The sequence below is a fragment of the Galleria mellonella genome, unplaced genomic scaffold, assembly GCF_026898425.1.
Source record: "Galleria mellonella isolate WM207_F2 unplaced genomic scaffold, CSIRO_AGI_GalMel_v1 utg63, whole genome shotgun sequence".
In the NCBI taxonomy this organism is placed as follows: Eukaryota; Metazoa; Arthropoda; class Insecta; order Lepidoptera; family Pyralidae; genus Galleria; species Galleria mellonella.
The window spans coordinates 1866255-2010433 of record NW_026442130.1 but is presented as its reverse complement, the minus strand read 5'-3'; positions in this window follow the sequence as shown (position 1 = coordinate 2010433).

The window sequence follows — 144179 nt, the reverse complement described above, 5'->3', positions numbered from 1 at the left end:
TGTTTTGCAGTTGTAGTCAAGAAGAAGCAGCCCAGCTGTTTTATTTATTGATTTATTTAAGGCAAACAAAATACATAATGACGCACTTTAATAATAACTTGACAGCCGCTTAAATTTGCACAAATGTATAATACAAGTGAAGGAAACGCAAAATTAAACAATACTATTGAAAACTACAGCAATATTGTCAATAATTGCAAATATTTTTTTAATTTTCACCTATTATTTCTGTCTGTAAATGTACAATTTCTAGTTATAAGTTTATATATGCGTGTACTGAAGTGTTGTAAGCAGAGTTGAAGGTATTGTAACGAAAATAAATAAATAAACACGAGTACGCAGGTACATAACATGTACGTAATTTCTAAGTTTTCAACGCGATACCCTTAAGTTATTTATCCTGTCTGAAAGTTAATACAACGTCGGATTATAACTAAGTACCCCGTGAGACATGAAAGGAAAGTATACTAAATATTAAAGACAGATAATTCGAGATATTGTTTCACAAAATATGAGTTGTTTCACATTTTATATTTATTTATTTTTATTTTATTTATTTATTACAGTTACTGTTTTGGGTTCATACGTTTTGTATGTTTGTATCTTTATTATAATATATAGTCTGTTATATATTTTTCATTAACATTTAAAATACCAAACCTAATCCACAATCTTGGTAAACGAAGTCGTGTGCAAAGACCAGACGCTTATAAATAAATTACAATAAATTTAATTTCTAAATTTAAATTGTTTTATATTATAAATAATAAATATTTTCTGTTCTATTCCATTTTGTATTTAAAGCAATTTCAAATATCGAAACCGTAAACGATGCGAGGATCGGGAATACAGCCATATTTATTATTGTATCCTTATCAGAAAACGGCAACATTGACAATCAACGACAACCAGGGGTGCCAACATTGGAGCGCAAATTTTTCGCCCCCCATTCGACCCCGTTTTCCCGGCTAATGACCAAAGGTGTTCGCATATGAGCCCGTGTACAAAACACCTATGAATACCGTTGATTTACGAGGATATAAATTCGAAACCGGCGGCGACTGAATGTTTCTCACGCCGTATATCAATATAATGTCCCCCTGCCTTGAATGTTTGGGTTTAGGCGTTGCGAACGCCGGTATTTGCGTATTTTTTTTTTTGCATCATTCGAGCGAAGTTATGGGTATATTTTGGTAGCATTTGTAAGTCGATGTCATTATGTAATAAATACAAATGTTTGAAATAGGATCATAATGTTTTTTTTTTTAAATGGGTGATAATGGAATGGTAGTCCCATCCGCGCTATTTGTATACACCGGCGGGGCACTAGTGAAGGATGATAGGTGAGGATGAAGCAGGTCAGTTAGCCCATCGTAATGAATTCAACAAGAATTGTTCACGATGGTTTCCAGGGGGAACTGTGTGGAGGTTGACCTAATAAGGCATATTGCTAGCAACGGGGCTGTCAAACACCATTGCTAACAATCCTGACAGCACATGCGTAATACCTCTGGTATTGCAGGCGTTCATAGGCTATGGTAACCGTTTTACATCAGGTGGGCAGTATGCTTGTTTGCCACCTTAGTTGTATAAAAAAAACGGCCAGAGGGAGATTTTTATACAAACTCTCTCTCTAGTGAAATATGATCTGTGTTATCTAAATATCAAGTGAATTTGGCAAGCCTGTATGCCAAGGCCGCCATGGCTATATGGCGCAGCGTGAGTGTATCCGTCAAACAACATTTATAAGCAAATGGTGGATAGTTTACACTGCCGAATGTACCTGCCGGTGTCTGCGCAATATCCGCCGCTAGCTCATATCCGCTATTCGCTCAACGTCTTTAGCGTACGTGCCAAGGTATAAGCGAGGGTGGAAACGCGGAGTCGATTTATACGATTATTTTAAATTCGTCACCATTATCCGTCCACTGCTGTAAGTTCTAAGCTACTTGCATCCATTGACTCCCAGTAATGTAGTTGAGGTCGTCACTCCGTTTAATGGAGGGGCCCTCCATTGCGTTTGCTCGTACGGGGTCGCCTATCAAGAATTTTTCTTCGCGATTGGTTGACGGTTTTTCGATTATTTAAAATGACGTAATTATAATGTAAAGTTATAAACAAATATCCCGATGAAGACCACGATAAATACATACAATAACATACAATAGTCATTCAGGAATAAAATACTAAAAAATTCTCCCATAATATTTATCTTGAATTCTATAATTAATATTTACCTGATTCTGTGTACACTATTTTAATCATTTTAATAACTATTTTAATAATTCTACTTTAGTGTTCTTATGTTGTCACTTGTATGCCATATTTTTTTTATTGTTTTGTTTTTGTCAATTTTATTAATCAATTTTGCTGATTATTGGTCGTGTAGTCCCGGCAAAGAATGAGCCATCGCGTCCTTTGCCGTGGGTGTCGTAAAGGGAACTTAATGGTCGAAAGATAGACAGCAGCGTTCCTCTTAAAATATCGTCAAAGGCTAACTGCAGTTGCCAATTCGCCTGCTAAGCGTGGCAACTATATACGTGCCTGGCGTGGTACATATAGTTCAAAATTGAATTTGAGGATATTTGTAGTTGCCTATTTTTTTAATAGATGATAATGGAATAGTAACTCCGCCTACGTTATTGGTATATACTAGCGGGGCACTGGTGAGGAATAATAGGTGAGGATAAAGCAGGTCAGTTAACCCACTGTAACAATAAGTCAAAGACGATGGTTTCCAGGGGGAACCACGAGGAGGTCGACCAGACAGGGTATATTGCTAGCAAAGGGGTTACTAATCCCTATTACTAACAATCGCTTCTCCTCCCAGTTGCCTCTCTTGAAAGTTCAATTATTATATGTATTTACAATTTTTTTTATACAACTTAGAATGGCAAACAAGCTGACGGCTCATCTGATGGAAAGTAGTAACCGTCGCCTATAGAGATGAGCAGTACCATGAACATAAGAGAGTATACTGTTTCGCCCATGATACTCCCCATGCGTTGCCATTCTTGAGGACTCAGGTGTTATTCCTCTGTACCCTGTAAATTCACGTCATATCTCCCACCCTTTGAACCGAAACACAGCCATGCAAACACAACTTTACGGTTGAAACATGAATCGGACAGAGGTATCCAAGCAAACGACTTTTGTAGTCTCCCTCTGGTATACATACAAATAAATAAATATAAATAAAGGTAAGATATAATTTTAAAGTTACATGTCTTATGACTTGGGACATACGATATCTGCAGCTAGTAGTCGCAAAGGCAGGTAAGGCACCGATATTAAGATGAGTAGGCGTTTGGATACCGCGGCGACGCGATCTAACCAGCTCCAGAACCTAAAGAATATAAGATTTGTGCGGCCGTAATGCTCTCGAAAGCTTTTAGGGTTCCGCCAAAGAATAAATACACTGGGTAGAAGTGACATTCACATACTGTCTTTTGTGAATGCGGCAGTGCCGTCAAAGTGTACCCTTTTTTAGACCGAACATAGGTTAGTAGGGTTGTCACAAATTTATTCGTATTTAATAAATAATTTTATGACATGACGCAACAAATGCGACGTTAGAAGTTAACTTTTTAATAATTTTGCACCAGCAATTTCATCATTCCATCAGCGTACTCATGCATTTTATATGTAACACATTGTATCTCATTTTTCAAGTGAATAGTAAATAAATGAATAAATAAATTTATAAATACTTAATATGTAGAATAGTCCAGAGAGACTTTGTACAGAAGTCGTTTGCTTGGGTGCCTCTGTCCCATTCGTGTTTCAAGCGTAAAGTAGTTGTGTTTGCATAGTTGTGTTTCGGTTTGAAGGGTGGGATATGGCGTGAATTTACAGGGTACAATAACACCTGAGTCCTCAGGAATGGCAACGCATGGGAGGTATCATGGGCGAAACAGTATACTCTGTTATATCTATGGTACTGCTCATGTCTATAGGCGACGGTTACCACTTTCCATCAGGGTGGCTTGTTTGCCATTCTAAGTTGTATAAAAAAATATATGTGTATCTTATCTTTAGCTGTACGGTTTTTACCCTTGTACATTCTACAGTTTTTTTGAGCTTCTCAAAGGTTGACTGTATGTGATCCCTTTATGGGATAAGTCTACCATTGTACATCTTTTAATGTATTCATTATAAATTATGTACAATAAAGACTTTACTATACAGTACAATACATCGATAAACTCTTAAATCGCGTGTCTAACGCGAGCGATTGAGCGAAACGCACGCTCTAATTGCTTGCAAGCCCTGACTGATATAAATAAATAAATATATACGGACAAATCACACAGATTGAGCTAGCCCCAAAGTAAGTTCGAGACTTGTGTTATGGGATACTAACTCAACGATACTATATTTATAATACATACATACATATATAGATAAACATCCAAGACCCAGGCCAATCAGGAAAAGATCGTTTTCCATCATGACCTGGCCGGGGATCGAACCCGGGGCCTCCAAGTCGTAGGCAGGCGTGTTGACCGCTGCGCCACGGAGGACGACGTTATAGCTCTTTAGTTCCTCAGTTCGGTAACGTATTTATTATTATTGAATTAATAATAGTGTCGGTTCTAGCTGAATATTTATTCTACTACGGCTTACTAGTCGGCTCGGCAGTCACTACGGCTCGCTAGCCCTTGTATAGTCGTTTAAATCTATTTTTAACCATTTTGAAAAAAGTAGTCAACTCAATGTAGGGAGTCTTTTAACAAAAGTCTGCATGGATACCTCTGTGCCATTGTGGTTCTGTCGTGAAGCAGTTGTGTTTGCATAGATATGTTTTGGTTTGAAAGGCATATCCTTAGATTATATGAATATAGTGTCTCCATACAAATAGTTGGAGAAAAACGGGTCAACTTTTTTATACAATTTTGCGGAATAATAGTTATGGGTGATTCCTTAATAACTTCTATTTTTATTTTGTCTTAAAATTTCTGCATCTTTTTAATGCGTAATTTTTTCATTTTATTTATTAAATGGTTCCCATTCTAAGTTGTATAAAAAAAAAAAAATTGTCCCACAGAAATGTTATCAAAATCGATTTAATAATTTAGTTTTTAAATCAAAATAACTGGGTTTGTTATAACTGAAGTCGTTATTTTTATGAAATACAATCTCGAATTATTAACTTTAAGCTAATGACATAGCTTTTACTCTGTGTATAAAAAAAGTGCAATTTCTCAGCTGAAGTTGGTTCTATTTATTTATTTGCTCTTTACTGCATCGCTTAAAGAATAAAACAAAGATATATTTATCTTTGTATTATTTTTATATTACACTTATGAAGCATAAAAGGCGGTCATATCGTTAAAGCTATCTCTATCAGACAACCTTTGGAGGAGAAAGAAAAAAAATGGTAGCTATTTGGCGCTAGAAGTGTAACTAATAAAAAAAAGGTCATAATTTATTTAATAAGTCTTTTTGTGGTACAAAATCTTAACTATTGTCACGTTCTATTGAAATGCACCATGTTTTATGCATAGTTTTGCTATCCCATCAAACGATGAGGTTGTAATAGTTAAGATTATAGAACACATTATGGGATCTTCAAAGGGCTCCAAACAACTTAAGTATCTCCGAGGGACAGAATCAAACTTGGATTGAATGGTTGAAGAAACTTGGGGGCGAACGTTAGTTGGTAAGGAATTTGGGAACAGATTTAGTAATTAAATGTATTAGAAATGTTTCGGTGTTGATGACCACTTGATGACCGCAGTCTATAAACGTTAGAGATTATATAAACAAAATGGCGACCAAATCAAAATGGCCGAATTCTAATTAATATTGTAAATGTAAAATATTGGATGTTTTTATTCAATTACGTTTTAATATAATTAATTTTTTCTTTTTTTTTTTACAACAGAATGGCAAACAAGCTGACGGCCCACCTGATGGAAAGTGGTAACCGTCGCCTATAGACATGAGCAGTACCATGGACATAACAGAGTGTAGTGTTTCGCCCATGATACCCCATGCGTTGCTATTCCTGATGACTCAGGTGTTATTCCTCCGTACCCAGTAAATTCACGCCACGCCACATTGAAACACGAATGGGACAGAAGTACCCAAGCAATCGATTTTTGTACAAAGTCTTTGTCAGGGATAAACTCAAAAAATAGATACTCTTTATTGTTTCCTTCAAAAGATCATAGTAGTAAATTTATTTTAAATACAAACAATTACTAGAAAAGATTACACTGAGAAAACATTGGATCTTGAACGGGATTGAAAAACAATGAGATATTTAATTTTAAAAATTATTTCAACAATAGAAAGCTACATTTTCAGCGAGTATCATGGCCTGTATTTTATTATTTATAAAAAAAAAACTGTGCGAAGTTGTGACGTATTGCTTAGGTTAGGCTTTAATATTTTTATTATAATATATATTAATTCAAATAAAAGTAGTATTATTAATAGATAAATAATAGTATACTATAAATAATATAAATAAATAAACATATAGATAATGTAAATAAATAGTTAAGACTGTTTTTGATTTTCAGAAGAAGAGCGTTTTGGATTTGTCTATTTTTTTGCGAAAGTACCAGTGTGGGATGATAGATAAAGACCTTAGATTTATTGTAAATATGAAACCATTCAGTTGATCCATAATGACGAATTTTTCAGTACTTAACTATCATGGATTCTAGGGTTAATCCTGAAGGTAGGGGTTACCGCGAGGTGGTCGACCCGGAAGTTTATAGTAATATGCTATACAAAAAATATTACTTAATTTATGCGTAATATTTAAAAACTATTAATAATACTATTAATACTGTCTATTTTAAAAATAAATAAACATATAAAATATGGTTGTTAGTTCTCAGTATTAAGACGCAATTTCAGTACACTTGGTATTGTACTTATAAAAAAGGAGATTTCCCGAATTTCGAAAATGTCGGAAGTCCCGGGATGGATTCACTAGCTGTCACCGGCAGAGTTAATAAAAAGTCAGCGTTTGAAGCCGCGACGTCAGACGCGGCGCTTTGTCTACCACCTAACCTTTGTTCGCATTTATTCACGGTTCTTTTTCTTTTTTTTTTATTATATAAATTGACGGTTCAAAAGGGTTATATTCGTTAATAATAGAGAAAAGGGTAGTACTCGTTGATTTTCAACCGACTTCAAAAAAGAGGAAGGCTATCAATTCGGTTGTATTTTTTATGTTTGTGACCTCATAATTCTGTCATTTATAAATCGATTAGGATTTTTTTATCTGAAAAGATATACTTATATTTTTTTTTATGCAACTTAGAATGGCAAACAAGCTGACGGCCCACCTGATGGAAAGTGGTAACCGTCGCCTATAGACATGAGCAGTACCATGGACATAACAGAGTGTACTGTTTCGCCCATGATACCCCCCATGCGTTGCCATTCCTGAGGACTCGGGTGTTATTCCTCTGCACCCTGTAAATTCACGCCATATCCCACCGGTAATAATACCCCTACATAATCTGTAGGTCTCGTAAATTTTTTATTAAAATCGGTTTAGTTTTTATATAAAAATAACTGGTTTTGCCAAAATTGAAGTCGGTTTTTTTTTGGAATACAATCCTAATGTTATTTTCTTGAAATAAGATTGTTTACAGTATGAAATTATACAACATAAATAAAACAAAAAAAAAAAAAATAAGAAATATAAAAAAACAAGTTCTTATGTGTCTATGCCGTTTATTTATAATTTTTTCACTGAAAATATCTTAGTTTTTTTTTCAATACATTTTTATTAAAATATCTTAAAGGTTCCATTTTTAAAACAGCCGTACAGTGCTCGCATTTATCAATTTCCGTTTGTACGTAGTACACACACAGTGTTATGGAGTCGAAAACAAACTTTTGGCCAGTCCGGTACATTGGTCAGCGCCGTTCCGTTTGCGGCCAATCGTAAAATGACAAAGGGGAGTTGGCTATAACTACACATAAGAGTATTACGGAAGAGGCCGATATGAAAACTAATGTTGCGTACAGGCGACCGCAAATAATAAACCGGTACTGTCGGATGGGTAAAATACGGGCGGTATCTTATTCCCTACTAGTTATGTCCTGTGGTTATACCGGTGTGAATCAGTACGTAAAGTTTCCTGTGTTAAATTAGGACATAACCTATCCAACTAGAAAGGGGGCCGGGGGGAATATACCCTAGGATTCTAGGAATATACCCTATCAGGTCGACCACGTGGTTCCCTCTGGAAACATCGTGGCTAATTCTTGTTGAATTCGTCAAAATGGGCTAACTGACGTGTTTCATACTCACCTATCACTACTCACTGGTGTCCCGTCAGTGTATATCGATAGCGCAGGCGGGGGGTTACCATTCCATTATCACCTATTAAAAAAATCTACCCATGTACCAAATTTTATTGAAATCCGATCAGCTGTTTAAGTTCCTATTAATATGATAAACTTTCACATTTATAATATTTGCAGAGTTAGTAGTAAAAGCAAACACTACGCAAATAGTGATTGGACAGTTAGTACCAAATTATTTAATTAAAAAAAATAATGGTATAACATAGCACGATGGCTCTTAATGGCTTGTTGTTGTCTATTGGAGAAAAGCGATTAAAATCAGTTTTCTCCAATAAAAAATAATCAACCATTTACTATCTAGTGATAAAAAGTAATTTATAATAATAATTTTAGTTCTTAAATCGTTCAGCAGAGGCAGCACTATTACACCAACGAAAGGTCATAAAATTGACAAAAATGAAGTTTATTATATTATAGCGAAAGTCCTATTTTAAATTTAAAAAAAAAGTAATTGTCGGTTTAATGTATTTATGTTCCTGGTGATAAGGTAAGAACAGGTACAATGCGTCACCATTTATTTTTATGTCCCGGGATGTCGTAAAATGTGAATAGGGGAACAAAGCACAATACACCAATCAACGGAGGGAAAACTCGAAGTATTAAAAAAAATGTTCCAGATTTCAATCTCAGATGAGATAAGGATATATATTAAAGGAGATAAGTTATTTTTATGATATTAGTACAAGGTAAGCGGTTCACAAAGAAACATACAGTATGTTTCTTTTGGCTAGGGTCTCGAACTTTGCTCTGCTGTCGCAATATTTCTTTAAAAATAAAAGAAATGCAGTATTATTCTGTTTTGAGTTACAAATATAAAAAATACGACACTAAACGGTGTGAAAATGTATTTATTAGATATAAATCTAAAATACAAGTTTAAAAAAAGAATAAAAAAACATAGGCTTTCCCTATAAGGGTGGTTTTGCCAGTAGCTGCTACGCTCGGCAGGCTTATAGCAGTTAGGCTTTTAGAGATGTTTTAAGAGGGACGTTGCTGCTCATCTCCCGATCATTAAATTTCCTTAGTCGTCTCTTACGATACCCATAAGAAAGGAAGAGATTGCTCATTCTATGCCTGTGTGGTCTCCACACGGACTGAATTAAAAAATACTTTCTCGTAATTTTAATTCAATATAAAATCATCACCATATATTGTAAACCATATTTCTTAAAAAAAAAGTTGATTATTTTATATTAAAAAATTAAAATAAAATACCTTTCAAACTGGTACACTGCAAGAAGGAGCTTGTTGGAAGAGTTAGTAGAATCATAAACAGGTAGGCACCCATTAAAATATTTTTTTTTTCCTAAAATCTCCCTATAGTAGTTTTGAAATTAACATTTAATTCTGATCATAGTTTGGCTAAGTTAGGGGACATATTATTGTGGTTGTGTGTACATTGTTTCCGCCCTACAAAATGTCAGTTATGGAACAAAACGGTTAATTTCCCGCCAAACAGAACTTTGTATTAGGAGAAAAATAAAAAAAAATAAAACTTTAGCAATAAATTGACTTTATATCATCGACAATAAAAAAAACTTTTTTAATCAATCCATGTAGGTACGCGTACCAACATGAGAATATTTTATGGAACATTGGGAGAAGTAATTTTGTGTTGACGAAACGTTAGTTCTATATACGTATTTAACTTAAATCCCATATTATTATTATTATTAGACATGACAGATATGTATATATGTGTATATAAATACAGCATTCAAGGTCAAAATGTGTTTAAATTTATTTAGCTAATTTGACGTTTGGCTGTCTAATTAACATAAGAAAACGCGCTTTTTTCAATGTTACCAGTAAATGGATTAAAAATTTCCCAGATCAGGTTGATTTTCCAAATTCGTATTGGGAACTATTTTTTCTTTTTTGGTTTAAACAAATATTTTTAGCGAAGCATTTGGAGACACTTCATCTAAGATATTTAAGTACTTGTGTATATATATACACAAAAAAAAAAAAAATTAAAAAAAAACGGAGACTTCAACTGCAACTAAATATTGTGTAAGCTTATTTTGACCCTATAACTGCTTAGCTTCCTTTATTTCTAATAATAACATCAAACTATAACTATCACTAATACATAATTCCTTTGCGTTCCTTTTTGATGTCCCGTCTCGTTTCTTTTCGTAAGTGGCATAAGGGATTGTTACTTTTGACACGAAAATGTACATATCTAGAACATGGAATCGTGTGCTTACCGCTAAACTTTACTTTTTTACAATCAGTTTTTTTGCTCAACTATAAAAAAAGAAAAACAGCTGCTAATGGCGTCGTAAACTTAACAAGGAACTTATACGGCAGTAAACTCTTTAGATTGAGAACAAAATTATTAAAATAATTAATTATTAGAAAATAAATTATGAAACACAAAAAAAAATACAGGCAAACTGAAAAATTCTTTTTTAAAGTCGCTAAAAAACATATAATTCAATAAAACGTAAAAACATTTAAATATTGAGTGTAATACCTTTATCTAACCTTTTTCTTTTTTATTTGAACCACAGAGAGGGTGAGGTCAGTTAGAGAGAGGTACAGGGAGCGATATAATAAAAGTATTTATATACGGTACAAGTCACAAAATCAATGAACAAATAATATCATCGATCATCGAACAGAGACGCGCCTGTAATCATAGTCTGCAGTGAAATCAGTCTGGATTATTTCCTGGCACGGATAAAATAAAAAAAAAAGTCTTCATTCGTCGCACCATTCTGACGTGAAATTTACTACCGGCCGCTCGGATTGCTCAATTCCTTACGAATATAAAACTATTAGTATATATAAAGCTATGCTAACTTGAGCGATTAAATTTGTCTTTTTTTTATTTTTATTGCTCATTTATATCTTACTTGGACACGATAAAATATTTAAAGTTTTCCATATTAAGAATAAAAGCTTAACATGTTGTGTCGTGTTGTAGTAGAAAGGTTTTAGTTATCTTTTTACTTATGTTTTTCTTTCGTGAAAAATGTCGTTTTCTTAATACAATATTCTCTAAAAATGTTATCCTTTTTAGTTGACAGCATAGAAAAAAAGATAGAACCTTTCTTTTATAAGTCAGTGTTTTTCATTAATTTATTTTAATAGAATAGCAATCTCGCCTGCTGTTAGTTTACGTTGACAAGTACCAGTAAATGAGGTAAGGAAGAAATCAGATGAGTTGGCCCAGTGCGATAAATCTTCTAGGAATCTACCACGATAGTTTACATTAACGATTGAATGGATGCCATTTTATCAAGCTTGTGCACAGCTTTTGAACTAGCTTAAAACGATTTTAAACTTACTTTAAAAGAGATTTTTATTAAATTATATCCTTTATGTTTATTACCTTATAACTCTGTTAATTCTAGACCGACGTGGAAAATTATTTTTTTTTATAAAACGAACATATTTGCAAATTGATCCCATAGAAATATTAAATTAATTCAGTAATTAAGTTTTTAGATTAACCTAGTTTTGTCACAATTGATTATTTTTTTTGTGAGATACAATCTTTTAAATTCAATTCTTTATAATTCAATCAAATTATATTTTGTTCGCTAATCACAGTGGAGGTTAGACTTTACCCGGTACGGGGCACAATGTGCCGTCGAAAGTTTATGTCAAATTATTGGATTTTTCGTCCCTTAATCAGGATACGTAATGGTTTCCTTTTGTTGGGAGCCATGGTGATGGTTACAGGCATGTTCCCTATAGCCATTTGTCATGGCAAATGTGCCCGGCTGGTATTGAACGGGTCTTAGCTTCACCACGTTTGCGGAACGTCGACATATATTTAGAATGTGGGGGCTTCGAGACTTTGCATAAAATTTTAAAGTAATTTTTAAAAAACTTTACAGTGACGGCGAAAATGAGGAAAGAAGGGTTGAATGGATTAAGTTTCTAAAAGTGGGTTATTGACCGACTTAAAAAGGGGGAGGTAAGTGGGTAGCGGGATTTGCACAAAGATTCACGTTTATATTTATATTGATAAGTTTGTATGGAGATCAGAGTTTCCAAAATCGACCGCTAGAGGTGCGATTGAGTTTTTAGTAACACGGAGTACCAGTCCTATTGCTAGCAATATACCCTGGCAGGTTGGCCTCCACGTGGTGCCCCCTGGAAACCATCGTGCTGAATTCCAGGTGTATTTATCACGATGGGCTAACTGACCTGCTTTTTCATCCTCATCTATCATCCCTCACTGGTGCCCCGGCAGCGTATACCGTTAGCGCAGGCGGGGTTACCATTGTATTATCATCTATTAAAACTCTATCAGGTCGATTTCCACGCGGTTCCTCTCTGGTAACCATCGTGGTTTATTCCCATGAAATTCTTCACGATGGTCCAACTTACTTGCTTTCATCCTCACTTATCATCTCCCACTGGTGCCTCACCAGCGTATACCAATAGCGCAGGCGGGGTTACCATTTCATTATCACCCATTTAAATAATCTGATGAAATGTGACGACAGTCGCCTATGACATGAACGATGATGCCATAAGCGATGTCACAGTGTATACGCCATTCAAGCGTTGCCACTTGTAACGAATGCGGTGTTCCAACTCCGTTCCCGTACTTTCTGTCTGTATCCCTCATGCGTTGTCACTCCACATTCGTTTTAGCCTCGTTGCCGACTCGTTACCGTCACGTCGCCACCTCGTCGACTAACCGCCGCCCTGGAACAATTCGGTGGGTAACGTACCAAAGTTGAACACAATAAATCGCAGTTATAAGAGCTCGTGTACACGTGACCGACTTACTAACGCTCGTCACGTCACGTGTCGTGGGCACTCGCGCACGTGTGAAATGGCCTTTAGCGTATGGGAAAAGCAACGAGCGGAGCGGAAGCAAAGAAAGAATTTTTATTAAAGTAAAATTAAATTTAAGCATTTTAATAGTTTTTTTTATGATTCTATTACGAGAGAACCCGAACTCGGCTGTTGTTTTATTTTTAATTTTTGAATTATATAAATTCTGAATTTGTGTGAATACAAAGTACCAAGCAGTACCAGATCATAAAATTAAGATCATCGTTATCATTCCAGCCATTACCCGTCCACTGCTGGACATAAGCCTCCCCCATTGACTGCTATAAAGAACGGCCCTGAGCCATTTGCATCCACTGATCCCTGCATTGCAGTCCCTACAAGCCGTTTACTAGTATGACGTTTAAAGTAGCCATAGTTGTGCTCCACTTTTTTTCATACAACTTAGAATAGCGTACAAGATGGCGGCCTATCTGATGAAAAGAGGTAACCGTCGTCTATATACATGAACAATACCATGGACATAACAGAGTATACTGTTTGGCCTATGATACCCCCCCATGTGTTGCCATTCCTTAAAATCACTGCCATATCCCATCCTTCAAACCGAAAGATAGCCATGCGAATACAACTGCTTCACGGTACAAATACAAATGGAAATGAGTATAAAATATTAGTAAAAAAAAAAATTAATAATTTTTTCCTAATAAATCCATTAAAGTTCAGTGTACATTGTAAAACAGATGTCAAAAGGGAAAGTTCAATCAATTATATATAGACAGCGTATCTAAATTCATGTCTATTGAAGGAGTTTCTATTTCTCGAGGGACACCGGTATTTATTGATTGATTGACATTACTTTTTGTTTTTATTCACATGGGATGTATGTTAAACTTTCTTGAAGGGAAAAGGTTAACATTACTTGTACATGAATAAATGCTAGATCAATACATACCCATGACTACGTCCGCGTGTCCTAGAGATATTAATTGACAGCATTGTACGTAAGACATTGATGCTGCTTTCCACTTTGGGTGTTGCTGGAAGATAACTCTTTTAGAGTTATGCTCGTCTTTGTACATTTACTTACCTCTGTTATATTTTTATGTATTTTCAGTGTTTTTTTTTTTATACAACTTAGAATGGCAAACAAGCTGACGGCCCACATGATGGAAAGTGGTAATCGTCGCCTATAGACATGAGCAGTACCATGGACATAACAGAGTATACTGTTTCGCCCATGATACCCCCCATGCGTTGCCATTCCTGAGGACTCAGGTGGTATTACCCATATACCCAAGCAATCGACTTTTGTACAAAGTCTCCCTCTGGTAAAAGTGTGTACAAAAAAGTTTAAATAAATAAACTCTTACATCACCTTGCTATTCCAAATCCTGTACTAGTGTATTAAATTGTATTTTCTAATTTACACTTTTGTTTTAACAACACAGAGGCAAACGAGCATGCGACTCATCTGATGGTAAGTGACTACCGCCGCCCATGATCACTCACAACATCAACGGCGTTGCAGGTGTGCTGCTGGCCTTTTATAAAGGAATATGCTTTTTTCTTGAATGTTATATTGTCGTATCGGTTTATTTTATTGCATCAATGATGACAAACCTTACTAATATTATAAATGTCAAAGCGTTAGTGTGTTTGTTACCTTATAGCGCCTTAACAGCTTAATCAATCACTATGAAATTATATACACAGGTATTATATGGGATGGAGAAGAGTATAGGCTAATTTTTGGCCCAGTTAGTAAACATATTCTGGGTGGAAAAAAGCTAGTAAAGTACATTAAGAGAAAAAGTTGAAACCTTTCTTATCGCTAATGCTACTACATTTTACGATGATTGGTCGAGCTGTGAAGGCGCCGAGAGGTAATAAACAAACAGACCGGTTCACTTTCACGTTTATAACATTAGGTAAGGATAATATTGCAGAAAGTCGAAACACAATTAATAATATATCAAGCAGTTACCGAGGCCGTCTTCGTTTGCATAAACTTAAGACACCCTTTTTACCATCATAAATAATGCCTTAAAGGGATATGCAAAAGCTCAACAGAATAAAGAATGGAGAGATATTAAGGGTCTTAAAGTTTCCAAAAAGTTTATCGGCCAGAAGACGGTGGGGTGGGATAAATTAATCTACAATGGGGGAAGACAACAGGTACACAAGGATCGTTATTCGAGTAGAAGTATTACCGGGACACTTCTTAGCGGAGCGCTCTTCACAATCTGTGTTTGAGGCGTTCAGTGTTGAGCTTGCGGCGAGGACGGGCTCATTGTAATCGTGAATCATTTATGAGTATGCGAATAAGTGTCATTTTCGTGTGACTAAACCGAAACCCAATGATTGTTTGAAATAGGCATTGTACGACATCATCTGCATTGGAATTGGGTACTTCTATTTCATATAAGTAATCATCATCAACATTTCAGCCGTTAATTGTCCACAGCTAAATATAAGCTTCTCCCATAAGGACAGTTTTGCTAGTAGTTGCCACAATTGGCAGTCTGGTTGACAATCGCAGTTAGGTTTTGATGATTTTTTAAGAGAGACGCTGTTGCCAATTCTCGACCATTGAGTTCCCTCAGTCGCCTTTTACGATACCAACGGGAAAGGAAGGGCTGACCCATTCTGTATTAGGATCACACAGCAAGTATATAGTATAAATAGATATGTATTTTTTATCTCTTCAAAAGGTTAACGTAGAATACTTAGTTGAAAGGAAACATACATGATCGCTACAAGAGACCTCTTCCAGGCCATCTAGACAAGTGACAAGCGAATACGTATTTTATCGGGAATCGATATCGCTAGCGTGTTCGTAAGACAGAATGGGATAGCAACGCCGGATGACTTATTCCAACTCACGGACTTGCTAGCGATGTCGATTCCATCGACGAAATCGCTTGCCACTTGTCTAGAGGCCTTGGCAAATTTTAGGTGGAGATAAGTAATTATAAATAGTTTTATAGGAGGCATAATTTAGTCCCTTCCAGCCAGTTTTATTTATTTATCTAAATTTTAATGCACAGTGTATTCTATGTTCATTTGGTGAATAAAATGCGGTTTTCATTTTGACTACCATAAGTATAATCTGTTTTATTTATTATTAATTTAATACATAAATTGTTATTTTCAAACAACTTTAAAAAGGATTTTTTTAAATTCGGTTGTATTTATTTTATGTCTAACTCGGTTGTAATCTGATTTGGATTTTTTTTCTGATAGAATAAACTTATAGATTAGTCCTATATCAAAATCGGTTCCGTAGTTTAGTTTTTAAATAAAAATAAAAAAAAAAATACCATAAATTAGTCACAATTGAAGTTTTTTTTTGTGGAACAAAATCTTAACTATTATATTTATAGATAGTATTCGGTTTTTAAATTAAAATATATATACATTTTAGTTACAAAGTCGTTTATCGCTACATCCTGTCACTTGTAATCAAAACAAGTCTAGACTTCAAAGTGCTACTAAAAATTGTAAATTCTCTTTGCCTGACCCAACTGTTTAATTTGGGGTTAGTTCTCAAGGCAGGTGTTGCTATTGTACCGGTATACCACCAGCTATGCTTGCCACCTTTTTAAATGTACATCTCTTTATGTCGGGTATCAAGTAATGTTTGTTGTAAAGTGAACAAGTGTTTATGTCCCATCAGACATGTAATTGTATATTTCTGTAAAACAATACAAAATTAGCTATTTTTATTGTATGCTTCAAGATGATAGATTGCCAATAAACTAGACACATGTATATTTTATTAAAAAATGGACAAAAACTCTTAACGTCTTTTTTAAAGGTTTAAATTTTGTTGTAAAATACATGTACGTTTTTTTTACGCATATAAATTGCCAGTTTCGAATAGGCATGAATAATATCTATATCGCTCTATATATTGGGTTTCTAATCTATATATTGGATTCCTCTGTACATTGACGGTGGTAAAAAGATCGTCACACGTTACGATATCGTCCACACCGATCAGAGGGCCTACCATGAAATATTTTCCGAAATTTCGGGGACGAACTAATTTGATGTTAAAATTACATAATACACGCCGTTTAAAATTATTAAAAATATTAAAATATCGTTCCCCTGAACTATAAGAATAGGATTTATAATGAACGAAATGTTAAACTCCATTTACTAGGTCGATATCGGTACGAACAAAAACGCGAAATTGAGCCCAAAAATTCGGAATTTCATTTCATGGTAGACCACCAGATGTTTATATTCATTTAGTTATTGTGAATTGGATATCTGATATTTGATATGTCCGTTATTGTGTCAATATATAGGTATTGCTAGATATTACTCATCACTAGATAAGAATTTATTTTAAGGATTCGATCTTATCAATGAATTTTAATATTTTTTTTTTACAATTGATAGGGTTTATGGCTATGTTGTTCATTGTTGTTGAAAATAAATAGACACCAACAATATAAAAGATATCACAAATACCAGAGGGAGACTTTGTACAAAAGTCGATTGCTTGGGTACCTCTGTCCTATTCGTGTTTTAACCGTGAAGCAGTTGTGTTTGCATGGCTGTGTTTCGGTTTGAAGGGTGGGATATGGCGTGAATTTACAGGGTACAGAGGAGTAACACCTGAATCCTCGGGAATGGCAACGCATGGGGGGTATCATGGGCGAAACAGTATACTCTGTTATGTCCATGGTACTGCTCATGTCTATAGGCGACGGTTACCACTTTCCATCAGGTGTGCCGTCAGCTTGTTTGCCATTCTAAGTTGTATAAAAAAAATATTATGGGTATCATAATAAAATTTGTGATATCTTTTATATTGTTGGTGCCTATTTATTTTCAACCGATTTAAAAAAGAAGTAAGTTCTCAATTCGGTTATATTTACTTTATGTTTGTTATTTTTTTTTATCTAAAAGGATATACTTACAGATTGGTCCCATAGAAATTTTATCAAAATCGGTTCAGCAGTTTAGTTTTGCAAAATTAGTAATTTTTTTAAAAAACTAAATTACTGGACCGATTTTGATGAAATTTCTATAGGACTAATCTGTAAGTATATCCTTTCAAACAAAAAAAAATTAATTTTGTAAATCTCTTTAGAACTGATGGAGTTATGAAGTAACAAACATAAAAAAATACAACCTGGCTATTATTTAGTTTATTGTTAACTGTACGGTTATTGCCCTTGTACATTCTACAGTTTTCTTTCAGCTTCTCAAAGGTTGACTGTAAGAGATCACTTTATGGGGATAAGTCCGCCATTGTATATTATATCTTTTGATGTATTCAGTATAAATTATCTATACTTAAAATAAATCTGTAGAGAGGTCAATTCTGTACATGAAATATATTTCCAAAATAACTATCAGGCGGTGATTAGTGATCGATACTGATGCCAAAAATGCAATCAGTAAAATTTTTGTCTGTCTGTCTGTCTGTATGTTCGTTATAGAAACAAAAACTACTCGATGGATTTTAACGAAACTTGGTACGATTATTCTTCATACTCCTGGGCAGGTTATACTTTTTTCAATAGGAGCAGAGCAGTGAAGGGAAATGTTGGGAAAACGGGAGAAGTTACTCCATTTTTACGCTTCCGTCGCGTGTGCAGCCTTAATGGTCACTTTTTAAAATACAAAAATGTCGACTCGTGCGACGCCGGGACGGGCCGCTAGTGTACAATAAAGATTTTACAATACAATACAATACCTCCTTTTCTTGAAGTCGGTTGAGAATTGACAACACGACCGGTTTAGCGAGACGAACGATTAATATGTACTCCGCATGAGCGAGCCACCTCTAATGCTAATACCTTTATACATTCTCGTAGCCTGATATGCCCCGGGGACATCTTTTCATGCCATATTTTAATTAGAAATATAGTGCGATACGATGTCAGGCGTTATTACAGGTTGCTTATCTGATATTCCATCAACAGACCTCTGTCTTTATCCCTTAACTAGTTGTAGCCCGCGGCAGTGGCCGCGTGAATATTTACAATTATTGAAAATTTTAAAGTATGTTTTTGTATGTTTTTTTTTTATGCGTGAAAATGGTATGGTAACCCCGCCTGCGATAACGGGATACGCTGGCGGAGCACCAGTGAAGGGTGATAGATGAGAATGAAAACAGGCCAGTTAGCCCATCATGATGAATTCATCGGGAATTAACCATGATAGTTTCCAAGGAGAACCGCGAGGAGGGCGACCTGGTTGGGTATATTGCTAGCAATAGGATTCTCAGTCTCCATTACTAACAATCCCTTTTCCCCCGAGTTTGTATGTTATCTCTTAGTGCTTTAATTATTGTACCATTTGGTTTGTTTGGTATAAATGTAGGATTTCCGATGTAGAAGGATTTAACCTATTTTGGTTACGGTTACTTAATATAATCCGGTCATATCTGTGGGATTGTCAGTAATACGGATTACCAGTCCTTTTTTTTTTTAAGCTGACGGCCCACCTGATGGAAAGTGGTAACCGTCGCCTATAGACATGAGCAGTACAGTGGACATAACAGAGTATACTGTTTCGCCCATGATACCCCCCATGCGTTGCCATTCCTGAGGACTCAGGTGTTATTCCTCTGTACCCTGTAAATTCGCGCCATATCCCACCCTTCAAACCGAAACACAGCCATGCAAACACAACTGCTTCACGGTTGAATCACAAATGGGACAGAGGTACCCAAGTAACCGATTGCGGTTACCGCTTTCCATCAGGTGGGCCGTCAGCTTGTTTGCCATTCTAAGTTGTATAAAAAAAAAACCAAAAAAAATTAATGTTTTCTTTAATAATAATAATTTTCCCAAGAGATTAAGGAAGTTTATAAAAAGCCATTAAATTTGTGCAGTTTGTGTCTAACCTTACTGGTATTACAGATGTGTGTGTCTATAGTATAAGCATATATATATATACAAGCAAGCGCTTATCATCAGACGGGCTGTATCAGGATCGTAAACTTTTTGCCCTACCTTAAACATTGGTATTAGGTAGGGCAGAGTTAGAACTTTTTGGTAGGGCAAAAACAATAACTGACTTTGAAAAATCGTATCTAATTTTCTTGCAGCCTTCCATTTTAAGGGCATTGGATCTTTTAAGGTATTGCCCCTCAATCCCCCCCCCCCCCCCCCACCCACTTACTACGGCCATGGGCTGTATGCTTCTTTGCCTATACACAATTATGCTAATCTCTTTCAATATTTCCATGTTCGCGTACTAAGTACTAAGTAAGCGGGTAAGTTCAACTCGAGTTAAGCTTAGAATAGCATAGATGCATTATATTATAATGTGGCTTAAGGTTGCACTGCTACAGTTTATTGGCTTTAGCTATAATCTGCATCGATGTTGTTCAAAGTTCCCATCTCTTAGCGAAGCGAAGTTATACTAAGGGAACCCGTTTGACTTTCACTTGATAGGTTAATACCGTTTTAGCTTAAGAATAATGATTATTTTCTATCTATCTATTCTATTTAAGAGCTGCGCTCTTGTCGGTGGAGCTTTTGCCACTCACTACGATTTTTAGCGAGTCTCGTCACCTCTTGACACGACACGACACCAACTCCTTCCTTGACCTGCCTGATGTAACTATGTCTCGGTCTCCCTCTTTCCCTTCTTCCTTCTATCTTACCTTCTATTATAATGTTCATAAGTGCGTGATAGTACGGCTATTCTATGATATGGTTGAAGAAGTGCCGAATGCTGGCTGATTTATCATGTAGTATATATACTTAACATCTCATCACTCTTTGTAAAAATGTCGATTGCTTGGGTACCTCTGTCCCAATCGTGTTTCAACCGTGAAGCAGTTGTGTTTGCATGGCTGTGTTTCGGTTTGAAGGGTGGGATATGGCGTGAATTTACTGGGTACAGAGGAATAACACTTGAGTCCTCAGGAATGGCAACGCATGGGAGGCATCATAGGCGAAACAGTATACTCTGTTATGTCCATGGTACTGCTCATGTCTATAGGCGACGGTTACCACTTTCCATCAGGTGGGCCGTCAGCTTGTTTGCCATTCTAAGTTGTATAAAAAAAAACTAGCTGTATTCCATGGCATCACTCGCATGAGTCAGTATACATATAAAATATCAACCATATCCGCTGTTGTATGTCCACTGTTGAATGAGGGCTTTCTCTATAGACTGCCATAAGGAAAGGTCCTGAGCCACCTGCATCCATTGACTCCCTGCAGTGCATAACTTTAAATTAACTTAATTAATTATTTAATAATAATATTAAAATTAATATCATCAAATTAATGTATAAATGTCAAAATTCAACGCTTATTTTATTGACTGGAAGAGATCTCTGTCAGAGATAAGTCCACCCTTGCTCACAACATTTATAAATACATTATTTTATATGTAACTTACAAGTGCAAGTTATTTAAGAACCTTTCTTTCTCATAGGCTGTCGGTTCTTCGAGTTACAAAATATAAAGTACTTTATGAGATAAAAAATCATGCAAGCATCGGCAGATATATTTTTTTTACAACACAGGGGGCATACGAGCATGCGGCTCACCTGATGGTAAGTGACTACCGCCGCCCATGATCACCCACAACACCTACGGCATTGCAGGTATGCTGCACTATTATTTAATGAATGATAATGGACTGGTAACCCCGCCTGCGCTAACGGTATACGCTAGCGGGGCACTAGTGAGGGATGATAGGCGAGAATGAAAAGGCAGGTCAGTTAGCCCATCGTGTGAATACACCTCGAATTTAGCACGATGGTTTCCTCCGGTGGACCATGTGGAAGTCGACCTAACAACGTATATTGTCAGCAATGGGACTGGTAGTTCGCATTACTAACAATCCCTTCTCCCCCTATTTTCAAGGACAATAATCCTATTAACATTATAAATGCGAAAGTTCCTAAGGATGGATGTTTGTTGTTCTTTTACGTAAAAATTACGCAATTTGGTACACATTGGTGGGTTATGTCTTAATTTTAGTACATATTCAAACTTACAATTCATGTATTGATTCAAGTGGGCGAAGTAGCAGGATACAGCTAGTCACCAATACGCCAAAATTCCTTTTTCGGAATCGACTAAAAACAACATTTCTAGAACATTGACAATAAATCAGTTATGTTCTATTCGGATGTCAACGGACAATTTGAAATGATGGCGTAGCTCGCTTGTGGTGACGTGAGCGGAATGCTGGTAACGCAAAGACGGGGTTCCACTGACGGCAATAAGCGATTTCAGTGGAGTAGTTTTTAATCGTGATTTTGGCTAAACGTTCGTCATACTGTTGGAGTATAATTCTGGCCATCATCATATCAGCCGTTACTGCCAGCCAAATGTAGCAACTATTGCCAGTAGTTGCTAAATTTGGCAGGCAGCTACTGGCACTGGCAACCGCAGTAAGGCTTTGGTGATATTTAAAAAGTGCCGCTGCTCTCTACCTCTCGACCATTAAGTTTCTTTATTTGCCTCTGACGATACCTACATGAAAGAAAAAGGGGTGGTCCATTCTATGCCGGGATCATAAGGCAGTATAATGCTGGCCATTACAGGTGTCATAATTTTCTTAATAAAGTTTGTATGCTTGTAATGTTTTATAAAATATTCCTGTTTCACGTTTCAAATATCATACAAATTAATTTTCGTATCTCATATATTATTATATTTGGCTGTGTATCTTCTGTTTGAAATTATATAATTGCCTTTTCCATCCAAATTTCATTCAAAATTATGTTACGAAAATTTAATTGCATACTCTCTATGATTATTTGGTGTACTCCAAACGGTACGTGCACCGTACTTTGAAAAACCCTGATATGTAGAATTTAGTGAGAACTTGGACTCATATGCATAGGAAAAGCAAGGGTAGTAAGAAGTGGGAGACTTTGTACAAAAGTCGATTGCTTGGGTACCTCTGTCCCATTCGTGTTTCAGCCGTTAAGCAGTTGTGTTTGCATGGCTGTGTTTCTGTTTGAAGGGTGGGATATGGCGTGAATTTACTGGGTACATAGGAATAACACCTAAGTCCTCAGGAATGGTAACGCATGGGGGGTATCATGGGCGAAACAGTATACTTCGTTATGTCCATGGTACTGCTCATGTCTATAGGCAACGGTTACCTCAGGTTGACGGTTCGATCAGGTGGACCGTCAGCTTGTTTGCCATTCTAAGTGTTATAAAAAAAAAGTGGGATAAGTAAATTTAATTTTTTTATGGAACTTATAATGGCAAACAAGCTGACGGCCTACTTGATGGTAACCGTCGCCTGTAAACATGAGCAGTACCATGGACATAACAGAGTATACTGTTTCGCCCATGATACCCCCCATGCGTTGCCATTCCTGAGGACTCAGGTGTTATTTCTTCAAACCGAAATACAGCTATTGAAACACAGCTGCTTCACGGTTGAAACACAAATGGCACAGCGGTGTCCAAGTAAACGACTTATGTACAAAGTCTTCCCTTGGTAAAATAGGTAAGTAGCAATCAATAAGATACGAGTATTAATAAAAATCAGTAAGTATTAGAAATATATTAATAAGTAACTAAAATGGCCTGTAATTGTTTACTTACAAGAATTTTCAATATTTTCCATTGCATAACTTACATTTCTGTTTGATAAACCCCATGCTTTAGTTTCTTGGAAAAATCTCGATACGGAGCTTATTCCATAACCTGAGCTTTCGTTGGAGGAAACATAGTAGCAGTTTATTTATTTATTTATAGGATTACCAGCATAAGATACAGCTAAACATTTTAATACAATACACTGGCAGATTAGATATTACTGTTCTTACATTTATAGGCAACCACAGCATGCCTTGTGTTTGATAAACATTAAAATAGAATTAAATTATTAAATGTCATTATATGAGTAAAGATATTAACAATATGAATAATAATATAATATAAATAATGGAAATTGTAGTGTAATTATTTTAAATTATAAATAAATATAATGCAATGGCGAGGTACATCAACATATTAATTTAGCCATAAACATAGAGTAACTGTCGTTATGAATATCAAGTTCAGGCTTGGTTTTTACAATATCATTATACAGACGCGTTATGCGGACGATAGGTGATTCGCGGCCCAAGTTTGTTCTGCAGTTAATAAAGAATAGGCTAATATCGCTAAATAACATATCGCTGTTAGTGAGACAGGAGCTTAGCAACACTTAAGTATCGAACGACACGAGCTATATTCACTGCAGGCTAAATATTATTATGATATTCCGATATACAATTATGCCATTGAATTATTTCGCGAGATTTTTTATTACAACTTTGATACTACTAGTGTAGAAATCACTGTATTGTAAAATAATTGATAATAAATTGTATACCCGCTTTTTAGTTAAAATAAAGTTATTCATTAACCTCCGGAGGGAAGGGATTGTTAGTAATTCAGACTACCAGCCCCATTGCTAGAAATATACCTTGTAAGGTCGACCTCCACGTGGTCCCCCCTGGAAATCATGGTGATGAATTCCAGCTGCATTCAATATGATTTTTTTTTAATTGGTGATAATGGAATGGTAACCCCACCCGCGCTATTGGTATACACCGGCGGGGCACCAGTGAAGGATGATACGTGAGGATGAAATAGGTCATTTAGCCCATCGTGACGAATTCAACAAGAATTGTTCACGATGGTTTCCAGGGGGAACCACGTTGAGGTCGACTTAATAAGGCATATTGGTAGCAATGGGGCTGTCAAACTCCATTGCTAACAATCCCTTTCCCCCCTATTCATCATGATTCTGATCTGATGATGATCTGTCTTTCCATTCTTACCTATTATTTCTCACTGGTGCCCCACCAGCGTTTACGTATTATGTTGTATGTATTGTCGTGAAGTTTCGACTGTTGGTAGAAATTAAAGACGGAAATTATGTAGACAATATCAGACATTTTCAAGCAAAAGCTATTGAGTGGATTTGAATGAAATTTTGGTACACGGATATTGTAATAATGAAATACGTGTGCGAAGTGCGTGTATATATATATATATATATATATATATATATATATATATATACACATACGAAGTACTAGTAGTAGCATCAGATATGAAACTGTGACATATGACGAGTTAGGTCCTTTACACAAACGCTGCAAACACTAATAGATTTATTATAATTTAATTTTTTTACTAGCCGTTTCTCGCGGTGTTGCCCGCTTCTTTCCCGTAGGTGGCAAGGGAAGAATGCAAAGTTGTATAATAATAAATAAATAAAAAAAAAAATATTATAATAAAATTACAAATGAGAATTCGAATTCATTTGTTACCTCTTTTTAAGTCTAAACTACTCAATCAATCGTTATTAAATTTGATTTATACATAGTATTTGAAACGAAGAACATGGACTACTTTACCATGGACAGCCTGCTGGCTGTCTATGCTTATACCTCTGGCTGGATATGCTTATCCAGATTACGTAGACGAAGTCACGGACAAAAACTAATTATAATGTAATGATACAAATTCTAAATTAACTATAATTGATCAAGCTTGCGTCGTGGCGGCATTTCTACGTTATAGCCCAGATAAATATTACACTGGATATAGTTTCCGCGAGTAGAATCAGTAAGCTAGAGGCGGCTTCATAAAATATTTTACGATTGTCATAAAGCGTAATACTGTCTTACTTACACGCGTAAGTTTGGCAACATTACGCCGTATAACTTGTTAGTTAAATTGCCATGAAATTACATAAATTCGTTGTCCGTTTTGCCTTTGGATTCATTAAGATTTTCCGAGAAATATCATTTAGGTTTACGTTTCCGTTTATTTGTTATCGTTTTATGTTTTGTGTAAACGGAAATAGTTGTAAAATTAGTGGATTATGATTAATATAATGGTTTATGGTATGCTTGGATAGATAAATAGAGGTCTGCGATACATATCGCTTTTAATTATTAAATGTGCTAATGTGTTTGTTATAGCGCTTTAACGGCTCAATCAATCCATATGAAATTTGACATACACGTTGGTCATAGCTGGAAATGAGCCATATAGTATATTTGAAAAAGGAAAAAGAATTATTTGAATTTTTTCATACCATTCTTTTCTCTTTTGATTTAATGTCTTATGAGTATAAATTAAATAAATATAAAAAACACTAGTGGAACTGTAGAAGTGGTATCATTTTAAAGTATGTCGTCTATACGTATTGCATATGATGAAGAAGGATTTAAGTTATTTTTTATTAGTAAACATAGTATGTTTATATTTTTTAATATGACGATCCATATATTGGGCGAATACCAATAGTTTTTTTTTCGCTGTCAAAACCACGAAGCACCTATCATAGACAGTCGACAGACGATCCCGTGTTGGTGTATTAAAATTTGATAGGAGATTTTTTAACCGACTTTAAAAAAGGAGGAGTTCTATGTTTCACTGTACTTTTTTTTATATATGTCCATCAGTCACCATTACCAGTCAATTGTGTGAATTTAAAAAATGATTTTAATAATTATTTTTGTTTTCGAAAGAGTATACTCCTGAAATGGTTTCATTATCACCAAACCAGGAACTGATGGTGGGATTCTAGGATGGATACCTTAAAATTTTATAGGCCTTACCTATACCTCAATATTTCATATAATGGTGATTCACGTTTTTTTCAAAATTTATTCAGATACTTGCATCTGAGTACGTTTTGAAAACGTATTCAAATATTAGTACCGACTTTAAAAAGTTTTGTTTTTTAAATTAAAAGACTAATAACAGTTTATTTGACGCTTTTTAATTTTCATTTAATCTTATTATTTGAAGTCGGTTTAATTTTTATTAGGAAAGGATTGTTTATAGAGAACTATTGAGCTATACGATTCAAAAGGAAGGACAAACAGGAATGCGACAATGGACTCCCGAGCCATTGCAGTTTCTGACCAATATCCCCTCCGCAGCTGCAGTGTCCTTCCTTCCCTTCTCCCTATAAATTCTTCATTCCTTTTTATCAACATTATTTATTCATTCCCAACGTTCCCTTTTTTTTTCCACAATCCTTTATACCGCAGGTGGCGTATACCGCCAACGAATATATTCCCAAGAAGGGTTGACGTCAGGCAGGCGGCCGGTCGTAAAACCAAAAGCCAAAACGTTGTGCAATATGAATAAAAACATATTATGTCGACCCCAAAACAATTGGGGTGATGAGGACAGGATGATGATGATGGGTCTATCGGAATATAAATAAATAAATTCTTTTTTTACCAGAGGGAGACTTTGTACAAAAGTCGATTGCTTGGCTACCTCTGTCCCATTCGTGTTTCTACCGTGAAGCAGTTGTGTTTGCATGGCTGTGTTTCGGTTTGAAGGGTGGGATATGGCGTGAATTTACAGGGTACAGAGGAATAACATCTGAGTCCTCAGGAATGGCAACGCATGGGGGGTATCATGGGCGAAACAGTATACTCTATTATGTCCATGGTACTGCTTATGTCTATAGGCGATGGTTACAACTTTCCATCAGGTGGGCCGTCAGCTTGTTTGCCATTCTAAGTTGTATAAAATATATATATATATATATATATATATATATATATATATATATATATATATATATATATATATATATATATTACTATATATTGATAGTCAATAACTAGATACGAGGTTTAAATTAAATAGTTTAGATGATTATTTTATAATTGAATTAAATTTTTTTAAATAAAAAAATATCATCATCATCGTCATCACATCAGCCTTTAACTGTCCACTGCTGAACATAAGCCTCCCCCTTTGGAGGATTTGCCAGTAGTTGCCACGCTTGGCGGGCGAATATACCCAGCCAGGTCGACCTCCTCGCGGTTACCCCTGGAAACTGTCATGGTTAATTTCTGATGAATTCATCATGATGGGCTAACTGGCCTGTTTTCATTCTCATCTATCACCCTTCACTGGTGCCCCGCCAGCGTATCCCGTTAGCGCAGGCGGGGTTACCATATCATTTTCACCCATCAAAAAAAAATCATATGTTGTAGGTGAATCATATCTGTCTAAAACGGTCTACAGACATCTGTGTATCAATATAGCCCCTTAGCAATACAAGAGTATCATCTTAGATATAAATATAACGTCCCTAGCGCGACGATGGAAGCTTGTTAAAAACTCAAGTGTAGCAGAATCCGAAACAGTCAAGGCACAAAGCCAGAAGGGCCCTCTTACAAAATTGACATATTTTTCCACGCGAAAAACTCGTCTGATCCCTTTGACATTCTTGAAATTTTATTGTTGAGGGGCGGAGATAAGGGCGGCGGACTCGTGTAGGCGAGGCTATACCAAGCCATGTTTGATTCATTTATTTATTTATTTTACAATTTATTGCACCGTTTATAAAATAATAATTACAGTTAATTTTAATGAGAAGTGATACAAAATCACTTCTCATTATCGTGAGCAATCCTTAGGCCTTATCGCTAAGCAATCTCTTCTAGACAACCTTTGGGTAGAGAACATTGAGAAAAAAGACAAAGTGTATATATATATATATATATATATATATATATATATATATATATATATATATAGATTACGTGAGAGAGAGGGGAAATGTTTGTTACCTAAACAACCAAATTGACAATTTCCTTCTTTGAAGTCTGTTGGAAAATATAAAATATAAAAGTGAAAATTACGGAAAATCTCCCCTCTCTCTCTAGTAACTTACTATAATCGCTCTCTTCTCGGTGGATGTGGAACCGAAATGTTGTCAAAGAACAGGTTATGTAACGAAATTAAAAATAAATTAACAGGCAATCTAAATTGCGCAAGTTTTTTAAATTATGTTTATTTTTCGTTGTTATTTTTGAGTTAATTTTAAAAATAATCTATATATATATATATATATATATATATATATATATATATATATATATATATGCTGAATAACTGAGTGATTTACTCATATATCAAATTCAAATTCAAATTCAAATTCAAAAATCATTTATTCATGTAGGACATTTTAGCCGCTTATGAACGTCAAATTTTTACATTATAATTTTATTTTTTTTCCCTACCGTCCAGTTCGTATATATATATATATATATATATCAAAGTATATATATATATATATATATATATATATATATATATATATATATATATATATATATATATATATATTACATTATTACACGTATCACATCTCCATATTTAGAAATAACAGAATTTTTCATCGTGCCTCCCACCAAATTGTTTATAATTACTCCTCTCCATCCAAAGGTTGCCTGGAAGAGATCGCTCTTAGCGATAAGGTCGCCCATTGTTTTCTCATTGTGATTATTTCTTGTAATTGTTTGCATTTATAATAAGTTTACTATTGTAATCTTTTGGAAGAAACAATAAAGAATATCTATCTATCTATCAATGTACAGTCGAAACCGCTGATTTTACAGTGATAAAATGCTTAAATATAAATTAATAAGAATAAAATGCTTCACGGCAGGAACTCGAGTATATGCGGTATCCAAGCAAACGATACTCTAGTATGGTAAACTTGCTATGCTGTGCTTCCTGGGTTTTTCTCTTTCTGAATAGCATTGACGGGACTTGAGTCCGGCCGTGTGTGTATAGCGCCTAACTAGCTCTGCGGTGGCACCGGTTCGTGTCGGCCAATGTGTATACGTATGTCACAGTCGGGTAGGTATGCTATAAATCTGTCGGCGACGATCCCACCCCGTGCATTTATGTGTTACACCTCCAATATTGGTATAAATCAGCGTTGATTTACTTACATCATTGACGTTAATGTCGCTGGGGGTTAATTTTTAGCCGATTGCTGAAAAAAGTAAGAGAAACTTCTATATTTACGTCTGGAGTGTTCTTTTCTAATGTCCGTTCAGAGTTCTAGAGTTTGTTTTTTATACAACTTAGAATGGCAAACAAGCTGATGGCCCACCTGATGGAAAGTGGTAACCGTCGCCTATAGCATGAGCAGTACTATGGAAATAACAGAGTATACTGTTTCGCCCATGATACCCCCCATGCGTTGCCATTCCTGAGGACTTAGGTGTTATTCCTCTGTACCCTGTAAATTCACGCCATATCCCACCCTTCAAACCGAAACACAGCCATGCAAACATGCTTTACGGTTGAAACACGAATGGGACAGAGGTACCCAAGCAATCGACTTTTGTACAGTCTCCCTCTGGTAGAGTATGGGTTGACAGGTATTAGACCTCAGCCTTCCGAGTCGCTACAGTTTCTGACCGCAGATTAAAGAAGTCTTCCTCCTTTTTACTGAATTGTGTAAATATTTATTTTAATTCCTGTTTAGCACTGTTACATATATATATATATATATATATATAAATTGTAGATGGTGAATGCCAGTAACAAATGCATTCCCAAGAAGGGTTGACGTCAGACAGGCGGCCGGTCTTATAACTAAAAGTCAAAATGACCTAAAAATTTATATAATTGATATATGGGCAGGCAGTTACTAATACTGCTACCAATATACCCTGTCAGGTCGACCTCCATCCGGTTCCTACTGGAAATCATTACGATATAATATATTCCTAGCGAAGTCGCCATGGTGGGCCAACCGATTTGAGTTTATACTCATTTCCTATAATTTTTTCTCACAGGTGCCTGTCAGCGTATACCGATGGCGCAGACGGGTATACATTTTATGACATCTCATAAAAAACTACGACCGTCGGATATACGTACTTAATTATCTATTATATCAGAGAGCAAATACAGATATATCGTCTACAAAGAGCACATTATCGAATAATAGTTGTTGAGTTGTATAAAAGATACTTCAGAAGTAGGAAGTCGGTGACAGCGGCGCGACAACTTGAGAGGGCCTTTGTACGCTCCAACATTGAAACTGCCTCGGTTTTGTACACTCGGCGTCGTATATTTTATTTTTTGTTATTATAATAAATTTTTACTTATAAATATGTCGTCATATCAGCCGTTATCTGTCCACTGCTGGACATAGCACTCTCCCATAGATTGCCATAATGAACAGCCCCGAGTCACCTACATTCGTTGAATCCCTGCAAAGCATTTGAGTCGTCACTCTATCTTTTCTCCACGCGGTTCCCCCTTGAAACTATCATGATTAATTCCTGATAAATTTATCATGATAGGCTCCGCCAGCTTATCCCGTTAGCGCAGGTGGACCAATCCATTTTCATCTAACAAAAAATAAAAAAGGTGTAAGGGGGGGGGGGGGTCGTCCGACGCTGCGATTGCCTGTGTATAAATATGTAATTCTTACTTATCCATTACCAATATTCTAAATGAAATAATAAATACGTGTATAATGAAAGTGAGTTTGTTTGTGTTTGTGTGTGATATTCAAATCTCGCGCGGAATGTCTGCGAGGCTTTTCTGCGCATGCGCAACGATGACGAGGCGACAGCCAATAGGAATACTCCGTTCGTTCGCCGCGGTTCTGTGAAGTCGACGCCGAATAGATTTATAAATATTTTCATATCGTTAAATACTGGCTTGACTGTACACATTATATTGTTAGCGATCGTCTGATACACTTGGGGAGTATGATATGAATTCTGCAGACATTTGTCGTGTACATACATATATATCATATCTTTTTATACAATTGACATCTCTATGACTAATTAGTAATAGTATTTCTCTAGATATTTTTACTTGCGTAATAAACAAATGTACAACAAACAAACAAACGTTAACTAATTTGTTTGTTTGTTATATCTTTATAGAATAGAATACTTAATAATACTTCTTGTATTTTTTTTTTGATGGGTGAAAATGTTATGGTAACCCCGCCTGCGCTAACGGGATACGCTGGCGGAGCACCGGTGAAGGGTGATAGATGAAAATGAAAACAGGCCAGTTAGCCCATAGTGATGAATTCATCAGGAATTAACCGTGATAGTTCCCAGGGGGAACCGCGAGGAGGTCGACCTGGTTGGGTATATTGCTAGCAATGGGATTCTCAGTCTTTATTACTAACAATCCCTTTCCCCCCACTTCATGTATTTTGACAGTTTAATTAATAATAGTCATCTTTATTTACGTTTCAGCCGTTAAGCAGTTACGCATTTCGTATGAACACTCAGGTTACGGAATAAGCTCTTTGCTGAGGTTTTTCCAAGAGACAAATAGCATGGGGTTCTTCAAAAGGGGGGTAAAGTGGTTTCTTCAAGGTCGGCATTGCGTGCGTAATATCCCTGGCATTGCAGGCGTTCATTTTATACCACTGAGGTGGCAAACAAGCAAACGGCCTACCTGATGGTAAGCGGTTACCGTAGCCTATAGACATGAGCAGTACTATGGACATAACAGAGTATAGTATTTCGCCCATGATACATCTCATGCATTGCCATTCCTGATGACCTTTGGTGAAAATTTGCTGAGCCGTTTGAGTTCCTCTGTCCCATTTGTGCTTCTACTGCGAAGCAGATGTGTTTGCTTGTGGGATATGGCAGTGAATTTACAGGGTACAGATGAATAACACCTGAGTCATCAGGAATGGCAACGCATGGGATGTATAATATTATGGGTGAAACAGTATACTCTCTTATGTCTACTGTTTATGTCTATAGGCGACGGTTACCACTTTCCATCAGGTGGGCCGTCAGTTTGTTTGCCATTCTGAATTGCATAAAAATAAACTTCTTTCCCTTTGTCTCAATGATTTCGATCCTGTACAAGCATACCGTGTCAAATGTGGAAATCATGTTAGCCATCCCTCGCTGCCAGATCCGGAGCTAAGAAAAGCCAATATTTACAAAGGCGGGGCCGGCCAAAATAAGAATTCGCGACACACAAATAAACATACAAACATTTGGCTAACGTATCAGAGAGCGTTTCAATCCGAGCTCCCAAACAAACGTTCATAGCAGACTGCAAATAAGGTTCGCTGGAGTGCTTCGATCCTCGTCGAGTGTTTAGTTTGGTACGCAGTGTTTACATATTTTTTTTTCGATATATTTTTGTTGGTGAGTATATTTTTTTTTCCCGCCTAAAATCTGTTTGCGCTAGTTTGTGTAGGTGGGTACCTACGACGGGGCGTTGTGATTTCGTTTAAAATGGATGTTTGAGGTAGACAATTGGTAGTGAAAAATTACAGAGTACAGAGGCATAATAGCTTAGTTCTTAAATTTATAAACATTACCAGAAGATTTCCAGACTTTGTACAAATCGTTTGCTTGGGCACCTCTGTCCTATTCGTGTTTCTACCGTGAAGCAGTTGTGTTTACATGGCTGTGTTTCGGTTTAAAAGGTGGGATATGACAGTGAATTTACAAGGTATGGAGGAATAACATCTGAGTTGTCAGAGATGGCAACGCATGGGGGGTATCATGGGCGAAACAGTACACTCTTTTATGTCCATGGTACTGCTCATGTCGGTTAGCACTTTCCATCAGATGGGCCGTTAGCTTGTTTGCCATTCTATTTTGCATTGCATTTTGCGGTGTGTGAATTTTTCAACATTTTTATTATTGTTAATGTAATTTTTAAGCTTTCTCATTATCTTCCCTTGTCCCTAACACTACACTTCGACATATTCATTTATTTATTTATATATTTATAAATTTATTTATATATTTATAAATGTAGACACATGGTTATTCCACAAAAGGCAAAATATTCCGCGCCGCCAGTTTAATTTTACGCGCGGTTTCAGCCGTAAAATTGCGAAATGCAAATATGAAATTTCTATATGTTGTTAATGAATTATGTAATGAACCTATATTTGAGAGTCCCTATAATTCATTAGGATAAACAACCAATTTACTTTCACCCTTCTGACGTCATTCGTATTGCGTCGTATTTTAAAGCCGACGTTAATTTAATTCTTAACCCTGTCTTATCGTGGTACGGTTCATATTGCAATAAATTCTTGAATGCAGAATATCAAATGTCAAATTGAAATTCAGTACTTGTATCGCATATAATAAGACGCAAAAATGTTTGCAAGCCCGCCTTTTGATGGGAGGTGAATCAAAAAGCCTCCGTGACATACATTCGAAATGCATTTGTTTTGGTTCTTACTACTTTAGCATAGGGTTGGAAATGCAATATAAAAGTGAATGTTTAAGAGGGGTGAATGAACTCGGGACCCACGTGGAACTTGCAACTGCGTAGTTTTGAAGACCCCTGCAATAGACTACATCGTAGAGTGTATGGGGTAAGGTAAATGCACCAAAATAAGACACCATTTTTTTTTTAATTAATACTTTGGCTATGGATAAATCAAAAATAAAATAACGAAATGAAAACAAACTAATTCATATAGCGATAGCGTGAATTTACTGGGTACAGAGGAATAACACCTGAGTGCTCAGGAATGGCAACGCATGGGGTGTATCATGAGCGAAACAGTATACTCTGCTATTCCATTGTACTGCTCATGTCTATAGGCGACGGTTATCACTTTCCATCAGGTGGACCGTCAGCTTGTTTGCCATTCTAAGTTGTATAAAAAATATATATATAAAAAAATTTATGAAATTAGATATTAACGTTTGAAATTAGACTATTTGTAATGTAAATTTGCAATGGAGATATCCGATACAAATTTACATAACTAATAGTGGAAATGTCTCGCTATGCCGTGGCGGTGCTGTGTGGTCCCGGCATAGAAAGAGCTATGGATGTTGATGAGAGGTGCGTGTTGATGGTACAGCTGCGGTGATAAGCCGCGTATTGATGATATGCACAAGCGGTGAAAATAAGCAGTCCAAGTATGTCAGCACAGTGGTTTAATGCACAGGGAGATATACACACAATACAGTCAGCAACAGAATAGAAAGAAGGAGTGAAAGAAGAATGATATAGTGAAAAGGCAAAGATGAAAGTTAATAAGCGTAATAATACAATTTATAAAGCGGTGAGAGATCGAGCGGCACAAGTAATAAACAAGGCGGTAGAATCTCGTCTGGCGCGGTGAGGGAGGAAGCGCTCACGCAGTTGCCCTGTCATGGCGGCTAAAAACCGGTTTTGTGCACAGCTCCAATGCACAACGCGCGGTGCCGTCCGATCAGACATTTTTGTCAGTTGTAGAATTACTATACAAAGATATAAATAGATAGATAGATAATTTATATAGATAGATTTAATAATAATATAAATGTATATATTTCTATCTATCTATCCTACTTAAGAGCTGCGCTCTTGTCGGTGGAGCTCTTGTCACTCACTACGATTTTCAGCAAGTCTCTTTACCTCTTGATACGACACGACACCAACTCCTTCCTTGATCTGCCTGATATAACTATGTCTCGGTCTCCCTCTCCCCCTTCTACCTTCTATCTTACCTTCTATTATAATGTTCATAAGTTCGTCGTGTCGTATCAAGTGTCCCAACATTTTTCCCCTTTTTTCCTCAGTATATATTTATGTGGTATTTATTATGTATGTATGTGTGTTTGTATTTATTATAATAATATTATACAATAAATGAGTGGCCTATGGAGCCATTCCTTCCTTTCAAATGGGTGTCGTAAGAGGCGATTAAGGTAATTTATTGGTCAAGCAAGGACAGCAGCGTCTCTTTTAAAACATCACCGAAGCCTAACTGCTGTTGCTGACATGCCTACCAAACGTGGCATCTACTGGCAAATTTCCTCATGGGGAACGCCTATGTCCAGCAGTGGACAGTTAACGGCTTATATGATGATGATGATGATGATGATAATATTTATATACTTAATAGTGCGCCACCTACCCTTTGTCTTTTTCTCAATGTCCTCTACCCAAAGGTTGTCTGGAAGGGATTGCTTAGCGATAAGGCAGCCTTTTGTATCACTTCTCATTAATATTTACTGTATTTGTTATTTCTCTTTTTACTTGGTGCCAATAAAGTGTAAATAAATAAACAAATAAATGATGAAAAGTAGAAATGAACTTTAATAATTTAGACTCGCATTTTAACTAGTTTGCATCAAAAACCGTTGAACAAATTATGGTAATAAAAGTACATTTAAACGCAACAAAAGTTTTACCTTTGAATTAAACTAACACATGAATATGGAAGGCACAGTATAAAATTAACCCAATTACTATTCACTTCGCTGTGCAGTTGGTCATAAAAAGCATAGAAGCCGACTAGTTAGCGGCAACAAAAGAAGTTATTTGAATTTATATCCAGTAATTCAAATGCATTCAGTGGCACCGGACTCGAATTGAACTTATTAAGTTTCAAATAAACCGAGACAGTTTCAGTTCTCAATTATGAATGAAAATGGTGTATTATAAAATGTTCGCTAGACTGAAAATTATTGTGTAGATGTCTTTTAGTAAATCACATACTGATAAAAGTGACATATATATATATATATATAGTAATATTTATTTATTATCATATACTAAAAAGAATAAAAATTATTTCATCACAATAAATTAGTAGGTTGTTATAACTATCGCGCTGAGTTTCAGTAGAAAAAGTTACCTGTGTTAGAATCACCCTTAAGAGATATAAAAGCTAGATATTAATAATAACATCTAGCTTTTATTGCAATTAAATACATATACATATATAAATAATATAGAAAGATATTATCTATATATGTATATGTATATATTATTTAAGATTCTTAACTTACTCTTTCAGAAGATTACATTTCTCGTGAACAAATTACAACAAACGCGACGGTTCTGTTTCCAAATCAGTACAAGTAAAATAAAATACACTTGGCACCGCCGTGGACAGTACTATTTACCCTATTCTTAGGGCTCGTTTATTTAGGTGACCCACATACAGCCCTTCTGGGAGCATTACAGTGCACGGAACTGCAATCAAATCACCGTTTTTGCGTATATTGAGGTCCCTGAGGATCTCTTGAATATGAGTTGCTAGTAAATTGAAAGCGTATTGTTTATTTATGGCTGGCTTCTATTCCGTGTGTTAGTATGCTCTCTGAGGGAAACTATACGTTAAGTAATGATCTTATAAAGTCATTGAATTATATCAATTTTGATAATTAATCGAAATTGGAACTTGGATGTAATACTTAGAGTGCATATTGGGTAGACACATATCGTCATAGTCGTAGAATACTGACGGATCTGACGAATATTACATATAAAGATCCGTCAGTATTCTACGACTATAACGATATATCAATTTTGCTGTATGGTCCCAGCATAGAATGGGCCACCTTCTTTATCCGTGGCTGTGGTAACAGGCGACTAAGGTAATGGTCAAGGGTTGAGCAGCAGTATCCCTCTCAAAACGTCACCAAAAACCAAACTGCGGTTGCTAATCCGCTTGTCATGGATGGCAACTAGTCTATACTCAGCAGTGGTCAGTTTATAGCTGATCCAATAACCGAGTTATAAGAACAACACGAGTACCCAAATGGTTTTTTAGAAGCCGACATCTCTGTGTATGAGATTAAGATTGTAAGTTTTTATTTATTTTTTTATTTAATTTGAAATTGCGAACAAGTTTATGGGGCACATGGTGAAATGTGGCAACCGTAGACTAAACACATATATTTATTGTCATTGGCCAATGGATTGGATTGATATCGATGTTGGATTCAAGAGTTATCCTACTGTTTGTTTGTTTATTTATTACTATTGTTTTTTTTTTAATTTAAAATATAATTAAACTATATATATATATATATATATATATATATATATATATATATATATATATATATATATATATATATATATTATAGCAAAAAATACACACCAAACCTATTGATGATCCTTTTAAGAAATCGACAAAAAACAAATTACACCTCGTCCCTGAGCGTCTTGGTTTCATTTGTAACTTACGATCTCTCTGTTTGCTGGATACGAGTGTTATTGGATTAGGGTATCAACCCTAACATAACACGATGATGACATATAATCAGTCACCGTCACGAGTCGAACGGGCACAATTTAATTTGCTCGATTCAATTTGGCAAACCTCGCGGCCCGTTTACTACACGCGCCATCTATTGCGCGTTGCATCCATGAGTTATTAGGATATATCTACTATATTATAAATCTATGGTCGTGTATTCGAATCTTGCTGACTCTATTTTGACAATATTAATTTCTGGATTACATTTTGATTTAGAATAACTTTGATGATAAGTGAAATTAATCCGAGTAACGCGGCAGGCTCGCCTCCTGCCACGTTGGATTCTAATAACGTGGATATGTCGAGTGTTATGTTCATACATATATGTGTATGTATATATATATATATATATATATATATATATATATATATATATATGTAATATATAATAATTCATAATAATTTAACCATAATTTCTCGGTTTTCCCAATGATTGACTGGTAGACACCACCGTCCAATGTTAAGTCCGCCAAATGTACATAGAATTATATTGTGCATTAAAGTTTAAATAAATAAATAAGATAATTCAGTCATAATTTAGTAATAATTAAATCATATCCACTACATAGTATAAAAAAAGTAGCTTTCCGTCTGTCCGTCCTTTTGTATGCTTAGATTTTTATAACTACACGAGGGATTTTAATGCGGTTTTTTTAATAGATAGAGTGATTCAACATGTAGGTTTATATGTATAATACATACATAATATGGTAGTAAAACATTATGGTGGATAATTTTAGAGGTTTCTAATGTGATGTCACGAAGCCGGGGCGGGTCGCTAGTTCAATCATAATTCATTTTTTTTTATACAACTTAGAATGGTAAACAAGCTGACAGCCCACCTGATGGAAAGTGGTAACCGTCGCTTATAGACATGAGCAGTACCATGGACATAACAGAGTATACTGTTTCGCCCATGATACCCCCCATGCGTTGCCATTCCTTAGGACTCAGGTGTTATTCCTCTGTACCCTCTCTCTGTTTTTGTGGGTCTCTCTGTGTTTTTGGGTCACTGCGACACACTTGGTGAAAACATATCTCCAATATTTATCTTTTGTTTTATATGTTGTTTTATATTTGAAAAAATGTAAATAATCAAATTGTATCATTTTATTCATTAATTTACGTGTGTTAAATGGCTCAAATAAAGTGTTTATCTATCTATCTATCTATCTACCCAGTAAATTCACGCCATATCCCACCCTTCAAAATATATCATTTTTAATTTAATCATGATTCAATTATAATGTAATCATAATACATTATAATGTAATCACAATTCATAATTCTCCATTATTTAACCATAATTCAGTCACAATTTAATCATAATTTAAGGGACATTATATAATGGGTGTATTTGTCTCCAACTTGCTGGAGTTTCGTCGAATGACCACAAGGTGTTTGTGTGCAGAAATTAAGAAATTAAATTTATTTATGTGTATTATTCCTTTTTTATATATATTATTGTACTGATGGTTTCCTGGGTGAGCGTATTGGAAGATTGTAAAGCTCATCCAGTTGATGTAATGTAATAAATAAATAAATAATAAATATATAATATTTACATGCCCAATAACGGTAAAACATAATGCTCTACACATGTAAATGTAATGTAAATTGGACTCTTTTTTTCCGCGCTTAGCCTCTTATTTGGGTCGTTGTGCGTATGATGCTCTACACATTACGTCATAGTCGTAGAATACTGACGGATCTGACGAAGATTACATATAAAGATCCGTCAGTATTCTACGACTATGACGATTATACAACATTAAATTTATAACTGTACCTATGTTTATGCAATTTAATGATCGATTATTAGCCGTATTCTGCGGCTTCTCTATCGTGAATCGGTATATAAAGTATCCTATGTTCCAATTTAGGACATAACAAACATAAAAAATAATTATATATATAAAAAAATAACCTATCTGGGTACCAAATTTTTATGTAATGAATGGATAACCTTGAAACATCTTATAGTTCAACTTCCGGCCGTCTTAAAAAAAAAACTGAAACAAAATATATCATATCTTTATATCTTTTTATCATACCTTTGTTATCTTTATTTTAAAGATAAAGTAAAAATTTTTCTATCTTATTTTAACAGTAAAAGGACAGCCTGATCACTATGACCAGAAATGAATGAATTTTATAGGTTTTTGTTGTTTTATTATTATACACTTAAACTTAAAATCGCAAACAAGCTTGATGGAAAGTAGCTACGGTCGTTTACAGATGCATGGATATAACAGAGTCGCCAGTGATATCCTTTTTGTATCCTATGTATATGTATCTGTTATTAGCTTCTGCTTCTGCTTCTGCTTCTGCTTCTGCTTCTGCTTCTGCTTCTGCTTCTGCTTCTGCTTCTGCTTCTGCTTCTGCTTCTGCTTCTGCTTCTGCTTGTGCTTGTGCTTGTGCTTGTGCTTGTGCTTGTGCTTCTGCTTGTGCTTCTGCTTCTGCTTCTGCTTCTGCTTCTGCTTCTGCTTCTGCTTCTGCTTCTGCTTGTGCTTCTGCTTGTGCTTCTGCTTGTGCTTCTGCTTGTGCTTCTGCTTGTGCTTCTGCTTGTGCTTCTGCTTGTGCTTCTGCTTGTGCTTCTGCTTGTGCTTCTGCTTGTGCTTCTGCTTGTGCTTCTGCTTGTGCTTCTGCTTGTGCTTCTGCTTGTGCTTCTGCTTGTGCTTCTGCTTGTGCTTCTGCTTGTGCTTCTGCTTGTGCTTCTGCTTGTGCTTCTGCTTGTGCTTCTGCTTGTGCTTCTGCTTGTGCTTCTGCTTGTGCTTCTGCTTGTGCTTCTGCTTGTGCTTCTGCTTGTGCTTCTGCTTGTGCTTCTGCTTGTGCTTCTGCTTGTGCTTCTGCTTGTGCTTCTGCTTGTGCTTCTGCTTGTGCTTCTGCTTGTGCTTCTGCTTGTGCTTCTGCTTGTGCTTCTGCTTGTGCTTCTGCTTGTGCTTCTGCTTGTGCTTCTGCTTGTGCTTCTGCTTGTGCTTCTGCTTGTGCTTCTGCTTGTGCTTCTGCTTGTGCTTCTGCTTGTGCTTCTGCTTGTGCTTCTGCTTGTGCTTCTGCTTGTGCTTCTGCTTGTGCTTCTGCTTGTGCTTCTGCTTGTGCTTGTGCTTGTGCTTCTGCTTGTGCTTCTGCTTGTGCTTCTGCTTGTGCTTCTGCTTGTGCTTCTGCTTGTGCTTCTGCTTGTGCTTCTGCTTGTGCTTCTGCTTGTGCTTCTGCTTGTGCTTGTGCTTGTGCTTGTGCTTGTGCTTGTGCTTGTGCTTGTGCTTGTGCTTGTGCTTGTGCTTCTGCTTGTGCTTGTGCTTGTGCTTGTGCTTGTGCTTGTGCTTGTGCTTGTGCTTGTGCTTGTGCTTGTGCTTGTGCTTGTGCTTGTGCTTGTGCTTGTGCTTGTGCTTGTGCTTGTGCTTGTGCTTGTGCTTGTGCTTGTGCTTGTGCTTGTGCTTGTGCTTGTGCTTGTGCTTGTGCTTGTGCTTGTGCTTGTGCTTGTGCTTGTGCTTGTGCTTGTGCTTGTGCTTGTGCTTGTGCTTGTGCTTGTGCTTGTGCTTGTGCTTGTGCTTGTGCTTGTGCTTGTGCTTGTGCTTGTGCTTGTGCTTGTGCTTGTGCTTGTGCTTGTGCTTGTGCTTGTGCTTGTGCTTGTGCTTGTGCTTGTGCTTGTGCTTGTGCTTGTGCTTGTGCTTGTGCTTGTGCTTGTGCTTGTGCTTGTGCTTGTGCTTGTGCTTGTGCTTGTGCTTGTGCTTGTGCTTGTGCTTGTGCTTCTGCTTGTGCTTCTGCTTGTGCTTCTGCTTGTGCTTCTGCTTGTGCTTCTGCTTGTGCTTCTGCTTGTGCTTCTGCTTGTGCTTCTGCTTGTGCTTCTGCTTGTGCTTCTGCTTGTGCTTCTGCTTGTGCTTCTGCTTGTGCTTCTGCTTGTGCTTCTGCTTGTGCTTCTGCTTGTGCTTCTGCTTGTGCTTCTGCTTGTGCTTCTGCTTGTGCTTCTGCTTGTGCTTCTGCTTGTGCTTCTGCTTGTGCTTCTGCTTGTGCTTCTGCTTGTGCTTCTGCTTGTGCTTCTGCTTGTGCTTCTGCTTGTGCTTCTGCTTGTGCTTCTGCTTGTGCTTCTGCTTGTGCTTCTGCTTGTGCTTCTGCTTGTGCTTCTGCTTGTGCTTCTGCTTGTGCTTCTGCTTGTGCTTCTGCTTGTGCTTCTGCTTGTGCTTGTGCTTCTGCTTGTGCTTCTGCTTGTGCTTGTGCTTGTGCTTCTGCTTGTGCTTCTGCTTCTGCTTCTGCTTCTGCTTGTGCTTGTGCTTGTGCTTCTGCTTGTGTTTGTGCTTCTGCTTGTGCTTCTGCTTGTGCTTCTGCTTGTGCTTCTGCTTGTGCTTCTGCTTGTGCTTGTGCTTGTGCTTGTGCTTCTGCTTGTGCTTCTGCTTGTGCTTCTGCTTGTGCTTCTGCTTGTGCTTCTGCTTGTGCTTCTGCTTGTGCTTCTGCTTGTGCTTCTGCTTGTGCTTGTGCTTCTGAACACATGCACATAATCTAAAATGGATATAGTAAAATTAAATGATAAAATGGAGAAATTATATTTGCTGAAATAAAATTTATTAGTTAAAGTAAATGCTGAAAGAATAAATAGATGCTGAAAATTAATTAAACATCCTGAAAACACGAGGAATAATATTAATTAGTATATTCAAGTTTATAAAATATTCACATGCACATAAAATTTAAAATTGATATAGAAATAGAACAGAGTAAACTTAAATGATAAAATTCGACAACTTGTAGGTACACACACATGCACATACAATCGTATTGCTGAAATAAAATTAATTAGTTAAAGTAAATGCTGAAAGAATAAATAGATGCTGAAAATAATATTATTAGTCATACAATTTATAATTATGTGGGTCACACAAAGCATTATTGATTGCGTATTATCTGCTTCCTCCATCTTGGTGAACATTATTCCTTTAATAATTTTGTGTTTTAATCTGTTAAATGTTCTCCTATGCTAGCTGAAATAGGGAGTTGACTAGCTAGGGAGCAAAACACCTAGCTAGTTCTAATTTATTTAGCAAAATCTATTAATATTTAACTACCTTCTGAATTTATTATTTTCAAAACTATACCTAGCTAATGATAAAAGTTCTTCTCAGTTCCAATAATCTTTGCTAGCTGAAAACCCTTTTAAAACCCTAGCTATTCCTATATCTAAAGCAAAATTGAATTTAACTTATTAAAATTAAAATTTGGTAATAATTAATTTAAACTACTCTAAGCTGATTGAATCCTATTCTAAATATCCTGAAAACACGAGTAAATAATATAGATTAGCACAGTCAGGAAAACGGAACGGACTCATTGGATTACGCTAACCTCGAACCTGCTACACGCCAATCAGGTACCAGCAATCAGGAACCCGCATCACGCCAACCAGGAATCACTCGCGATTCGCTTACGAATTTAATAAAATTTAACACTATAAAATTTAAAATAAATGAACCAAGCGAATCGGGCAGTCTTGACCAGCACGGAGGGGAGCCTTCCTTACGGACCCGATGAGTGTTCTTCCAATTTTTGCAGCTAGCGCGCCGAATGAGAAAAGAGCCTCAGCCCCTCCATTCAGGCTCTTTTATAGGCCTCTCCTCGTCGTTCCTTCGTCACTCTCTCCTTCGTTCATTTTTCCCTCCAATATCCTAAAAACTTCATTCAATTCATTCCTATTGGCTATCCTCAATTTAGGTTACCCATGTGCTCCGTTTCTATTGGCTCGCGCCAAAATACCACGCTTTACGCCATACAAATACCTTCATAATTTATAAATGTATTATTCCTAAACAAAATCATTCAGAATCAAAACATATACTAATATCATAGTTTTATCAAATTTATTAAATATGTAATATAAATTTTAATCTACGATAACATTCACTATTATTGAGCCAGATAGACATGCAATCGTGCCCTTTCTTTCATTACTTTACCTAGTCAGGAGATAAATTTAAATTCTTCCCGCCTACGTACATAAAATATCATTCAATTCACAGTTTATCTGTGGTAGTAAATTTTGTGTCTGATTAAGTAGATTTTTCTTTTTAAAGTTAATTAAGTAATTATATTTTCACAATAATGCTTTCTTATTTTATTGCTAACTTTTATCATAAAATAATAACTTATATTCAATGAATTTCTATTAATTTATATATGCAAAGCGCCCTCTTCACGTAAAAATGTAGAATATGTTTCCAACTTCCTACTCTTCTGTAAAATTTGACAGAGAAATAATTAATTGTAAGTCCTTATTGTATGCCTATAAGTTCACTAAATCCTACTCAAAATTTATTAAATATTCTAATTTATAAATTTTGTAACATTTTGATTTTCATATGAAAATAGTAGTTTTATTTATTCTGATCCATTATGACGTACAATGTTTTTTATACCACTGAGGTGGCAACCAAGCATACGGCCCACCTAATGGCAAGTGGTTACCGTAGCCATTTTGAACATCGATTTAACAATGTATCAATATCAACCATCATAAATTAATATTAAGTTGACATTCATATAGTATTAATTTTGTTAGATCGTTTCCAAGCTTTATATTTTTCTGCAACCTTTAAAATATGAATTTATTATTTAAATTTCTTACAAGTTCAACACTTCTCCGCAAGATGGCGTTAAATGTATTTTTATACATATGGCGAACCGTTACATGTGCCACAAAAAGTCTTTAATAACGAGAAACACAATTATTTTGATTAAAAAACTACACTACTCAACTAATTTTGACAAAATTTCTATGGAACTAATCTGTAAGTATATCCTTTTAAATAAAAAAAAAAGTTTTTTACAAATCGGTTTATAAACGACGGAGTTATGAGGTAACAAACATAAAAAATATATAACCTAACTGAGAACCTCCGGGGGGAAAGGGTTAAAGTTAGTAATGCTGGCTACCAGTCCCGTTGCTAGCAATATACCCTGTCAGGTCGACCTCCACGCGGTCCCCCCTGGAAACCATCGTACTGAATTTCAAATCTATTCACCATGATGGGCTAACTGACCTGCTTTCCCATTCTCACCTATCATCCCTCACTGGTGTCCCGCCAGTGTATACCGTTAGCGCGGGCGGGATTACCATTCCATTATCATTCATAAAAAAAAACTGGGAACCTTCCCTTTTTTTAAGTTGGTTGATAATACCAGAGGGAGTCTTTGTACAAAAGTCGATTGCTTGGGTACCTCTGTCCTATTCGTGTTTCAACCGTGAAGCAGTTGTGTTTGCATAATTGTGTTTCGGTTTGAAGGGTGGGACATGGCGTAAATTTACTGGGTACAGAGGAATAACACCAGAGTCCTCAGGAATGGCAACGCATGGAGGGTATCATGGGTGAAACAGTATACTCTGTTATGTCCATGGTACTGCTCATGTCTATAGGCGACGGTTACCACTTTCCATCAGGTGGGCCGTCAGCTTGTTTGCCATTCTAAGTTATATAAAAAAAAAAAGTTGTATAAAAATAATATCAACCCAAAATAATCCCAAAGACAATCCGGCAAACTCGCCCCGAGCCGCGTTGAATTTAAACATAGATATTTTCGTTTTAGTCCACAAACCGATACATCGGATTTTAGATTTTTCAATCGATTTTAAGATCCGATTTTAGAAATCCGATCAGTGGCGACCGCTTCACCGCACGCAGCTAACAAGATTTGCTTTTATTGGCCATTCAACAAACACAAACGCATCGGTCAGTTAACCGACGTCGATGTAATATTTATTTATTTATTTATTGAGTAATAAATAAATGCTTTAGCGTACCAGTTGACTGGTAAAGAATGCCATCAGGCATTAATTCTGGCCTGTAGCTATATTTATATATGTACTTTTACATATATTTTAATAAAGTATAAATAAAACAATACATAATAAATTAATATTTTTATTAATAGATTAATTCATTTATTTATTTATCAATTTATTTATTTATTTTCTCTATCATTAGTTAATTGCCAGAACTCATATTAGGTATGTAACACGTTTGCTTTGTAATCGATAAATTAATTAGTTGCACTTTTTAGCCGATTTCAAAAAATTATGAGGTTCTTAATGCTATTGTATATTTTATTTATATTATTATATTAATATGAATACTATCCTATATAATTTATTTATATTTTAATGTAATAACTACCGGTTTAACTTACGTGTAATTAGATCAAGGAAGCTCGACTAGTTTCGGGACCAATTCGAGGTAGGGGCACAATTCCATTATCATTAAAAAAAAAAACTGATTGTTTGTTATTACCACTTTATTTTTTTTTTCAAAAGTTTATATATAAATCGATAACAAATTATCGATTATATAAGTAGTAGTCTTTTTTGAAGTAGGTGATTTAATAAGCAAAACAACGACGGAGAACTGAACGTCAAAAAAGATAATCATTTGTATTTGTATAAAAATCGTAGCATATCTTTTATGTACTTTTTTTATTTTATTTTTTTATATGCTTTGTTTTATTTCTTATAAGTATGTACTAATGTTATTTCAAAAAAAATCATGCAAAAAAGGGTTAAGCATTACGACGTTCGCAGGATGCATGAGACCATTGATTCCGGCGGTTATCATGTGAAGCAAACGTTACCCGTCCATTTACCCCGCCGAGGGTAAACATGAAAAAAAAATGTGCAAGCACTTAAATACGCCGTTATCGGACTCTGTAAACATCCGGCATAATTATTGCAATATCCACCTCATAATTATGGGGATAGTGCTTCTAGTTGAATGGCATGTCGCACGACCATAATGGGGTAACTATAGTCATTAATTGAGCTCGTTTAAAACTCCTGTTATTTAATGATATCATGCAATATTATTAGTGTTTCCAACCGATTTCAAAAAAAGGAGGTTCTCAACTCGATTTTTTTTCATGTTTGTTACATCATAACTCCGTCAGTTGTGAACCAATTTGGAAAATTCTTTCTTCATCTGATAGGATATAATTACAGATTCGTCCCATAAAAAATTTATCAAAATCTTTTCAGTATTTCAGTTTTTAAAGAAAAATAACTAGTTTTGTCATATAATTGAATTTGTTTTTTTTTTATACGTGTGGATTTTGGAAATAGGAAAAAGTATGAAATAGCCCACTTCCGGATATACGAAAATAAAACATGCACCAAATTTTAAGTTTCATCTTCAAGAAAGCAATTATAAAACCCTAAATTTGTTCAGCAGTGTTTGCGTAATACGAGAACAAATCATCAAAACGGCCACACAGCAGTCTATTGTGGAATGCTCACGCTCGACTGTGAGCAGAAGTAGATGGAGACGCATTGCGAGCACCTCAATCAAGGAGGGCTTCATCGACGGTCCACTGTCATTGTAAAAACCACGACCGCTCTGTCAAGAGTGCACGACTGAAGAGAGAGAACAAATATAATGACAGACAGATAAGAAATTTCAAAAAATAATATTTTGGTTTTTTCTGCTCTTATTCAATATCTAATACTTCCTACTAACTTTTACTTCATCCGCATGAACAGGATATGTTGACTGAACGGGATAGAAGGTATCCTTTGTCCTTTTCCATCTCATATAATACGTGTATACCAAATATCAAAGTGACGGGGAGAAAGAGATCGTTAGTAATAGAGACTGAGAATCCCATTACTAGCAATATACCCAACTAGGTCGACCTCTACGCGGTCCGCTCTGGTAACAATCGTGCTGAATACCAGGTGTGTTCCAGGCTAACTGATCTGCTTTCATTCTCACCTGTCACCCTACACTGGTGTCCCGCCAGTGTATACCGTTAGCACGGGCGGGATTGCCATTCCATTATCATCCATTAAAAAACTGATAAGTTATTTATTTATTTAATACTTCATTGCACAAATATTATATGACTTATTAAAGAATTTTCAGTAGGTATAGAAGAATACAAAAGGCGGTCTTTTTGCTAAGCAAATATTGAAAGAACACTAAAAGGCAATAAACAAACTAACTAATAAGCTCCACGTCGAGGTTTTACCAAGCGACTACAGCATGGGGCTCTTAAAAAGGGGGCTAAAGAGCTTTCTTCAGGGTCGGCAACGCGCGCGTAATACCCCCGGTATTGCAGGCGTTCATATGCTACGGTAACTGCCTACCATCAGGTGGGCCGTATACTTGCTTGCTACCTCAGTGATGTAAAAAAAGGCATTCTTTTACATTCATAATATTAGAAAGGATGTACATACGTCGCTTAGTTGCAATTTCATTATATGTACATACAATTTATCTCAAATGACACTCAATGGTATGTAATACATAGATGTAGATAGGTGGATTTAGACAACGGGGAGCATTATAGGAATCCCCTCGTTAAATTATCACGCTTCATCCGACCGCATGGAACCCACTCGAAAGATGATCGCTTACCGAAACATTTAAAACTTACTGGAAGGGGCATGAGCGATTTTTTTTAGCAACTGAGAATGGCAAATTTACGGAGTACTGGATAGGAAGTGGTAACCGTCGTGTAACGCCCATGGTGCTGTTCACGCCTGTAGGCGACGGTTACCACTTTCCATGAGCTGGGTCGTCAGCTTAGGGACTACTCACACTTATTCAGCTCTATTCAGATTTTGTCCATAGAAAACAACGATTTTGTATGGAGATGTGTATGCATCAATTCAGCTTTCCGCGTCTATTCTGCTTTCGCGGCAACTCAGTATAAAATGAGGATAAATGTGTATTTATCATGCGAATGCTATAGAGAGCGTTCAGCGCTTTTCCGCCGCATTCCGCTCTGTTCCGCCGCATTCAGCATCGAACGCGGCGAAACAGCTCTTTACAGGGATGTTTCGCGACTCCTTGTCGACAAGTTGCGACCTGTATTGTTATTGCATTGATTTATTAGCACTTGTCTAGAGGCCCTGATCTATAATTGTTGCATACCTGATAGGGTACAACAGTATCTACGGATGTTAGGTCCAAAGCAATGTTTACTGCTATATGTATACAGTTAGCAATAAAATTTGTTTATGTATTAATAGTTGTAGCACTTCAGCTGCCCGCTAACGAAATGCTTTCTCACTGTACTGGGTTGACTGGAAGAGATCTCTGTCAGAGATAAGTCCAGCCTTGCTCACAACATTTATAAATAGATTATTTTATATGTAACTTACAAGTGCAATAAAGAATATATATAAAATCCAATTGTATTCTATTCTGCTCTATTCCGTTCCATTCTGTTCTGTTTTGTTCTATAAGAATGTACACAAAATATATTTTCAAGTAACTTTATGACGGTAACGGTATGAGTCCAACACGCACTTGATCGGCTTTTTTTGCACGTTACCATTATTTTAAAGTAAGCATTTTAACTTCTTTCGGGGCTTCTCGTTGACATTTGCTTAAACGCAGAGCAATTTTTAAGCACGAACCACGTTCGATTCTCGGGCGGTTCAATTTAGAAAATTATTTCATTTCTGGAAAATGTTCAGTTCCACTGGTAAAGAATATTAGTGATTGAGATTTCATTTATTTTTAATTTTTAAATTTTTAAACAAAAAGGTGAAAATGGAATGGTATATGCAGCTATAGGTATACGCTGGCGGGGCACCAATGAGGGATGATAAATGACGATAAAAGCAGGTCAGTTAGCACATCGTGACGAATTCCACTAGAATTTTCCACTGTGGTTTCCAGGGGGAACCGCGTGGATGTCGACCTGATAGGGTGTATTGCTAACAATGGATCAGTTAGACGCCATTACTAACAATCCCTTTCCCCCCGTATTCCATCAGTTGGGCTGTCAGCTAATTTGACATTCGAATAGTTGCACAAAATATTTGTCATTTCCACCATGTTTTATGTCCAATCAATACTCATACTTCAGGTTACAGCGGTAACCCGAGCGTGTACTGTGACCACATACATACGTACCACTGCGCTTTATGCAAAATCAGCTGACTATTTCGATTTCAATGCTCTGTCTGCGTTTAGAGTAACTATTTGCTAAACTAAGACTTCCTAAACTCTTAGGAACACTCACCAAATAACTTTTTTTTTTAATACCTCTGTGGTGGCAAACACGCATACGCTCCACCTGATGGTAAGCGGTTACCATAGCCTATGAACGCCTGCAATACCAGGGGTATTAATAATAATATTTTCTTTATCACAGATAACTAGGATCCACTTTTGTTAGTAACAATTGACTTAAACTTTGTTAGTAGGGAGACTTTGTACAAAAGTCGATTGCTTGGGTACCTCTGTCTCATTCGTGTTTCAACCGTAAAGCAGTTGTATTTCGGTTTAAAGGTGTACAAAAAAGTATACTCTGTTATGTCCATGATACTGCTCATGTCTATAGGCGACGGTTACCACTTTCCATCAGGAGGTCCGTCAGCTTATTTGCCATGGCCTGGCCTGGTTTCATCCTCACCTATCATCTGTCACTGGTGCCCCGCCAGCGTATACCATTAGAGCAGCCGGGGTTACCATTCCATTTTCACCCTTTTGTTTGAAAATGGAAAAAAATAAAAATAAATGAAATCTCAATCACTAATATTTTTTACCAGTGGAACTGTACATTTTCCAGAAATGAAATAATTTTCTAAATTGACCCGCCGAAGAATCGAACGTGGTTCGTGCTTAAAAATTGCTCTGCGTATAAGCAATTGTCAGCGAGATGCCCCAGTTAAAATGCTTACTTTTAAATAATGGTAACGTGCAAAAAAACCGATCAAATGCGTGTTGGACTCATACACTGAGGGATCCGTATATAAAATTAACTGTAAATAAGATTTTGTTTATTTGTTAATTTAATTAAGTGGCAGCCCTTCACCGTGCGTTTTTAAAAGGCACTTTCTTCCACGCACAACCACTCTTTGGAATCAACTTCCAGCAGCAGTGTTTCTGAACCGATACGACATCATAACCTTTAAGAAAAGAGCATACTCCTTTTTAACAGGCCGACAGTACAGCTGCAATGCGTCTGGTGTTGCGGGTGATCATGGGCGGCGGTAGTCACTTACCATCAGGTAAGCCGCATGCTCGTTTGCTCCCTGTATTATATAAAAAATAAAAAACAAATTACTCAAGGTTTGCTGAAAGAGAAATCTTACAGTGTTTTTTTTTATACAACTTAGAATGGCAAACAAGCCGGTCCACCTGATGGAAAGTGGTAACCGTCGCCTATAGATATGAGAAGGACCATGGACATAACAGAGTATAAATGTTGTGTAAAGTGTTAAGCTCGCTATTTGTACATCTTCATTTAACATAGACTATATGTAATTTTTGTGTACAATAAAACATAAATTAATTAATTAATTAATGACAAATTATTTCAATAGTGAATATAAGAAAAAAATATATATTTACAAATAGATCTATTGTATTTTTTATATATGTATTTATGGCAGTCTATGGGGGAGGCTTATGTCCAGCAGTGGACGGAGAATGGCTGAAATGATGATGATGATGATTTATTATACAAAATAGACATCTAATAATAATAATTATTGTTATAACAAATAAAATATTGTACTTAAACTTCGGCTCTTAAAAATAGCTAAATACTACACTGCACTTATTTAGAATTTATTTCTTTTACAGCTTTTAGAGGTCAGTAAAAAACATCTTTCTAATTTTCTTGTAATGTTCACTTTATTAACTGGAATTATTGCAGATTGTTATTTTTTTATGCAATGCAAATGCCTCTCCCATAGACTGCCATAAAGAACAGTCCTGAGCCACCTGCATCCACTGACTCTCTAACTCACTTTGTTACAATAATCCTCATTAATATCACATATAGGGAGGGATTGTCAGTAATGGGGTGGTTAGTCTAGCTGCTATCAGGTCGACCTCCACGCGGCTCCCCCTAGAAAATATCGTGCCAAATTTATCGTTGAATTCGTCACGATGGGCTAGCTGACCTGCCTTGGGGGGAAAGGGATTGTTATTAATGGAGACTGAGAATCCCATTGCTAGTAATATACCCAACCAGGTCGATCTCCAAGCGGTTCCCCCTGAAAAATATCGTGACAAATGTATCGTTGAATTCGCCATGATAGGCTAACTAACCTGCCTTTTCATCCTTACCTATCACCTTTCACTGGTGCCCCGCCAGTTTATACCGATAGCGCAGACGGGGTTGCCATGCCATTTTCAGCCATTAAAAAATCATATGTATGAAAGTTTGTTTTTCTATTTGTTTGTTACCTCTTAGCTCCTTAACGGCTCAACCAATCATTATGAAATTAGATACAATATGGTGTTAAGAAGGACATAGGCTATTTTTACCCCTATTAGTGTTAATATCCTGATCAAATGAGCGAAGTCAGAGTAAAAGCTAGTAATACGAGCTCCTTTGTGGTACGGAACCCTAAAAATGGTCAGTATTATCTACCCAAAAGTTAATTACGATAAAAAAAAACCAATGGTGTTAAACAAAATAAATCCCGTGCGAATGCTGAGGTGTTACGTGGGAGGGGTATGTTATCTTTTTAACAGGGTAAATGATCCAGTGCTCGCCATAGCTTGTAAACATACAAATGTATATGTCGTTGTCGCAACCGCAAACTTTGGCGTTATTCTTACTTTTTTAAAACTATAAAGCTATAATATTATACTATATATATATACTTTAAATTCATTTTTTTTATAATTATTTCACCCGTTAACTGTCCACTGATGTACATGAGCCTTCCCCGTAAGAGGAATTTTACCAGTAGTTGCCACGCTTGGCAGACGAGTTGGTAACTCCAGTTAGGCTTTTAGAGATGTTTTAAGAGGGACGCTGCTGACCATACTTCGCCCTCCCTTAGTCGCCTCTCATGACACCCACACGATAGGAAAGGGTGGCCCATTCCATGGTGGCCGGGAAAAATCTATCATTATTGCCACAAAAATAATTACTACCTAATTATTTATATATATATATATATATATATATATATATATATATATATATATATATATATATATATATATATATATATATATATATATATATATATATATATATATATATATTTATTCGCAATTTGTGTTTATTGTATTTACATTATTTTTACCGGTACTTTTCCTGCGCTGGATTACCCAAATTAAATTATTTTCTCTCTAACTACACTGGGTTGGCTGGAAGAGATCTCTTTCAGAGATAAGTCCTCCCTTGCTAACAAGTTGTTAAACTAATCGTCGCATGTATTGTTTAAGTGCAATAAAGAATATATATAATGTATGAGCAATTCTAATTAAATCCTTACTAATACTATAATTGTAAAAGTGAGTTTGTTTGTTACCTCTTAGCACCTTAACGGTTCAACCAATCATCATGAAATTTATTGTACACGTACTACAAGGGATGGAGCTACTTATTAACCCCGTCAATGAAGATATGGTACTGCTCATGTCTATAGGCGATGGTTACCACTTTCCATCAGGTGGGCCGTCAGCTTGTTGGCCATTCTAAGTTAATAGTATATCTATAATATTTTTTACTGAACTAAATATAATCTTGCTGAATACCATATCACTATAATTAAATAACCGTTTAAGAAAAAATAATTCCAAATCGGTTTAAAACTGACCGAGTTAGGCGGTAGCAAATATAAAAGAAAAAATACAACCCCCATCTATTTGAACGCGGTTGAAAACACAAAACCAAAACGCGTCTTTCTGCGTTACGATACGCAATACAACTCCGTGTATTTCATTGTAATATCGAGAGTTTGAAATATGGACAGCGTTTCGTCTCGCTTTTTATAAATGAAATGCATCGTAACTTTGTTAGATGGAACAAATCGCCAATCAGTACAGTGTAGCTGCCGTGAATTTATTTTTTACTTTATTGTGTTGTTCGCAAAATGCAAAATCAAAAAGCGTAACGCAAATATTTTCAAGCTTTACCATCGATGTATTTCATTTATCACTTTTTACTAGACTGTTGAAGAAACGAACGTGCTTTATATTATTCTCAATTTCGAGTATATGTCATATATGTGTAAGTATATTTGTTATTTACATATATTTATTCGTTCATATATGTAATTTTAGTATGTTTTTTATACAACTTAGAATGGCAAACACGCTGACGGCCCACCTGATGGAAAGTGGTAACCGTCGCCTATAGACATGAGCAGTACCATGGACATAACAGAGTATACTGTTTCGCCCATGATACCCCCCATGCGTTGCCATTCCTGAGGACTCAGGTGTTATCCCTTTGTACCCTGTAAATTCACAGCATATGCCACCCTTCAAACCGAAACACAGCCATGCAAACAAAATTGCTTTACGGTTGAAACACGAATGGGACAGAGGTACCCAAGCAATCGACTTTTGTACAAAGTCTCCCTCTTGTATTATCAACCGACTTCAAAAAAGAGAAGGTTCCCAGTTATTTTTATGAAAGATAATGGAATGGTAATCCCGCCCGCGCTAACGGTATACACTGGCGGGATACCAATGAGGGATGATAGGTGAGAATGGGAAAGCCGGTCAGTTAGCCCATCATGGTGAATAGATCTGAAATTCAGCACGATGGTTGCCAGGGGGGACCGCGTGAAGGTCGACCTGACAGGGTATATTGCTAGCAACGGGACTGGTAGCCAGCATTAATTTATGATGGTTGATATTGATGCATTGTTAAATCGATGTTCAAAATGGCTACGGTAACCACTTGCCATTAGGTGGGCCGTATGCTTGGTTGCCACCTCAGTGGTATAAAAAACATTGTACGTCATAATGGATCTGAATAAATAAAACTACTATTTTCATATGAAAATCATATATGTTACAAAATTTATAAATTAGAATATTTAATAAATTTTGAGTAGGATTTAGTGAACTTATAGGCATACAATAAGGACTTACAATCAATTATTTCTCTGTCAAATTTTACAGAAGAGTAGGAAGTTGGAAACATATTCTACATTTTTACGTGAAGAGGGCGCTTTGCATATATAAATTAATAGAAATTCATTGAATATAAGTTATTATTTTATGATAAAAGTTAGCAATAAAATAAGAAAGCATTATTGTGAAAATATAATTACTTAATTAACTTTAAAAAGAAAAATCTACTTAATCAGACACAAAATTTACTACCACAGATAAACTGTGAATTGAATGATATTTTATGTACGTAGGCGGGAAGAATTTAAATTTATCTCCTGACTAGGTAAAGTAATGAAAGAAAGGGTACGATTGTATGTCTATCTGGCTCAATAATAATGAATGTTATCGTAGATTAAAATTTATATTATATATTTAATAAATTTGATAAAACTATGATATTAGTATATGTTTTGATTCTGAATGATTTTGTTTAGGAATAATACATTCATAAATTATGAAGGTATTTGTATGGCGTAAAGCGTGGTATTTTGGCGCGAGCCAATAGAAACGGAGCACATGGGTAACCTAAATTGAGGATAGCCAATAGGAATGAATTGAATGAAGTTTTTAGGATATTGGAGGGAAAAATGAACGAAGGAGAGAGTGACGAAGGAACGACGAGGAGAGGCCTATAAAAGAGCCTGAATGGAGGGGCTGAGGCTCTTTTCTCATTCGGCGCGCTAGCTGCAAAAATTGGAAGAACACTCATCGGGTCCGTAAGGAAGGCTCCCCTCCGTGCTGGTCAAGACTGCCCGATTCGCTTGGTTCATTTATTTTAAATTTCATAGTGTTAAATTTTATTAAATTCGTAAGCGAATCGCGAGTGATTCCTGGTTGGCGTGATGCGGGTTCCTGATTGCTGGTACCTGATTGGCGTGTAGCAGGTTCGAGGTTAGCGTAATCCAATGAGTCCGTTCTTTTTTCGTTTACTCGTGTTTTCAGGATATTTAAAATAGGATTCAATCAGCTTAGAGTAGTTTAAATTAATACTTACCAAATTTTAATTTTAATAATTTAAATTCAAGATATAGGAATAGCTAGGGTTTTAAAAGGGTTTTCAGCTAGCAAAGATTATTGGAACTGAGAAGAACTTTTATCATTAGCTAGGTATAGTTTTGGAAGTAATAAATTCAGAAGGTAGTTAAATATTAATAGATTTTGCTAAGTAATTTAGGACTAGCTAGGGGTTTTGCTCCCTAGCTAGTCAACTCCCTATTTCAGCTAGCATAGGAGAACATTTAACAGATTCAAACATAAAATTATTAAAGGAATAATGTTCACCAAGATGGAGGAAGCAGATAATACGCAATCAGTAATGCTTTGTGTGACCCACATAATTATAAATTGTATGACTAATAATATTATTTTCAGTATCTATTTATTCTTTCAGCGTTTACTTTAACTAATAAATTTTATTTCAGCAATGCGATTGTATGTGCATGTGTGTAAATATAATTTCTCTATTTTATCATTTAATTTTACTATATCCAGTATCCAGAAGCAGAAGCAGAAGCAGAAGCACAAGCAGAAGCAAAAGCAGAAGCACAAGCAGAAGCACAAGCAGAAGCACAAGCAGAAGCACAAGCACAAGCAGAAGCGGAAGCACAAGCAGAAGCACAAGCAGAAGCACAAGCAGAAGCAGAAGCACAAGCACAAGCAAAAGCACAAGCACAAGCACAAGCAGAAGCAGAAGCAGAAGCACAAGCACAAGCACAAGCACAAGCAGAAGCACAAGCACAAGCACAAGCACAAGCAGAAGCACAAGCAGAAGCACAAACAGAAGCAGAAGCAGAAGCAGAAGCACAATCAGAAGCACAAGCAGAAGCACAAGCAGAAGCACAAGCAGAAGCACAAGCAGAAGCACAAGCAGAAGCACAAGCAGAAGCACAAGCAGAAGCACAAGCAGAAGCACAAGCAGAAGCACAAGCAGAAGCACAAGCAGAAGCACAAGCAGAAGCACAAGCAGAAGCACAAGCAGAAGCACAAGCAGAAGCACAAGCAGAAGCACAAGCAGAAGCACAAGCAGAAGCACAAGCAGAAGCACAAGCAGAAGCACAAGCAGAAGATCAAGCAGAAGCACAAGCAGAAGCACAAGCAGAAGCACAAGCAGAAGCACAAGCAGAAGCACAAGCAGAAGCACAAGCAGAAGCACAAGCAGAAGCACAAGCAGAAGCACAAGCAGAAGCACAAGCAGAAGCACAAGCAGAAGCACAAGCAGAAGCACAAGCAGAAGCACAAGCAGAAGCAGAAGCAGAAGCACAAGCAGAAGCAGAAGCACAAGCAGAAGCACAAGCACAAGCACAAGCAGAAGCACAAGCACAAGCACAAGCACAAGCAGAAGCACAAGCAGAAGCAGAAGCACAAGCAGAAGCAGAAGCACAATCAGAAGCAGAAGCACAAGCAGAAGCAATAAATAATAAGTCTATCATAGTAGTAGGATACAAGAAGGATATCATTGGCGACAGTATACTCTGTTATACTTATTATGTTACTTGTTATATCCATCCATCCATCTTTGTCTTATATCCACCTGTAAACGACGGTAGCTACTTTCCATCTAGCCGTCAGCTTGCTTGCGATTTTAAGTTGATACATTTTTTTTAATAAAGATTAATTCTATTCCATACTAGACAACTGAGAAGTTTTCAGTCTTATTGGATAGCCGAGAAGCGTTTAGTCTTATAAAGTATTAATTGGTGTTTTAGCTAAGAGGTAACTACCTATACTTTATCCTCAGCCCTGGTGAGGAATGCCTAGGCACGGATGTCTTATCGTTCAGAGCGGGCAATTAAGCAGATTGCATATATATGGAATCCACATAAATCAGGATCCGTTGCGTTCGTGGGGGAACGAATTCCCTTAGGATGTGGCTTTTAAAACAGCGGGCTCGTAATGAGAGGGTATATTTTTTTCAACTAAGAAATACAGTAGTAATAATAGTTTTTTATGCAACATAGAATGGCAAACAAGCTGACGGCCCACCTGATGGAAAGTGGTAACCGTCGACTATAGACGTGAGCAGTATCATGGATATAACAGAGTATACTGTTTCGCCCATGTGTTGCCATTCCTCAAATTGTTCCTCTGTACCATGTAAATTCACTGCCATATCCCACCCTTCAAACCGAAACACAGCCATGCAAACACAACCGTTTCACGGTAGAAACACGAATGGGACAGAGGTGCCTAAGCAAACGAATTTTGTACAATGTCTCCCACTGGTAGACTGGAATAAACAGTATCTATCTATCTATTACGTATTCGCTTAATAAACACTTTCATGGCCCGACAGCTTACTTAGCTATGTGTCTTTCGGTGATTTACTTTAGTTACGCAATTAGCGTTTCCTTCATGACGTTACAGTTTCCCCAGACTTATTTTACTTATATTATGAGGTCATTAGTGGATGTTATTATTTCTTTCTGTATATATTTTTTTTTGTACTACTGTGGTTTCAAACAAGCATATGGCTCGTCTGATGGTAAACGAGGTTACAGTTGCCTATGGACGACTGTAACACTAGGCATGTCAAGTGTATTATGAAGAACCTCATGCTGTAGTTTCTAGGGAAATCTTCAGCATGGAATGCCACAACCTCGCGGGAGGAAGCACTTTTGAAATAGCACAGTAAGTGTGTTTTACCCGCGTCTTCATTAAAAAAGAAACCTAGTCAGTCGTAAACTGACTGGGTTTTATTTTTTAATGGATGATTATGGAATGGTAGCTCCGCCTGTGCTAGCGGTATACGCTGGAGGGGCACAAGTGAGGGATGATAGGTGATGATAGTGAATGAAAAGGCAGGTTAGTTAGTCCATAGTGATGAATATACCTGGAATTCAGTATGATGGGGTTATGTCCATGGTACTGCTCATGTCTATAGGCGACGGTTACCACTTTCCATCAGGTGGGCCGTCAGCTTGTTTGCCAATCTATGTTGTATAAAAAAAAAAGTTAGTAATGGAGACTAAGAATCCCATTGCTAGCAATATACCCAACCAGATCGATCTCCTCGCGGGTTCCCCCTGGAAACTATCATGGTTAATTCCTGATGAATTCATCATGATGGGCTAACTGGCCTGTTTTCATTCTCATCGATTACCCTTCACTGGTGCTCCGCCAGCGTATCCCGTTAGCGCAGGCGGGGTTACTGGGTTTTCACCCATCAAAAAAAAATTTTATTATTTAGTAAGGATTCTCATTTAGTAAGTAATTTAAGAACTTTTTATAGGACTTTTAAAGATATATAAGCAATTAAAGCAAATTTAAGCAATAAATATTAAGTAAATAAAGCAAATTTGATTCTGTTAGTGCTTTGTTGTTACCGATGGAGGTGCATAGTCCAAAAAAAAAATTTTAAAATAAATCATGGTGTGAATGGCTGTAGCGGCTAAGATGTAAATTTTAAATGGAAGAGTCGATGTTTAACGTTGTAAGTCGTTTATGTGATTTATTATATTTTTATTTTAAGCTATTTGCAATACAAACAAATAAGTTATTATTCCATTATCACTCATTATATCTATCTATCTATCTATCCTATTTAAGAGCTGCACTCTTATCGGTAGAGCTCTTGCCACTCACTACGATTTTCAGCGAGTCTCTTCACCTCTTGATACGACACAACACCAACTCTTTCCTTGATCTGCCTGATGTAACTATGCCTTGGTCTCCCTCTTCCCCTCCTTCCTTCTACCTTACCTTGGTATCTTATCTTACCTAGATGAGGACGTAGGCAGGTTACTTGGCTAATCGCGACATATTTGACAAAAATAATATTAATAATCATGATGGTTTCCAGGAGTTTATAGTGCTACATCAGTATATTTCTGATGCCGGTGTAACCTAGACGAAATGTCGAGGTAACCCAGGTAAATTATTATAGTTTACCTAAATAATCGCATTGATTCTCGCCTCTTATAAAATATAAGAAAGCATTTAGTACGAAAGTTTACAAGTTAATATGTTTTTATACATAACAAGGCTTCACTTTAAATCTCGAATTGAGGATAGCCCATATTGCCTCCATCTTAAAAATACACCTATGATCGGTAGCCATTTTTGTAGCAACTGAAGCGAAAAACAAGCATACGGCCCCCCTGATAATAAGCGGTTACTAAAGAAACCTCTTTACTCTTTTTTTTAAGAACCCCACGCTGTAGTAATTATTATAAATAATTTTTAAATCTTTTACTCAAAATTCAATTGAATAGAACTCAGTTAAAAAAATAAGTATCAAACCGTCGCAGTCGTTCTTCGGCGTTTGTATATCCGTGTCAGAGCCCTAATTGGGCACCTCTCGAAACGGCCTATTATCGACGGATGCAGAGACCCCCGCCCCGGTTTTCTATTTAGTCAAGTGTCGTCGTCCCCCCTGCCTGAAAGTTTGCACGAACCTCATTCAATTCTGCTTAGGATTTGACGGTGTGTACTTTACTTGAAATTAGATTGGTTCGTGGAGTGTTTCAGTAATTTAATGCGAGATTAAGTCCCGCTTGTGCAAACATGTTATTGAACGTTTGCATGGCAAGGGTCAAATTTGTATGTAACTTTTGACCCAGTTACCGTTGTCTGAATTGATTGGAATTCGCCACACACGTAGAAGAGTTTACGACATGATTCATCAGTCATTTAAAAGTCCTGATGAAAAGTGAATGCAAATTAAAATTAATGATTTCAAGTTTTATACATGTTAAGTCTATTTGGATAAATATGACCTCTACTCTACTCAATTCATATATTTAATCAATCAATTTTACAAGCAATCTTAAATTGTTTTACTTTATGACTCTACTGCTGGGATTCGAAATGCTGTTAAGGGCTGAGAAGAACCCGCAAGTAACTTAACAGTTACTCTTTTCAAATGTCTATTAACATTGTTATGTATGTATATGTAAATAATCAATTATGTTGCAGTGTGTTTATAGATTTAATATATATATTTTTTTAATGGGTGATAATGGTATGGTAACCCCGCCTGCGCTATTGGTATACACCGGCGGGGCACCAGTGAGATATGACAGATGAGGATGAAAGCAGGTCAATTAGCTCATCCTGATAAATTCAACTAGAATTGACCACGATGGTTTCCAGGGGGAACTACGTGGAGGTTGACCTGACAGGGTATATTGCTAGCAATGGGGTTATTTAACTCCATTACTAATAATCACTTTCCCCCCGATTTAATATCGTTTGAAAATAAGTTGATAGCTTGCGTGGGGAAAAGAGGTAATTATGGTAATAAATATAAACATAATCTGATATATAAAATTCTCGTGTCACGGTGTTTGTTACCAAACTCCTCCGAAACGGCTTTACCGATATTTATGAAATTTTGTGTGCATATTGGGTAGGTCTGAGAATCGGCCAACATCTATTTTTCATACTCGTCAATGATAAGGGTGACTCACTCCAAAATATTTTTTTTTACTTTTTAGACAAATTTTCTTATTTATATTTTAATATAATTTAGCATTGAAAAATATATACAACTTTAAATTTTCATCGTTTTACGATCAACCCCTGTATTTTAATTGCGATTTTTATATTTCGCAATAATTGGTAAAACAACGTTATATATATATATTTATATTACGTATATATATATATATATATATATATATATATATATATATAACATATGATGTTGATCTAAAATAACAATATAATAATAAATATTTTATTTTCAGGTATATTTTTATAATTTCGAAAAAGGTAAAACATTTTTATTAATAATTATATAATATTTATATAAGTGGACAACTTTTCCAAAGAAATATGGGTCGTATGAAAAAAAAAATTAATATATTTTATATTAAATCGTGTATGTGCCCATGTCTAATCTCCTGACTTAAAAAAAATATAAACAAAAAATAATAATTGCTTTACCGCAATAAATCTTAGCGTAAATTAATAAAATTAACCGGGAGGAGAAAAAAAAACAATATTTCATAGATTAATTACTTCAGTAATTTGGGGCACAATAAATTCTTTAACGCAAAGTATTTTTTTTTGTCGTGACGTAATTTGTGGGCGCTACAAAAAATATCTATGGTAGTAGTATTTATACCTATTTTTTTTATGTAACACGAAACAGTATACTCTGTTATGTCCATGGCACTGCTCATGTCTATAGGCGACGGTTACCACTTTCCATCAGGTGGGCCGTCAGCTTGTTTACCATACTAACCATGATACCCCCCATGCGTTGCCATTCCTGAGGACTCAGGTGTTATTCCTCTGTACCCTGTAAAGTCACTGTCATATTCCAACCTTCAAACTGAAACACGAATGGGACAGAGGTGCCCAAGTAAACGACTTTTGTATATATACCTTTTTTTTATATAATCTGTTTGTTTGTTAACTTTTACGTGAGAAAGTGTCAGGTGTTTTTTATGGAAATTGTGAATGGAATGGTAACCCCACTTGTGCTATCCGTGTACGCTGGCGGGGCACCAGTGAGGTGAGAATGAGAAGGCAAGTCTGTTAGCCCATCGTCATCACACCTAGAAATCAATACAGTGATTTCCAGGAGGAACCGCATGGAGGTCGACCCGACATATTTTATAGATTTGTCAAATTGATATTGTCCGTGTGGTCTCGGCATAGAATAGGCCACCCCTTCCTTTCACGTGGGTGTCGTAAGAGTCGTCGAAGTGAGGGCGAGCGATGGGCAGCAGCGTCCGTCTTGAAACATTTCTAAAGCCTAACTGCGGTCGTCAATCCGCCTACCAAGGGTGGCAAGTATTGACAAAGCCCCCAAGGGGGAGGCTTATGTTCAGCAGTGGACAGTTAAAGGCTGGTATGATGATGAATATAATGATAAAATATATTTTACATTTTCGATTTGTAAAACAATACGTCGACCAATGAGTTGGCTGACCATTTTTTGATACTCGACTCTATCTAGTCCATAGCCGCTCATTGTTTTCTCACTGTGATTATTTCTTGTAATTGTTTAAATTTATAATAAGTTTACTATTGTAATCTTTTGGAGGAAACAATAAAGAGTATCTATCTATCTATCTATCTATCTAGTCGTATATAAATTAAGACGTATCCATAAAGCATGTACATTATGACTTTATTACATGTAAATATATTTTTTTTTCATAAGCGTAGAGATATAATCTTGTAATATAAGTACGGTCCGAAACTCTTATTTATCTATGACCTAACACTGTTAAATCACAGCCCCCCCCACTGTTATAGCCGGCCGGTTGACATTGCAAGTTAGTTATTGCAGAATTATTCTTCACCCATGTACATTATATTTCGGGCGGGTATCTTTAGTGATGTACCGAGAATAGAATTGAGAAATGGATGTGGTATTTTTTATCTGATCTGATCTGATGATCTGGTGGATGAATCTTTAGATACATATATTATATTATATACGTATATTTTGTTTATTGTCAAAGTGTGTGGTCGAATTGAGAATAGATTATTTATTTATTTATTTAATTAACTCTTTATTGCACCATAAATAAAAATATAGAATGACAAGTGAATAATATACTTATAAGGTAAAGTATAAGTGAAGAATATTTCTTTCTTTTTTTATTATTTTTTTTTCCAGTGGTATTTCGCGGCTCACTTTTGGCCACAGCAGAATATCAGTGTTTTGCTCTTTTTAGGGCAAAGCGAAAAGCTGAGTTGTGGCCATTTTGTATTACTGTGGCACACGCATGAAGAAAAAAAAAATTGTTACTAATTTTATGCATTCTGATTTTGTTTTTGATTTCTTTTTATATTTTTGTACATGTATCTTTTTTTATCTTTTTTCACTTTGCATTTGTGTCTTGTACTGTTTGTGTGCTGTAAGTAATGTAAATAAATTATCTATCTATCTACTGCGATCACTATAGGGTTAGATAGATTATGGACTACGCGAGAGAGGTTATGAGTTTGCGGAACTGGTGCGTATGCATGAGCTAAGAAATTGGTTGAAGCGAGAGACGGATGAATATATAAAACGTTTAGAACTCTAGAAGGCACAGGCATGAAGGAAAAAAAAAGGAAATTGTTTTATATATTTTGCTTTTTTTTATTGTTTTTTTTTTTCATTCTTTTATCTCTTTTACCGTATATTATGTGTATGTTTGTATTGTAATTTCTGTGCTGTAAGTAATGTAAATAAATTATCTATCTATCTTTTCTCTCTGTCTACCTTACAAGAGATTTGCCACAAAAAGATAGTAATTCTCATATTGCAACGAAGTCATGTAATGTTCTAATTTTTTCACATTTTTGGTACAGTTATTTACAATTTACTTTTAAATCATTTTATTAATGCCTTATCCAGCCATACAATAAACGCAGTTCCCAACATACTTATCTCAAAATGGACCAAATATGTAGATAGGTACGCGAGATACGGCGCAGAATAAAAATAGGTTTGGTGTGAACACCGCTTAAATCATCCCCTGATTTATGGCGGGCAGCTCAACCCAACCATAGAGTTTTGTTATATTTTTACATTATACATATAGTTAAGTATATATTTTTTGTAGCCTACTTGTAATATAGCTTCAAGAATATATTTGCATGAAAATGGTTATAGTAAGAGATAATTAGTACATTGAATTGTATCTACATTTTAATAAATTAAAAACTGTTAAAAAAAAAACAACACTTATTGAAGAAAGTTTATTACACTCGACAACATAACCTTCAAGAAAAGAGCATATTCCTTTTTAAAAGGCCGGCAGCACACCTGCAATGCCGTAGGTGTTGTGGGTGATCATGGGCGGCTGTAGTCACTTACCACCAGGTGAGCCGCATGCTCGTTTGCCCCCTGTGTTGTAAAAAAAAAAAACACTCTAAACGATTACTTGAATGACAAGCGTGCATGGATCAAGCAAGAGTCGATCAAGCAAGAGCTTTTAAATGACCATGTAATTTTAGACTTAATACATTTAAAGATTTTACACATGATGTTACAGAGATTTGAAAGAGTAACTGTTGAGTTTTTGCGGGCTCTTCTCGAAAGGTAACAATCTTCCGAATTCTATAGTAGATAAAAAAAAAAACGATTTAAAAGTCTATTTGAATAAAATGATTTGAATTTGGAAATTCGAATTTGAATTATTGACTTGAATTGAATTATTGACATGAAAAAGTAGTTCTGTAGGAGTAGTAGCTAGTAGTTCTCATACATGGAGCTATGCTAGAGGCTTCGTTGAATGAAATTGAAATTAGACATAGATATTAACAATATCGCTCTAATACCTATATATTCCTCTGAATATTGTGGGTGGAAAAAAGGTCATAACTCATACATACATATATATATATATATATATATATATATATATATATATATATATATATATATATATATATATATATATATCGAAGCTAAATATTATCCATGCCTAGTAGTATTAACTTTAACAAAAGCTAAATTAGAAAAAAAAATCAAAGCGCCCGAACATGTCGAACCAAAAGTCACACCCTCGACAAATTCCCGGCGTCAGCCGCCGAAACCAAATCTTATCTTCGATCCATCACGCTTAACCTTAAGGAAGCCACCTGGAGTATTTCAGATTAGCTGGAGCGAAGGTGGCGGCCTACGTTAATTTAGTCTATATTTATGGCCTTAATTAAATGTTAACGACCAGATTTATGGCGGCACCTATTGCCGTGTATTTGCACTATACTAGTCAATTACATTGTGATATACTATTAAAGTTTGTAGTTGTTGAAGTATGTAAATACTATATAACCTTTCAACTGTGTCATGCAAAATGGTGGAAAATCCACATCTGTGGCGTTCCGTGAGCGGACTTTACACACATTAGGTATTTTTAGCGTATAGGTTTAAAAAACCTGATTTTCCTGAAATCCAATTGGAATTATACAAAATTCAAATTAGGTTTATATTCAAACTAGATTTCTTTATGTAATTTCTTCCGCTACACTCGACTTTGAATTGCATTGCAACTGTTCTATGAGAAATAAAATGGGGTCACATGACTTACCTTTTATTTTTCAATTGTTAAAAAACTAAGACCTTGCTGGATGTAAAATTATATGTTTTTTGTACAATATTATATACTTGCTAAAATAAAAATAAAATGGCTTAACAATAAACAAAATATATGTACATAATATCATTTATGTATCTAATGATTAGATATATGGATACACGCGGGGATAGCAGTTTGACAGCCCCATTGTTAGCAATATTAGGCTCTATTAGGTCGACCTCCACGTGACTTCCTTTGGAAACTATCGTGGTTAAGTTTTATAGAATTCGTCACGATGGGCTAACTGACCTGCTTCATCGTCACCTATCATCCTTCACTGGTGCCCTGCCGGTATATACCGATAGCACGGTGGGGTTGCCATTCCATTATCACTTTTTAAAAAAAAAATTCACGTGGAAGAAGCCACGAGATACAGTTAGTAAATCTATAAATATATTTACATCTAGAAATATCTACTATGTAACTTATATATATATATATATATATATATATATATATATATATATATATATATATATATATATATATATATATATATATATATATATATATATATATAATAACATTGCAACTACTGGTAAAAAAGGGAGGGTATGTCCAGCTGTGGGCAGTTAATGGCTGATACGACAATGTAGCTAATGCTGTGTATCTGTAATTGCTGTGTATGGCGATTATTTCTTGTAATTATTTATATTTATAATAAGTTTATTATTGTAATCTTTTGGAGGAAACTATAAAGAGTATCTATCTATCTTTAATATATATACATATACATACCGTATCTGTATTAAATGCAATAAATAAATAAATAAATATAAAGCCACCTACTAACTGGACGACAATTGGGCACCATTCCCCGTAATTAATGCCAACATGGCGAACTCCACCTATACCGTGACAAACGACTTATGCATCCGAAGTAACTACTGAACTGCACCGGCCATCCATCACTGTGTTGTGCAAAACGAAACACGCTGTAGATACAAGTTCGTCTGGTCGATTAATCATCCCCTGTATTATATAAAGCGGGCCATACAATGTTATACTTAGAAGTGATTTAAATCCTTATTATTATTACCAGATCGAGACTATGTACAAAAGTTGATTGCTTGGGCACCTCTGTCCCATTCGTGTTTCAACCGTAAAGTAGTTGTGTTTGTATGGCTGTGTTTCGGTTTGAAGGGTGGGATATGGCGTGAATTTACAGGGTACGGAGGAATAACATCTGAGTCCTCAGGAATGGCAATGCATGGGGGGTATCATGGGCGAAACAGTATACTCTGTTATGTCCATGGTACTGCTCATGTCTATAGGCGATGATTTCCACTTTTCATCAGATGGGACGTCAGTTTGTTTGAACACCGAAACACAGCCATGCAAACAAAACTGCTTCACGGTTGAAACACGAATGGGACAGAGGTACCTAAGCAATCGTTCTGGATGTATGTAATATGTATTAACAATATTTAAACTTATTTTAGTAGTAAATGCATCGCCTACTTAATTTTCTGCTGGCCTCACGGTTGACTGGTAGAGAACGTCATTAGGTGTTAAGTCCGCCATATTATATAATTGTGCATTGAAGTTTAAATAAAGTGATGTTAATAAAATCATGACCCCCCCTTTCTTTGCCAGTTGGGCAAATATCAATAGACTGGCAATAACCTTAAGTGTAGCTACGCTTTATTAAATTTGACTTGGCCAAGCTCCGCCAATATACATAGATTTGATACGAAGCCGCTTGTTCGGCCTCCGCTGAATATTCATGAGATTAATGATAAACTTCTTACTTTAGATTAATTTGCTCTTTGTTGGATTAAGTGAGCGAGATAACTCGTTATAGAACTATTTTTAAGCCCCGATGCAAAAACTGTGTTGTGTTAGCTGTGGGTGTTATAAGTTTTACGTACCTCTCTCTCTGTCGCTTTCTGTGTGTGCGTGTGCGTGTGTGTGCGTGCGTGTGCGTGTGTGTGCGTGTGCGTGAGCATGTGCATGCATGTGCGTGCGTGTGCGCGTGCCCGCGTGTGCGCGTGTGTGTGTAGTTTTCAAACGAATGAACTGATTTTGTATAGGTATGTCTTTTTTTTAAATACACAATCGGGACGACGTTTATTAATACATACATTTCCATATTTATAAATGATCAAATACTTCTATAACTACTCTCTATAATTACTCCTTTCCAACCAAAGGTTGCCTGGAAGAGATCGCTTTTAGCGATAAGGTCGCCCATTGTTTTCTCACTGTGATTATTTCTTGTAATTGTTTATATTTATAATAAGTTTACTATTGTAATCTTTTGAAGGAAACAATAAAGAGTATCTATCTATTTCATGGGCGGCGATATCATCTAGTGAACTGATTGACCGTTTGCCTCCTGTGTTATAAAAAAAAAAAATGATTTGGAAGATCGCAATTTAATGATAATAGAATTGCAAGATTTGGAAGGCGCACAAAAATTTTCTATATTGCATTATATTTCGAAAATATGTAAAACAATAGTTTTTATTTGGTGTCTTATTATTAAGTGATACCAGTTGTATTCGGCGGCTTTGTTCGCGTGAATCGGTATATAAAGTATTCTATATGCTAAATTAGTGTATGACCTAACCGTGTACTAAATTTAAATCTGTTTAGTAGTTTTTGCGTGAAAGAGTAACAAAAATACTTCCATCCATCCTCACTTTAGCATTTATTATATTAATTGGATTACCATAATACACTAATTACATATTTTTAATAAATTAAATAAGTCCTCTCGTGAGAATGCTCGCCGAGAGGACTAGATCATTATTAGTGATTAAGTATTAACATAGTTTTAAAGTACACTTACTAACAAAAATGAATCCAAAGTGGTATAAAATAAATAAATTAAATAAAAATATAAAAAAATATTAATAAATTAAATATAATAGGGTGATGACGATGATGATGACATTATTTAAAAAAAAATCGTAATGCAGTGAATTATATTTCGTATAGGAGTGAATAGTTCGCTTTATATTTATCAGTACGTATACGTAACTCGATTATGGTCGTGTCTGCAGTCCGTGTTTTGCAGTTTTTGAATTAATGATAGTTTCTGGTAAAGTGGTAAACAATTGTACTATAGAACATAGTGTAACGTATGTATAAATATATACTTAAACTAGCTGACCCCGTAAACGTTGTTTTACCATTTATTGCGAAATATAAAAATTGCGATTAAAAGACAGGGGTTGATCGTAAAACGATAAAAATTTAAAGTTGTGTGTATTTTCCAATGTTAAATCATAATAAAATAAAAATGGAAAAATTTGTTAAAAAAATAAAAAAAAAATTTTTGGGGAGGGTCACCCTTATTATTGCGGGGTGTGAAAAATAGATGTTGGCCGATTCTCAGACCTACCCGATATGCACACAAAATATCATAAAAATCAGTAAAGCCGTTTCGGAGGAGTTTGGTAACAAACACCGCGACACGAGAATTTTATATATAAGATATATCATCTCGAACTCAACTGCATTTAGCCTGCTTAATTTTTGATGTATTGAAGTTTCATAGACCCGAGCACCTCTTTTCTAAAATTAACCAGTGAGTCTACCATGAAATGAAATTCCAAAATTTCGGACTCAATTTCGTGTTTTTGTTTATACCAAAATCGGACCAATAAATGGAGTTTAACATTTCGTTCGTCATACATTCTATCATAAAAGTCCAAATAAACAATATTTTAACATTTTTAATATTTACCAACGGCATGTATTATGTAATTCTAACATCAAATTTCTGTTTCGTTTGGCTCCGAAATTTCGGAAAACATTTCATGGTAGGCCCTCTGTGCTTTGCTCTTTTGAGGGCGAAGCAATAAACTGAGTTGTGACCATTTTGTAATGCTATGGCACATGCACAAACGAAAAATTTTATTTAGCTTTATGTATGTATTTCCTTTAATCATTTATGTTATCCCGCTTTTTATGTATATCAATATATGTTGTAATTCGTGTGCTGTAAATAATGCAAATAAATTATATATATATATATATATATATATATATATATATATATATATATATATATATATATATATATATGTATGGATATAATTGTGCTTATTTACATATGTTTAGTTCTACCTTTTTTTAACGCGCCACCCGCCCATTTTTTCTTTAATTCTTTCCATCCAAAATTTATCTGAAAGAGATTGCTTAGCAACAAGGCCGCTATTTGTATTACACTATACTTATTGAAAATCCTTCAATATGGTTATTATTAAAAACTAGCGATCCGACCCGGCATCGCACGAGTAGGCAGAATTTTCGAAATTTAACACGTACAATAATAAAAATGTCAATCAATTTGACTAATCGGTTATTTTATAGCATTTTATATGTGCTTCATTAGATTGATATAACTTTTTTATTTATGAACCAATTGAAATAAAACAAACACTAAATATTAATAGAGCAAACCGTAACACATAAGTGAAAACCGCATTCAGATCGGTTAAGCCGTTTCTGAGATTAGTGTGCACAAACATACAGACAAAGAGACAAATAGACAAAAATTCTAAAAATCATTGTTTTGGTTTCTATTGCGTTTATAAAGTCCCCCTATAATAGTTTTTCTTATATATCCTCCATGTACAGACAGCGACCAGTTACGATTTCATTATATATATTGATATTGATTGAGGTGAAAAATTCTTTTTTTTTAATGGCTAAATTTAAACCTGTTCACCGCTTCTGGTTTAAAGTACAGCCCATTGAGTCAACGACGATACCTGCAAACCTCTTTCAAGGCCCTCTTTAATGGGAACACAACACACGTGCTCCGGCCCATTTGCAAGGCCCTCGACTCGGTACAGGAGTGTTCTTGCTTGGAGCATGCCCGCGAGCTCTCGACAGCACTAACTGTTGCATGCGTTGTACTAGAATAGATTTTTTTGTAGGAACTCTAAACATGCCTTTTGTTTTTTCCGTGTCATTGTTATGTGAAACGTACTGTGAGTGTGGAATGGAAGATGTATTTATTTATTTATTTATTCATTCATTTATTTATTCAACTCTATCATCTCTATCATTTATTCATACCTATCTATCTATCCATCTATCCATCTATCCATCTATCCATCTATCCATCTATCCATCTATCCATCTATCCATCTATCCATCTATCCATCTATCCATCTATCCATCTATCCATCTATCCATCTATCCATCTATCCATCTATCCATCTATCCATCTATCCATCTATCCATCTATCCATCTATCCATCTATCCATCTATCCATCTATCCATCTATCCATCTATCCATCTATCCATCTATCCATCTATCCATCTATCCATCTATCCATCTATCCATCTATCCATCTATCCATCTATCCATCTATCCATCTATCCATCTATCCATCTACCCATCTATCCATCTATCCATCTTTCCATCTTTCCATCCATTTATCCATCCATCCATCTATCCATCTATCTATCCATCCATCTATCCATCTATCCATCTATCCATCTACCCATCTATCCATCTATCCATCTTTCCATCTTTCCATCCATTTATTTACCTCTTTATTGCACCATAAATAAAAATATACAATGACAAGTGAATAATTCAAGTGAAATACAGTAACATAAATATAGATTGAAATATACACATAAAGGTACAAAAGGCGGTCTTATCGCTAGGGCGATCTCTTACATACAACCTTTGGTTAAAGGAGAACAGATAGATTTACCAGAGGGAAACTTTGTACAAAACTCGATTGCTTGAGTACCTCTGTCCCATTCGTGTTTCTACTGTGAAGCAGTTGTGTTTGCATGGCTGTGTTTCGGTTTGAAGGGTGGGATATGGCGTGAATTTATAGGGTACAGAGGAATAACATCTGAGTCCTCAGGAATGGCAACGCATTGGGGGTATCATGGGCGAAACAGTATACTCTGTTATGTCCATAGTACTGTTCATGTGTATAGGCGACGGTTACCACTTTCCATCAGGTGATCCGTCAGCTTGTTTGCCATTCTAAGTTGTATAAAAAAAAAAAACCTTAACTCTTCTCGTTCTATTGATTTTTTTTAATAGGTCATCATCATGTCAGATTTAAACGGTCCACTACTGTAGACTGCCTCTACCTTGGGGGATTTTGCCAGTACTTGCCACGCTTGGCAGGCGGATTGGCTGTTAGGTTAGGTTTAGATTAGCAGTTAGGCTTTTGGTGATGTTTTAAGAGGGACACCGCTGCCCATTTCTCGTTCATTAAGTTCCTTTAGTAGCCACTTACGAAAGACACGGGAAAGTAAAAGGTAGCACATTCTATGCCATGGCGACATGGCATTAATTATTATGTTTTAATTTCTTCGTCTCGACACGATATAGGTATGTACCGGTTTTAATACTAAAATCGAGCTGTGCCCAGAACGCGCAGTCATTACTACAAACACGGGTATACGTGAGATCAAAAGCTCGGGTCTACATTGTTTATTTGCCGTCCGCGAGACTCCGTTTTTTACTGTCTGAGCCGCTAACGAGTTATGTACAGAACGCGGGATGTGACGGCGCGGATGTAATCTTAGCGGGTAATATAAAATTGCATTATGATAAAAATACTAATATTAGAGAGTACAACAAACATATTAATCTATATATATTAAAATTAAAGCCACTTTTCGTTGTAATTTTATAACTCAAGAACGAGCTCACCTATCCAAAGCAAATGTTTAGGCGTTGTTCGGACTATTTAGTAGATGGTTTATGTGAAGTTTGAACAAAATCGGTCGAGCGGCTCTTCATTTATCACATTTTTTGTAACAAATGAATTCAATAAATGGCGGATCATTTTTTTTATCGGGGATTTTATGTCAAATTCAAACTTTTTTTAAGATGGGGATTGTGCTGTCAAATTGAAACTTTTTTCAGTGTTGACAGTACAAGCATGTTGTTGTGTCATTCATGCGCTTATTTAATTTTGGACGTGCTTCGATTAAAGCAAATTGTTATAGATAATTATTGCTTTGTGTTTATATTTTTAAACATATTGTTGAGTGCATTCATACAAACGGTGGGTCTTGAATTGTTCAAATGTATATGTACATGTGTGCATGTACTTTTCTCAGTTTTTTAGCGATTTTTGTGTGAATAAATGAATTTGATGTTTAAATTTTTTTATTATTTCACTTTATACGTAGCGAAGCACGTGCCGGGCCGCTAGTGTACTATAAATATTAATAATAGGACCTTAAAATATTGCTTAAAGATAAAAAAAATATTTGATGTTTTTGCCAACTGGAAGGGTATCTAGGTGACGTTGTATGGCTTTGGAGATACTTTGACCAGAGTATAGTCCAGCCTTCTGCTTGCCAGAGATTTCATTCATTAATTTTATAACTCAAGAACGGGCTCACCTATCCAAACCAAATGTTTAGGCTCTGTTCGGACTATTTAGTAGATGGTTTACGTGAAGTATGCACAAAATCGGTTGCGGGTTGAACTGAAACGCCTAGGTTGCTAGAGACGTATATTTTAACTGACTTGGAACAGTACCATGGTCATAACAGAGTATACTGTTTCACTCTCCTGTTCCTTGTAAATTCACTGCCATATTCCACCCTTCAAATATCCACGTGAGCAGAAAGTCCCAGTTCATTTCAGCTGAGATCGTTTGATACGGTTTCTTTTTTAATCAATCGTTTCTATGTTGTTCTAGAATGGCCAGGTCTTCTCTTAATATATGACTGTCTGGTCTCCCTAGCACATATCCAATTTAGCAGTTCGGTTGGCAAGACACCTAAATCAACAACGAAATGTAAAAAAAAAACGAAAAAGCGCCATCTAGCGGCTTAGAATTAAACAGTGTCATTGTGTTGATAACCCTGATGCGTTTTCGTACATCACACACACGTACTAAGTAGAAGCAAAATTGACGTAGAACGGGGCTAATTCCAAAAATATTACGTCTGTAGCTGTCCTTGGGGAGAGGGGGCCGCAGAAGGTAAGTTCCCGATAGTTGATAATGTAAAATGCATGTACATACGTAGGGCACAGCACTGACGTATTAAACGAAAGTTAATCCAGACTTCACCCTTGTTGGCGTCGAAAAGATTTCCCAGGAGCACACCACACGTACTGAACCCTTGTTCGGTGGTATAAGTAACAAGAGGTTACAATTATTATATATTTTTTTAACTTTCAATCTTTACTAATTCTTATTAATAAGTCATTTTTAATAATAATGCAAAAGTTAGTCTGTTTATTTGTTAATTTATTACCAAGTGATGCCTTAATGGCGCAACCAATTGTGATGAAATTTTGTATACATGTATTATTTGAAATAGAAAAGAAAATAGGCTACTTTTCATTCCGGTTAATTAATATGCCTGTCACCCAGACAAAGTTGCAATTAAAAATTAGTAAATAATAAATATTACAATAAAAAATAAACAAAAAACTCATAAGTACGCATTATGAAATTGTGTATTTTAATTGACTATTATTTAACTGTGAAACAGAAATCTACATGTGTAAACATATGTATCGAGCAGATGTTTGTTTAATATAAACCCTGGCCGAATATCTTGGTATAGAGTTTTGAGTTTTCCTTTTATTTTTCTCTTGAACTGTCGTATTCTGATGATTTCTTGGCCACGTCTTTCGACATTCTATGGATATGATGATAGGAGAAGCCGTATTTTTAATTCGTCATTACATACATTTTGTATAGGAATATCTTGAATGTATGAGAGAAAGGTATGAGAGTAAATTGTGGAGTATATTACATACCGCTAGGTGATTAGGGTCTCCCTATTTGGACAAAAAATATTTATATAGCAGAACTAACATTTGCCAGCTAGTATATGTATTTAAAAATTTCAAGTATGACATTTCAAATTTTCACAATTTTGAAATTGTGAAAATTTTAAACATCTACTAAGTCTCTTTCTTAACTAATTGAAAGTAGTTACCGTTGCCTATAGACATGAATCATAACATAAATATCACAATGCGATATCATTTGTGAAGGTCAAGGTAATTTCCTATCTAGAACGTGTTTCACGCTACCGCTCATGCCTTGCACCGAATACACTGGGAGTAATATTTTAAGGGCGTTCGCATCATCTCTACAACCCGTTTTTCGATGCTTCTCGTTGGTGGGGCGGCATTGAGCGACTCGAGGGTCGACACCATCGCACACATAGAGATTAGAATCGACATCCTTGTGAAATTGCACTTTTTCATACACACAGTGAAAGCATTTTTTTTAATGGGTGTAAATGGAATGGTAATCCAGTTCACGCTATCGGTATACACCGACGAGGCACCAGTGGAAGATGATAGCTGAGAACGAATGCAGGTCAGTTGGCCCACCATGATAAATTCGACAAGAATTAAAGATGATGGTTTCCAGGGGAAACCGCGTGGAGGTCAACCTGAGAGGGTATATTGCTAGTAATGGGGTTATTAGACCCCATTACTAATAGTCTCTTTCCCCCACATAGAGATGTCATTAGCTTTAAGTAAATAATTAAAGATTGTGTCCCACAAAAATAACGACTTCGGTTGTGATTTTTCATAGCCAGCTATTTGAATTTATATAAAAAAAAAAAAAAAAAAAAACTATTGAATTGATCCATGAAATTAAAATTTCGGTTTAACATTACAGTGAAATCTTTATTAAAATGGAATACATTGCATTACACTAAAAATGATGCATCCACTTCTGTTTTGCATTGAAGTTCTTGGCATCAAAATCCGAATTAATCATAAACCTCATGTTATAGCATGATTCATGTTTTAGTTCGTAAGTAAATTACTGTTTCTATTTTTTTTTTAAAAAAAAGAATCGTTCAGTAAAGTAATTCTTTGTTCTTAGTCAGCAATATTGAAAATGTTTCAAATTATCCGTCCATTTTCAACATTGAATATTTTGTTTTAAACGCTCTAAATAAACTATCAAACAGGGGGAAAGGGACTGTTAGCAATGGAGTTTGACAGCCCCATTGCTAGCAATATGCGCTATTAGGTCGACCTCCACTTGGTTTCCCCTGGAAACCATCGTGAACAATTCTTGTTTAATTCGTCACGATAGGCCAACTGTACTGCTTCATCCTCACCTATCATCCTTCACTGGTGTCCCGCCGGTGTATACCGATAGCGCGGGTGGGGTTACCATTCCATTATCACCCATTAAAAAAAAAACTATCAAACAAACTCCTTGGTCTTCGAACTATAAACAGACCTAATAAATCGCTCTGTGTATTCTAAGAATAGCATTTTTAGAATACTCAGAAGCAATTTAGAAAATTGGCCAACCTGAAATAGAATGCGGTACCTAATTTAATACAGTAATGTGTAATTATTATAGGTTTATAGTATCTCGGTATAGCACGCTCAGTTTTCATGCTTTCATTTGGCGTAACATGAATCCTATCTACGACACTTAATCACAAATTAATTAGTACTATCTTCAATTGAATTATCCTGATCTTCAGATTACTAACTTAGGTACCTATTAATATATACGTAGGGTTTCCACATTTCCGAAAATCTCAGGATATGTCCTCGTAGAGTTATGGCAATATAAGGATATAATATGTCTATTATTCCTTCTTATCCATATTACTGTATATATATATATATATATATTGTTACAATGGAATGATAGCCCCACCTGCTCTACCGGAATACGCAGGCGAGTACTAGTGAGGGATGAAAAAGCAGGTCAGTTAGCCCATCGTGATGAATACACCTGGAACTCAATACGATGGTTTCCGCGTGAAGGTCTACCTGACAGGATGGTAGGTTAGGGTTTTAACTACGTGTAATGTAAACTTTATATGCTGACTAATGTACGCTAAGCCTCGGGAGACAACTAGTAGCTAATAAAGCAGTACAAGAAGATCCGTGTATGGGAAATATTTTAAAATATTGTACCTTGTATTTGTGAACTATGATTCTAAAAAAAATAGTGCGACATTTCGATCCAATTGGGTATAATTTAAGTAAAAATGGCATTCCAAAAACTGACTTTGATAATTTATAATCCATAAAGTATACTCGTATGTTATATATTTTATGCAGCTTCAAATGGCAAACAAGCTGACGGCCTACCTGATGGATAGTGGGTACCGTCGCCTATAAACATGAACACTACTTTTTCCATTACAGAGTATACTGTGTCGTCCATGATATCTTTCATGTGTTGTCATTCTTGGGAACTAAGGTGTTTTGCCCTGATTTGCTTTGTTTGTACCTTGTAATTTCATTCCCGTATCCTACCATTCAAACCGAAACACAGCCTTGCAAACGCAATTGTTGCACTACAGAAACACGAATAGGACAAAGGTACCCAATCAGACGACTTTTGTTCAAAGTCTCCCTGTATTATATTGTTCTCGGATGAGTTTTATCACAATTAAGGTTGCTATTTTTTTGTGGAACAAATTCATTAATTGTTAAGACACTTGTCCTAATTTATTTACTAACATGGTCACCCTATACATATGTAATGGCGACAGGCTGTCTGTCCTTTCATTATTAATAGGAACTAATCGGATTAACGATCGTCTCATGACTAGGAGATGCTATTGCCAACGTAGTGCGGTTTGGTACTAGTTTTTCATATTTTTTTTGTACTCTTTCTCTTACTTATTTTAATTTTGAACAAAATTTATACAAATTTTGTTTAACAGTAAAATGTGCAGTTTGTAAAGCTATTTAGATGGATACAATAGTAATATTGGGGGGAAAGGGATTGTTAGTAATGGGGTCAAATAGCCCTATTACTAGCAATATACCCTGTCAGGTTGACCTCCACGTGGTTCCCCCTGGAAACCATCGTGACTAATTCTAGTTTAATTCGTCAGGATGGGCTAACTGACCTACTTTCATCTACATCTGTCATCCCTCACTGGTGCCCCGCCAGTGTATACCAATAGCGCAGACGGGGTTGCCATACCATTACCGTCGTATATGACGAGTTACGATTATGACAATCCGCGTATATGACGAGATGTGATTACGACAAACTTCTTCGTATATAAAGAACTGCGTCTGTGATAAATTACGTCGTATATAAGTAATTGCGAATAATCGCATATACATGGATTATTAGAAGACAATCCACGTATATGACGAGATGCGATTATGACAAACTATCTATACGACGAGTTGCGACTATGACAACCTACGTATATGACAATCCACTTGCTAATAATTTAATGCGTCCAGGACAAAACGCGTGTGACGTGAAATGTGTAATTCGGACAGACGACTTTTGTGCAATTTCCCGTAGTAATAATCATTGTAAATGCAATACATATTAGCAATGTACAATTGAATTGTAAACATAATTACAATGGCAGTAATCCTATGTAGGCATTAACTTAATAGTACTGTCAGTGAGTGGGGTTAATCAATACAATTAATGGACGGTAATCCTCGATAGTTCTCTATATATACGAGTATGTGAGTGACTATCTAGATCTAATAAGCTTTACTGGATTCTAACTGATTTGGAATGTATTATTGTTTATTAATCATCATCATCTTCACCTTTCAATCCTCATAAAAGGAGGTTCTCGATATTTTTTTTTAATTTATTTTTTTTATTTTATGTTATATCTGGAATCAACAGCTTTTATCTAGAATAATTAAAAATATTATATTTACACCATACATTTGCTAATAACAGATTCCCAATTTGTATACCAGACAATATTATGCATTTCTTTTTTATACAGCTTAGAATGGCAAACAAGCTGACGGCTCACCTGATGGAAAGTGGTAACCGTCGCCTATAGACATGAGCAGTACCATGGATATAACAGAGTATACTATTTCGCCCATGATACCCTCCATGCGTTGCCATTCCTGAGGACTCAGGTGTTTTTTTAATGGGTGATAATGGAATGGTAACGCCACCCGCGCTAACGGTATACACCGGCGAGGCACCAGTGAAGGATGATAGGTGAGGATGAAGCAGGTCAGTTAGCCCATCGTGACGAATTCAACAAGAATTGTTCACGATGGTGTCCAGAGGGAACCACGTAGAGGTCGACCTAATCGGACATATTGCTAGCAATGGGGCTGTCAAACTCCATTGCTAACAATCCCTTTTCCCCCCAGAACTCAGGTGTTGTTCCTCTGTACCCAGTAAATTCACGCCATATCCCACCCTTCAAACCGAAACGCAGCCATGCAAACACAACTGCTTCACGGTAGAAACACGAATGGAACAGAGGTACCCAAGCAATCGACTTTTGTAGCTGTTAAACCAGACTAGAAGTCTCAAAATTGTTTGTCGTATTTCAACAAATATTTATTTGAGAAAAATACTCAAAACAGCTAGTTGAAGAGCAGAATTGTCTGAAAATAAAATTTATAAAAGTAAAAATATCTAAGCCACCTTTAGAAAGTCAAAGTGAATCTGATAAATTAATGAATGACGTTTAATTCGCGAATTTAGCAATAATTTGCTGAATACGCCTCGAGCCAATTTTCAAACATAATTATAAGCTTTTATAGGCAAACTTTATTTATGTATATAAAGCAATTAACTTCAATCTGCAGCTTTGCTTGTGAATTGGGATAGCGTATACTCTCATACTATTTTGAGAGGTGGTCAGTCTGTGCACAAAATCCATTTAAATCGGTTAAAGGGTGATAATGCAATGGTAACCCCACCCGCGCTATCGATATACACCGGCGGGGCACCAGTGAACGATGATAGGTGAGGATGAAGCAGATCAGTTAGCCCATCGTGACGAATTCAACGAGAATTGTTCACGATGGTTTCCAGGGGGAATCACGTAGAGATCGACCTAATAGGGCATATTGCTAGCAATGGGGCTGTCAAACTCCATTGCTAACAATTCCTTTTCTCCTGAGTGCACGTGTTGTGGCATGTTTACCTGATCAATGCATTAATGTACTTGCATGTTATAGTTTATGTTTGTTTTTGTGAACTTCTGTTATTTATTTATTTATTTATTTATTCATTAGTACAAATATGTGTACATGGCGGACTTAATGCTTAAAGCGTTCTCTCCCAGTCAACCATAGGGAGGTGTCAGAATACTCGAATGCGGTACTAGTAATTGTTGATATACATACATACTAAAATTACATATATAAACGAATAAATATATATAAATAACAAATATACTTACACATATATGACATATACTATATTATACACGAAATTGAGAATAATATAAAGTACTTATAAAGTGTTATGTGGGTTAAAATAAATAAAATAAAATATTTGAAGTCGGTTTTTATTTATGGGATTCGATCTTTAATTATCATAGTTATGTTTATGAAGTACATTAACCGACATAAAATTGTAATTGACATATTGTTTTGTTTTTTTTTTTTATAAGAATTGTTAATTTAATATTTAAGTATTTAAAATGTTGCATGCCTAGTTGTGGCGAGATATGTGGACTCAATATTATTTTATCTGTCTGTATATTTACCATATCTCTTACAAATAAATATTCATTCATTCATTCATTCTGAAGGTCTTATTTTAAATATGGTGTAGGTATGTTTTGTTTACATTATCTAGAAGTGATCTAATTTCTATCTATTTACAAAATTACACAATCTATGTGTAGTACATAGCTGAAATGAATGAATGAATGAATGGTTTATTTTCTCTTCACAAAAGGTAGAATAAAGTGACAACTTGAGGTACAATTTGATATGAAGACCAGTTTTGTGAGAGGCTGGTGCTTGCCGTAGGTTTTGAAGAACCTGTGTTGCAAGTCACCAGTGCCCCATCACCATGGACTACACAAATACAAGGCAACCAATTAGTATCATAATTAGTAGCATAGTTAATTACAAAATACAGACTGTGTGTGTGTGTGTGTGTGTGTGTGTGTGTGTGTGTGTGTGTGTGTGTGTGTGCGTGAGTGTGTGTGTGTGAAATAATAGTTATGTATGATTCAATTATATATGTAAACGTAAAAATCCATCAAACAAAAAGATATACGGGCGATTCAAGCTGAAATACTATTTTTAATTAAAACAAACTGCTGAAGCAGATGCATTGCCAACATCCCGGCAGCAGCCGCTGTGTACTTTCTATTAACAAATATAAACAGTTCAATTTTGTTGCGGAACACGGCGGGACAGGAGTGCAAACATGCTTGCCGCTGTTCCGTTTTGAACACCTACCATTGGTCCGTAGACAGCAATAAAGAATTAAGATTGGGTTACACAAAAGAACCGACTTCGGAGCGATTAAACATTAAAATTCGGTTACTTATCAAAGGGAGACTTTGTACAAAAGTCGTTTGCTTGGGTACCTCTGTCCCATTCGTGTTTCAACCGTAAAGCAGTTGTGTTTGCATGGTTGTTTTTCAGTTTGAAGGGTCGGATATGGCGTGAATTTACTGGGTACAGAGAAATAACACCTGAGTCCTCAGGAATGGCAACGCATGAGGGGTATCATGGGCGAAACAGTATACTCTGTTATGTCTATGGTACTGCTCATGTCTATAGGCGACGGTTACCATTTTCCATCAGGTGGGCAGTCAGCTTGTTTACCATTCTAAGTTGTATAAAAAAAAAAAAAACAGTAGTATTATTATTAAAAAATAACTGATTTTGCTACAAATAAACTGGATTTATTATAGAACAAAATCTACCACTCTTTTGTGTGTATTTTTTTTCAATACATGAATGATAGCGGAATAGTAACCCCGTTTGAGCTGTCGGTTTACGTTTGCGGGACTACCAGTGAGGGGTGATAAGTGAGGATGAACTCAGATCAGTTGAATGTGATGAATTGATCAGGAATTAACCACGACGGTTGCCAGAGGGAATTGCGTAAAGAATGATTGCTGGCAGCGCATACTGATAGCGTAGGGTTTGGATATTTCAATTTTTATTTATTTTATTTTATTTAATTCTTTATTGTACACACCAGTTATAAGAATATGACAGAGGTAATTAAATGTACAAAGGCGAGTTTAACTCTAATAGAGTTCTCTTCCAGCAACACCCAAAGTGGAAAGGAGCATCAATGTCAGCGGGTAGAGCGGTGTACAATTTTTAAACAGACAAAATTAAATTAATTACATTATATTTAATCATACAAATACACATATACATATACATAAGTATGTATTTATGTATATACATAAATACATACTTATGTATATGTATATGTGTATTTGTACATCTATGCATATACTTACACACCCATACACATATACATATAATATACTTACATATATAGATAAATAAATATATGTTCATTAACATAAATTTTACTCCATTATAAAAATCTAGACTTAAAAAGTATGCGACTATGTCGTATTTTATTTTTATTTATTTTTTATTTTATTGAGGTAGCAAACAAGCATACGGCCCACTTGATGGTAAGCGATTACTGTCGCCTACGAACGCCTACAATCATCATCAGCCTTTAACTGTCTACTGCTGAACAGAACTAGGGATTTCACGTTGCCGACCATGAAGAAACCTGATGTTGAACATAGGCCTTCCCTATAAGGAGGGATTTTGCCAGTAGGTGCCACGCTTGGCAGGCGGGTTGGCAACTGAAGTTTTTTTTAATGGGTGATAATGGTATGGTAACCCTGCCTGCGTTATCGGTATACACCGGCGGGGCACCAGTAAGAGATAACAGATGAGGATGAAAGCAGGTAAGAAAGCCCATCTTGACGAATTCAACTAGAATTAACCACGATGGTTTCCAGGAGGACCACGTGCAGTTCGATCTGACAGGGTACACTGGTAGTAATGGGGCTATTTAACCCCATTCCTAACAATCCCTTTCCCTCCGACAACTGAAGTTAGGCGTTGTAGTTTTATGAAGGTACCGTAGTTTTTCTGTAGTTTCAGGGGATGCGATGCACTTCTCACACATTCGAGTTATTGCCATATTTATCGAGAAACCGATAGTAACGACTCGGCTTATCAAACAAGATATTTATGTATGCAAACACGTAACTGGACGCGGCTCCACGTTACCGTTCCTGTTTGTATTTGATTCATACGTTATTTATTAATGATTCTGTATGTTTAATTTTAAAATTTATGATATGCGAACTCATGTCGGTGTGATGGGTCTAATTTACACTGACAGGATTCGACGTATTCCCATACGTTGTGATCTTTTTTTTATTATACCACAAAGGTGGCAAAAGGTGAAGATGGGGCACTAGTCTTTTCAAAAGCTATTGCAGGCACCAGTCTCTCACAAAATTGGTCTCACATTTTTAATTGTACATTAAGTTGTTATTTTTTACTACCTTTTGTGAAGAGAAAATAAACCATTCATTCATTCATTCAAGCAATCAAGCATACAGCCTGTCTGATGGTAAACGATCACTGTATCTTGTTTATATATTTGTGCAATTTATGCTGTGGACTTGGGTCCACATTTGCAGTGGGACATATTTGAGTTGGCAGTTAATTTATACAAGCAGTATCTCATGGCTTCACTTGTATTAATTAGTGTATAGTATTCTGTGCTAAGTGCTAAGTTAGGATATAATCTACCCAACATTTTGTTTGAATTCGTTCAGTAGCTATTACATGAAAGAGTAATAAACATGCATCCATGGTTACAAAATTCACATTAATAATGTAAATAGGATAATGATAAAGGTTGTTAACACAGCTTTTTATACTTATATCTATTACCCTACAGCCTATTTTACTCGCTGGTAATGTAGTTTTCTACGGTATTTTATTATATTGGTTCATTTTTAATTCATTCATACATTATTTATTATTTAATTGATACACACATAACCACACACACACACACACACACACACACACACACACACACACACACACACACACACACACACACACACACACACACACACACACACACACACACACACACACACACACACACACACACACACACACACACACACACACACACACACACACACACACACGGGCGCACACTCACACACACACACACACACGCACATATTGCATTTACTTGGTTTCTGTTTGTCAGTGCAGTATACGCTAATAAACTAGTGTATATGTACCACCTATTGCTGAGTAATAAAGTTTAAATAAAATAAAATAAAAAGAATTAATGCTTATAACATTAACATAAGTCCGCCTTATGTACCACATTTTATTGGTCAATAAAGTTTAAATAAATAAACGGAACAAAAAAAAAATCAATTATAAATCGCCGTTCGCTTCGATTCCCATAATTCCTTCTGTGTGAATGAGACTGTTTATATACAAATATGGATTTAATTCAATGAAAAAATGTATGCGCCGACATGTAGAAACAAAATTATTGGCGATTTTTGGTTACGATTTATTTATTAAGTTCATTTAATGATCATTGATTATTTATTTTCCATTATTAATACTTAATTATTTAAAATTCTTTTCATTGTTCTTTTTTTATTGAAGGCAATTAATTATTTTTCATTTATTTTTAACAAAAGTACGTAAAGGTCGCCGTGTAATTGTCGTGTGGTCCCGGCATAGAATGAGCCACCCTTTCCTTTCTCGTGGGTGTCGTAAGAGGCGACTAAGAGAGCTGGGGGGAAGGGATTGTTAGTAATGGGAGGTTAGCCCCCATTGCTATCAATATCAGGTCGACCTCCTCGCGGTTCCCCCTGGAAACTATCATGGTTAATTCCTAATGAATTCATCACGATGGGCTAACTGGCCTGTTTTCATTCTCATCTATCACCCTTTACTGGTGCTCCGCCAGCGTATCCCGTTAGCGCAGGCGCATACCATTTTCACCCATAAAAAAATATTGCTAGCAATGGGATTCTCAGTCTCCATTACTAACAATCCCTTTCCCCCCTATAGATAGTCGGGTTAGTTGCGATTATAAATATTTAAAAATGTATTCTATAAAAAAAAAAAAACCGATTTCAATTGTGGTAAAACTTATTATTTTCATGTAAAAACAAGTTTTTTTTTTAATTAACAAAATGGACCTTATGTTATCTAAATAGATAAATAGATAGATAATTTATTTACATTACTTACAGCATACAAATTACAATAGAAACATACACATAATGTACAAATAATACACAATAAATTATATATATATATATATATATATATATATATATATATATATATATATATATATATATTCTTTATTGCACTTTAACAATACATGCAGCAATCGCTAACAATTGGGGGGAAAGGGATTGTTAGCAATGGAGTTTGACAGCCCCATTGCTAGCAATATGCCCTATTAGGTCGACCTCCACGTGGTTCCTCCTATAAACCATCGTGAACAATTCTTATAGAATTCATCACGATGGGCTAACTGACCTGCTTCATCCTCACCTATCATCCTTCACTGGTGCCCCGCCGGTGTATACCGATAGCGCGGGTGGGGTTACCATTCCATTATCACCTATTAAAAAAAATCGCTAACAATTTGTTAGCAAGGGAGGACTTATCTCTAAAAGAGATCTCTTCATTAATATTATTATTAAAAGCGATTTTGATCAAATTTCTATGGAATTAATCTGTAAGTATAGTTTTTCAACTAAAAAAGAATCGTCCAAATCGGTTTACGACTGACAGAGTTATGAGGTAACAAACATAAAAGAAAATACAACCGAATTGTGAACGCCCCTTTTATGAAGTCATTTTTTTATACTACTTTAGTAGAAAACAGCATACGGTTGGCCTGATGGTAAACGAGATTACATTAGCCTACGGACGTCTATATCACGGCCGTCACGCGCGTGTTGCCGACTCTTAAGAAACTTTAATACGCCTTTTTTTTAAAGAACCCCATGTTGTAGTCTTGTCGGTTGAAAATAAAGAAAAAAGTACTAAATGAGAGTAAATTATGTCAATATTTAATTTCTTTTTTATACAACTTAGAATGGCAAACAAGCTGACAGCGCACCTGATGGAAAGTGGTAACTGTCGCCTATAGACATACGCAGTACCATGGACATAATAGAGTGTACTGTTTCGCCCATGATACCCCCCATACGTTGCCATTCCTGAGGACTCAGGTGTTATTTCTCTGTACCCAGTAAATTCACGTCACATCCCACTCTTCAAACCGAAACACAGCTATGCAAACACAACTGCTTCACGGTTGAAACACGAATGGGACAGAGGTGTCCAAGCAATCGACTTTTGTAATAACTTATGCATTCATATTGAAGAATATAGAAATAGAGTTCAGTTATTTTCATATTAACCGTGAAAAATTAATTACAAAAGTAACCTAAGTTAATTAACTATTTAGTCATTAACTAAGTGATATTATTTTAGGACCCTGATTTTGTTCGTTCGCAGACGGATTCATACATATTACATATATATGTATACACTACGTAGCTATTCACAGAATTTCGTCTAGACACTTCGGCCGAGACTCGCAAAGGTGTGTAATTGACCGCTTGCAGGGATTTTAATGTATTGATAGACATACATACACACATACGTATACATATCTGTCACGCCTGTCTCTCATTAGGGTAGGCAGAAATAATGGAACGTCAAGTGCATCGATTTAAACAAACTTCTTTCGCTTCCTCCACATTCGTCAATCTTTTCATACTACTATGGGGACTATTATTAATGCGGACTACCAGTTCCATTGCTAGCAATATGCCTTGTTAGGTCTATCTCCAAATGGTCCACCCTGGAAACCATCGTGCTGAATTCCTGGTATATTTATTAAGATGGGCTAACTGACCTGCCTTTTCATCTTCACCTATCATCCCTCACTGGTGCCCCGCAAAGCGTATACCGATAGCGAAGGCGGGGTTACCGTTCCATTATCTTCCATTAAAAAAAAAAAGTTCCGATTGTGTATTTAAAATATGTGTAAACAACAATAATACTGCACTAGTAAATACATAATGTTTGAATTTAGAATGATTTCTTCCAATCTTATTCATAAATAGTAACTGAAATCTGTTTAAAAATTATCCAAAACATCTCATCAATTGCGCTCTTATTGCCATCTGCATAAGGTATATTTTCATTATCAATTCATAAGAGAGTGGGGGGGGGGGGGCGTCGCGCTTGCACTATTTATGAGTCAATTAACGTTCTTTAATTAAGCCGATGCCTCAGGCAGATCTTAGCTTTTGCCAAGATTGCTTAAATAAATTTAAACTGGAGATTTGGTAAGGCGACGTTATGTCGTCTTAGGTTCTGCAGTATGTTGTTAAGGGGCGCACCGTGCTAAGAAACTTTTTTACAATACTTAAAATGGCAACCGACTGACAGTCCACCTGATGTAAAGCGGTATATCGGTTTATCATGGGGACTGCTCTGAGGAATCGTTCGGATTGATATCTGCTGCTGATTTTCACCATCGTACAACCCACCACCTCGTTCACCATGGTACCAGGAAGAGACGATTGGCCCATCGTAATGAATTCTACTAGAATTAACCACGATAGTTTCCGGGGGAAACCGCGTGGAGGTCGACCTGATAAGGCATATTGCTAGCAATGGGGCTGTCAAACCCCATTGCTAACAATCCCTTTCCCCCATATTGTGGTATTAGTTATTTCTTTTCTTTAGGTGTGTTGCTATTTTTCTGCAACTTAAATTAAATATATAATGGACTTACCTTAGCAAAGTCGGCCACTTAATAGAAATGTAATGTAACCTAAGGAATAGTTTTATTAATAACAAGGTGCACGGCAGCGTGGTGTCCTGATGCCTTAACACCTTAAGGTAAGAGCCCATTTGAAATATTGTGAGCTAGAATTTGGTCTAGGTCATAAATAAGCCTTACCAACCTGATACAGTATGCTCGGGGGGAAAGGGATCGTTAGCAATGGAGTTTGACAGCCCCATTGCTAGCAATATGCCCTATTAGGTCGACTTCCACGTGGTTCCCCCTGGAAACCATCGTGAACAATTCTTGTTAAATTCGTCACGATGGGCTAACTGACCTACTTCATCCTCACCTATCATCCTTCACTGGTGCCCCGCCGGTGTATACCAATAGCGCGGGTGGTGTTACCTTTCCATTTACACCCATTAAAAAAAATCTGTATGGTCCTTACAATAATATGCAGCTTTTTCTATTATTTTTTAACCGCTAACTGTCCACTGCTGAACATAAGCCTTTCACATAAGGTGTGCCAATAGTTGCTACATTTGGCAGGCAGGTTGGCAACCGCAGTTAGTGATTTAGAGATGTTTTAAGAGGGACGCTGCTGCCCATCCCTCGTAATATACAGCTTGCATAATATGCAGCTTGATTTTATATATTTTCAATAGCAAGCAATATTTTGGATTTAACATAAAACTAGCATTTGCCCGCAACTTCGGTTGCGTGAATTTACCCAACAAGGAAGTAGTTACCCAACCCCTTCTAAATAGTGTATTAAGATAAAATATATACCAGATTTTGAGTTAAAATTTCAGGAACAGAACTGTGAAAACTGCACTCATTTTGTTTAAAAATACACTATCGGGGCTTGACCCAATGAAGAGCCAGGGGACTTCAGATATTTTAAACCACGGGATATCGTTAAGGTAACAAATAGGATCTAAGAAATGATGGTATAAGGCAGGGGAAGGCACAAAATATACCAATAGGTTGACATGCAACTGCCTAGCTGACCATATGGGGTCAGCGAAACAGTATACTTTGTTGTGTCTTATTATATTAAAATATCGGAATATATCAAGTATTACTTTATTTTTCTTCTATTCAATAATGCACCGCCTACGTATTTCACTGTTTGCCCAATGGTTGACTGGTAAAGAACACCGTCCGGTGTTCAGTCCGCCCAAATGCACATAGAATTTTACTATGCATTAAAGTTTAAATAAATAAATTTGGGGATTAGTTGCCCCCAGAGTTGAAGCCGGGGTAAAGGGGAATTCTCCGAGGTCTCTACCAACTCTTACCTAACACTTTCAGACCCAAGATTTTTTTTCTTTCAGATTAAATATATTTTCGTGTTTTGGAGCCAAGCCATCTTGCCGGCACGCACGAGACTACTGCACCACCTAACCGCTAAAATGATTTCTTATTGGCTGGTTTAGAATCTCACTATCATGTTATTTCAGCTTCGTGCGTAAAAATTTATTGCGCGCGGTTTTAGAATTTTTTAAAGTTACAACTCACGCCCGTATCGTTCAGGTCTGAAAGGGCTAAGAATTGACGACCATTGATCGATTGATTCTACTAACTTCTCTAATGGAATCGTAAAAGGAATAACACGAGCATCAGTGTATACTGTTTAATTTTATATGCGACGGCCTTCATTACTATTCTATAAAAAAAATCATATCGATTCCACCGATTTGATCTATAGTGTCGACTGGTCAATCGATATAAAAATTAGGGAAGTCTAAGCTTTTTTTTTATACAACTTAGAATGGCAAACAAACTGACGGCCCATCTGATGGAAAGTGGTAACTGTCACCTATAGACATGAGCAGTACCATGGACATAACAGAGTATCGTTTAACAGAGTTTCGCCCATGATACCCCCCATGCGTTGCCATTCCTGAGGAATCAGGTGTTATTCCTCTGTACCCAGTAAATTCACGCTATATCCTACCCTTCAAACCGAAACACAGCCATGCAAACACAACTGCTTCACTGTTGAAACACGAATGGGACAGAGGTGCCCAAGCAATCGACTTTTGTACAAAGTCTCCCTCTGGTGAGCTATGGACTTGCAGCGCAGTTTTCAAAATGCAGGTGTCGATTTTATCCACCGTGACTTGGATGTCATTAATATCTCCACCAGCCTCTATACTCCGAGTCTGGTTAGATTTATCTCAAGTCTGCCTCCTATTCTAGTGAAAGATGAGTGTGGATATGCAATATTTAGATTAAGTAAAATATTATAAAATATTAAATAAGAAAAAATAATTAATAATTTATTTACAAGAAACATTTTTTTAATATTTAGACCTTTTATTTCATTTAATACAACTTGTATAATGATGGGCAATCATCATGAATAGGTGTCTGAGATCGATTCTAAGGCGTTGTTTTCTAAATTTATCACTAAATTTAGAATGCTAATTTGATGTTATATTGAAATTTTTATTATAAGGACCAATAGGAACTAATTTTCACATAAATTTTAGAGCAAAATTATGATAATTTTTGTATATGATAAAATAGTAATTTTACGTAATTGTTAAATTAAAATATCAGATTAAGAGGTAGGTTTAGAGAAATGATATTGATTCTGAGGTGAATCATTTAAAACGGAGTAAAAGTTTATTATATATATTTAAAAATATAAAATTATTTATATTTATTATATAATTTGATGAAAAATAGATAAGTTCAATTACTTTATATATATATATATATATATATATATATATATATATATATATATATATATATATATATATATATAATATTTTCGCTAATTTCAGAAACCGTTTTATCGACGTTGATGGATTTCACTAAAACTATTTTACGTTATTTTTGTTCTACGTTGAAACTAATTTTTTTATGCTCTTTGTTCTTCTAGTCAAATTCCACCATTAAAGTTAATTGTATGTATTTATTTAAATTTCAATGAAATTTTATGTACACCGGACGGTGTTCTCTACCAGTCAACCATTAGGCAAACAGAGAAATACGTAGGCGGTGCATTATTGAATAGAGGAAAAATAAAGCAATACTATATATATATATATATATATATATATATATATATATATATATATATATATATATATATATATATATATATATATAATTAGATTAATATAAACATACATATAATATGTTAAATAAATAAATATATACATATAATAAATACATAAATAAATACGATATTACTATAACAAACAATTAATTGTATTAGAAGAGCAAATAAAACAATTTATGACTCAAACAGAGTTACCAGCAAGATCGTGTCCACTGTAAGCCTTCGTCTCGGTTTCCGAACGTACGCGGTTGCAACAAATGATAATTGACAAGTGCACGGAATGGATTTATGGCTGCTAGGTACTGCAGCGCTGGTGGTGTGACGTCACGCCGGCGAAGTTTTTATCCTGTCACAGACTTATATGAATTAGCAGTTTGACAATACAAATTACTGGGGGGTAAGGGATTGTTAGTAATGGAGACTGAGAATCCCAATGCTAGCAATATACCCAACCAGGTCGACCTCCTCGCGGTTCCCCATGGAAATAGCAATGGGAACTAACCTCCTCATTACTAACAATCCCTTCCCCTCTAGCAATGGGTTTTTTTTGTTGTGTGAAAATGGTATGGTAACCCCGCCTACGCTAACGGGATACGCTGGCGGGGCAACAGTGAAGGGTGATAGATGAGAATGAAAACAGGCCAGTTAGCTCATCATGATAAATTCATAAGGAATTAACCATGATAGTTTCCAGGGAGTACCGCGAGGACGTCGGCCTGGTTAGGTATATTGCTAGCAATGGGATTCTCAGTCTCCATTAATCTCCATCCCTTTCCCCGCAAAGCTGCTCATGATTAAGGATCACGAATTGATCCCGAAACTAGTCGAGCTTTCTCGACCTAATTACACGTAAGTAAAACCGGTAGGTAGTTATTATATTAAAATAAAATAAAAAAAAATTAAGAACATTCTTCTTCAAAACTCGCAACTTCTAGCCAATTCGAGACAAACTTTCGCACGAAGTCGGTAAAAAATTAATTATTTCTAAACGGCATACCAATCCGTTGGATGTCCCATAAAACGACGGTCACGCGAGAAACACCGCAAGCGAAGTGAACATTAACAAAAAGTCTCTTTTAAAACCATGAAATTAATTAGCGGGTAATAGTCCGCGGTGGGTACGGTAGGTCGTGGGTTCGGTTCCCGGTTGATTGTGTTCTCGCGTGCCAGCTGTTGATGCTTACGGTAGATAATAAACTCATTAATTTTGCTGTATTTTTAAATGATTACCAAAAACAGGAGATTCTCAATTCGTCCGTATTCATTATTTATGCGATTGAGAATTATTTTTGAAAATTCTTTGTGCAAACGGGTTAACTCTCGTTTTATAATGATACACTTTTATTTTCTTTTTTAGAGTTCTTTTTTTTATACAACTTAGAATGGCAAACAAGCTGACGGCCCACCAGATGGAGAGTGGTAACCGTCGCCTATAGACATGAGCAGTACCATGGAAATAACAGAGTATACTGTTTCGCCCATGATACCCCCCATGCGTTGCCATTCCTGAGGACTCAGGTGTTACTCCTCTGTACCCTGTACATTCACGCCATATCCCACCCTTCAAACCGAAACACAGCCATGCAAACACAACTGCTTAACGTGTGAAACACGAATGGGACAGTGGTACCTAAGCAAACGACTTTTGTACAAAGTCTTCCTCTGGTAAAGTGCTTGTTACGAAGCAAAAATCGCTCCTTTCTATTTTTTTTTTATAACGCACGGGGAATATGTGCATTTTTTTACAACACAGAGGGCAAACGAGCATTTGGCTCACCTGATGGTAAGTGACTACCGCCGCCCATGATCATCCACAACCCCTACGGCATTGCAGGTGTGCTGGCGGCCTTTAAAAAAGGAATATACTCTTTTCTTGAAGGTTATTTTGTCGTATCGATTCGGAAATACTGCTGCTGTAAGTTGATTCCAAAGAGTGGTGGTGAAAGTGCCTTGCACGCATGCAAAACGCACGCATGCAGCTCACCTGATGGTAAATGACTACCGCCGCCCATAATCACCCACAAGACCAGAAACATTGCAAGTGTACTGCCGGCCTTTTAAAAAGGAACACGATTATATATTGAAAATTACTACAAATATTTCCAATCGAATGTTTAAATAATGTTGTTCAATCAAAATGAAGCATTTTGTCGTGCATTTATTTGTTTGACTTTTAAAATAGGAACAGTGTCGATATTATTTTGTTATGAGTCGGCACTAAACTTATATTGATAAACTGGAAAAAGATTCTATGCAACCATATAAAAGTATCAACATAATAAAATAAATTAATGTCAATTAGTGTTGTCATAATAAAAACAAGATTTATTATTACAGTGTTGTATTAAGGCGCTTCGGTTTTAAATATATCTATATCGATAAATATGATTAAAGACTTCGCTACATAATAGTGTTAAATTATCAAATTCAATGAACTGATCGCGTAGATATTTCATAGAAAAAAATTATAAGTTGAAATTTGTTTGTTTAAATGTTTCAACAACGAAATAGTTTATTGCGGAGTGCTAAATTAAAACACATTTCTCTACTACCTACACACGGTTAAATACGGAATGTGTTCTTTTTGTCTGTACATATGTAAACAGTTGGGTTCTGTAGGTAATTAATTAGAGCCGTGTTTGCACCGCCCAGCGTTCGCTAGTGTGTTTTATATTACTCCCTTAGGGTTCCGTCTGAAACGTATAGGTTTTTGGTTACTTTTTTTTATTGTGTAGTACTTAGTTGTAGTTCTATTTTATTTAGCGCAAAAATGTGAGAATGTTTTAAGCTGACTATCAAAAAAGGAGGGTAATGTTTTTATATGGTACTTTTTCACACAGTACTACCTAATCTCAAACTAAGTGCGGTTTGGACTGAGTGTTTTTATCTTAATGAATAAACATGGAATGGTAACACAGCCTGCGTTATCGATATACGTTGGCGGGGGACCAGTTAGGTATGATAGGTAAGCATGAAATGCCCACCCGCTTATATTCCGGTTACGCAGACGAAGTTGCACGTAAAAACTAGTTCTGTATAAATAATGTTACTGTTGTATTACATTAATTCAATGTCCAACAAACAGAGTCACTTTGTCCAACTAAATCATATCATTAGGGTAGCGTTGCGCATATCACGTAGAGCGAGCAAAGCTAACTATCCGATGACATCTAAGCCACGAATTGGCGTATCTACCTTACTATCTGACGGTCAAATATATTCATAGTCGCTGCCAGTCGAAAATGGACTTTACACAATTGTAATAAGGCTGATGGAGCTGCACAGGTAATGTTGTTTCTGATACGTACGCTGGGGAAATTATGGTAATAAGACCTGTATCGAGTTTGCCGATGTTTTGTCGGATAAACGTTTTGTTTGATGTTGGTCCGAATGAGATCGGCTTTTGGTAACTTTGACTGCATTCGTGTAATGTGTTCGTGACTTTCAAAACTATATTATATACTGGTGACCCGCCCCGGCTGCGAACGGTTAACATCTTTTTGTAAATCGGAAAAACGGTTATAAAAATTTATATTGTACATAGATATCGTGCAATGTCGTGTGAATATATATATATATATATATATATATATATATATATATATATATATATATATATATATATATATATATATATATATATATATATATATATATATATATATATATATATATATATATATATATATTTCTTCAGGGTCGGCAACGCGCGAGGCTACGGTAACCACTTACTATCAGGTGGGCTGTATGCTTGTTTGCCACCTCAGTAATATAAAAAAAAAACATATATAGAAATTTATTTATTTTATTCATTAGAACATATATGTATATATGGCGGATTTAATGGTAAAAGTATAAAGCATATAAGTGAGCATAAATGGTTTTTTTGAAAGTCGATTTCTAGATACAATATTTTTTTTTGTCTATTTTTTAAAAGTTCTACTGATGTGCAAATGCCTCCCCTTTATACAGCCCAAACATTAAAAAAATAAAAAAAAAAACATTTCGCAAAGATACGGGATTCGTTACTGACATATTATCATAGTATCTAATATATAAAATTCTCGTGTCGCGGTGTTTGTTACCAAACTCCTTCGAAACGGCTTTACCGATTTTTATGAAATTTTGTGTGCATATCGGGTACGACTGAGAATCGGCCAACATCTATTTTTCACACCCCTCAATGATAGGAGTGACCCACCCCTAAATATTTCTTTTTTATTTTTTTGACAATTTTATTTTTATTTTAATATGATTTAGCATTGAAAAATACTTATAAATTCAAATTTTCACGCTTTTACGATCAACCCCTGTCGTTTAATTGCAATTTTTATATGCCGCAATAGGGTTGCAAGATGACAATCGAATATAATAATTGTAGTACGATATATTTTCACGTATAGTTCTAGAAATAATGTATATGGTAAAACAACGTTTATCGAGTTAGCTAATATATATATAGTAATAATGCGTAATTCAGTCGTGTTATAAACAAAACCGACCTTTATCAATCCCTCTTGCTAATGGGTTGGGGATACCATGATACAGTGGAGCGACGTCCTTCCAAGTGCTTATGAAATCGAGTTTTGAATGGTTAAGTTTCGGTTCGTAAGGTGGGATATGGTGGCGAAATTACAGGGGACTAAGGGAGAACGAGGATAGGACAGTAGCGTTCCTCTTATAACATCTCCTAACTGCGGTAGCCAATCCGCTTGCCAAACGTGGCAACTACTAGCAAACACTCCCAAGCCTCCCCTTATGTTCAGTAGTGGACAGTTAAAGGCGATACGATGACGATGATGCATTATTTAGCCGACTTCAAAAAAGAAGGCTCTCAATTCGGTTGTATAGTTTTTTCCACTGTTTTTATATTTATTACCTCATAACTCCTATCAATTATAAACTGATTTGGTAAAAGCTTTTGTATCTCAAATCTTAAAACTTACAGTTTAGTCTCATAGAAATTTTATCATAATCGGTTCAGTAATTTAGTTGTGAAATCAAATTAACTCAAAAATCAATAATTAGTGTTAATTTGTCACAATTCAAGTCGACTTTGTTGTGGGATACACCCACCTTGCCTGCACTACCAGGGAAAAGGAAGGGGTGGCCTATTCTACGCCGGGACAATACGTCAAAACTACAGCCATGTATAATTTATGGCTACTGTATCTATTATAGCTTCGAACATATGCACATATTTGGCAACAGCCAAAAGCACTAAAAGCAAGTGCACTTTATAAATTGTTCATTCCATGAATCAATCTCCTGAATTCAGGTAGCGACAGCAAAAACACCTCGCAGTACACACACCACCGTCTGCGAGTGGTAGAGTGAAAGGAATGAATGAATAGCGCGGTAACGTACGGCCCCGTCTCCCGGCGGCCATTTGTCAATGTAAGTTCACTAGCTTTTATCAGCAACTTAGTTATATGAATTGTATTAGAGGCACTGTTTACAATTTTTGTTTTTTGATGGGTGAAAATGGTATGGTAACCCTGCCTGCGCTAACGGGATACGCTGGCGGGATACCAGTGAAGGGTGATCGATGAGAATGTGAACAGGCCAGTTAGCCCATCATGATGGATTCATCAGGAATTAACCATGATAGTTTCCAGGGGGAACCGCGAGGTCGACCTGGTTGGGTATATTGCCAGCAATGGGATTCTCAGTCTACATTAGTAACAATCCCTTTCCCCCCACTGTATACAATTAAATGTGCAATACGAAATTAAATTATCGAATAAACAGTGGTTCTATATAGATAGGTAATTTTTATTGTTTCCTCCAAAATATTACAATAGTAAACTTATAATAAATATAAACGATTACAAGAAATAATACAGTGAGAAAACAATGGGCGGTCTTATCTCTAAAAGCGATCTCTTCCAGGCGACCTTTGGATGGAGAGGAGTAATTATAAACAGTTTGGTGGGAGGCACGATGAACAATTCTGTTAATTCTAAATATGGAGATGTGATATATATTTGAGATATATATATGTATATATATATATATATATATATATATATATATATATATATATATATATATATATATATATATATATATATATATATATATATACCTACATACATAGACTTAAAAGCACACATACAACAGGAGAGAGTGACACTGGAAGACGAAGATAGAACAAGGGAAAATAGTACTTAAAGGGAGAGATAATGGGGTTTAACAGAGGTTTATAATTAATCAATATTGATTAACTATATATATATACAATATTGATTACTTATCGATTAGACTGCCTGCTTTTTTATTTTTTACAATCTTTATTATTTTTAATAAATGGTGCAATAAAGCTTAAATAAATAAATGAACGCATGAATAAATGAATGCACGAATGAATGAATAAATAAATTAATATCTATTTATTTGCCAAAAACACTCCTACGTCGATAATTAATTCCACGAATCACACACTAGGCGTGCGAGCCTGTATCATGTAATTCAGAAATGTGATTTAGAAATACTGTGATGAAATAAAATAAATTTAATTCTGATTTCAGAATTTACAAGCAGTTCTTTATATTATACTGTTATGTATGAGAAAGAGCATTTGATTTGTTTGTTTGCGCTTTAACGGGTTAATCAATTATTATGAAAGTTGATATACACGTATCCGGATCAGGGAACATATTCTGGTAACGAAAAGGAAGTCGCGAGTAAAAATTAGTTTTATACTTGTCTTACGAGAGAGAGAGATGAAAGCTTAAGTGGCAATAGGCCATATTATCACATATATCGAAGAATCAACAAACGATGGGGAAGAAAGGTTCTTTGGTGGCGACCCCGTACGAGCAAATGCAGTGTAGGACGACCCCCCACTAGATGGAGTGACGACCTCAAATACATTGCAGGGAGTCAGTGTATGCTAGGTCAGGACTGTTCCTTATGCCAGTTTATGGGGGAGGCCTATGTCCAGCAATGGACTGATAATGGCTGAAACGATAATATGAAAGTTCAGAGAGAAAAATTTTAATTCAGTTTTCAACCGTATACGAAATAGTTTAGTCCTTTCTATATTTGCAATTTGCAAGCAAAGCCGCGTAACATTAAACGAGCGAGTCCCATAATCCGTACAAATTGGCGTCTTGTCACACGGGGCGAACGCTGCGCTTTCATACCGTGTGAATCGACGTTAATTGCACAGTGAAAATCGCTTCAGACAAAACCGTGGCGGGGAGCCGGATTGCAAAGATATTTATCAGACTTCAGACTTCTGTCACTGTGTCTGGTTTTATTCCTTAACGAGGTATTAAAGATCGTTCTCAAACCATTTAACGCTAAAACAGATTTTTTTTGGTAACGACCAGAGGGAGACTTTGTACAAAAGTCGATTGCTTAGGTACCTCTGTCCCATTCGTGTTTCAACCGTAAATCAGTTGTGTTTGCATGGCTGTGTTTCGGTTCGAAGGGTAGGACATGGCGCGAATTTACTGGGTACAGAGGAATAACACCCGAGTCCTCAGGAATGGCAACGCATGGGGGGTATCATGGGCGAAACAGTACACTCTGTTATGTCCATGGTACAACTCATATCTATGGGCGACGGTTATCACTTTCCATCAGGTGGAACGTCAGCTTGTTTGCAATTCTAAGTTGTATAAAAAAAAAACTAGCTTGTTTTTTAAAAAAAACTACTAATTTGATTTTGATAAAATTTCTATTTTCTATTTCTGTAAATATACCTTTTAGAGAAAAAAAGAAAGAATACAGTGCAAAAATAATAAAATAAATATTTATCACGTATTGTTTTTGCACCATGTATGTTATGCTTTATATACAAACTCTATAGGCACTCTCCTTTCGGGTTCTCAGGGTTGACTGGAAGCAATCCTTTTAAGAGATAATTCAGCCTGCGTACATTTGTGTCATAACCGAATATCTATACTTATAATAAATCTGTAGAGAGGTCAATTCTGTACATGAAATATATTTCCATAATAACTATCAGGCGGTGATTAGTGATCGATACTGATGCCAAAAATGCAATCAGTAAAATTTTTGTCTGTCTGTCTGTATGTTCGTTATAGAAACAAAAACTACTAGACGGATTTTAATGAAATTTGGTACAATTATTCTTCATACTCCTGGGCAGGTTATAGTATACTTTTCATCACGTTACGATCGATAGAAGCAGAGTAATGAAGGGAAATGTTGGGAAAACGGGAGAAGTTACTCTATTTTTAAGCTTCCGTCGCGTGTGCAGCCTTAATGGCCACTTTTTAAAATGTAAAAATATCCACCCATGCGACACCGGGACGAGCCGCTAGTCTATAATATAATAAGTGAATGTACAAAAGCATATAAATTAATAAATAAATAAATAATAATCGTATGAATTTAATTTCTAGAATTCAAAGTCCTAAATGTTAGTTCCCCACAATAATATACCGAAGTACATTTCACTTTGCATTTGCATGTACAATGTACAGTCAGACATAATAAGCCGCGCGCCCGGCTGTTCCACATGTCCATTATTGATTACCATCGACCCGGCTTAAGTGAACGGTCAAATAGAATTCTGTGATGAACTTTGATATGGTTTTGATGTGGAGAACATTAAATATTCGCCGCGTTCGTGTTCAGCGTGTACGGTTAACGATTTTCTTCTTTCAGCGGCTTACAAATATTCGTATTAAAGTCTGTTTATACCAATATTATAGAGAGAAAAGATTTGTATGAATGAATGGATGGGACAATGAATGAATGAATGAATGGAGCGAGGAATGGTTGAATGAATCAATGAATGAACGAATATATGAACGAATAATTATTTGATTATTTGTAAGAGATAAACTCAAAAATTGCTCAATTGTATTTAAAAATTTTTTTATCTGATAGAAAGCCATATTATCAGTACGTAATTTAAGCTATATATATATATTGTCCTTTTACGTACGGTATTTACCTTTTAGCGCAGGCAGAGTTACCATACCATTTTCACCCATAAAAAAAAACCGCCTTACCTTACCCCACCAATTTTTGCTATTGCACCAGTAGTTGTCACGCTTTATCAAGCGTGTTGACAGTTGGTAACGGCAGTTTTTTTGATGGGTGAAAATGGTATGGTAACCCCGCCTGCGCTAACGGGATACGCTGGCGGAGCACCAGTGAAGGGTGATCGATGAGAATGAAAACAGGCCAGTTAGCCCATCATGATGAATTCGTCAGGAATTAACCATGATAGTTTCCAGGGGGAACCGCGAGGAGATCAACCTGGTTGGGTACATTGCTAGCAATGGGATTCTCAGTCTCCATTACTAACAATCCCTTTCCCCCTGGTAACGGCAGTTAGGCTTGGTGATGTTTTAAATAGGATGCTGTTGTCAATACTTCGACTATTGATGGAACTTTGTCTCTTATGACACTCACGGGAAAGGAAGGCGTGATCCATTCTATGCTGGGACACTTGGCAATAGGCAGTATGACTTTTTTTATCTCGGTCAGTGATCAACAGTTAAGACGAAGTCGCGAGTAAAAGCTAGTTGTCTGTTAATCATTATTATTATCATCTTGTTAAGCAGTTGTGTTTCGACTGTGTTTCGGTTTGAAGGTTGAGATATGGCAGTGAATTTACAGGGTACAGAAGAATAACACCTGAGTCCTCAGGAATGGCAACGCATGGGGGTATCATGGGCGAAACAGTATACTCTGTTATGTCCATGGTACTGCTCATGTCTATAGGCGACGGTTACCACTTTCCATCAGGTGGGCCGTCAGCTTGTTTGCCATTTTAAGTTGTATAAAAAAAAAATCCCCAACCTACACACGAAGGTAGCCTAACCAATATAATTTCCACTATTCTCAAACAGAACAGTACCAGTACACAAGATTCTCAGAAGTCGGCAACAAGGCAGAAGTAGTTCTAAGTGCGGCGCTGAAAATAAAAGCTTTTTCATTTATAGCGACTGTACAAACGGACAAAAGTACAGTGAAGTTAAACGACAAAGAAACATGGGACAGAGGCGACGGGCAATTCATACGAGTGTCGGCGGCAGCGAAACACCGCGTCCACTGATACGACGGCCGAGGGGGAACGGCCAGGCAATTAAAGTTTACACAGTAAAATAGAAGTCGTTATTTTTAGGGGTTTTTTTTACCTGCAAAGGAAAAACGGATCCCTTATAGGATATCTTGATATTTCGACGAGTTTACACTGTCGGTGGTCATGTGCAGACTGACGGGGCGTTGTAATGTCTCCTTTATCTTTAATGGTATTACAGGGTACAGAGGAATAACACCTGAGTCCTCAGGAATGGCAACGCATGGGGTGTATCATGGGTGAAACAGTATACTCTGTTATGTCCATGGTACTGTTCATGTCTATAGGCGACGGTTACCACTTTCCATCAGGTGGGCCGTCAGCTTGTTTGCCATTCTAAGTTGTATAAAAAAAATGTTCTTCTATCCGTTTCTTCCGGCATCACACAAAAACTATTGCAAATATTTTATATTTTACAACTTAATTATAACTTATTACAAACTTGCAACGATTTTGCTTTAAGAGTCGAATTAATTAATTAAATTATTGAAATTAATAATAATATATGTTCAAATAAAAAAAATGTTATGGCCCATTCACCTTAATTCCAAAGCATTGAAGATCGCCGCGCGGGCGTCGCTCGGCTTCGCCTCCACTATACGAGTAGCTACAGATACTATTGTGACTGACTGTACTTTACTTTTTACTCTCCCGAAGGAGAATTGAATTGTATTGAAAGTGAGCGGTATGTTTTGTCATAAATGGCGGACGATGTTAGCTTTTTTAAGCGGCTTTCAAAACAAGCAGTTTTTCAATCTATTAAATAAAAAATAAATATATGAAAAAAAAAGAAAAAAAAAAACAAGCAAAAAAACTGCTTGTTCCTTGACGTCATTATTCTACCACTTTTTCTGTGTCTTTATTAATAACTAGATGTTGCTTGCGACTTCGTCTGTGTTTCCGTCGTTTTCCGTAAAATAAGTAGTCTATGTCCTTCCTCACGGTTCAGTGGTTTTGATGTAACAGACACATTTCCCTTCACTGCTCTGCTCCTACTGATCGTAGCGTAATGAAAAGTATACTATAACCTGTCCGGGAGTATGAAGAATAATTGTATCAAGTTTCGTTGAAATCCGTCGAGTAGTTTTTGTTTCTATAACGAATATACAGACAGACATACAAAAATTTTACTGATTGCATTTCTGGCATCAGTATCGATCACTAATCACCGCCTGATAGTTATTATGGAAATGTATTTCATGTACAGAATTGACCTCTCTACAGATTTATTATAATTGTAGATAAGTAAGTGTACATATGGCGGACTTAACACCTAATGGCGTTCTCTACCAGTCAACCGTGAGGCCAGCAGAAAATTAAGTAGGCGGTGCATTTACTACTAATATATGAATAAATATTGTTACAACATACATACATACATTCATATATATACATACAAAAATAATTCTAATAATGATAAATTAGTAAAGCAGATAAAAGAAAATAAAGTAGAAAATACCATTATTTTTTTTATACAACTTAGAATGGCAAACAAGCTGACGGCTCACCTGATGGAAAGTGGTAACCGTCGCCTATAGACATGAGCAGTACCGTGGACATAACAGAGTATACTTTTTCGCCCATGCGTTGCCATTCCTGAGGACTCAGATGTTATTCCTCTGTACCCAGTAAATTCACGCCATATCCCACCCTTCAAACCGAAACACAGCCATGCAAACACAACTGCTTCACGGTTGAAACACCAAGGTAGGTAGGTACCCAAGCCTGAAGCAATTTGATGATATGATTATAGTTATCTGTATATATGTATATATATATATATATATATATATATATATATGATTTATAGTTACCTTCTAGAGGATCTAACCTAAAAATCTAAAAATTAGTTTAAAGTTTATCAAAATAACTTACTCCTAGATGATGTATCAAGATATATTACCTAGAAACGGCGTATTTTGCTTGTTTTCCTATTTCCAAAATCCATTCGTACGAAGTAGCGGGCGGAAAGCTAGTTATCTCATAAAAAATAGTACTTACAATAAAGGAATATGAACAAAAATTCGGTTATAATTAAAATAATAATCTCTTCTGAGCGAATGACGCGTAAAGAGCTATCGAACGCAAACCTGTTTTATAATTTCGGTTTTCAATCCAACGGTTTTAAGGGGCGTTCACATTTGTATTCAATCAATATTTACATATATTAGAGTTATTACGAATTAACAATAACTACTACGTGCGTTTTAAATTTAACAACTTAGTGAAAAAGGATTTATTAGTATATTTTTAAGGTTCTACAAGAGTAATTTTACATATTTTCGATCGACTTCAAGAAAGGAGGAAGTCTGTTTTTATTCCAAAGAAACGATGAACCAAAAAGTATAGAATAGGTTGCACACAAAATGAATAATTCTACGTTAAAAAACAATATATATATACAGCCGGGGGAAGGGGATTGTTAGTAATGGAGACTGAGAATCCCATTGCTAGCAATACACCTTATCAGGTCGACCTCCATGCGGTTCCCTCTGGAAATCGTGGTGGTTAATTCTAGTGGAATTCGTCACGATGGGCTAATTGACCTGTTTTCATCGTCATCTAATCATCCCTCCATGGTACACCGATATCGCAGACCAGATTACCATTCTATTATTACCAAAAAAAGAAAAATGGGACTTATATCATACTAATGAGAGCAAACAGAGTCGATTACCAAAACAAATATAAAGTGAACGACGAATGATTTTTTTTATACAACTTAGAATGGCAAACAAGCTGACGGTCCACCTGACGGAAAGTGGTAACCGTCGCCTATACTGACTGGAGCAGTACCATGGACATAACAGAGTATACTATTTCGCCCATGATACCCCCCATGCGTTGCCATTCCTGAGCACTCAGGTGTTATTCCACTGTGATGAACGACAATGTGTAATCAGCTTAACAGTGGAAAACATTTCGCCAGCGGCTATCATTAAAATTTCAGTGTTCCCTTTTATACGGCACATTCTGTGTGTGACGGGAATAACTTGTAATTATTATCGATATAATGACTAGTAAAATAACACATCGCCGGCCATTGGACTTTATGCTAGTTGGAACTGTTAATGACGTCTCTATTTACAAACTGGCTTTATGTATAGCGTGGAAACAAAATCGTAAGCATCATATAGAAAATATATTTTTAATATTTTCACTTAAAAAACGTGGGACGAGATGAGATGGGACTAAACAATTTTGAGCCCGAAGTGCTTGTTTATAGTATGGTAAAGTCAAAGGAGAGGCGAGAAAGGGATCAGAATCAAAAATGGTAGGTCCTGAATCATACGTTGCACTTGCATCAAGTGTTGTTAACTCTGCCCTTGAGGAATATGTGAGGAAAAAACAGCAAAAGGAATGAAGGATTTTGCTTTAGTCCTCCATTCCTTTTATATATGCAATAAAGAATATATATATATATTATATATTCTTTATTGCACTCGTAAGTTATATTTTAAATAATGTTGAAAAAATAATAAATTATATGTGCAACCTTTGGCGACCCCTTTGTAGAGGCTTGGGGGGTCACCAGCTACACTTTGAAAAACACTGTTCTAACAGAATGGGTAGAGTCTTAGTTTTACATATCGCTTATTTTGATTGCACCCTGTATGTAGCGTAACTAGCAGATAACCTTCAAATAAGTGTGTTTTTTAGAAATGACAGTAAAAATAATATATTATTATTATTATTTCTAGCCTTTATTCAGATCAACTTAGTACTGACATTAAAAAACATAAAATTAAAAAAAAAAAAAACTTAAAACAAAATAACTTATTCTAATAATTGTTTCTTGCCTATCTGTTTGCCATTTGGCAAAGGCCTCCTCCGACCGTTTCCACTATCGCCTATCCTGAGCCACATTGTCCCACATTTTTCCAGCCACTTCCCTGATGTCATCATCCCATCTTATGCAGGGTCTGCCTCTTTTCCTTTTGCCTTCCTTGGGATACTCTACTACTCTAATACTCTGTACCCTGTAAATTTACTACCATATCCCACCCTTCAAACCGAAACACAGCCATGCAAACACAACTGCTTCACGGTAAAAACACGATGATAGCTATTATATGATAGTATTTTAAATCCAAAAATTTTAAAATTTTACGTATCCACCCATTGAGTTGTCATCGTATAAATACATTTTATTCATTTTAAAAAAAGAACACTGAGATTGTCGAATCAATATGAATTTTATTACTATTGATCGAAGTCACTTTTTTCAAAGCAAAATTTCTCTTTGAAGTTTAATGACCAAAGAATAATAATTATAAGTACCTACGATTAAGTACTTGAATATTAGTACAGTCGCCACTATATTAGTATATAGTATAAAGTGTAATATTATAATAACTGTACCGAAACGGTTTCATAACATTATTTCTGCCACAAGTCCGCAATTGTTACCGCCCGCTGGTTGAGTTACCGCCGAATCCTAATAACAGTAAGAAATTGTTTTCCTTAATATCAGTTGTTTTTTTTTTTTGAAACCGGCTTTTTTCGACTGATTTATATTTAGTGGCTGGCCTGTAGGTAAATTATAAGCCAGTAAGACCTAAAACGAACGTTATGTACCTACTAGAGCTTAATTGCCTTGTTGCCGTAAGAAATTAGATACATTTTATTTATTTATTTGTTCTGGCAATTTATGGGACGTTGGGGAAATGCTGTTTATTTTTTTTAGAGCTAATGTTGAAAAAGAAATATTTATTAATTCTATATATTTTTTTATTCGATAATGCTTCTTTTTATGGCAATATTTTCGAGAAATTTTATAACTAAAGACTCTTATACTACTCAGGCACGTGGTTTTTACCCTTAGATTTGCTCAAAGCAGACCGTCATTCAAGCATAAACTACTTTCTTTTTATTTAGAATCCATAGAATTGTAATTTGTTTTAGATATTTTGTCTGATATATATATATATATATATATATATATATATATATATATATATATATATATATATATATATATATATATATATATATATATATATATATATATATATATATGTCAGATATAGATTTGAATCCCAGATTTGAATCAAGACCATTGATTGATTTGTCTGTACGTTTACGTCTTAACCGATTTGAATGCGGTTTTCATTAATGCATTGCGTTTTGTTCCATTTAAAATTCAGTGTTTGTTTTATTTTAATCGATTCGTAAATAAAAAAGTTATATCAATCTAAAGATTTATATATAAAATACTCGATTAGATGAAATAACTGAAACTTTATGAAGGTAGGTTATATATATATCATATTTTAACTCATTGGATATTTTATATATTGATACACGCAGGCAGCGCCGAGGGAAAGAGCTAGTATATGCATAAAATGATTCTAAGTCACCCAAGAACTAACAATAAGAAAAAACGAACACAACCAATACACAGTAATTCAATTCACAAATCATGGTTAAAGCGCCGTTTCCCTCGCTACACCATCGCTTTCAGATCACCCATACTCAAACTCATGGTAAATATGACGCGGCACAAAATCGTGGAATTGCACTTATATTGTTTTACACTAGAGGAAAAAAATAAAGGGATTAAAAAAATTCAAATTTTTTTGAGGTTTTTCAAGTAGCTGTATTTCCCTTAAAAATGGTCGTACTAGAATTAAAAAAAAAAAGGATTTCAAAGCTCAAAGTTTCTAGTTTTGAGATCTTATGATGTAAAAAAATTTTTAAGCAACGTGTTCTGCTCAATCCTAACGAATACCGAAACAAAATTTTTTACAATGCATATTTTTTTTGATCCCTTAATTTTTTCCTCTGGTGTATAATTTTCTTGCATAAATAAAAATCGACATTTTTTGTAAATTTTAATAGCAATATAATAATATGTGATTTGTTGTTTGTGGCAGAATTAGTTTTTTTTTTCAAGTTTAATGTATGATAATGGAATGGTAACCCCGTCTGCGCTATTCGTATACACTGACGGGGCACCAGTGATGAGATGAGAATGAAAAGGTAGATCGGTTAGTTCATCGTGATGGATACACCTGGAATTCAGCACGATAGTGTCCAGAGGGGACCATGTGGAGGTCGTCCTGACAGGGTATATTGCTAGTAATGGGACTGGTAGTCTGCATTACTAACAATCCCTTCCCCCCTATCAAAATTATTAGGTATATTTATATATATTAAAAATGTATGGGTATAAGATAACATGAACTGAGGAATTTCTATGTTTTATCAGTAATTTGTCAATAATATATTTACAATTTATGAAATTCTCCACTGAGAGAGAAAGAGTTTAAGAGAGAGAGAGAGGAAATAAATGCTTAAATTTATTGTGATTAAAAAAGCAGTACCATAAGAGTTTTGAGAACTCAGTTAAAATTCAATATTTGCATGAAACATTATTTATAAATTTAAATGGAATAATTTTTTAAAATATATTTTATTTTTCGAGGCGACTTGTAGCAATAATATTACTATTTCATTGATGGTAATCAATTTAAATACAATTTTTCAATCTCTTTGATTGAAAATTTGTATTTAAATTGATATTAATTATTATATTATATATAATTTATTTATATAATTAATATATAATTAAATTATTAAAAAACAAAAATTATTGATGATTTTTTATTAAATAAATATAAAAATTTCGTAAATATATTAAATTATACATGAAATTTATTGTTAAATTAATTAAATTAATTCTATAAACATTTAATCATCATCCACATCATCATATCAGCTTTTAACTGTCCACTGCTGAACATAAGGGGGAGGCCCCTAGGGAGTTTAGCCAATAGTTGCTTGGCAGGTGGATTGCCAACCGCAGTTAAGGCTTTAGAGATATTTTAAGAGGGACGCTGCTGCCCATCCTTCGCCCTCTTTAGTCGCCTCTTACGACACCCACGGGAAAGGAAGAGGTGGCCTATTCTATGTCAGACACGGGAATATTTATTTATTTAACTCCTTATCGCACCAAAACATAAAAATATACAATAACATATAAACAATTCGATTGAAATACAGCAGTATGGAGTACAGATCTAAATATACATACAGGGGGAAAAGGCATTGTTAGTAATGGAGACTGAGAATCCCATTGCTAGCAATATACCCAACCAGGTCGACCCCCTCGCGGTTCTCCCTGGAACCTATCATGGTTAATTCCTGATGAATTCATCATGATGGGCTAACTGACCTGTTTTCATTCTCATCTATCACACTTCACTGGTGCTCCGCCAGCGTATCCCGTTAGCGCAGGCGGGGTTACCATACCATTTTCACCAGTATATATATATATATATATATATATATACATATATATATATATATATACATATATATATATATATACATATATATATATATATATACATACATACAAATGTACAAAACAATCAATGTTATTACCAATATTTTTTGAGTCGAGTTACAATACTGCGATGCTGACTGTACACACCATTCACAATGGCCCCTTTATCATATAACCAGCCGACATATTTTCATTCGGACTGCCATTGTAACCACCGTAACGCACAAAAGGCGAAGTTATTTATTTGCGAAAGTAGTTTTGTCAATCTTTACGTCGGCCTCCCATTATTTCGTTCAATCTTTTGGAATTAATTCGTACAATGTCATAAAATGTATAGTTTATATAAATTCTTGGTCATTTCTGCCCTTATACATTATTTAATATGAATGATTCCAATTGGGGTCTTAGACATGGACTGGAATTGGTAAATATGAGTGGGAGATGTTATGTAAAATTTAAAGAAAGAAATAATTTATTCATAGAATCATATAACTCGCACAGTAGCATAAATGAAAGAACTTAGTATAACAATATAATTAAAAACAAAAATGAACTAATAATAATAATAAGTGTAAGTGTGTAGTCGTGTGTGTGTGTGCGTGCGTGCGTGTGTGTGTGTGTGTGTGCGTGTGTGCGTGGTTCGTGTGTGCGTGCATGTTTGCGTGCGTGCGTGCGTGTGTACGAGCGTGCGTGCGTGCGTGCGTGCGTGCGTATTTCTGCAACGTTTGAGGCACTACAGCGCTGTTTTTCAGCAGAAACCATGGCGTCCCAAGTACATAGATGGTACTGATATTCTTAGGTGGTGATGATATTCTTAGATTATATAGACAGAACATCGAAACGGGTCAACTTTTCTCAGTTAATTGTCAAATTAGCTGACTCGTTTTTTTTATTAATGTTCTATGTACTTACGCATACAATGTACGCTTTCCATGAAGTGAATGCTCATTATCTTCCTAACAATAAAATATAAAAAAAATATTATATTATTATATTAGGCTATTTTATAGACTGTTCGGTCTATAAAATTGGTAAGATTTTTTTTGATGGGTGAAAATGGTATGGTAACCCCGCTCACTCTAACGGGATACGCTGGCGGAGCACCAGTAAAGGGTGATAGATGAGAATGAAAACAGGCCAGTTAGCCCATCATGATGAATTCATCAGGAATTAACCATGATAATTTCCAGGGGGAACTGCGAGGAGGTCGACCTGGTTGGGTAAATTGCTAACAATGGGATTCTGTCTCCATCACTAACAATCCCTTTCCCCCCAAATTGGCAGCATTGTTAGTGTTTAATACTAACAATGCTGGCAATTTGGGGAGAAAGGGATTATTAGTGATGGAGAAACAAATTTCGGGGCGCATCTTTGAAGAGTTACAACTCCCAATATTTGGTTACTGTCTTGTGCATGTTAACAAAGGTGGTGTATTATATTAACCGAAATAGAACTTGGGAAATTTATTACAAAAGCTGCAAAGAGACTCTTACTGTGTATTCATTAGAAATTTACTCTTCACCATGTATGCAATATTCATTGCTGCTTGTTACATAAAAGTTCATTTTACGATAGTAACTTAACGCGCGATGTATTGCGTACGACCGATGATGTAGGGTGACAATGAGTTCAGTTAAGGTTTTTAGGTACAAGTTAAGTATGAAGGGTGTTAAGTTTGGACAAGCCGTCGGCTGCAAGGTCTCAAGACATGCACACAAGTGCATGTAGCCGTGACGACACATCGTGTTATTAGACAAAAGATTGAGTTATGATGTACCCTCCTCTATTTCAGTCGAGTAATATGTTAGACAGTTATTGCGAAACGAGGTAACGTATTGATATTTGTATTAGATTGTTTATTATATAATTTGTTTAATATTTGACGATATATTTATTGTAATCTGCGCATTTAATGGAAAATAATAAAAAAATTAAACAATGCCGCAGAAGGTTTCTCTAGAGACTACAGTATGGGCTTCTTTAATAAGGGCGTATTAAGATTTCTTAAGGATTGGCTAAGCGCGCGTGACATCCCTGGTGGCATTTATAGCTATTGCTATTGCTTGTCATTATAGTAGTAAAAAATACAGGGCAAGAATAAATTCATTAATATCCTTTTAAAGAAGTGTGCTATTGATGAAATTTTTTTTTTTATTATATGTAAAAAAATATGGATTGAAAATGATAAAAAATTGAAACTATATTTAAGTTGATAGATAATGAGTGAGTAGAAATATATATTTATATTAATACAATTAATTAATACAATAAATAATAGAATTTTCATCGTGTCTCCCACCAAATTGTTTATAATTACTCCTCTCCATCCAAAGGTTGCCTGGAAGAGATCGCTCTTAGCGATAAGGTCGCCCATTGTTTTCTCACTGTGATCATTTCTTATAATTGTTTGTATTTATAAAAAGTTTACTATTGTAATCTTTTGGAAGAAACAATAAAGAGTATCTATCTATTTATGACATCTAGATGTGCTATATTCCTGTCATATGCCAATAAAGAAAGTATGGGAATCAATAATTCTAGGAAATTACAAGGTATTGACCATATTTTAAATGGTTATTGACGAAATTTGATACTTGAAAGGCTATTTTTTTTTTGCTATTTTATTTCAATGGCCGCTCCATTAAGGGATATATAAAACTATAATAATGCATTAAATAGTCCTTGATTACAGTGGCAATGTGTAATGTTTACAAATATTATAAATGTGAAAGTGAGATTGATTGTTATCTCTTATCATTTTAATTGCCCAAACAAGATATACCACCAAATTTGGTATACAAATAGTATTTGGTCTGGAGAAGACCAATCAATATAAAACAATAATGCGGACGAATACGTGGGTAAAAACTTGTTTATTTGTAACACTTTACTGTCTACTGTTAAGTCTAAAATTATAGCATACAACGTTCTTAAGGTTAGTCCTTAAACAAAAATAGACATGGAACACTAGATGGCGTTAGAATCGAGATTTGTAGTTTTTATTGATTATTTTCAAATCAAAGAATATGTTCAATTAATAACTAGTATACAAACTCCTTGCTAGCTCTTTATACAAAAAAGAAAAATAATGTTTTTATCTCACATTTTTAATTGTGACGTTCTTGTACAAATTTAATAAACACGTTCAAGATCAAGATTCGACTTTATTTTTGTTCAGAATAAGTCTTATTTTACATTAGAGCTATAAAAAGTTTTTATTTTTAAATCGAACAAGTATTTAAAAAGTTAAGGTGCTTGAATTCAATAACTATGGTAATACGTTTAGCGTCTAATTTCACTCCTTTTCAAACATCAGATATGTATACATAGACAAGTTTAAATCCCAGCTGGATACATTCGGATTCTGTTTGAAATGTGCAGATGCAAAAAATATGGCGTCGCCCCTACGAGTTTTGTGAAACACAAGAAAAACTCCGCTTTGTTGCTACACTCAGACGGTCGACTGTTTACTAATTAATGTTGCCCGCATGTAACTCACTGTGTAACCATGCTACGGTATCGTCATGGATACATTGTTTTTTTGTTTATTAAGAAAAAATAAAATATAGTAATTTATTAGTTTTTTTTTATACAACTTAGAATGGCAAACAAGCTGACGGCCCACATGATGGAAAGTGGTAACCGTCGCCTATAGACTCGAGCAGTACCATGGACATAACAGAGTAACGTTTAACAGAGTTTCGCCCATGACACCCTCCATGCGTTGCCACTCCTGAGGATTCAGGTGCTATTCCTATGCACCCTGTAAATTTACGCCATATCCCACCCTTCAAACCGAAACACAGCCATGCAAATACAACTGCTTTACGGTTGAAACACGAATGGGACAGAGGTACCCAAGCAAACGACTTTTGTACAGAGTCTCCGTCTGGTACTAAAGTTATTATTAGCTAATAATGTTGGTCCTGTGTCTAAATATGAAGTAAATATTTAATATAGTTTTCTTTGTGTGTGTGTTGTGTTAAAAAAAGTGGCAAAGTGACTGTTTGTAACAAAAAAAAATTTGTACATTAAATGTCCCGTAATTTGCACAAATGATTGCCACCGTACTGTTCCCGCACTCTCGTCGCCTGCCGAGTTTCCGCTTTTTATTTATAATTACTTGATGCGTTTCAGATTGGAATTAAATCTGTCGCTGTACCCCCATTAGGGTAGCGTGAATGTGCTGGTTATTGTGGACATTAAAGCCACAGTTTATTTTTTTTTGCCATCAAAATGCCCTAAGTATTTATTTTTATCCGTTTCCGCACTACACTAATGGAAATCCGATTGCTGTTCATATCACTTAAGCTACTTCTATTCTTTTCTATTCTGTACTTCTATTCTATTGTCAGCATAATGTTAAAATGTTTTAGATAAATAGACAGATAGAGTCTTTATTACTAAGAATTTTTTTTATACAACTCAGAATGGCAAACAAGCTGACGGTCCACCTGATGGAAAGTGGTAACCGTCGCCTATGGACATGAGCAGTGTCATGGACATAACAGAGTATACTGTTTCGCCCATGATACCCCCCATGCGTTGCCATTCCTGAGGACACAGGTGTTATTCCTCTGTACCCAGTAAATTCACGCCATATCCCACCCTTCAAACCGAAACACAGCCATGCAAACACAGCTGCTTCACGGTTGAAACACGAATGGGACAGTGTCAGCTTGTTTGCCATTCTAAGTTGTGTAAAAAAAAGACATTACAGTGGTCTGTGCCAATCCTTATACGAGGCCGTAAGCATAGTTTCACCGCGTCCTACTACGCTGTAAGTAGGCACTTGCATACTCTGACTTTGCGTATTTCAGCTGAAAACTTTCAAAATGAAAAGTTTACTCTGCGAATTGCGCGCGGACTACAATATTAGTATAATTGTTATAGTTATTGCGCGTACTGTGTTAAGGCCAAGTTCTTTTTGTATGCGAACGAATGAAATAATGAACGAACGAATGAATGTATACATACATTCACAGGTATACATACATACCAGAGGGAGACTTTGTACAAAAGTCGATTGCTTGGGTCCCTCTGCCCCATTCGTGTTTCTACCGTGAAGCAGTTGTGTTTGCATGGCTGTGTTTCGATTTGAAGGGTGGGATATGGCGTGAATTTACAGGGTATAGAGGAATAACACCTGAGTCCTCAGGAATGGCAACGCATGGGGGGTATCATGGGCGAAACAGAATACTCTGTTATGTCCATGGTACTGCTCATGTCTATAGGCGACGGTTACCACTATCCATCAGGTGGGCCGTCAGCTTGTTTGCCATTCTAAGTTGCATAAAAAAAAATAATAAAAAAAAACTAATAATTTATAATATGTACTTTGATATATTATCACTATATATAAAATGCATTAAATCATTATTTCATTTTATATTTTACTCATAAAAAGGCCGAATGAAAAGAGCAATTTTAATTCTAATGCCTCTAATGGATGGCTAAAACAGGTAAATATTTTATAAGCGTCAGCTTGCCCTTAAGCGTATATAGGTATATGAGAGGGTGACTTGGCGAATGTTTGGGTAATTGTACCATTTGTTGCATATACTGCCTCTCAGCTGATCTCGAGCAGTTTTGGAGGATTCTAACTACGTAATATGTAGGGTAGTATGCATATACATTAAACTGAGTTGCTATCATTATAACTTTCTTTCTCGTAAATTAATGAAAGAAGGAATGAAATTTTATTCTTTACGAACATGCGATAGCGCTCACGTAGGGTTTTTTTTTTATGGGTGAAAATGGAGTGGTAACCTCGCCTGCGCTAACGGGATACGCTGGCGGAGCACCAGTGAAGGATGATAGATGAGAATGAAAACAGGCCAGTTAGCCTATCATGATGAATTCATCAGGAATTAACCATGATAGTTTCCAGGGGGAACCGCGAGGAGGTCGACCTGGTTGGGTATATTGCTAGCAATGGGATTCTCAGTCTCCATTACTAACAATCCCTTTCTCCCCGCTCACGTAGGGGTTAAAAAATAATTAAAATGCTTAATAATAATAACTAAATACTACTAGAAAGAAGTAACAAAATATGTAAGAGATAAAAAGAAAAAAGGATCAAGAAATGCATATTAAAGTAGTCTCATGTGTGTGTGTGTGTGTGCGTGTGTAAGCTGTTAACTGTCCACTGCAGAACAAAGGTCTTCCCTGTAATAGAAGTTTTGCCAGTAGTTGCCATGCTTGACAGGTGGATTTTTTTAATGAATGATAATGGAATGGTAACACCACCCGCGCTATCGGTATACACCGCCGGGGCACCAGTCAAGGATGATAGGTGAGGATGAAGTAGGTCAGTTAGCCCATCGTGACGAATTCAACAGGATTGGTTCACGATGGTTTCCAGGGGGAACCACGTGGAGGTGGACCTAATAAGGCATATTGCTAGTAATGGAGCTGTCAAACTCCAAAACAATTCCTTTCCCCCCCGACAGGTGGATTGGCACACCACAGTTAGGTTCTTGGTGATGTTTTAAGAGGGACGCTGCCGCCCATCCTTCGACCATTAAGTTCGTATACAGTTTACACTTAGACAATTCAAAATGAACATTAAAACTCGACTGCATGAAAACTGAAATAATGAAAACCCGATAATAGTTTTGATACTTAATCTGATATTTCCCTTGCATTTCCTTGGGAAGGTTTTTTAATCGTAAAAATTAAGTGGCACTTTAACTCTATTGTTGGGTTCCGTATCTCTTTAATGGGCTAATAATAAGTAGCTATTCTATGAGCTTCGTGATCGTTCCTGTGAAGTACCTATCCGGAGACAAAAATGTTTTTCACTCGTCTTTGTTCTTTAGAGTATATACACAAGGTACCCTATTAATATAAAATAATTGTAAGTGGACGATGTCTAAGAAGATATAATAAGAAATGTTAATAATAATAATTGTTATTTCGGACTTTTGTGGTCCATTAATATTTATTAGTAACAATATTCTTAAAACTAATAATAGTAAATTTACACACACACGCACACACACACACACGCACACGCACACGCACACGCACACACACACACACACGCACACGCACACGCACACACACGCACACGCACACGCACACGCACACGCACACGCACACGCACACGCACAGCACACGCACACACACACGCACGCAGACACGCACACGCACACGCACACGCACACGCACACGACACGCACACGCACACGCACACGCACACGCACACACACACGCACGCAGACACGTACGCACGCAGGTACGTACACACGCAGGCACGCACCACCTGATGGAAAGTGGTAATCGTCACCTATAGACATGTGCAGTACCATGGACATAACAGAGTATACTGTCCATATATACATATATATATATATATATATATATATATATATATATATATATATATATATATATATATATATATATATATATATATATATATATATATGTATGTATGTATGTATGTATGTATGTATGTATAATATCAGGAGTTTTGATAATATCAATATAAATGTCAAAACAATTTTATAAAAGTACTTACAATACAGATTTATTTATAGATGGATTTACAATTACATAAGACAGTACAACAGCAATACAGTCTATATGTTTGTTAACTGGTTGTTTTTTATACCACTGAGGTGGCAAGCAAGCAGGCGACCCACCAGATGGTAATCGATTACCGTAGCCTACCTACCTGGAATACCAGGGGCATTACGCGCACGTTGCTGACTTTACAGAAGCCTCTTTATCCCTTTGAAGAACCCCATGCTGTAGTCTCTAAAAAAAAACATCGACAAGGAGCTCATTCCATAATTTGGATGTAGTTTTCACATTTATTTTAATTTATTAGAATAATTTTCTGAAAACCCCTCAACCAGGGCTTTTGAGTGATTTAACTCTGGCAACAGGAGCCAGCTATTATTTGAACATAGATAATATAAATAATTCTTTATTTTTTGAAATCCTGCTCTTTGATTCAGGCCAAAGGTAAACACTAAAAGGTTTTCCGCCAACCCGAATATACAGAATAAACCCTAAACTCCCCGTGTACGGTGTATAGAATTCGTCTGTTAAAATATCCCTTTGTTTTGTACGAAAATCGAAAAAGAATCTGACGTTCATTAACGCACGGTGTAAGTTACACGGGGGACTCACCTGCTCGCGTTGTATTCTCAACATCGCTCGACAATATAATGAAAATATATTTAAATAATATAACGAGCATATTTTTCTTCTAAAAAAAAAGCGATTTAAATTGCGAACACACATTGATGAACGATGATCTCATCGTTCATCAATTTACACATAAATAAAACAATAAAACATCTGTTTTGTGGAACGCATTTAATTTATTTAAAATATTTGAATTTAGAATGTGGAATGATGTCAGCAATTAGAATTTAGCAAATCAAATTGAAATTATTTGAATTTAGAATTTGGAATGATGACAACAATATGAATTTAGTTTCAATCAAGCAGTTTTTAATAAATCACTCTCAATAGCCAAGAAATTAGTACAGACCCGACACTAATTGGCGATTGAAGAACTAAAATATATAAACTAAAGTATAAGAAATAGAATAGAAATAATCTTTATTCTTTTAAATTGTCAAATAATCATGACTGCACTGCTGGGTTCTGAATCTTGTTTTTTGCCGAGAAGAACCCGCAAGAAACATAATATATAATCTAAGTGCTCGTATAATAAAAGAGTTCCATTTTTTATTTGTATGTAAAGCTTGAGTTAAATAAATTAGGATCAATGAGCAGTTGGTTAACATATAAATCCTATTAATACAATAAATACGAAAACCTGTAACGATTGATGGATATACGGATGAAAGGATGAATGGTTGTTGCTTTTTAACGTAAAAACTAATGAATGGATTTGAATTTAATTTGGTACACGTGGAGGTTATATCTTAACTTATACACATAGGATATATATTATATATGCTATTTTATGCAGATGAAGCCAAGAAATACAGCTAAAAACATATTTGCGGTCTCTTTCTATGGTCTGACTTGATTTTAATCAGTTTTTAATATCACGAGAGAAATTATCTACACTTATCTACATCTACACTAATACGAGTATTATAAAGAGGAAAGATTTGTATTTTTGTGGGTATTGCTAGAAAAAATTTGGGATTCTTACTAAAACTTTAGTAACGTAACTCAAAAAATGCTATAAAATATCATTCGTCGCGTGCGCTGCGGAAACTATTGGTGATAGAACAAAAGTATGTTCTACAATATTGAAGAAAATATCAATGCTAAAAAAATTTTCGCGATACTATATGTCCAACTATTATCGTTATGTCACAATAACCACTTTTCAAAATGTTGTAAAAATGTCCACCAGTGCAAAGCCGCGACCGGCCGCTAGTATTTATATATTCTTAATTATTATCGAACGATTGCCGGAATATATGCCTGAACCATTTTTAATTTGTACTTGAAGTAAAAACCTGAGGGCACACGAGATGGAGGTTTCGTGCTAAAACGAAAAAAAGACACTTTGTTTTGACAGAGCGAGGGTCGTTGATTGAAAAGAGAGTAAAAAAACCGGTACCTAGGTGTCTGTTGGAAATGAACTGTGCCGGAATTTTTCCGTATTTTTTTATTTTTTTTATATTCTACGTACGTATCTAAATTAACTGAATCTGTCGGGGCCCTATCAGAATAACAGCTTTTCCTCGGGATTTCGCCCGCTGACCGGATTACGCTCTTTTCCATTCCAGTTACCAAGTTTCATGACGATTGCTCGACCCGTTAAAGTGTTAAGAGGTAACAAACAAATAAACAAACTGACATTAGTAATATTAGTATGAATATATATTTTTTTATACAACTTAGAATGGCAAACAAGCTGACGGCCCCCACCTGATGGAAAGTGGTAACCGTCGCCTATAGACATGAGCAGTACCATGGACATAACAGAGTATACTGTTTCGCCCATGATACCCTCCATGCGTTGCCATTCCTGAGGACTCAGGTGTTATTCCTGTGTACCCAGTAAATTCACGCCATATCCCACCCTTCAAACCGAAACACAGCCATGTAAACACAATTGCTTCACGGTTGAAACACGAATGGGACAGAGGTACCCAAGCAATCGACTTTTGTACAAAGTCTTCCTCTGGTAACTGATATCTGATAATATATAGTTATGGAGAGACTATAAGAAAGATATTACACACGTACATGTACTTCAATCCTATTCTGGTTTTTTTATGCAGCTTAGAATGGCAAATAATGTTAAAATGAATTAGTTTGTTTGTTACCTTATACCGCCTTAACGGCTTAACCAATCATTATGAAATTTGATACACACGTGTTGTATGGGATGGAAAAGGATATAGACCTGTGGGGGGAAGGGATTGTTGGGAATGGAGTTTGACAGTCCCATTGCTAGCAATATGCCCTATCAGGTCAACCTCCACGTGGTTTCCCCTGGAAACCATCGTAAACAATTCTCGTTGAATTCGTCACGATGGGCTAACTGACCTGCTTCATCCTCACCTGTCATCCTTTACTGGTGCCCCGCCGGTGTATACCGATAGCGCGGGTTACTATTTCAATATCACCTATAAAAAAAAAATATCCCTGTTGCGGGGACAAAGTAGTTAGTAAAAGCTAGTGGCAAATAAATGGATAGACAAGTGTTTTATTTCAGCTAATTCTGTTATAATAAATTTTCCTATCTCGTAACACTAAGCAAAGAGAATAAACACACTTCGATACGAGATAGCACTGTAAATTTATGACATAATCCAGCGCTTGTTGCCCAAGCCCCCTGGAGTGCATCGCTGGGACCTTGGAAGCGTTGTACGTTAACAAAGAACCTTTGAAACCTTGGCCTTGTTAGAAAGGTCATGTAATAATATATTATTAGTTATTTGTAGGTAGTAACAAACTGTGCGCATGCTGTTAACAATTGGAAATGGTAATATTATGAAATTTATGTTTATTTGTTAACGATTTTTACCCTTAAAGATTTAACTTAAAATCTGGTTTATGTTTCATCTTACTAGACCGAGACTTTGTATAAAAATCGTTTGCTTGAGCAACTCTGTCCCTTTCGTGTTACTACCGTGACACGCAAGGTGTTGCAGTTGTGTTTACATGGCTGTGTTTCGGTTTGAAGAGTGGATTTAAAGGACACAGAGACATAACACCAGAGTCCTCAGGAATGGCAACGCATGGGGGGTATCATGGGCGAAGCAGTATACTCTGTTATGTCCATGGCACTGCTCATGTCTATAGGCGACGGTTACTACTTTCCATCAGGTGGGTCACCAGCTTGTTTGCCATTCTAAGTTGCATAAAAAAAATCTTCTCAGAGATATTTGAAGGAGTAATTGTTGAGTTTCTTGCGGACTATTCTCAATAGATAATAACTTTTCGAAACGAACGTTAAAATTCACGGACTAATGAAGATTCCATTCTGTAAAGAAATCATATTCCGTGACAGAAGCGTGGGTGGCGTATGTTTTTGAAGCCTTGTGCTTTTAATGCAAGGACTCGTTTCAATGCCACATTTAATGTTAACACAGCTTGGATATGTTATTTCTTTGTTAATAAGTTAATGTTATTATATTATCTCTTCTACTGTTAACAAAGGTTGGCGTTTAGTTTAGACAATTTCTGTGGACGATAATGGAATGGTAACCCCGCCTGCGCTATCTACTCTGGCGGGGCACCAGTGAATGATGATAGGTGAGGATGAAGCAAGTTATTTTTGATGAATGGAAATGGAAATGGTTACCTCGCCTGCACTATTGGTGGACACAGGTGGGGTTTTAGTGAGGGAACGGTGAGCATGAAAAAGCAGGCCAGTCAGTGCATCGTAATAAATTCGCTAGGAATTTAGCACGATGGTTTCCAAATGGAAAATCGCGAGGAGGACATCTTGCCGGGGGTACGTTTCTAGTAATGGGGTTACTAATTACTACTCCATTACTAACAGTACTTCCTTCCTCAATATTTCTGTATTAGGTAATAAACAAACCCATTTTCAGATTTATAATATCAGTAAGGATTTTATTCCAAAAAAAAAAAAAACTTCAGTCGCGACAAAACCAGTTAGTTTAATTTAATAACTAAACTACTAAATCGATATTGATAAAATTTCTATACAACCAATCTGTAAGTATATCCTTTCAGATAAAAAAAGAACCGATTTGGAGAATAATCGGTTTACAAATGACGGATCGAAAAAATTACAGCGTATTCCTTTTTTAGATGCCGGCAGCATACTTGCAATGTCTTTGGTGATCATGGGCGGCGGTAGTCACTTACCATCAGGTGAGCCGCATGCTCGTTTTGCCTTATTTTTTAATGGATGATAATTGAATTATAATGATGCCTGCGCTATCTATATATACATATTTGTTCCATGACTTCATTACTATTCAAGCGTTAATCACATTAAAGAACAAAGACGTTGCAGAATAAAATCTTTACACTTAAGATAACGGGATGCTGGAACAAAATCACTGTCTCGTTGCTACTGTAGAATCAACTTTTATTATTTAATAAGCCATTCCCCGTATATACTGTATCGTTACCCGTAAAGTTATAGTACTGTGCTTTTAACTTTTTAGGATAATGCACGTCGCTGCATGATATGATAACTACGAGGTTTAGATTATATAGATAGAGCATCGGATCTCGAAAACGGATCAACTTTTTGTCAGCTAATTTGTCAAATTAGCTCACTCGTTTTTTTATAAGTGTTCTATGTACACTTACGCATAAAATGTATCTTGACGTATCTATATTTAATTATTTAATACATAAAATGAAATTTTACCCGAGGGAGACTTTGTACAAAAGTCGATTGCTTGGGTACCTCTGTCCCATTCGTGTTTCAACCGTGAAGCAATTGTGTTTGCATGGCTGTGGGATATGACGTGAATTTACTGGGTACAGAGGAATAACACCTGAGTCCTCAGGAATGGCAAAGCATGGGGGGTATCATAGGCGAAACAGTATACTCTGTTATGTCCATGGTACTGCTCACGTCTATAGGCGACGGTTACCACTTTTCATCAGGTGGACCGTCAGCTTGTTTGCTATTATAAGTTGTATAAAAAAAAATATATATAAATGAATTAAAAAGATGCAGAAATTAGGAGACAAAATAAATATAGAAGTTATAATGTAAACACTCTTAATTTCTTATCATGCAAAATTGTATGAAATAGGTGACCCGCTTGTTCTCGAAGCATTTGTATGGAGACACTCTATCTATATAATCTAAGCTCAAAGGTTAGTTTTACAATAAAACTCTAGTTGGTTTTCTTTTAAAAATAACGTTCAAACAGGTTTCTTGCTCTCGTTTGTTACGTCTTAATAATTTGTTTTTCCACCGTCTTCAAAAAAGAAGAAGAAGAACCTTAATTTGGTTGTGTTTTTTTATGTTTGTCACCTCATAACTCCTTCAGTTGTAAACTGATTTGGAAAAATATTTCTTTTTAAAGAATGTACCATGTGTGTGTTTGCGTGCGTGCGTGCGTGCGTGCGTGCATGCGTACGTGCGAGCGTGCGTGCGTACGTGCGTGCGTGTGTGTGTATGTGTGTATGTGTGAGAGAATGTAAGTAAAGTTACAAGTTGATTCGCACAATTTTATAAGATCTGTAGGTCCTATTGGATATTTTTTTAATTTGAAAGATAGATTTTCTATTAGTAATCAAAGCACCACATATAAGACTGTACTATGAAGACCTTTTTTTTATGCAACTTAGTATGGCCTCGCCTATATACATGAGCAGTACCATGGACTCAACAGAGTATACTGTTTCGCCCATGATACCCTCCATGCGTTGCTATTCCTGAGGACACAAGTGTCATTCCTCTGCACCTTGTAACCCTTCAAACTTAAACACAGTCATGCAAACACAACTGCTTCACGGTAGAAACACGAATGGGACAGAGGTGCCCAAGCAAACGACTTTTGTACAAAGTCTCCCTCTGGTAACACCTACTGGTGACCTACACATATTATTATGGATTTTCTTTAAGAGATTTAAAATACACAAAGACTACTTGATTTTCCTGGAATGAGAAATACGAGGCTCCCTCCAGAAATCGATTCGCGTCTAAGTATCGCCACTTGAAGTCTTAAACGGGACTCTTACATTTGATACCTTCCTAATGGCAATACGAAACTCGCAGCGTAGATAATTTGAGTTTATATTAAACTAGGAAATCACGCTGGATTTGCACGGCTTTTTTAATTTTTTTTACACCACTGATGTGGCAAACAAGCATACGGCTCACCGGATGGTAAGTGGTTACCGTAGCCTATGAACATCTGCAATACTAGAGGTATTACGCGCGCGTTGCCGGCCCTGAAGAAACCTCTTTACTCCCCTTTTGAAGAACCCCATGCTGCAGTCTCTAGGGAACCTCGGCAGGGAGCTCATTCCACAACCCAAATGTTCGTGGGAGGAAACATCCCTGAAACCGCGTAGTACGCGACCATTAAAGCTTATATTCCCAAAGAGGGCTGACGTCAGGCAGGCGGCTGGTCGTAAAACTATAAGCCAAATCTTTTTGTTATATGGATAAAAAACATATTACGCCGACTCCAAATAATAATTGGGATAAGGGTAGGAAGGTGATGATTATTAACTTTTTTTGATGGGTGAAAATGGTATGGTAACCCTGACTGCGCTAACGGGATTCGCTGGCGGAGCACCAGTGAAGGGTGATAGATGAGAATGAAAACAGGCCAGTCAGCCCATTATGACGAATTCATCAGGAATTAACCATCATAGTTTCCAGGGAGAACCGCGAGGAGGTCGACCTGGTTGGGTATATTGCTAGCAATGGGATTCTCAGTCTCCGTTACTAACAATCCCTTTCCCTCCGATGATTATTCACTTATAATTTTCTATTATTATTATATCAGCCGTTAATTGTTCACTGTTGAACATTGGTCTTCCCCATAAAGTGAGTTTTGCCAGTAGTTGCCACGCTTGACAGGTGGGTTGGCAACAGCAGTCGGGCTGTTTTCGAAGGACACTGCTGTCCATCCCTCGATTATAAGTTCCCTTGGTTTTTGTTTAATGGATGATAATGGAATGGTAACCCCACCCGCGCTATCGGTATACACCGGCGGGGCACCAGTGAAGGATGATAGATGAGGATGAAGCAGGTCAGTTAGCCCATCGTGACGAATTCAACAAGAATTGTTTACGATGGTTTCCAGGGGGAACCACGTGGAGGTAGACCTAATAGGGCATATTGCTAGCATTGGGGCTGTCAAACTCCATTGCTTACAATCCCTTTCCCCCCCAATTCCCTCGGTTGTCTCTTACAACACTCACTGGGTAGGAAGGGATGGCCTATTCTATGCCGGGACCTACACAGCGTCATTTACTAATAATATAGCTACTTATAGGCGACAGTTACGTGCTAATGTCATCCAGTACTTCCCAATGTATATGATGTTCCCTGTATATGGACATAGTAATGTAATTTAACCATAAATATTGTTTTATGCAACTTAGAATGGCAAACAAGCTGACGGCCCACCTGATGGTAAGCGGTAACCGTCGCCTATAGACATGAACCAAGGCCAGAGTATATTGTGCTGTGATGTTGATTTTCCGTGATAAAAAATACTCTATGTATTTTAAATCGATAAAATTTATCGCTTGCAAAAATAATTGTCAAAATCAGTAGAGACTTGACGATATATATTTGATATATATATATTAATTAAAGAGAATTTGCGAACCCCTTTTCGGAAGTCGTTAAAAAGTTTCAAATTTAACACGAGGTTTTTTTATGGCGTCGTCTACGCCATCGTTTATCTCCTTTCAAAAGTATTATGGGATTTATTATCTTTTTGTACTTAAAATCCGTTCGATCTCATTACGGAGTGGAAAGAAAAGTAAATTAAATTATAAGAATGACGAAGAGTGCCCTGAGGATTAAAAATAGATGGCCGATTCGTAGGGATCGTTAAATGTTTCCGCGGTACAGCGTTTGTGTTTTAATATTTGATTTAGTACTTAAATTGCCTTAATTAAACAAGAAAACATTCTTTTTTATTACATGATAATGGAATGGTAACCGTACACTATCGGTATACGCTGGCGGGACACCAATGGGGGATAGGTGAGGATGTAAGGGCAGGCCAGTTACTCGTCGTGAATACACCTGGAATTTAGGACGCCGATTTCCAGGGGGACCACGTTGAGATGAGAGAAAGGAGTAGAATAGTTTATTACGAAATTTTAATTAGAAGATAATACTAATGTTATTACATTGGTTTGCTCATTATATTTATTTATCTAGTCACGTCACACTGCTACAATCAACTTTATCTCCAGAGATTTAAGTTTTAGATAAGTAAAGCAATCAGCAGCACCCTCAGACAGAAAGATCCCACCAATAGTTATTGTTATCCCGAAACAACGTTTAGAAATCATAACAATAACGAAACAGGCATCAAAATGGCAACATTCCTTAATCTGTGCTACCAGATATAATATTTGAGATATACAAAACAATCGCTGTACAACGCAACGCATTATCGCTCTTATTGTCTATTAACTAAGCTTCACATCAGCGAACCTCTATTAACACATTTCGACCAAATAGCTGGAGCCTTTGCGTTTCATATTTGTACAGATTTTTGGTCGTAAATATATCGCATTTGGCGGGGGGTGGCAGGTCGGGGATTTCTGGTCGTTCCACTTCAAATAGACTTCAAAACAAAGCACGGATTGTAAGAAAATCCCACTCGGGGCTCGTACCTTGCATTCGCTTTACCAAATTACTGAAATTTCATTCAGCTTGCGGACTCGCAGTGGATGGCGGTGGATGTGAGTGGTAACACAACTATTTATTGGATGTGGCATTTTATATTACTGACCATTTCTTTTGGGTGTGTGGTCCCGGCATAGAATAGGCCACATAGCGGCTTATTCTATGCCCAGACCACACGGTCAAGAGAGATAGATTATTGCGTTAATTTCTGTCTCTTATATAACTACGAGTTTTTATTTAAATGGGTGGCAATGAAATAGTGACCTCGTCTGCACTGTCATCCTACACTGGTGCCCCGCCAGCCTATACATCGATATACGCTGACCAGGAACAGGTGAGGATGAAGAAAATTAGTTGGCTCATCACGACGAATTTAACAATGATTAACCACGATGGTTTCCAGGTTTGAGGTTGATCTGATAGTGTGCTACTAGACCTGCTAGCGACGGGGTAGTTAGACCCCATTACTAAGAATCCCTTCCCCCCATAATAACGACTATATATTTATGGAAGTTATGTACAGTATGTAAGAAATTACACTTTTGTAAAAGCATATTATATCTAATATTTTGCCATGCGAACTCTGGGTGTGTCGTTAGTTAAATCATAGAAAACTACATTGTAGAAGTACCGCACCAAATTTTTCTGACGTCCAGGAATTTTGTGTAGGAATTTACCCAGTTTTATAAAACCAAAGCGGGCGAAATGAGCTTAGCGGTGGATCGTGCAGCGCGCCCTGAGTGCTCGGCTACTTAGCGGCCGTGGACTTAATTCTGTGTATACTTATGTTGGTGTTTGTATATACAAGGTTTGTCCGGAAAGTACGTATAAAAGTTTTTTAAAAATTTTATTTTACAATTATTCAGGTAAATCAATTTTATCCCCTTCAAAGTACTCCCCCTGTGACATAATGCACTTGTGCCAACGCCGTTTCCACTGTGAGAAGGCTCCTTGAAAGTCCTCTGGTTGTAGGTTTCTCAGCTGCCCCGTCGTAGCTTTTTTTATCTCATTTATGTCCCCCAAATGCCGCCCCCGAAGTACCAATTTGGTTTTTGGGAACAAGAAGAAGTCACACGGGGCCAAATCCGGCGACTAGGGGGTGTGTTCGGTCACCGTAATGGATTTTTTACTCAAAAACTCACGGACAACAAGAGAGGTGTGGGCAGGGGCATTGTCGTGGTGAAGAATCCAACGCCCCTCTCGCGCCAATTCTGGACGAACTCGTGCCACACGAGCTTTGAGGCGTCTGAGCACATCGACGTAGAATTTTCCATCAACTGTCTGGCCTGGAGGGACGAATTCTTGATGGACAATCCCCCGAACATCGAAAAAAACAATCAACATTGTCTCGGCCCTCTCTGAATCTTTTTAGCCACTTGTGGACGGTTGGTTCCTTCACAGCATCATCCCCATAAACTGTTCTGAGATCGGCAAAAATTTCACGGCCATTCTTGCCGAGTTTCGAGAGAAACTTGATTACGACGCGCTGCTCTTCAACGGAAGCGGGCTCCATGCCGACGGGGTTTCGTTAAGAGGTAACTTCACAGATGGCGTGACAAGCCAATTCGCACCGCACGGCGGTCAGACCAGAACTGAAGCATTGTTAGGGACATAAGGAAGGGGTCCTGCGCTTACCTGGCCTCCCCACTCCTCTTTCTCGCATTCCAGAACACTTTTATACGAACTTTCCGGACAGACCTCGTATATAACCTATATATAGCATGTTCAGGATACCAATATACAGAACTATTCGCTTTTACCTGCGACTTCTTTCGCGTGACTGAGATATGTTCACTAAGCGTGATAAAAACAGTATATGCCCTTCTCCGTCCAGGTGTACACTAAATTCCATTATGATTGGTTAAGCCTTTTAGGCTCTAAGTGGCAACAAACAAACAAACCCATTTTTATGTTTATAATATTAGTAAGGGCTGGTTTTATTTCAAAAGAACGTAATAAGAAGGCAATGGAGTTTCAATAAAATTTGCTAAAACAAATATATACGGCTCGTTTGATGGTAAATGGAGTTATTGTCGCCTATGGATGCCGGTAACACCAAGGATATTACGTGCACATTTCCGACACTTAAGAATCCTTAATATGCCTTTTTTGAATAACCTCATGCTGTAGTCTCTAGGGAAAGCCGTATTTCCGAACCGATACGACAACATAACCTTCAAGAAAAGAGTATATTCCTTTTTAAAAGGCCAGCAGCACACCTGCAATGCCGCTGGTATTGTGGGTGATCATGGGCGGCGGTAGTCACTTACTTGCAGGTGAGCTGCATGCTCGTTTGCCCCCTGTGTTGTAAAAAAAAAGCCTCGGTAGGAAGATGATTCCAAAACCTGAGTGTGCGCGGGAGGAAGCGCCTCTGACACCGCACTGTGCGTGACCATTCTGGTTCTAAGGTGTGAAGCTGAATTCTCTGCCGAAGCTGTAGGTATCATATTGAGAAGTTCTTCAGAACACAATCCTCAAAATTTTCAGTCAATAGTGGAATTATCATTTTCATTTCGTGGTATAATAAAACCTGTCAATAACTTACCTCAATAAATATACTATTTAATATTAAATATAATGCACTCGCGTACAAATTTGTCAACTCTTACATGAAGCGTACCGTAACAATGTGGACTGGACTTTTTCGTAACGTGTTTCTTTCATCCTATAATCTCGGATCCTTTACGCACAACGGCCCAAATGAGAGGCTAAGCGCGGAAAAGAGACTCCAATCTTCAACCTCTGATCCTGTAAGGCAGGGCTTCTAAAGCTTATTTTGTCTATGCCCACTTTGAGAATAAATTATTTTTTAGCGCCCCCATTTTTTCATCTACTTAAAAACTACTATTACTTCAAGATCAACAAATCATTCCCCAAGTTTTCTGGGTGTCTTGCCGCCCCCCTTTAGGCCTGCAGCGTCTACAAGGAGGTGTTATCGCTCATTTTGGGAAAGGCTGCTTTAAGGGCATAGTGCGGTCAACCGTTGAGAGTATATTATTCTCTTTTCTGTTAATCGTATTCATGACCACATGATCATGTCTCTGTGTTCACTCAGGATGGTGTGGACACATGTCGTGCTATAATAAAAAGAAACAAATGTACAATGTTAACATACCAAAAAGGAATACGGAAAAGTTTAATACAGATCAAATCTAAAGCCGCTTAATACTCTGGAATCATGAAAAAAACATAGGAGTACAGGAAAAAATGTGTTTCGTCCCGCTCTTTGCAAATCTGAACGGAGAATGGAAAATATTTTTGAGTGCGACCGGAAAACAATACCTTTCAAACTGGCCAGCGGTTCCGTTGATTTATAGAGAATTTGCAGTATTTTTGGAATTTCGGAAAAATCAGGGAATAAAGTCCTTATTTCTTATTAGAGTACTTATCTGCTTTGTTACGAGCATCTGCCGTATTCGTTTGAAAGATGAGTATGTTGTTAGGTTAGTAGGCCCATTGCGGTGAAGTCCCTGTCATGAATTAAGATCGATGGTTTTTTTGGGAACTGAAATTTGAATGGAAAGCCCATTTGCATTATTGGTATACGCAATAATAATTAATAGTGTGTGATTATGACCGTGTCAAGTGTGGCAAATATTGGCAAAATCCCCCTTATGGGGATGATGATGATAATGTTGACGTCCAAGCTGACGACCCACCTGATGGAAAGTAGTAACCTTCGCCTATAGACACGAACAGTACCGTGGATATAACAGATACTGTGTTGCTCATGGTACCCAATATACGTTGCCATTCCTGAAGACTAAAGTTTTTTTTTTATACAACTTAGAATGGCAAACAAGCTGAGAGCCCACCTGATGGAAAGTGGTAACCATCGCCTATAGACATGAGCAGTACCATGGACTTAACAGAGTATACTGTTTCGCCCATGATACCCCCCATGCGTTGCCATTCCTGAGGACTCAGGTGTTATTCTTCTGTACCCTGTAAAATCACGCCATATCGATATCGCCCTTCAAACCGAAACACAGCCATGCAAACACAACTGCTTCACGGTAGAAACACGAATGGGACAGAGCTACCCAAGCAATCGACTTTTGTACCAAGTGTTATGCCTTTAAGTACTTACCGAGTGAGAATCACCTTCATCATATTAAACGTTAACTGCTCATTGCTGAATTTATGGGGGAGACCAAGAAGGCTTTGCTGGTAGTTACCACGCTTAACAGGCAGGTTGGTAACCGCAGTTAAGCTTTGATGATGTAGAAAGAGGGACGCCGCTGCCCATCCTTCAACTACTAAGTTTCTTGAGTCGCCTCTATGGCTAAATAATGTATCACTCAAAGTAGCGCTTCATACATTTTCCTTTTGCAGCGTTGAAATAAAAGTGGATAATAACAGACAAATGTTTAAACAATTAAATTATAAGGGTGTATTTGTTTTCCATGCCGATGGAGTACAAAGCACAAGTTTACTATAGTTTGGTTAAAAGGTTTATATAGTTATACAAAGGAATACTAAAGTGCACTGAAACAGGGATGCTACAAAGAGATTTTTTGATTATATCCAACCCGACATACGGGCTTAATGGAAGCTAAAAAACAGTTATTTTGTTTAAACTGGGTTCCATGAATGTACTAGGAGAACATATTTAGAAGATGTTTCATTTGTATGCAACGCTGTTTGGCTTTTCAAGGTGTTTTACGTTGAAATTGAATTTTTTTCCTTCTGTACAGTTAGTTTTGTTATGATTTTAGTTTATTTAAGTCGACAGATTATTTACTTTCCGTATTTAACTGTCTGTTGCCGAACATAAATCTCCACCTTGGAGGGTTTTGTCAGTAGTTTGCTGGCAGGCTGGCAGATTGGCAATCGCAGTTAGGCTTTAAAGATGTTTTAAGAGGGACGCTACTGCCCATCCCTCGCCTTCTCTTAGTTGCTTCTTACGACACCCACGCGAAAGGAAGGGGTAGCCTGTTCTATGTTGGGGCTCACACAACTCAGAGTTTTATATAAATCCTTATTAATATTATATTATAAATGTAAAACTGAGTATGTTTGTTAGTAATTTTTTAGTGCCTTAATGGCTTAACCAATTACTATAAAATTTGATACAATACATAGTGCATGCAATGGAGATCGACTTACGCTATTTTTTTAAACCGGTCAGTAAGTGGGGGGAAAGGGATTGTTAGTAATGGAGACTGAGAATCCCATTGCTAGCAATATACCCAACCAGGCCGACCTCCTCGCGGTTCTCCCTGGAAACTGTCATGGTTAATTGCTTATGAATTCATCATGATGGGCTAACTGGCCTGTTTTCATTCTCATTTATCACCCTTCGCTGGTGCTCCGCCAGCGTATCCCGTTAGCGCAGGCGGGGTAATGGTATGGTAACATACCATTTTTACCCATAAAAAAAAACCGGTCAGAAAACATAACCTGGTCACACGGTCGAAGTTGCGGGTAAAAGCTAGTATAAAAGTAGAAAAGAAGAATGAGCTTAACCCTTATTAACAAAACAGAAATTTCCTTAACAAATATTTTGTTCAAGATTTCTATCTAGGTACATACAAAATCTAAACAAATCGCCGAGTTCTGGAACTATCCCGCTATCTTTTTGTATTTCGCGGTACACAAATCTGGGAGAATGAATTTTGTTTGTTTTTAATAGTATTTATAAATCTATATATATATATATATATATATATATATATATATATATATATATATATATATATATATATATATATATATATACAATCTGGCATTTTATTGTTCCATTCTTGAATATATGCACTCATATTGAGCCTGCAGATGTTTTTGGAACAATAAAATATATATTGTATTGTATTGTAAAATCTTTATTTATTTTTATTTTTTTATTCTTTATGTAAAAAATATCTATTATAAATAAATAAAAAAAATATATTGGTATTTATTTATATATTCCTTATGGTGCAATAAAATTTGTAAAAATGGCTAGCTTATTGCCATGTGGCATTTTCTACCAATCAACCATTAGGCAAATCGAGAAATACGTAGGCAGTGCATTATTAAATAGAGGAAAAATAACGCAATACTTGATATATTCATATAATATAAACATAATTAGACTTTTTTTTTTATACAACTTAGAATGGCAAACAAGCTGACGGCCCATCTGATGGAAAACAGTAACCGTCGCCTATAGACCTGAGCAGTCTATAGGCGACGGTTACCGCTTTGACTTAACAGAGTATACTGTTTCGCCCATGATACCCCCCATGCGTTGCCATTCCTGAGGACTCAGGTGTTATTCTTCTGTACCCTGAAAAATTACGCCATATCCCACCCTTCAAACCGAAACACAGCCATGCAAACACAACTGCTTCACGGTTGAAACACGAATGGGACAGAAGTACCTAAGCAATCGACTTTTGTACAAAGTCTCTCTCTGGTAAATTGATAATCTCCTTTTTGAAGTCGATTGAAAAATATATGTTTCCATGTTCTCAAATCAAATATTTTAATATATTAAATCTTTTGATGTATTCCGCATGAATTATGTACAATAAAGATTTTACAATACAATACATTTAATGCGAGAATTGTTCAAATTGGTTGAAGATTGACGACGTAATTGGGGCATCAGATGCAGAAACTATTGACGTATTGCGAACTTTCTTCTTCAAGAAATTTCTTAAAAACAGAATCTTTAGTTGCCCAAACATGCGTTATGAGGGGCACAGCAACGATGACTGCAGTTTTCAGATTCCTGTAGCGTAACCCAAGTCACGTCGCCACGTTGTAACTTGTAACGTCATTTCCAGAAGTTATGCTGCTCTATAGTCGCTGCTGAGATAATGTATTGTGATACAGCATCTCTGGTTATGACCACATAATATTTCGTCAGTATTTTCTTATAGGAAACAGGCGACATTGTTGTTTTTGCATGCCGTCAAGCTTTGAATACAAAATCTATGACTATGTAGGTCGTAGCCCTTTCTTTTGTTTTACGTCAGGAAAAATGCATCATGCAGACACAGCTTAGGGACAGTATGGGTACTACCAGACTCCTACCGGCTAAATAACCTGACGATATACCTCCCATCTCATAATTGCGACGGTGCCGCGGGTTCCCGCTTTGAAGTCTACCGGGACACCGCCAGAGACCCATCGAAGGGTGACTCCCTATAGGCGCGCAGGGTATATATATGCTGCGCGCTTAATCTCGGTCTCCATTCCTCCCGTGATGGGCTTTGGATGTAGGTCGAAGCCCTAACATTCAACATTAGCCATGGGTTATATGGATACCGGTTTGATATCTCGAAGCTTGAATCATATATTGAGCTCCTCTGGACATTGATGTGTGTAAACGTAACTTATTATTTGAAAAAAAAAATGCAACAGCTATGTTTCTTGCCCGTTCTTCTCAGCTGAAATTGTATTTCGAATTGGACGGTAGTTATATATAAAAAAATGACTGTTCAAAAATGCTTACTATTAAGTTTACTTGAATTATTATTATTTCAGCCATTAACTATCTACTGCTGAACGTAAGCCTTCCCCATAAGGGAGAGTTTTGCCAATAGTTGCCACGCTTGGCAGGCGGGTTGGCGATGTTTCAAGAGGGACGCTGCTGTCCAATCCTCACCCTCCCTTAGTGACATCCACTACTTTACTTGAATAAAAATTCTTTAATTATTAATATTATAATAGGGGAAAGTTTGTAAAAATGAATGAATGAATGAATTTGAACAAAATTTGGAACACGGACAGTTTATATCTAAACTTCGCACATAGCATACTTCATGTATTGATTCGCGCGTGTAAAACCGTGGAATACAGCTAGTAAATTGTACAAAATTATATTATTTTACCAGAGGGAAGCTTTGTACAAAAGTCGTTTGCTTGGGTACCTCTGTCCCATTCTACCGTGAAGCAGTTGTTGTTGCATGGCTGTGTTTCGGTTATGAAGGGTGGGATATGGCGTGAATTTACAGGCTACAGAGCAATAACACCTGAATCCTCAGGAATGGCAACGCATGGGGAGTATCATCGGCGAAACAGTATACTCTGTTATGTCCATGATACCGCTCATGTCTATAGGCGACGGTTACCACTTTCCATCAGGTGGGCCGTCAGCTTGTTTGCCATTATATGTAGTATAAAAAAAAAACAGAATAATCTCTATTCGCGTGCCGCCCCATCGAAATGTGTTTCGATACCTGCCGCTGACAGTTTCGTTGCGATAGAAACTTTTCTTTGTTAAATCCCGCGGAGTAGGGACTTGCAAGTTGCCTCGTTAGTTCGTCCAAGTTCGCGGAATAGGCGTTCCGATGCGCTTGTCTCGGCCTTGTTGTTTTATCAACTTGTTATATTCTTTTTAAGAGATTTCCACAGCCAGTTGAAGTATTAACTATGTTTCGAAACTTTCTATTCACTAGTAATTTAATTTATTTCCCTTCGTACAATTCATGCGTGTTACGGAACGGGTGGAATTGTAAATAATTTATTCACTCTTTTCGCAATTCTTCATACCATACCATATTATATTAGCCGTTAGCTGTTCAGTATTAACATAGGCCACCCGCATAAGTGGGGGAGAAGGGGTTACCAATAGTTTCTACATTGGACAGGCGAATTGGCAACCGCAGTTAGGTCTTGGTGATGTTTTTTTTTATACGACTTAGAATGGCAAACAAGTTGACGGCCCACCTGATGGAAAGTGGTAACCGTCGCCTATAGACATGAGCAGTATCATGGACATAACAGTACACACACATACTGTTTCGCCCATGATACCCCCCGTGCGTTGTTATTCCTGAGGACTCAGATGTTATTCCTCTGTATCCTGTAAATTCACTGCCATATCTCTTCAAACCGAAACAGCTATGCGAGCACAACTGCTTCACGGTAGAAACACGAACGGGACAGAGGTACCCAAGCAATTGACTTTTGTACAAAGTCTCCCTCTGGTCTTAAAACGATGTTTTAAGAGGAACGCTGCTGCCCATCCTTCGCCCTCCCTTAGTCGTCTCTTACGATACACACGGGAAAGGAAGGGGTGGCCTATTCTATTCCTCATAATGTTTAGAAAATTTAATAGGTAATGAAACATAGAATAAGTATTTGGTAGTTATATAAAAAAATATTGTTTATATCAAGGTTTATTGTAGTGTTGCTGATTTTAGTAACATGTAAATGTTTTAAGTTAGTATCCAGTGATTTAAGATCTGAATCAGTTTTAGAAATGTGAAAGTAATGAATTACTATGAAAAAAATAAATAATCAAAGTAAAAATTATTAGTATATTATAATTATATTATATATTATTATATTATAATATTAGCTGTGACCGTGGCTTTGTCTGCGTGACCGGGATATAATAATAGATTAGAATAAAAATATTACATGTAAGACAGTACAAAAAAATTAATAAAATAAAAATTAAATTTATTTAATTAAATTTAAGCAAATTTGAATACGCATTTTTTGTGATTTTACCGCCCATTCAGAACGCAATTTCAACCGAAAAGTATAAAATATAACAAATATATAAAATATAACAGAACTTATGGCTGGCTTATATATCTAGTCCAACCATAAGTTCTGTTACAAATGAAACAACCCGTCACAAATTAAAGTTTCATCCCAATCATCTGGACGAGTGGCGGTTTTCCACCGTGCGTTTTTCAAGGCACTTTCTTCCACGCACAACCATTCTTTGGAATCAACTTCCAGCAGCAGTATTTCCGAACCGATACGACAACAATCTTCAAGAAAAGAGCATATTCCTTTTTAAAAGGTCGGCAGCACACCTGCAATGCCGCTGGTGTTATGGGTGATCATGGGCGGCGGTATTCACTTACCATCAGGTGAGCTCATGCTCGTTTGACCCCTGTTTTGTAAAAAAAATGCATTTTCTTTTCTATGAAGTAATGTAATATTATTAAAATTTATACCTCCATATTTATTAAAGTCTGAACAAAAAATAAAAAAAAATATTCAATTTGAAATGACCACCTTTGGCTTTTATACAGGTTTTTAATCTCTCTGGCCACGAATCTATGGATTTACGTACTGTTTCTAAGGGAAATTTCGCCACTGCTTACTCCAAAGATTTTTTATGAGACTCAACGTCACCGTGTCGTTCAGAACAGGCCATGCCCTCTAAAACTGACCATAATTTAAAATCTAAAGGGTTGAGGTCTGGGGTAGATGAGGGCCAGTCTTTAGCTCTTAGCAGCTAGGCTTGGATAGTTCGTGCCTCACAACCAGGTGCAGAGTTCTGCTGAAAAGTCCACGGTATATTTTTAAAAAGTGCATTGCTGAGAGATTTCACAACATGATCCAAGACTGTATCTTGATACACTTTGGCTGAAGTTTTCACTTCTTTTTTTACAAAAAATGGAGTTTTGTGACTCCTTGATACGACACGCCCCACCAAAATATCACTGACGCAGGATAATGACCACGTTGTACTTTTCTGACCATTTAGATAGATAGATAAAACCTTTATTATCAGTATTAAGAAAATAACAAATTAAAACAAAAAGAAAAAAAATAAAATAAAAACAATTAATGTTGCTGGTAATAGGAGCCGCCTCAGCTGTTGCTATATATGTACATCTCCAGCGAGATGTACCTATATAGCGCTGATTTTCAGGCGGCCCCTTAACTCCTTTACCTTTAGCATGCGTGCGGGTCGCCAATACCTATTTCCCGGATGGGAGACTCAACACGCTTAACAACAAATACATAAAACATTACAACAAATACACAAAACATTACAATAAATACACAAAACATTACAACCAAAACTGAAAACATTACAACCAAAACTGAAAAGAATAAACTCTGAATAAATTATCGCACCTCACAATGACAGCATCATAAAAAAATTTGAGCAGCTTCTTTAGAACTGTGAGCGTACACTTTACCATTATTATTATTGTAGTTATTATACTATACTTATTGTAGTGTTCTTTAATCGTGAAAATTTTTTCATCGGTAAAGACGATATTTCTGTGCCGTTCATCTGCATATCGCGACAGAAGGCGTTTTGATCGATCCACTCTCATTAATTGTAAAGATTGATTTAGGGCATGTCCTGTATATCGATGATAAGTACCAAGCTTTAGGTCTTATTTTATAATACGCGACAAAGTCCTAGCGGGAATCTTCATTTCTCGCGATAGGAGTTTTTGCTTCCTAATGGGGTTTCGACGATTTCTGGCTTTAACAGTATTTACAGCCTTTGTGATTCTAATAGCATGCAGCCGCCCCGATCTTTTCTGGTCTTCGACAGAGGAAGTGTTGTTGTATCTGTTGATAGTACGATATACGAATATACGGCTGATACTAAGCTTTTGAAGTGTCTGAAATAATGTAATATAATAATGAACATGAAAAAATATGTGAAATGGCGCGAAATCGAAAGAAAAAGTTTTTAAAACAATAAACGTGTTCCAAATTGAAAATAATTAAAAAGTTGAAAAAAAAGAAAAGTTTTTATGTAATAGTGTTTATGGCCAGACTAGTTATATAAGTATAAAGATATGCACTCAGACAGGATAGGTAACGTCTGCCAGCTTTTGCTAGTATAACATAATTTTGATTGAACAACCTGACGTTTCCATAAGTACCCATATTAGGTTCTCGAAGCCAATTTGCGATTGGATATCAGCCAACCTGATTTACATGTTCTAAAACGAAAAGACCAAGTTCAGTGTCTTACTTCAATGGATATAGTGTCAAAGTAGTGTTAAACCATAAGAGTAAGATTGTAATTAATTTTTTTTTATACAACTTAGAATGGCAGACAAGCTGAGGGCCCATTTGATGGAAAGTGGTAACCGTCGCCTATAGACATGAGCAGTACCATGGACATAACAGAGTATAATGTTTCGCCCATGATACCCCCCAGGCGTTGGCATTCTTGAGAACTCAGATGTTATTCCTCTGTACTCTGTAAATTCACGCCATATCCTACCCTTCAAACTGTAATACAGCCAAGCAAACACAACGGTTGAAACACGAATGAGACAGAGGTACCTAAGCAAACGACTTTTGCACAAAGTCTTCCTCTGGTATTTAATGGTTAAACCATCTTAATAGTCAGGGCCGTACTTTGATTATCTGGTGTCGTAATCTGGTGTTATGGGTGAGAAAAATTAAGATAATATGACCTGGGATTCTACCGGTAGACCTGACCTTTATTATGTTTAACGTATGTTCAAAGCAAATAAATATTTCATTTCATTTCACACATCAAACTGAAGATCTCATTAAAGATGCATTTAATAATGTCCGAAATTATAGATATTCAGTGAAGCGGAAAGCGATCGCCGGCTGAATTCAAATTCCCTATTAACATTAACAAGCATTGCGAATGCATGGGCCGGGGTGCTACTGTTAGCGGGAATAAGCGAGAAAATACTATATTTGTACAATGTTTACATTACATTTTTAAAAGGCTGACAACACACCTGCGTTGCCTCTGGTGTTGCGGGTGATCATGAGCGGCGGTGGTCACTTAACATCAGGTAAGCCGCATGCTCGTTTGCCTACTGTATTATAAAAAAAATATTTCTCAGATAAATAACTAGATATGCCCAATGTTTGACTGGTAGAGAACACCATCCGGTGTTACGTCCGCCAAATGTACATCGAATTTTACTATGCTTAATGCATAGTAAAATTCGATGTATAGTTTAAATAAATAAATAAATATGTGGTTTTATTTGCGTCAGTTACAAAGTATCTATGTAATATTTTCTAATGTTAATTTTTGACTAACAAAACAATCAGATTATAATATAGAAAATATCGTAAAATTTCAGGAATAGCAAATTATTAGGGATACCATGGGCATAATAGTGTATTCTGTGATGTCCATAAAGCTGTTCATGTCTATAGGCGACGGTTATCACTTTCCATCAGGTGGGTTGTCAGCTTAACAAGCTGACAGCCTATCTAATTGGAACACTACCTGTCGTGCGTTGCTATTTCTGAGGACTACACTGTTATGTCTCTTTACCCTGTATAATGTCATAAAAATTGGTACCAATCGTAGCCCCGCTGATACTGCGACCGCGAACTGAAGCTAGCGCCACGGGCACAGGCGGAGCGTGCAGCGGTTATAACTTGATTATATAACAGACATGTCCAGTGGCTTTGCGACGAGATCATGTTCCGGGCACGTTCGTTTGTCCCGACGTGCGCTTGTTTAAATAATTTGGTTATAATATGGCTCTGTTGCAGCGGCGGAGTTAATTGAAAGGAAAGAGGTTAGCTCGCTCTGTATTTTGCGAATCCCAATAGGATTGGGCTGGAATTTTGTGGAGTACATAACCTAAAGAGTGTATAGGTGAATAGGATAGAATTGGTAACTTACTTACTTTTACTTTGTTTACCTTACTGTCTACAGCCCTATGGTGTTTAAAACTGTTATTTTCCATTGTAGTTAATTCTTGCGAAATTCGTCACGAAGGTTTAACTGACTACCTTTTATCCTCATTTTTCACCTTTCAATAACGCCCTGTATGTTAGGAGTGGGTATTATTTAGTTAAAATATTTATATATTAGTCCAATAACGAATATGTTTAAAGTATGTAACCCAGAAAGTAACATCGGATAACAGACTTTTAATATATTGGAAAATAGATATTTGACTGATATGGGCGATATCGAAGTGGGTGACGAACTTTTTCCGCCATTAATGTCCAGAGGAATCCAATATATAGATATCGGATCGGCATCTATGTTTTTTTTAATTGGATGAAAATGGTATGGTAACCCCGCCTGCGCTAACGGGATACGCTGGCGGAGCACCAGTGAAGGGTAATAGGTGAGAATGAAAATAGGCCACTTAGCCCAACATGATAAATTCATCTGGAATTAACCATGATAGTTTCCAGGGAGAACTGCAAAGAGGTCGATCTGGTTGGGTATATTGCTAGCAATGGGATTCTTAGGCTCCATTACTAACAATCCCTTTCCCCCCGGTATCTATGTTATCTATATCTACTGCCAGTACCGATAGCGCAGGTGAGGTCACTATTCCATTTACATCTATTAAAAAATGCCCTTGTGATAGGTCTGTCAAACAATCTTTGACTGGGGTATTGGGACCCTAAGGTAAAATCCCAGCACAAACCTCTGAATTTTCAATCCATGTTCGGATTTTGACCAGCACAGTGTATTTTGTGTGTGTCCATGGTGCCGTTTACGTCTATGGGGGACGATTACTATTTTTCATTAGTTAACATATACTGTTAGCATGTTTGTCATTGTGATTTGCATAAAACATTGGTTGGATTTCACAAAAACTGATATTAAGTGTAGCAAAACGAGTAATTTTGATTTAAACATTAGACTAATGAATCGAGTTTGATAAAATTTCTATGGAGCAAATCTGTAAGTATATATTTGGTAAGTAGATCAGTTTATAACTGCTGGAGTTATGAGGTAACAAACATTTAACAAAAAAACAACCGAACTGAGAACTTGCTTCTTTTTGAGTTTACTTAAAAAATGTTTGAATTGTTTAAAAGTAATAAACTAGTTTCATTTAATGCAAATGTTTGATAAATTTGAATATAGCTTAGAAACTCTCAACACCAGAGGGCACTATCCTTAATACGATCATCGAAAATGAATGATGCAATTGATGTTTTTTAAATACAGAAGATACAAACATGATTTTTAAAATAGAGTCTCTTATACCCCCCTCCCCCTATGTTACTCTAATGTTATATTATGCTATAGTAAAAGTTATGGACATTTATTTTGTCTTAAACAATCAATATGTTTCTGAAGTAGATATCTTTACTGGAATAACTAGTTCAATCCGGTCTCACTCAAATATTTAACCAACTGCGCCGGGAATAAGGGCGAAGCGTCTGATCTCACGGAATTCAATTTCCTGCGGCCCACCCACGGGGCCCACGGTCCATTCCCTTTTATTATTTATTCAAACGATTATACCAGGGGATACGATGTTGTTACGGAATTTGTAAAATATAAAAAGACTTCATTAACTATTATAATATTATACTATTGAATAAATAATACGATTCAATGATTCAATTTCGTTAAGTTCGTAATTAGGTTCGTCTTTTGGAACCCAGCAACATTTATAGAGGTAATTTTTTTAATTCTCTGTTCATGCTCTGCGGAACTACCAATACCTTGATGTTCAAATCCCCTTAGTCTCCTCTTATGACACCCACGAGAAGTGGAAAAAGTAATGGGGAGATTAGTCCTCATTCCTATAAATGTACTCTATCTGGTCGACCTCCACGCAGTTCCCGCTAGAAACTATCCTGACTAATTTATCGTTAATGTGGCACGATGGACCAACTGACCTGCTTTCGTCCTCACCAATCATCCCTCACTGGTGCCCCGCCAGCGTATACCAATAGCGCAGGCGGGGTTACCATTCCATTATCACCCAATAAAAAAAGACACCCACCCAAAGATATATATGTATATAAACTATTGAGTACAGAAGGGAAAAAATGTTTGAACACTTGATACGACACGACGAACTTATGAACATTATAATAGAAGGAAGGAGGTGAAGAGGGAGATCAAGGCATAGTTATACCAATCAGATCAAGGAAGGAGTTGGTATCGTGTCGTATCAAGGGGTGACGAGACTCGCTGAAAATCGTAGTGAGTGGCAAGAGCTCCGCCGACAAGAGCGTAGCTCTTAAATAGATAGATAGATAGATATGTACATATATATTATATATCAATATTGAAAGTTAATTTCGAACTTTATCGGCGCTGCGTAACAAAATACCGAAGCCCCAATCAACAATTACTTCCAATTACTGTTAATAATTTATATAATACGCGGTTACTTGTTATTTAATATGTACGTATTTTCATATACTCGTATTGCGTAGATAACATTATATTATTGTATTCTCGTTAGAATACAAGAATCTGGTCGTGTGGTCCCGGCGTAGAATAGGTCCAGCAGTGGGTAGTTAACGGTTGAAATAATAATAAAAAATCTATAGACTTGGAATTCAACACGATGGTTTTTAGAGGGGATCATATGGAAGTCGACGATACAGCGTGCATTACTAGCAATGCAATTGGTAGTCCGTCTTACTAAAAATCCCTTTCCCCCCTCTTCCTATAGTAGTTTATTTTTTCAATGGGTGAAAATGAAATGGTAACCCCGCCTGCGCTTTCGGTATACACCGACGGGGCACCAGTGGAAGATGATAGGTGAGAATGAATGCAGGTCAGTTGGCCCACCATGTTGAATTCGACAAGAATTAACCATGATGGTTTCCAAGGAGAACCGCGTGGAGATCGACCTGATTGCTAGCAATGGGGCTATTAGACCTTATTTCTAACAATCCTTTTTTATAGGTAAGTCTATTAGGTAAGTCTATGTTCAATGGTGATTTATTAATGGCTGAAATGACGATGATAAGGGCTGGGTATTTGTATTATTACGAGTACATTAAAAATAAACCGTAAAACTTGGTTGTCAAGTATCATTTTACTATCTTTTGTCCATAAAGTTTTAATTGCGCCGTATTGTTTCCGTTACTGCCTGAAGGTAAACTCCTGTTTGGATTTACTCCTCACTTTCGGTTCCGAAATTATTTGACTGTAAAAATTTTTAATTTCCTTGCCTTTGTCTGGCTGTATGTTATATTGTATCATAAGTTCATAACTTCCAGTCCGATAAATGTGAATAAAAAAATGCAAAGAAAATATTTAAAATATGAAATAAATAAAATGAATATTTATTTGCCAAAAATACTTTTAAATTCATCATTAACTCCACGAGTTACACACTAGGCATGCAAGCTTGTATCGTGTATTAAGTATATAAGAAAATACACATTTAAAAAAAAGAAATAACAATTTGGATGGTCCCATTTATGTGAATCCTATTTTTGCATGGCAACGCGAATATAATGGGAATGGAATACTGGCAGGGCACTAAAAAGTGATGATAAGTGAGGGTTAAAAGACAGGTCAGTTAGTCCATCTTGATGAATACACCTGGAATTCAGCATGACGGTTTCCAGGCGGGGACCACGTAAAGATCGACTTGGTTGGGTATTTCTTTCCTTCTAATTATTGCATGGTTGATAACCATGTCGGTTGGGGGGAAGGGATTGTTGGTTGTGGGGAGGTTAGTCTCCATTGCTATCAATATACCCTATCAGGTTGACCTCCACGCGGTTCGCCCTGGAAATTATCGTTGAATTCGTCACGATGGGCTTACTGACCTGCCTTTTTTTTCTCACCTATCACCCCTCACTGGAACCCCGCCAGTGTATACCGATAGCGCAGGCGAGGTTACCATGCCATTGTCACCCATTAAAAAAAAACCATACTGGTCATGGCTACTGTTTTAGTAAGAATTTACAGATACTATGTTCCACGTTATAAAATCTAATTAATGAATACATTTTATATTCAAACCGCTTGTGTATTCGACCCTCATCTGAACGAAATGCAAAAAATACTATAAATATGGACATTCGGACAATAACTCATGGTTTTTAATGAGAACGTGCCGATTCTAAATCATCGAAATTTCTAGTAAAAATGATCATTGCGCATCAAGTGTGTTATCAATTTTGAACTAATGGCCCAATTTGGATTCAGCGGGGACCTTTCTGATAATAAAATTCATCATGGAGCTCTGCCCGGCGCAAAAATTAATATTCCTATGATGTAACTGAAAGCTTTGTTTAGGTGATGTCTAAGTGATAAGCTGACAGCTGGATTATCTTCTGAATGAATAATAATAATAATTTTTATTATGGGCTTCTTTGATCTGAGGGAGACTTTGTACAAAAGTCGATTGTTTGGGTACCTCTGTCCAATTCGTGTTTCAACCATGAAGGAACTGTGTGTGCATGGCTGTGTTTCGATTTGAAGGGTGGGATATGGCGTGAATTTACTGGGTACAGAGGAATAACACCTGAGTCCTCAGGAATGGCAACGCATGGGGGGTATCATGGGTGAAACAGTATACTCTGTTATATCCATGGTACTACTCATGTCTATAGGCGACGGTTACCACTTTCCATCAGGTGGACCGTCAAATTGTTTGCCATTCTAAGTTCTATAAAAAAATCTATCTATCGCAGCATCTCCATCAACATTCTGAATGCGTTGTTATATTGGATACGGAGGTCGCTGTAGGATTTTTGAGTATATACAGCCCACAGATTGCATGCGTAGAAAGATGTGCAATGTGATCTACTCGTAAATAATGTAGTTTTAACTTGTTTAGAGCACCGCGCAAACCTGCGTGCTATTATATTCGCCCTCACTGCCAGCGCCTTCCGCTCGCGTTCAATGTCATCATCATCTTTGAGATCACAGGATAATTATGAATGAATGAGTATACTTTATTTGCATTTTACAATATAGGAAATAAGCAAGACAATTAAAATATGGAACGATACAGTTGTATAAGTACAGTAAGGCGGTCTTATTGCTGAGAGTAATCTTTTCAAGACAATTTTAGGGTAATGGACTAATTGTTGTATAAGTAGGGTATGATAATATTGTAGAATTGTACCAGAGAGAGGCTTTGTACTGAAGTCGTTTGCTTAGCCACCTCTGTCCTATTCGTGTTTCTACCGTGAAACAGTCGTGTTTGCATAGCTGTGTTTCGGTTTGAGGGATGGGATATGGCAGTGTCTAACTAAGGATTATGAATTGATTCCGAAACTGGTCGAGCTTTTACGGTCTAATTACACGTAAGTTAACTGGTAGTTATTATAATAAAATATAGTTATGTTCCTGAGTTATCGATTTTAAATAGTCTCATCTAGTAAAACAAGAAACTGAAGTAAATAATAATAAGCAAATATATAAAAGAAATTGAAATAATTACACCTGAAGTTCGAAACAACGACAAACTTTGGTACACGTGTTTTGAAATAAGTAATAAAAATATTAAAAGAAATATAATTATTTATACACGTATGTAAAGTTTGAAGCAATAACTTTCTTTGGTACACGTGTAATGTGTGTATTATTTGATTGTTTCGTTAATTAAATTGTAATTTTTTTTAAATAAACTTAAAACGTATAAAGAAGAAATTTTAAGGTAATGTTAACATAAGTTTCTTGGAGAAAAAATATGGCTGAATAATACAATGCAGGTAGACTTCTCCTTTATACTCCTATTGATGAATAAGTGCTACTCATTTTTCAAGCTACAAGTAAGGTTTGAATTTTTTAATAACTTTAATTGATTTGTTATCTTGATTTTCTACTTTTATGTTATTTGGTGAATTATATTCCATATAAAATTATAAAGTTGCAAACAGCTATAGTTCAGCTTCTGAAATGACTATTCATAAGATATTAAAAATTGGCAGTAATACCATACAAAATTATTATTAAAAGTTCATTAATATTATTTTATTTACAATGATTTAAAATCTATGAATGTCACCCATACATTAGTAAATCAATAATTTATTTGTATACATGAATTAAATATATAATTTAATAAAATGTTACCATAGTTAAAAAAATGAATAAAAACGCTGCCTCCTGTCACTTGTGACGGTACAGGGGTCGCGACCGGAGCGATGAATTACTGCAAATTAAAATTGTTTAATGAATCAACTTTATAGCTCCTAAGGATTTGTTTTCGGTTAATTAAGACTACTTGT